Consider the following 139,865-nt stretch of genomic DNA (forward strand, 5'->3'; position numbering starts at 1 on the left):
GGCCCCTGAAAGCCACCTGGGATCCCTTCCCGCTGCCCTGCTGTCATCCCAAAGCGTGGCATCGGTGTCCCCAGGATCTCCTGAACTCAAATGAGAAAAACTGAGTGATAAGGAGGAGCACAGCACCCTGCTCCCAGGAGCTCCCATAAGCACGCTGGTGTCGGCACCCTCGGAGGTGCCTCCGCTCTGGAGCCCTTGCCCCGAGGTGGCTGCTCCAGCCCGGTGGCTGCCACGCTGCTGTTTGTCATTCTTGTCCCCGCAAGCTGCAGCAGCCTCCTTGGCGGTGGCTGAGCCATGGCACGGCACCTCCCTGTGCTCCTCCGCTTCCTTCCGCCGGCACGAGCCCCCTGAGCCACCATTTTTGGTAACTTCCTCAGGCTGCAGCATGCCCCGAGGAGCAAAACAAGCAGCTCACAGTACGTCGGGTGGGGAGGGCACGGGACGGGAGGGGACACGCTGCAGCTCCGACACCTGGAGAAGTTTGGCCTCTGCAGATTTAGCCCCTCTGACACATCCCGATTCCTCTGGTTCAGGGATACGCCTGAAAAGCTGGGTCTGAAACCAGGAGGTGGGAATGGGGCAGAAGGGATGGGAAAGACCAGGTTGGCATCCCAAAAACTGAACCCAGCCTTTGAAGCTTCTGTGAAGAGCCCAAGCCAAGAGGAGGCTGCGGCACAAAGCCTGCTCCGCCTGAATGTTTGGCTATTTTGCAGGGTAGTGCCTCGGGGCAGGTGGCACCATGACATAGACACGAGACTTTCCCCTTCCTGTTATTTTTGCTGCCGGAGGATTTCTTCTGAATTGCAGGCGGCCGCTCAGCTGGCAAAGGTCGAGCCCACATCCCCCCTCCGCAGGGGTTTCACCTGGTGCAGGGCCATGCCCCAGCACTGCAGCCGGAGCGGGATGCAGCCGGGACTCTGAGCACCGGTTTCCCACGCGGTTTGCATGGTGGGTGGTTGTCTCAATGGGTCACCAATTCAAGGGGATTTTGGCTCTGACCAGGTTTGCTTTTTTTAAAATTCACTGGAATCTCACTGTGAAACCCGCATCTATTTTGGCCCCTGAGAAGCTTTCGAGTCTCGGAGCATCAGTAGCAGCGGTCACTCTCTTCTGAAAAACTGAAACCCGCAAAGAAACCCAAAGCCAGATTCTTGCCCCGGCCCGTGACATCAGCTGGGCTGGATCCGGCCGCAAGCCCTGTGCAGCAGATGGGCCAGCGGGAAGGCGTGGGGCGCAAGTATTGCCAGCGATCGAGGTGGCACAGGCCCTTTCTCAGTAGCAACCTCGAAGGCAGAAGGAAAAGGCCATTTCCAGGTGCCACCCGAGCAGAAATCAGCAGCACGTCCCCAGCCTGCTGTCACCCAGCCTGGGCCATGGGTGGCTTTGTGCTGTTGGGGAGGTGCTGAGGGCTTTTCCAGCAAAGATGGGGTAAAGGGCTGTGCAGGGAGGGAAGGAAAACAAGCTCACCTGATACATAGGATGGAGGCATGGAGGGAGGGAGAGAGGGATGGGGGAATGGAGAGGTGGATGGCTGGAGGGCTGGACAGATGGATGAATGGAGGGAAGGATGGAGAAGTGGATGGAGGGTTGGAAAGGTGCATGGATGGAGGGAAAGAAGGAGAGATTGATGGAGGGAAGGGTAGATGGATGAATGGCAGGATGGTGGGATGGATGGGTGGATGGATAGGAGGTGGATGGATAGAAGAGTGGAGGGGTGGATGGGCAAATGAATGGCAGAATGGCAGGGGGAAAGAATGGATGGAGGGATGGACAAATGGAAGAGTCACGGGTGGAAGGGGAAGCGGTGGTGGGACAGACGGGTGTCAGGATGGCTGGATGGAGGGATGGATGGAGGGGTGGCTGAGGGGATGGCTGGCTGGATGAATGGCAGGGTGGTGGGAGGGAGGGAGGGATGAAGGAGGGATGGAGGAAAGGATGGGGGGAGGGAGGGAGGGGTGGATGGAGGGCAGGTGGAGAGGGCTGGGTGGCGGGGGTGCGGACGGGCGGCGGGGCGGAGGGGCCGGGGGCCGGCGGGCCGGGGCGGGGCGGGCGGTGCCCGGGGCCGGTCGGCGCACACGTGCGGGGCGGGCCCCGCCGGCAGCCCCGCCCGCCCGCCCGCCCCGGTGCCGCCGGTGCCGCCCGCCGGGGAGCGGAGCGGAGCGGAGGGCAGCCCGGCGTGGAGCCCGGCGGGGCGCGCCGAGGATGGGCAGGGAGCCCCGGCGGCAGCCGCCCTCCAGGTGGGAGAGCCGCGGGGCCGGCAGCGGGCCGGCAGCGGGGCCGGGGGGTGCTGCAGCCCGCGGCCGCGCCGGTAGCCGGGGGTGCGGGTAGCCGGGGGGGGGGGGTCCGTGCACCCGCTGTGCCCGGGAAGCTCCGTATTACCGGAGTGGCCGTGTAAATGGCGGGGGGGGGGGAGCGCTCTGTACACCTGGTGCCCGTGGAGGGGGCGGGCGAGCTTGGGGTTCCTTATAACCGGGGTGTCCGTGTAACCGAGGAGCCTGTGCACCCAGTGGGCATGGGGGCCCGTGTAGTGGGAGGGCACTGTGCACCAGTGTGACTGGAGGGGGCTGTGTAATTTTGGGGGGGCTACTTATAAACGGGGTGTCCAAGTAACAGGGGGAATGAACCTGGTGTGACCGGGGGGGTCCCATGTAGCTGGGTGCTTCCACTTAAACCCACCAGTGGAGGTGTCACCAGCTCTGGGGTGGGGGGGTTTCCCTTGCAACCTTGGAAGGGGGCACCCTGCACCGTGTCTCCCTCGGGGTCCCCTCGCAGCCCAGCAGGGTTTGTGGCTGGCCATGCCCCTGGCCAGGAGGAGCCGGTGTCGCCCCGCGGATGGGGATGGGCCCCGCTGCCGTGACTCATTTCTGGACTGCGTACTTGTTTTCCTCCACGCCGCCCCACAGAGTTGCTGCTCGGGGCCCAGGTGTGGGGCCCTGCCCGGCCCCAGGGGACCACCCCGCCGTGCCTGGGTCCCCGGGAAATCCCGGGGGCTCTCCAGCACCCGCCTGGAGTTTTGGCAGGGCCGCTGGCGGGGGTGGCAGTGAGTCACTCCGTGTCACTGCAGTAGGAGCTCTCTTCGCCAGCCTGGAGGGACCCAAGGGCCACAAGTCGCCTGTTGTTCCTGTCACCCTCGGCCGGGTCCCCGCAGCCCAAGGTGACGGAGGTGTAACCCCTGGGAGGGCTCTGCTTTGGCAACAGGATGTGGTTTGGGATGTGACAAGCCCAGCAGCATGTCACCCCTCCGGCATCGGAGTCTGGACACGCGCCAGCCCTGAGATGTCCCCGTGCTGCTTCATGCACCAGCCTGTGCTGACAGTTGTGCCTGCAAAGGAGCATCTTCCATCAGGTGCTTCTGTGGCTTTACGGTGTCACCAGCGGCTCCCGTTTAGTGGCTGGCGCTGACCGGAGGGTGCCCAGACCCAGCCTGGCCTCCTGCTACGCTGACTTCTGCAACAACCTCCCCGAAAGGATGTTTAGCTGCTTTGGACGGTGTAAGCCCTAAGGGAGGAAAAGGCTAGGCTGATTCAAATCACTAACGAAAGCGGGAGAAAAGAGATTTCAGACCTTTGTTTTCATGTTTATTAAAATCTCACTGCTGTTACCCCAGCACCCGTTAACTTTGGTATTGGCTTGTTTTCGGTGCTGCTGCTGCTGCTACTACTACTCTCAATGCAGCGAAAACGTGCTCAGGCAGCTGCAGGCTGGTGCTGCTTACCCTGCTGTTGAAGGGGCTGATGCTGAACAGCTGCAATTTATTTAGCTTTTCCATTTATATTAATTTTCTAAAGCTTGGTTTGATGCAGAGCTTGCAAACTCCAGGGATATGCAGGATGTCAGCGCTTTAATTTTCATGTGTGTTGGAGGGGTCTGGTTTTTGTTTTTTTTTTTTCCTTGTTCAGAGCAAAAACTTGATGGAGTTGCAGTTTCTGAAACATGATTGCAAAGTGTTTTGGAGCTCTGTGTGTTGCTCAGATTAGAGCTTAAACCTAGAAAGATGAGAAGATAAAGAGCAAGAGCCTAGCGGTGGTGGTTGCAGTGGTTACATCCCTCAGTTACAGTGACTACGTAAGGTTGGAGGGCTCAGGCGATGGCTGGGTGCATCCTTTGGGGCTAGGCTGGGTGATGCGCTGCAGGTTTCTGCAGGGAAGAAGCTGGGCAGCGCAGAGCCCGGTCTGCTGCACCACAAGCCAGGGGTGCGTTTGGTCTGAGGCTGGCTCCAGCCTCACGATGTTGTCCTGCCGAACTGAAGCAGGGGGAGCTCACTGGACTGCCTTCCTCGGCATCGTGTGGCCATCACTCTCCTGCTCCCTGCAGCTCCGCAGCCTGGCCGGGGCGAGAGGAAAGGGGATGAAAAGTGTTGGAGGTGCTTGTACAGAGGGAGAAGCTGTAATGCCAACGTGCACTGATTTGGGGTAGGGGGTTAGGGCAGCCCCGCATCTCTGGTGCTGTAGGATGGTGCAGCTGGCCAGTCCCTCCTCCCCCCTAGAGATCAGGGCACCCCAATTTGGAGAAAAGCAAACCAAAACTGTCACCTTGTGCCCTTTGCTGAACGTGAAAATGAAGACGTGACTTTTGCACTGAGAAAGAAGAACTGAATCCAGACGAAAGCATTGGCAGAGTGGTACCATATGCTGCTCCGGCAGGGCACGCTCCCCGTGCTGCCGCAGCCCTCTGGGCTGAGGGATGCCAAATGCAGCAGCATCTTTGCCATCAGCGTGGTGCTCCGGCCGCGGCGGGGACCAGGCTGTGACACCCGCTCAGTGGCATGGGGACCGCTGCAGCCTTGCCATGCTGCAGCTCACCTGGGGTAGTTTCGACTTCTCTTTTTTGGGTGACCGCTGAGCTGTTCCTGGCATGACGGGGCTGCCCATTTTTGCATTATTATTTTGCAAGTGGAAAATTGTGCATGAGTTTGCTGGGGGAGAGCCACTCAGGTGAGTGCCCCGAGGTTGTTTTTGAGCGACGGGAGGCTCCTGCTGCATCTGAACTCTGCTCCCATCAGCGCTTTGAACTTGCGCTGGGCAGTAGGTGAGAGGATGGGGAGGGGGGGTGAGGTTCCTTTGGAAACTACGCCCGCTCCGTGGGCAGCGCACTGCAGCCCGGCAGGTCTTCCCTTGCTGCAGCTCTGCGCTTTGCAGCCGTGCGCAGCCAGGGAGGTGTTTTGGGCTGGAAATGACACTCCTGACTGCAGTGGAGGAAAATGTGACCTGTGGATGCAATCCAGGCTCCATAGGTGCAGCTCATGCTCTTTCCCTCCTCTCTACAAGACTTCCCTTTCACTTCCCGAAGAGGCTCGGTATTGCAGGACTCCCCATCCTTGCCTTATCTGTCGTGGCTGGAGGCGGTGTGGGGATGTTTTTGTCACTGGTCCACTGCCAGCCCTTTCTTTGCGAGGGTCCCACCCACGCAAAGCCATCATCGGGGGTCTCCAGGTGACCTCTGCAAACCACCCAAGCTTGTGTCCACCTTGCGCCGTGCGTGTTGGGTCGGGGTTGTTCACCTTCCTGAAAGTGCAGCTGGTGACGTGGGCGTGATATGCACGAGGATATGGTGAGCATCGCCCTGTGCCGCAGCCCGGAGGGGTGGACGGGACCTTTCGCTAGCGCTCGCTGCTGGCACCGAGCCCTCTTCACCGGCCTCCTGAGTGGGAGCCTGGGGAGCGGCTGCAGCTCCTGAGCGCCTTTCCCAGCATGGAGACCAAAAACCGACGTTCTCGTTTTTCTGATCTCGTCTTTAGCCGCCAATTAGCACGATGTGAGAACTTGTCTCCCCGATGACGCGCCTGTGTGACTCCTCGGATGCTTTAATTGCAGGGTTTTCAGCAGCCAGAGTGCGATGAAATGGTGATTGTTGTGATTGTATGCTGTGCGGTCACTAAAAGACACGGCTCTTTGGTGAAGCTTAATTAGGAAATAGGGACACTGTTGGGAATGGCTCTGCAATGTGATTTTCCTAATGAAAGCTACTGAATAGGCAGCCTTGTAACGAAGAACAGACTCGTGAGGGGCACTGCCAATTGCTCTTCTCTAGTGTTAATTTTGTATTTCCTCCTCATTGTTTCTAATACCCTCTTGGAAAAGCTTGAAGATAAAATGCTTTATTTTCTTACGCCTCGTATCCTGTTTGGCAAGCCGCGATTATAGCATGTGCATCTGGAATACATGAGTGGCCAGGCATGAGCTCCTTCAGACTTGTTAATCTCTGATTTCAAGCTCTGCCACTGAAAAAAAAAAAAAAAAGCAACTTCGGCTTGCGGTCGGATGATCTGCTCCCTCGCCGGCATGGCGCAGCAGGAGATGCTCAGCTGAGTTCGCAGATGCGTAGCTGGAACAGAGCTGGCTCTGTTGAGTGTGAAGGCAGCGCGGTGCTACGGGAAGCGCGGTTTGTTTGGAAACAGCGTGGCGGGGTTTCGTGTTCGAGGCTTGGCTGTTTTCGTCTCAGATGTCCTCTCCTTGCAAGCGCGATTGCTGTATTTAACCATAACCTGCCACATCTGAGAGTTCACCCGGGTTCGAGTCTCCTGCTGGTAAGAAAGAGCCCAGAGGCCGGATCCTGCCCGGGACAGCTGTGTGGTTCAGCGCTCCCACCTGCACCGCACCATTCCCGTAACGGGGCTGGCGAGCCCTCCGGTGTGTGCCGGGGAAGAGAGGGCTCCGGCACTCCCTCTCCAGCTGTGCCGCGCTGGCCGGGCAGTGAAAAGGGCTGCAGATGTTTTTAGCCAACAGATGTGAGCGTGATCCTCTTGATGAGTTAAAAGGGGAATAGGAAAATGCTACCTGGCTGGGTGTTGCGGTCCTGTGGTGCTGTGACAATTATTAATGACTCTCAGTGCTGCAGGGGGACCGTCCGTGTTTGTAAGAGAGATGAGGATGGGGCTTGGCTTTCCCTCAAATGCTTTGTTTCATTGCCCAAAATTCCCACAGTGCTTGGGGTGAGAGCAGCTTGGGTGCTCCTAAAATGCTGCTGGTCCTTATTTTGGGGTGGGTTTCAGCAGAAGTGAGGAGATCCTGGCATGAGCAGCTCATGTGATGAGGGCGCCTGGGAGTGGAAGGGCACGCTGGAGCATCGTCCCCCTGGTCACGCTGTTCACGGCTGCCCGACACTGCTCCAGCTGAGCAGGAAGGGCTCAGCTTCAACCCGATCTTGTGACTGTCCTTAGCTGGTGCGGTAGGCAATTTGTCATCTTTTTTTATCCTATGTTGGAGGGTTTTGTGCTGTAACATCAAGCTATTTTCAATATTGTGTTATCGTCTGTTGCAATGCAGTGCTGCATGTTGGGTTATGGCTGGTGAGCGCACACTGTAGGAAAGACGGTGTTGTCTTTAGCTTGCAAAAGTGTTTTTCATCCCTTCCACAAAGGCCCATTCTTTGTCTCAAATTAGGATGAAACGCTTCCCCTTTCAGCTGCTTCCCCCATCGCTCTATGTCTATTTAAACCCTCGGCTCAGAGGCTTCTCTGCAAACAAGCTCTCGTCCTTTCAGGTGGCATTTCCCTTTTCTCATTGTTTCTGGCAATCTGTACATGTGAAACTTCACAAATGTTTCTTCGTTCTCGGTGTCTTTGTGTTGATAAACCTTGCAAATCAGTACACACGCCGTGTGTGGCATCCCACCGCTGCGGCTGCGTGATGGGAGTTACGGTGGCTCTCAGGTGCGGAGGCTTTGCAGTCTGACCGAGCAAACTCCAGCCTTGCAGACCCCGGCTGGGCGACATCCCTGCTGCTCCTCGTCCGTGTGTATGAATCCTGCTCATCTGAGAGGGCTCATGCTTGAAGCTTGCTTCCCTGGATCAGTTAGCTGGATTGCAATCAAAGCCAACAAGCCTAAGGTCCCCAAAGGACTGCTCGTTAAATGCAAATTGTTCCCAGGTTGATCTGGTCTGAATGCCGGTGGGTGTCTAATCCTTCAGGGAACTGAGATGGTGTGAAGGAATGGCTACATGCGTCTAAATCCACGTTTGCTGATACAGAGCACACCTAGAGCCTGGGGACCTCCTTCGTGGTGGGCCCTGAGCTGCCGGATTGCGGCGCCGGGTTCAGAAGTGATGGCAGGCTAGCAGGTGTTTAACGGCATCCCACCTACTCCCTGTGGTCTCCAACCAGAACGCCACCATGAGTGTGATGCTTTAGGATGAAGGGATTAGCCTTTGACTCTGCGGAAACTGGGCACTTGCAGTCGCCGTCATGCCAGTTCCCAGGAGCTCGGCTCCTAGTGAAGAGCTGAGCCAGGGGACTGGCCCCGTGTGCTGTGATGCTCCTGCCCATCATGGGAGGAACCGGGGGCTGGAAGGGGTTCAGGCTGCGTTTGCTGGATGAGCTCTTATACCCCTTGCTCCTGTGACATGTGACTGGGGGGATTTGGGGACTTGGTCTGCATGTGGGAGACCAGCTGGTCAGGGCTGTGCCAACCTGGCTGGAGGCACTTCAGGGATGGGGTGCTCTCGGTGTCCATTGCAACTGTCATGTCACTGTCTAACATAGTCACTGTGCCAGGGAGAAGGGATGGAGGGTGGTGGATAGGGTTTTCACGTGACGAGGATACCTTTCAGCTTGTCTTCTCTGTGGCTTTTTAGGCTGATAGGAATGTAGCTCTGGTGACTGTACTAGGCCAGGCCAAAGGATGGTCCAGCTCAGGGTCCTGCCCTCAGCCAGGGAAAGCCCAGGGGCTTGGACCTCGCTTGTTGTGATGGGATGGCCCTGAGTTCTCCAGTCCCATCATCTTCCCTTTGTGCAGCCTGCTCTTCTCTACATCTGCAGGGTTTGGCACATCTGGGATGCAGCGGTGGCCTGCAGCACAGCTTGAGCCTGCTTCTTTCCAGAGGGGAACACAGGGTTTGGAAAGGTTTTGTGCCCCAGGCTTGTCATTCCCCTCTCAAATGGCAAGTGTGGATGCTGCTATGATATTTCAGTGCTGTGGGCTGTTTGAAGATGCTCGGGGGCGGAACAGCCTGGTGGGGTTGGCCACTGCTGGTCGTCCCACTGTTGGATGGATGCCCACTTCTCCTTGGTCTGTCTCCTCGTTTGGAGACTTCCTTTCTTCTCATTGATTATGATGGTGGTGCTGCGGTTGTACTGAGTCCTCCGGTCAAAGTGGGGCTCACGCCCTTCTGTGAGCTTTGGAAGTGCGTGTGAATCACAGTCCTGCTTGCCCTTGGCCTGAGGGTGATGGGGAACAGCCAAAAATGTCCTTGCCATCATCTGTCTTTTGTGGTGCTGCAGCCAGCGGTGTTGGAAGTAAATTGAAGGTTTTGGGCAACCAAGCCAGGGACTGAAAAGGCTCCTGGGTTCCCAGCAGGGCCTCCACAATGGCAGGAAGCAACTTCTAAAGCTTCCTTTGGATACACAGGGCCTTGGGGGAAAGATTTACTTGCTTGTTTATGCTGTAAGTTAATCTATTTAGTGGGTTTGGCATTAAAGCTCACAAAAAGCCCTCTGAAATGGTCACGCTGCTTGTTTGTAGTGCTTTGTCTCTCACTTACTTTGTTTCACAGCTGGAGTAGTTAAGCAGAGACGGAGCCAATTGAAATCTCACGTGTAAACTTGTTTTTTCGAATAGGCTGAAGGAATTAGCATCAGCTCTCGCTGTCCTTCATCGCAAGGGAGCTGCGGGGGGAAGGCAGCGTGGGGCAGAGGTTGGGATCCCCTCTGGGCGGGACCCTTGATTGTGTGTGCTCTGTGCCACTTTGCTCGGTTGCAGGATGGGGATGGTCTGTGGCCCTTTTGAGGCTAATAGATGATTTGGCAATAGGAAAAAAAAAAACCCAAAACCCAAACAAAATCAAACTCCAAAAAACCCAGTACCCCTCCATGTGAGCCAGTGTAGCAGAGTAGGGAGCAACATGACATGTTTTTTTAGGGGCAAGAAGTCTTAGGAAGAGTTTGGAGAGGCGCAGGGAAGTGCTGGGTCAGTGGAACAAAGAATAGCTGATGAGAATTTTTCATGATATCGTGGTATCACTGTTTCCCTTTGTGTTTGACGCTATCCTAAATATGATAGTGCCACCCACGTGTAGCCTTGCACAGTAAAAATGGATTTTCCCCAAGGGCCATGTCCAAAGAAGACCCATGTACACAGCAACTGCCGTAGAGAGCACGTGGGACAGCTGGGGTTGAGGTCCATGCCCAGAGGTGGTAGGTGCTGGGCTCCATCCCAAGCTGAAGACTTTGTTGCAGCTGAAGATGCTGCAACGAAGTCTTCAGCTTGGGAGGGAGCCCAGTGTCTTCAGCCTCAGTGAAGTCTTCAGCTTGGGAGGGAGCTCAGTGCCTGCTACGTCTGGGCATGGACCTCAACCCTAGGTGTCCCATATGCTTTTGGGAGGGTGTCTCCTGCTGAGCATGGAAATACCTGGAGTCTTGTCCCCTTTGCCCCATGTGACTGGCCATAAGACCCTTCCAACAGGGATGTCTCCTTTTGGTCTGTCCCACCAGGTTGAACAGCCACCCTAGGGAGTGTTGGGAGGAACTGTTTGCCACGGTGTCATGTCCTTCACTTCCTTCTTGGCAGGGGCAGCTTGCGCTGCTGCCTTTATTTTGGGAAACACCTTCCCCCCCCCCCCCCCCCCCCCCCCCCCTCTAAATTATGCATTTGCTGAATTTTTTATTTTTTCCCCCGGTCCTCTCCTGTGACACACAGCCACTTCTCTGCTCAACTTCCACCTTCCCTGAAGAGCAGCCCTGGAGTTTCCATTACATACTGCTGACGGCAGCCGGCACCCAGCCGGGCTGTGCCAAACACCATCGCTATCTCCAGCCTAAATCTTCTTGGGGCTTAACTTGACACTGAGCTTGTAATTGACTGTGATGTTGGGTGAAACTTTAACCTTCACTGTTGTGATAAAGACTGATACAAGCTAAAATTAACTCTTGCATCATGTGGCGAGGGGTTTTCATAATTGGTGCCAGGAACAAGTACATTTCCTCTCTGAAAAGTGAGTATATATAACTGGTCTTTTCTTACTCAGATTAGATCAGTGTCATTTCTGCTGTTTTTTGAGGAGAAAAATAGAGGCTTTTCTTACCCTGGCTGAGTTTTGCCAAACCCACACAGCCCATTGAGTGGTCATGGAAGGGGTTGGGGTTGCTGATGTCCTGGGTCATCTCTCTGCACCCATCGCAGGCTGGCTGAGAGCGGTGTTTGGATGCCAGGGAGGTGCGGAGGTGTTGCTGGCTGCATGGCACTGGCGGCAGAGCTGCTATTGCCGAGAGCAAGAGGAGCGGAGATGGGCTTGGCTCTGTTCTCCTGGCCAGAAAGCGAAGCACGGGCTGCTGAAACCTGCTAGCCTTGGTCTGGTGTGTCGGAAGGTGAGCAAAGTGTTGATGGAGGGGAGATAAAAAGAAGCACAGGGTATGGCTGGAATTTTTTTTTCTTCATTTGTTTTTTTTAGGAAGTTACTATTCGGCATCAAGATGTACTTTGCAATGGTGAAATCTAAGAAATTCCCACAGACCTCTGTAGCTGCTCATCTGCCTCGAGGCGTGAGGATTGAAAAGGCAATGGGGACTGAGGAGTGCAGTCTGGAAGGGCCGTCAGGACTGGAAGGGCTGCTGAGGGTCTTTCCCTGGCCTTGGGGCAGGGACCACTTTTTGTCATTTGATTTGAGTCTGTTGCTGCTTGTTCTGTCTTCAAGGACATGGGCATAGATAAGTCTCCTCCTCTTTACAGCAGCCTTTCTGTGATTGAGTTTAGCCCATTTCCCACCCCCAGCAGAGCACATGCCCTTCAGTTTGAAGCAGAGCAGGGCATATTTTCTCCCTGTCCTTCAATTTGAAGCTTGTCCTTCAGTATCTCCAGGAATGGGACTTCTGCAGTTTCCTTCAGAAACCATTGCAAAAAGTAATAGACCTTATTCTAACAACATCAGGGAGACACATTCCTCTCTGTGCCTTTCACTTCCCAAAGCTTGATACTTGAACAGTTCAAGAGCGTTGCGTTACAGGAGCTAAAAATAACGGAATATGGAGATGAAGGGGGCAGCCCGTGTTTTTAGCTGGAGATGGAGAGGAAGGCAGTGTCTTACCTATGGTAAGAGCATCTCTGATTGAAAGGACCTGCAGTGAGTCACTGGAGTTGCATACAGAGAAATGTCTTTTTGGAGAAGGAGAGAAGGTACCATCGCAACTGTTCTTCTCCGTGATGGCTCGGTGGGACTAATTTAGAGATTTGTATTTCTCGGCATCAAAATACATCATGGCTTTAAAGGGGTAGTGCGTGGAATTCCCCCGTTATCTGTTTGTCAAGAATACACTAGATCCTGTCCTGAAAAATGGTAATTGTAAAAAAGAACATTTTAAAAATAAGTCAAGAGGAAGTCTCAGTATGCAGAATGGGTGGTAGGGAGGTTTGCAGACAATTCTGCGCTGGACACTATCGCACTGCTGTGGTTTCAATTTCCCCTAACCATTGCTGCTAGGGTCTAATGCTGGTCATGGTCTCCATGTAGCTGCCCCATTCACATTGCTAACCTGGCAGCAAGGGAATCGCTCGCTTACAGAAAGTCCCAGAATAGTTTGCAAGTATCTTCAGCTTGTATGAGTCTGTGATGCATCGCAGGCTACTTCTGTTTCTCAAGGAAATGCATAGTTAGTCTAAAATTCAGGCCTGAATATGGAAGCAACAAACCTTCAAATGACTGGTTTGAGCTCAGGTCAGTCGAGATGCAAAGCCAGTGCAAAATGTTGTAATCCCCACTCAATTACTGTTGAATATCTGTCTCTGGGAGGTCCCTTGGCTTCCTAAAATCTACTACTGGTCTTCTCAGTGTCCAAATGTTAAGAAGGATGGGTGCTCTGCCCCCACTGCAAATTGTGTACCTGAAGGGCTGAACCTGGCACCCACAACTGATGAGCTGCTACTGTTCTCATCCTCTCCCACCAGTTCCTACGAGACCCCAGGACTGGAAAAGGGATCTCTTTTGTTTTGATCCCACGCCTTCACTTGCTGCCAGCACTGCTGATGGGGAAGGTGGTAGCAATGCTGCAAAACCAGCATGTACTTGTCTTTAATCCAACACTTGTTGAACTTGACTGGTTTGCACTTTCCAGATTGCTCTTATTACACATTGCTGAGACTGCTTTTCTGTTACTTTATCCAACTGCAGCTATTACTGCACAGGGACAGACTCTAGAAGGATCAGAGGGGTTTTGTGTGAGCGCTAAGTCTCATGTGCGGCACAGGGTCTCCATGAAGCTGATTCCACGGTATCCCCTGCACATGATGGGGTCGGTGGTTCATCACCTTGTTTCTGCGATCACCTTGTTCCTCTCCAATAACTAAGAATTGCCTGGGGGTTGCTGGCGCTGCCCTCAGCCCTGCCACCTCCGAGGCTGCTGGTCCATGTTCAGGTTTCGCCTACCTGCTGTGACTTCCTTGCTAAAACTAGAACCAGTGCATTGCTCTGGACTTGTCCTGGTGTGACCAGAAGTTGAGCCTGGCTGCAAAATCAACCCCAGGTGCTATGTGTCTCCTTCCAGCTCTTGCACTGGTTTGCAGTATGCTTTACCTCGGTATCTCTGGCCAGGCATAGGAGAAGACTGTCTTTCCTGCTTCGTAAAGTGGAAATAAACTTCTGGATCAGCTCCCTAGAGCTGGAGTCTAGTCAGTAATATTGTGATGAGAAGTTCATTACCAGGATGATAACATGATGGCGGTTTCACTCTGAAATCACTAAAATTTTGTTGTGGTTGCATTTTGTACATTTTAGGGGCAGCCCCACCTGCTTGTCTAACTTTTTCTTATTAAAAAATGACTGAAAAAAAATGACTCAAGAGGGGAGAGCCAGTGACAGCCCCAAACAGCAGCATTCAGCGATGATCCTCCCATGGGCAGTTGGGTGCTGGAGCCTTCCTCGCTCCTCTGCCATCATTTCAAATCCTGCTTGTGTCGGTCAGCTTTAGCAGGCTGAGTAAGAGACTGTATCTTCCCTCCAGGAGTGATGGAGCGGTGCTTGGTTATGGGCACTGTTCAGTTGGTTTCTTCGATAACCTCAGGTAAGGGTCCGCGACTGGTCCTGCCACAGCGGATGGGAATTTTGCTACTGGCTGAAGAGCTAATGCAGCTTTGGTGTGGAAACGAGACCTCTGCTGCCTTGTCCCACACGTGCTGGACTGTTGGTGTCTATGACTATCTGTTGCTAGCCCTCATGTGCTCCAAATAACTAAGTAATGATGCATTTATTTTCTCTTATTTGTCTGTGTTTTCTGGATTATCAGCACTCTAATGTAGTTCATCTGTGAAATAGCCCCATAAAACTGACAGTTTTAAAGTGCATGCTCCATCTTCAAAGGTGGAAATAACTCTGTTTTTACAGCAGAGACTTTGAAGTGGCACGTTTGTAAAGTTTTCTTGCACTGGTGGTTTAGTGAGAGCTGCTCGTTCCAGCCTCTGGCGCTCTTCCTCAGAGCTTACACTTGGCTGTCCAGAAGTGGAAGTCTAGCGAGGAGTCCTGGGGATCTTGAGCAGACAAAGTCACTTGCAAAAATGTTGACTTCTGCTTTTGTTTGTTATGAATCAAATTTTGGGGTGAAAGAAGTGAAAGCTAAACTAAGTGAGTCTATTGCAATTTCCATGTTCCCATTATTGCACTATCTGAGTTCTTACAGGCTTTGAAACATTTGGTTGCGCCACTGCTGGCTAAGGAAGGAAGTGTGATTATTCCTGCTTTGCGTGTGGGAAGCAGCTTAGGAGAATAACGATTAGGAGAATAACGTCTTGCTTAAGGATGCCTGCCTAAAAATTTAGGCCTCTAATTTACCTTAGTCTGAGGGCTCCCCCTGAAGAAGGGTTCAAGTTGGATGGGATGAGCTGACCTCCATACCAGGTGCTCTCTCTGTCTGTAGGTGTCAATTTGCGTAGAGATTCACCTCGTTTTTGCGTAGGTAAAGTTGGAGGCAACTAATCGTGCCCCTGGGATAGACCCAGTATCACTGCGGAGCTTTACAACAGAGCAAATAGTTGATGTGTGTTCTCCAAAGTCACCAGATACTTTTTTTGCTCAGTTATCTTGTTTCATGCCTTGGACTCCATCATTTTTTTTTTTTTTTTTGGCTCTGGATGATAATCCTGAAGTTGCCAGCCTTAATTACATTGTTGTAAAAAACAAGATACCGAGAATTTTGGCTGGTTGTCTTTGCCTTGATATATTGTTGGCTGTGCGGCAGGTTCACAAATGTATTCAGGGTGTTAGAGGCTTTCTTCATTTCGCTATGCACTTTGGTGTGCTGGTAAGAGCCTTCGTGGGATGCCAGCAGGGCTGCTGGTGGTCCAGCGTGTTCAGAGAAGAAGGTGTAAACCACTCTGGCAGAAAGTCTAACTGAACAGTCGTTGTGCATATGAATAAGCCCCTTCTGGACCTAAGCACAGTGCACCTGACCTAGCCATCAACCAGCTCTGGATGGCTTAATTTGATCTGAATCCTTGTCGTGATCAAGCATTTTGTAGGCAAGTAATGGTACAGTTTTCTTCTTTAGATGGTGGTGAGTATCAACTTGCTGTCAGTCTTGCATCCCACAGTGGTTCTCTCTCCCTCTCTGAGCAGCTGCACTTTGGGGATTTTTTGGAGGGGAACTGAGTTATCCTGCTTAATCCTCTCATCTAGCAGGGTTGTCCTGCTCAGCAGTGGTGAAACCTGAGTGATACCTTCTCTTGGTCCATTGCTCTGAGGTTGCAGCTGGTTATTGCTATTGATGCTGTCTGTGCATGCAGTGGGAAGCGCAGGAAGTCCTGTCATAGCCTGACTTACTCTGACGCTTCCTTGCCAATAACTTTTACCCAGTGGAGGAAGCTCTGGGAGAAGAGAGGCTGGTTAGGGTGGGGTCAGGTTATGAACCTCTTGAGGAATAATCTAGATGGCTCAGGAAAGTGAATCTGCCCATCTGTATGACCAATCAACTTACAACTTTCTCTAGTCTTAACTAGCCATTAAAAAAGGCAGCTCCATCTCTCAGATTCAAGGTGCCCTCGTCATCTGAAAGGCTGAGGCTGCATGTGTCTGTTGGGGAGCATGAATGGCCACTGATACCAAAATGCAGACAAATTTTCTTAGTAGTTTATCCCAGAAGAGCAAATGTTGACCACCCCTTTTTTTTTTTTTCCCCAAGCCATCAGACTGCTGGACAACGGCCTTGCAAACCCATGAGTTACCTTCTAGGGACTGACTCAACATGCTCGTAGAGCCCCCACAGAGTTTTGCTGTCCATGAGGATTTGGTCCATCTAAGAAAGTAAATTTTCCCTGTTTGTTGTGGGGATATGCGAGCCTCTGTGCTCAGAGCCCTTAAAGATGGCAGATCTTGTGATGGCTCTTGTATGTTCTGTTTTCTCAGTAACTCCCAGCGAGGTGTAAATTATGGAGGTTGTGTTTTGGCCTTGTGACTGTCAATATGTGTCTCTCTGCTAATTAATGCACTGTAATTCCTGTGCTAGCTGATATTACCTCTAAAAATATCTAGAGGTGCCTCTGTGGTGATAAGGCTACTGCAATAAGTTTTGAGCAGGGAATATGTTAAGACCTGATCCACTCTTTAGCCGTGCTGTAGAAAGCTTCTGGTAATGGGCCTTATCAAACTCCCTTGGGGAAGAGAGGCAGGAGATTTTGCCCTCTAAATGGGGATGACATTTCCGTTGGTGTCAGCAGAAACCCAAGCTATTATGGCTGTAAGGAAAGCCTTCTACGTATGGAGTGATGCTTGAATCTGCTCTCCAGACTGGAAGACAGACCCAAGCTGCTTGGGGTGAGTGTAAGTCCTGGCCCCCATGCCCATGCTGAGCAAATGGGGGGAAACCCTGGCAATAAATGGTGGAAAGAGTCTTTCCTTCAGACGTTTGTCAGTGGTCGGTTGGTACGTAGCTGTTCCTTTAGCATCAAGGTGGGAAGAATCCAGCTCCATGAATGTGTGGTGACAATCGGATCTCTTGGCTGCTCTGGATCTGCTCTTCCCCCATCACTAGATAGTGCTGCGTGGCCATGGGAAGGGGCCAAGGGAACTGAGCCCCTTCAAACAAGAAGAGAGGGCCCCAGGATTGCTTAAGCCCAACCTGGTTGTGCGTGTCGTTGTTCAGGGAAGCGCAGAAAGTCATTTCTTGGACCTGGACTGCTGCTTTCATGTGTCTTTCCTTCCCCAGCCTCTCCGTCGCTGAGCCACATGCCCTGCTTTGGTATCTTGCAGCCTCGTGAGCGCCCGGGGACAGCACGGTTATTTCTGACCGGATCATTTGTGTGTGGTCTTTATTTTTGTATTTTCTTGAACACAACTGTTGAGTTTCCTGGAACTGCTTGGCCCAAACCAGAGCCCTTTTGCATGTTAACAGCCTTACAGCTCGTTTGCGCAGTGTGGCGGGTGCCACGTGTGGCTCTCGGATGTGGCAGGAGAGTGAAATCATCGTCCAGAATAGGAAATGGTGGCACAACTTCCCCCCGGCTCCAGAGCACTTCTCCTTTTGGCACCAGCGCGCGGGAAGGTGAAGTAAGAAGATCTCTGTTGAAAATGCAGAAGTGCAGGTTGCTCTTGGAAACCATCTCGATGGGCAAGCCCGCGGCGGAGCCCTCGGCTTCGGCCGGTGGGGAGGGGTATGTTTTTGTGTGGATGGATTCAGCCGCGTGGCTTGTGGCTTCCTCTTCAGATGGGAAGTCTACTTAGTGCGTAACAAGAGGCAGAGGATGGGTGGGCTGCAGCCTCTGCAGTCTTTGCTCCAGAGAGTTGCCTTCTTCAGTTCCTCTGCCCTCGGGAACTAGCAGTCCGTGTCCTTGCTTGCCTGTGTGTTGTCTTTGATGTCAGCTCTGCTCATGGCACGTTGCTTAATCCCACAGGATTATTCCCACTTTCTGTGATGGCTTATCTGGTGCTGCCGGAGAGGGACAGCCATCGTCCAAGCCTGGGCTGTGCTTGTGTGGATGCTGTTGGCTGTTCACAGAGGCTGCTGCTGGGGAGGGACTGAGGCTGCCGGGGTTTTGGCTGGAATTTTCTTTGACCTCATTTGATTACCAAGTCCTACGTGCTCAGTGGTAGGGCAAAAACACCACAGGGAAAGTAGCTTATGCAAAAATACCTAGAGCCAATACATTTCCAGATACACAAATGACTTTCCAAGGTCACACGGCAGATCCTGCAGCAGACCCCGAGCCTCATCCGCAAAATCCTTGAGAATGATTCAGCCGTGGCATAAGGCAGCTGATAGGCTGTGCGAGGCCACGGGGGGAAAGTTGGTGTGGACACATTGGGGAAAGCAGATGCGGTTAAGGGCATGCTATGGATGAAGATGACTGAGGGTAAGTCCCCTTGCTCTGTGGGCTCCTGGGTCCCACATACAGCCATAGCAGATCTTTCCTCCTGCAGACTGTGCTGGGCGCAAGCGTTGCTGCTGCTGCTGCTACAGCTCCAGGGGCTTTGGTGTGTCTGGTGGAAGGAAGAGCGTGCATCCCCACCAAGGAGAGCAGCCTTTTCATCTTCTACCCCAGCTCTGCTGTCTGCTGGAGCATGATGTTCTCAGTCTATTTAGAGAGAGGATGAGGTTGGGAGGGGCTGCAAGAAAAGCTGTTGTTGGGAGTGTTGTCTAGAGAGGAGGTGCTGTCACGAGGGAAGTGTCTGTGAGAGCTGGCAGTGAGAACAGGCAGAGCGGAGCGGTTGTGAGTCCAGCACTCCAGCCGGTGCAGGACCTTCGTGGTCTCTTCCCAGATCTACCAGGGGTTTGCCCTGGCACCTCGGGTGAGTTACTTTTTCTCCTCTCGGCTCTTCTCAACCCTTTTTCCTGCCAAAGGCACACTGGAGCAGCAAGTCCACATGTTCAGGGCCATAGCACAGGCTGCCACCACCATTTCTGCCAATGAAGGATGTGAAGAGGGGGCAATCCATAACTGACAGTGCTGGGCTGCAAGATGTCCTAGTGCAGATGTGTTATTCCTGTAAATTGTACTTCCCCTACTTGAGCTTTTCCGCAAGAGAAGGGCTAGATACAAGATTGTGGAATATAGATAGATAGAAGATTATGGAATATATACACACACACGCACCCCAGATGTAAGAAGTTTGTAGCCCTGGTTAGAAGTCCTGTGTGTATCATTGACATCTTCCAACATGCAAAAGGCCCTGATCTAGATCAGCTACTGCTGGAGGACTGAACTTCTGCAAGTAGGGCTGTTCTGCTCTACTCCAAGCTGAAATGACCAAGCCCAGGGTATGGGCTAAAATATGTTCAGTTTGGGCAGATCATAGAGTATTTTCAGGTTTTGCCTGTCTTGGGGTTGCTAATGTGAAAGCTGTGGTTCAGCTCCCGTCACTTGCTTGATTGGGTTGTGAATCTCAAGCCAAGACAAACGGCTGCAGCTTTCTGTCTGAGAGGGTGGGGGTGAACTCCAACATGGAGAGCACCTCCCCAGTGATATTTCACCTTGAACTGGAGCTTTTGTCTTTGAAAGTCAAAGTAAAACCAGAAGAGCCACCTCCATCCCGTTGTGACAGTGAAGTCCATGCGAGTGTTGCTGTAGGTGTGTCTGCAGGGCCAGATCTGTCGGTGTAAGCCGCAGCAGTGTTTGTGTTGGCCTATTGAGCTGCTGTGGTGCACATTTGATTGCAAACAGGTAGAGTAGCTCTGCCATGATGCAAACACAGTTATTTGGACTGTTTAGACACTGTTTCTTAGTATCCAGGTTACTGCTGAACTTCTAAGAGGACATCTTCATTTGTGATGGTATGAAGGATCATGGTCTGTAGCACTAAGTGACAAACGTTGGATCACTTTGACAGTAGATTTAAACCCAAATCTCTCGTATCCCAGCAGGCAGCCTAGTCTGCAAAGCCATTCTGTCCTTGCCAAGGATGCTGCAATGGTTTAGGAGTGGTCCTAGGAGTTGAGAACATCAAATAGATGAAGCAAAGGCTTTGTTTGACACCAAAATTTTCAGCGGGGAAAAGTTTCATGTATACAGGACTGAACTTTCTTCCCAAAACCAAAGGCAGGAGGTAAAAGCACGCACACTGTATGCCTGCCTCCTACCAGCCTCCGAGCACCCCGGCGAAGGCTCCGGCAGGGCCGTTGGCAGCCTGGAGCCGGTCCTGCTTGGGTCCCCTTCGGGGTGAGCTCCTTGTCTGCCAGGTGATGTGTTGTTATGGGAGTGAGAAACTCTTCCAGCCTGGGGGGTATCTGAAAGCTCGATGTTTCAAAGGTTTTTTTTTCTTCCCCAGCTCTAATTTTAATGGCCACGCTTTGGATAAGTACTTTGAAGCCTTAATTGCAATTATGAATCTTCCTCTGTTCCCATGTTTCCCCTAATTGGCTTCCTGTGAGAATTTACAAAGCTGGTAAAAACAAAACTGCTGTTTTTGTGAGGGAGTTGGTGGCGTGAGATTCCTGAGCCCAAATAAAACTCAGCTCAGCCGAGACTTCTCGTGTGCTGCTGTGCAGTGCTGTAATCAGACCCGTGGCCAGACGCTCACAACGGTGGCATTATATAAAATGTAAGCTGATTTACATGCTTGCATTTTGAAAGTGCTAATCTATTTTGATTTTTTTTTCCTCCCCCCCTCTCTTTTTCTTTTCAGCCCTCTCTAATCTTCTGCGATCTCTGCCAGGTTCCCAGCTCCTTTGGCTGGAATAGGCCCCAGCTAAATCCTTTATCTGTCTATTTGGCAACCCTGGGCGAAGTAGTTAGCAAACGAATGACACTTTTCCTGGATCATTAATTGGATTTACTGAGCTGAGTGGTTGCTGCTACTGCTGCTGCAATAGTCTGGACAAAGCAGTTCTGTATTTTGTTTCTTAGGAATTTGGATTTCAAAAAAAAATAGAGCTCCAAGGCAATTCTGGTACTAGCGGTCGAATCCACGGCTCCCCTGCGTGCACTGCCGTTGAGAACATGTGTTTTTCTCATGCGTAGCTTTATTTCTGCAATTTGCTGCTGCCCAAGCAGTTCTGATTGCATGTCATCATTTTACTGCTCAAAAAGTTTGAGGATGGGTATCTGGGTACTCTAGTTTTGAGGTGCCCGTGGCAGGATATCTTGGTTAAGGCAAGTGGTTCTTGTGGGTTAGAAATAACCTCTGTGAAATATTAGTATGGGTTTTTTTGCATTATAAATATGCTTGTTAACGTGTCCTGCTCTGCCAGCCTTACCTGTCAGGGTTATAAATGGGATTGTGAAGGCTACATTAGGAAATAAAAATAACAAGATGAAACAAAATTATGCTTTCAACTTTATCTGCCACTGCTTTGCAGCCAGTGGCTAACGGAGCACGCTGCAGCAGGAGCCCGTCTCTGCTTTTGGAGGAGGAAACTGAGGCACAGAGAGGTCACTCACCATGCCATGGCACCGGAGCTCTTGGTTTCTATTGCGGACTTTCGGTTCCCTTTGTAACCACTAGACAACACTGTCTTTTTCTCGGCTTGAGGTCTGAGCAGTCTGGGAGGGAGGCAAGTGTTGGGGGTCTTGTCATCTGTTGCAACCTGGGAACCCAGTGCCAGGGCGTTGGGGCACCCCGTGGAGGCTGATGGGTGCTCGTGATGTTGATGTGCTGCTGTTGCCGTCATCCCATTTACAGATGGGCAACTTGGACATGGAGAGACCAAAGTAGGGGTCACTCAGCCTGTGTTAGGGACAAGGGGAGGAGGGTTTCTCCAGAGAAGGAGTAGCAGTGCTAAACTGGGCAGTATTTAAACTCCCTGTGTATAGGGCGCTTCGTTTGTTGGTATAAACATCTAAAACTAAAATTAATGACTTGCCCATGATTGGATGGGGTGATGCAAAAGACTGATAGATGTGTCTTGCTGGCTTGTCCTCCTCCAGTCCTGCAGATCTACAGGGGGTGGCTTTGCTTTGGTCTCCTATTCCCTGAGATTGCCAAGGCTTTCCTTATAAAAGGGGACATAGAGGAGAAGACTCGGAGTCCTTTTGCCTGTGTTCAGTTGAGCATTTGAGCCAGGTAGATTTGCAGCAGCTGGTATGGAAGGGGTGCTGCATGCTCTGAAATGGCATCTCGGGAAGGCGATCCTGCTCCTCTCCTGGTCACAGCGCTCAGGGATGGAGGCTCAGTGCAGACCTGTGGCTGCTCCACACCGTGCCCAGTGCAGGGTCTGGCCCATCAGCTGGTGTCATTGGACGTGAGAGGGTCTGGTCCTCCTTTCCTGGCCATTGCATCCCCTGTCACTGGCTGGGAGCAGCGGGGTGAAGCGCTGCAAAGCCCATGCTATGGAGAGGAGGTCAGTACTTTTAGCGCAGGCTTCCTAAAGTGACTATCCGTGTTAACTTTTATTGTGTCGTGTCCAACGGGAGACAACTATTTAAAGGCTCTGAAGGGAGGAGGATGTTCGGCAATTTTTAAAAGCCAGGGTTGGTGCCAGCTTCAACAGACAGAGCCAAACAGGCTGCCTGTGCTGTCAGGCATCGCTGCCTGGAGGGAAGTGCTGGCTTTGATGTTGCATCCCTCGGCTCCTGGAACCGCTTTGCCCCTGCAGCTCTAGGGGATCAGAGGGCGGCTGCAGGCAAAACCAACCATGGATGCTACATGTACTGCCTAATCTTGTTACCCTGCCTGCTAACTCATTTCAAATTGGGCTGGGTTGTGCCTTGGTTGATACAAAGAGCAAAACCCTATGGTGATTTGGGGCTAGCACCACTTGCGCTTGTAAAAACGATCACAGTGTTTAGAGAACTGCTGCAGTTACTGGAAGGAGATTTGTAGGCAAAGAGCTGGGGGAGGAGAGCAGAAATAGCTGCAAAATGTCAGAAAGCTGTGACCAAAAGCAATTCACACTTAACCCACTTGAGAGTTGCCCTCCCAGAAAAGTAGCAATTGTTGATCTACCAAGGACCCGCCGCTGCTAGAGGCAAATTGCCTGCTAATTGGCCTGTCCGCTAAAGGCAGAGGGGTCAGGCTAGCTAATTAGACAGCTCTTTACACCTCCCCAGTTAATTTGGAGAGTGGAGCATATTCCCAAAGGGAGGTGGGCTTCCCAGGGAGGTGACCCGATCAGTTCTCTGGGTCTTTTGATCCCTCCCAGGGGCGAACCGGGAGCTGGCAGATGTGAGACACAAGCTCGAACTCTGTCTGTCAAAATAACCTCACAGTTATTTTGAGTTAACATTTTGAAGTTAAAAGCAAAGAAACAACTTGAGGTCTCCCTGGAGGTAAGAGAGAAGGGGAATAGGTTGCTGCCAGCCTGGGAGCACTGGGGTGGGAAGTGCACAGGTCTGCTCTGAGCCTCCCAAAGCCGTGTGCTGGCAGAGCAGAGTGGCCTCACTTTGCTGAACCTGTGCTGTTTCTTTTTTTAAAAAAACATTTTCAAAAAAGACCATCTAGGCACTTCTCAGAAACAAGAAACAGTCCCCGAGTGACCAGCTAAATTCAGGTGTGACCTGAGCTGTGAATGTGGCAGATGAAATAGAAAGGGTGGAAAAGCCGAGAAAAGCACAGAATAAATATGGTGACTGGATTTTATAGCAGCTCTGAGGGTGAAATGCTCTGGGTTTAAGGTGCTATCAGGATATTGGCATGGCCCTAGTCCTGCCACAGTCTTCCTGGGTGACCTGGGCAAAGTCACTTTGCCTTTCGCTATCAGCCTCGGTTCCCCATCACTGCATGGGTAGTAGTGCGTTTTTCTTCCTTGGAGGAGTGATTTGAGGATAAGGGCATTAAATAATGTCCAAGTCTGGTGCTGAGGGAATGGAGTGTGAATAATTCCCAAAGATTGTGGCTCTTTGGGGGAGCTGGTGCTAATCTGGGCTTTGGGAATCAAGTATTTCAGCCTTAGGGCTGTGACACATGGTTTCTCAAGCACAGCCTGGAAACTGTAAATTTTTTAAACTCTAAAAGCTATGCAAGCATTGGGGCTGTTTTTCTGCAGCTCTCTAATAAAGTGGGATTGTGTCCAATGTCCCATCGGAGGGGCTCTGCCCAAACCCATGCCCCTCGCAGGGCTCTAATGCATCACTGTGATCTGAGACTGCTCCAGGAGGTGCCTGTGGCAAGCAGGACTATGGAGACTGCCGGGCACGGAGTTGAGAGTGGAGGAAAAAATGATGGGAACGGAGATGTTTGAGGCTGGCACCCATACCGTGAGGGTGCAGGATGGAAGCAGGGGACCCGCAGGCTTGAAACAAAGGTCAGTCTTCAGAGCCAGGCAGGGACTGCATGGAGAGGAGCACGATTGGGCCTCCATGTTTTTTTGGGGCTCAGTCCTGGTTTGCTAAAAATAGAGCTTGTCGTAGCCTGGCCCCTCCTCGGCAAGCGGCAGGACGCGTGGTTGTGAGCTGCAGCTGGAGTGTAACTCGCTCCCATCTGTGCTTGTGGCTTGGGGCTGCGAGGGCTTGCTCTTTCAGTAGCTGAGAGCTGCTGCTGTCGCAGAGTGTGGTCAGCCTCAGCCCCGTGCCGGGCCTGCCCAAAACGCTCCGAGCCCTCCTCCTGGCCCCCTGGGGAGGGGGATGTGGCTGGCTCTGCTCAAGGGTGTCAGCACTGCGATGGGAATGCAGGGGAAGCGAGGGGGAGTCTGTTGCATCTGTGTCTCCATGTCCTTCAGGCGTGCTGCTGTCTTCGGGAGCTAAAGGGCTTTTTCTGGCCTGTTGGGACCCAAAACTAAGGAGCACCAAATCCCCAAGTTGCCCATGGGCCACCTCTTTGACCACTCTTTGTCCCTTTGTCTTGATGAGAGGAGGACGACCCTGGTGATGAGCCCATGAGGGGCATGACCAAGAAGTCTTCCTAGCAGCATCCTCCTGATGAAGCCCATTCACATCCGCCTCGCGCTTGAGACTCGGAGGAAACCCTGGCAAGTGGGACCGCAGGAGGATTTGGGTGCCCATCAGCAGCAGACCCTGCGTCGGCTCCAGCGACGCCCCTGTAGTTACCTTTTGCAATGAGGATGCACTCGGATGACAGTTTACTGATCGGCTCCCTACCCCCAAACAGACGCTGGTGACAAGCCCCATCATCACTTGAACTGGTCTTCCAGTATGGAGAGTGGGTGGCAGCCCCGCTTCATCCCAGGAAATGTATCCCTGCTGACAGCCCCAGATTTGGGAGGATCGGACATGCACGGGGTGTGCCTTCATACCAGGGGCTGCCGAGTGCCGTTAATCTCTGCTCCAATTCAGCTTAAAAGCAAAGGGTGTGGGGGTTAATCTGGTCATGGTTTGCTCTGGGCTTGGGGCCTCTGTTCTTTTATTAGATAAGAAAATTCAACGGCATGAAGCGTTGGGCTGGTTCTTACTTCAAAGCAATCCCCATGTCATTCAGACCAGGTATCGCCATTGCAACACAATTTTAGAACAAAGAAAGAAAACAGAGACAAAACTAAAAACAGGAACCAGCAGATAAACAATACTCTGGTGCCGCTGGCGCTGAGCTGAGCTCCTTCCTGCTCTCAACCATCTGGCGAGTCAGTGGCGGGGCTCAGGGGAGCCCAGCTCTCCCGGTTGGCTCTTCCCAGCAGGGAAACCAGCTGGGAAATGATTGAAAAGCTTTTCCATTCATAAAAAAAATTGTCAGGCTGTGAGCTGAGCACCCGGCTTTCTTCCTCTGAGCATGCTCAGCCGGGATGCCCCACGTTCACCGCTCTGACCCGGGCAAGACGTTTCGCCTGTTCATGCCATGGGGTTGATGCCTTGCCTCAGCTCCGAGGAAGCCGCAAGCGTTTCCATAGGGGGCGAAGAATTGAGCGGCAATGGCCAGTGAGCTCTCGAGGTGCAGGAGCGCAGTCAGCGCTCGGCGTTACAGCTGCCTCGGGGATGCCGGAGGTGGGTGAACCAGCACAGAAGCACCCTTGGTGGCAGGTACCAGCCTGGGTACCAGTTTTCCTAGCCAGTGTCATTGAAAACTGGTGTGATGCTGGTCCCAGGGAGAGCCAGCTTGGTGGGGGCTTGCTCGTTGCAATGTGAACCTAAACACTGGTGTGTGGAGGAAAATGTCTCATTTGATCAGAAATGAGAAGTTTCATTTTTTTCTGGCTTGATTTTTACTTTTTGAATCACAGTCAGATGAGTGCAAACACTGTTTCGAAATGATGAGTCGAAAGGTTTCGTTCTGAGTCCTTGAGACCCCCTTCTCTCCACTCCTCGCCTTGCGCACCCTCTGAGCATTTTGCTGAAATCCAGACCAATTCACCGAGGAATTTGCTTGCCTCAAAACAGTTTCTTCGATTATTTTGTTCTTTTTGCTAAGTTTCTTGCAGCCCTGTGTTTGCTCCTACTGTGATTTAATTTGTTGCTTTCATTGCATGCCCTTCTGAAAACTTGACCCTAAAGCAGCATCTCCGTTATCGTGGTCCTAAGGCCACCCCACGTGCTGGCCCACAGGTGGGACATGGCAAAGCCGCATCCTTGACAGCCGGTCCCCGATGCCTGGAGCACATATGGGCTTGCTTCTAGCTGGCTGCCTGTAAGTGGTGTGAGTCCTGCTCCTGATGCTGTAAAACATGTCTGAGACTTTATCAGCTCAAGGATAGCAGATCCCAGAGCAAAAGACAGCTAAGGTGTGCAGCATTAGGACCCTGCTTCTAATATTTTCTGTTTTCTTCTTTCTTTCTCTGGAGCGTCTATCTCTGAGTCTCCGAAGCAAAAAGCGGTTGCAATTAGGAGTTGGTGTTTGTTTGCACCTCTTGGTTTTATTTTTTTGGAGTTCACAGTGTTTTCATCTCATAAGCGTTAGCCTTGAGCTCTGGCTTCTAATGCAGCTAATCTTGGGGATGGAATTTGGGGAATCCCATTAAATAATTCCCATTTGCAGCAACATGAAGGGCTTGGATGGAGGTGTTTGTGTGGAGCTCACATGTCTTAGGCATTTCTCAGCTTCCTGTTGGCTTTCTCTTCTGACCCCCTGAGCTGAGGGTACTTAGTGCCAGCTGAACAGAGCAAAGCTGTACCGGAGGGAGCTGGGGTGATAAACCACTTGCGATTACCACTGAAAAGCGCCGGTACTGTGGAATCTACAGCCCCAAACCCAGTTGCCCTACTTCACCGAAGGTTCAAAATATTTATCCCCAGCGGCTCCGGAAGCCTCTCCTCCTCCTCCTGTGGCTCTGCAGAGAGGTGTTGCTTGCACGGCAGAGCTGCGGCATCCGTGCAGACCCGCACCCCGGGTAACCGGCTTCCCATGACCGCGGCAGTCCCGCTTTCTATGCACAGGGTGTCTTTTTTTTTTTTTTGGTGGTGTCACTTGAGGCTATGTGATGCTGAGCGCTGCCGGCTCCGACGTCATGTGTGTGTGCAGAGGTTCGTGGTTGTTCTGTTCCCCTCTCCCTTTCTCGCCCTCCCCCCGGTCTTGCTCCTGCCTCGTAGCACGGCCTCGCAGCTCGCTGCATTCCCCCTTTCAGTGTGCTCACTCTTCCCCGAGGGCAAAGCATCAGTGTGGCCTGTGGTGCCAGGCTGGGAAAGTCACGCTGATCAATAACAAGTCAATCTTGCCCTGTGTTAGGGAGAGTCCCTGTCTGGATTTATAATTTCTATCCTCCTTGGCTCCCCTGCCTGCAGCTTTGCCTGGCAGCATGGCCCTGGGGTGCACAGTGCTCCGTATCTCCAGGTTTTAGCTGTTGTATGACACCTTAGACACTGTCTTGGTGGGTTTGCTGTTGCAGGCAAAGTACTAGACACAAAACTGATGACCAGAGGCTGCTTATTACAGGAAGATGGCAGAGCAGTTTCTCTTATTTCTGCCTCTCCTGAATGTTTTTTTTTTTTTTTTCCGCTCACGGCTTGGACGATGCTCCATCCTTTGGTTGCAGTATGTTTTTAAGCTCTTTTCTAAGCTGAAGACCTTTCCCCTCTGACCACAGACATTTCTTTCTGCTGCATGCTGGTAGGCTGTGTCCATGGTCAGCAGCCTGACAGACGGAGCAGCAGCAGAAGTGACCGTACAGATGTGCAGTTGTTAGGTGAGGCTTAACTTTCAAACTGTCTTACAGTCAGCTGCTTAGGGATGCTCTCTATGCCCTGGCTGTGGACTATATGATGGCCACTGTGCCTTCCCACAGAGCCATTTTCTTTCGTGAATGTGTATTGTGAATTAATTTGGACTTCTTTCTGCAAAGAAGCCGTCTCATGATCTAAGTCCATGGCTGGGCTCATCCAGTCCAGCTCTGCATAGCCACGAGCTGGGTGACTGCATTGGAGCTAATCACCTTGCATTTAGTGGAGTGGGACAGGCATGTCATGGCAGGAGACAAGTGACCATCTTAGATACCCCTCAGCACAAGCTGAGCAGCCCCAGGTAAGTAGCTCACAAAGAGGTGTCTGAATTTAGCTGTCGGCAGTTTGGCGAGATGAATCACATCTCATGTTTCGATTTCTGGGGCTGGGCTGAGCCCCCCTTCCTGCACTGCTGCAAAGAACCCCACCGGCCCCCAGCCCCACCAGACCTGCTGTGCCCACTGCGGGACTGCCTGGCCGGCACCCAGAGGGGAGCAGGCAGCCAAGCTTGGACGTAAAACCTGGGTGCTGCTTTGCCCCTTTTGTGTTACCTTCTGTAGGTACTGTTTGATATTAAAAGGACTCCAAAACTGCTGTTGCACGTTAGGTGCTTTCCCTGCTCTGTGGTGGGAGTCTCTCATTCAGCCCGGTTCTCAGACACAGTGAGAACAAGGAGCGATCTCTGCGTCTTAGTAAGCTTTTCAGTTCTCACGTTTTCTGGTGTAAATGAGGCTTTGCAGTTCAGCAAGACAACAACATTGCCCTGCTGCTTGAGGACTCAAGTCCCGTAGTGCTGCTGTGCACTGAAGATCTTTACCTCAAGGGAGCTGCCAGGCTGGTACCTCTCTTCTTCCCGAGACAGCATTTACCACTAATAAATCAGATCTTCATTTCCTACTATTAGCATGTAGGGATGACCTGTGCCATTCCTGTAGTGAAGTAACGCCCCTTCGCACGGTTATCCTGTAGGCACAGATGCTACAGGATATTGTTATTCCAGAAGCAGGTTTTCTTCTTGTGCCATGAGTTTTATCTTCCGCTTTAAGATGAAATCACTGTCTAAACCTCTCTTTCCCATTTCACTTCCAAATACTGCAGTTTGCTCAGAATCCTGCATTATGTGCAAATCCCACAGCAATTTTAAGGTTACTGGTTCATATAATGACTTATTGCTCATCTGTTACATTAAGACTTTCTACGTGTGCTGCTCCAGCCGTCCTGGAGTACGGGGCTAATTGCTGTGAAAATCTTTCTTCCAGAGCAGTTCAAGAAATAGGTTGCATCAATTGCTGGTGGGATCTCCCAGCGGACAGTCCCATCTTTCCCAGCAGAGATGCATCCCTGTAGCTGGACACCTCGAATGTGGAGTTTGCCAGTGACGAGCAGGGCCGCTCGTTCCTGGCTGTAGTTTTGCGTATCGATGTGATTGCTGAACCCCCCAGACACCCTGTGTGTGTCCAGGAGGCCAAATGCTTTCCTATGTTGCTTGTTCAAACCAATGCCCAACTGAGCTTTTGGTGGTTTTAGTCTTCTGAAAAACCACTTTGGTCTTGACGTCTTTACCACGAATGTGCCACTCAGTGCCTTTCTGTCTGGATGACTTCTCCTTGGCATGTGTTGCTTCCTGCACACTTGTATTGTGGATCCTCACCACCAAACCCCGGAGTCTGCACTGCTCCTTGGAGCTGTTTCTGCTCTGGTTCATTCATTGGTACCCTGATGGCAGTAAATATTCACAGCATTGGCCCCAGTTGCATTTGATCACCCTTTAGCCTGCCTTTCCGGCCCCATGCTGGGTGATCCTGTCCTGCTGCCCCTTCCCAACAGCCTGTGTGATTTGTTTACCCCTTAAATCCTGCTCTGGGTGTGCCTTGCTCAGAGACCCATCGCTGAGGTCTTCATGTCTCACCTTGGAGCAGAGCATGAATGAGATGTTCACGTGCCCTTACGCCTCTCCTGTGCCCGCTGTCAAACTAGATGGTGCAAGGTGATTGAGCTGGGCTTGCGCAGACAGCATTAAATTACAGCTTTTTGTTTCAGATTCTCGTTTATGTCCTGGAAGAAGATACTTAATTTCTGGTGTGCTCTTCCTTTCCTCCCTCCACACCCCCAGAAAAGGAGGAAGGTAACAGAGGGGGATAACATCTTTTTTCCTGTTTTTGTTTGCCTGTTGGTTGTATTTTGCTATGTGTAATTACAGCAGATAGCATCATGGGGACCTTGCTGTGGTTCACGTTTGTAATCTGTCCTGTTCCAAGTAATTTGGCTCCTCGCTTTATAGACGAGAAAAGGGGGCAGTCCCGCAGAGTGCCCAGGCACTGCTATGACTGACTTCTCAAGAAATCAGACCTAATGACAAATTTTTCAGTCCTATCCCTTGCTCTCAGGCCTGTACCACTACCTGGCAGGGGTAGTGGTGATGATCTCGGCAAGCCAATGCAGCTTGGGTGGGTGAGTAGGTGTACGGGTGGATTTGCAGAGATGTGGGTGCTGACACCTAAGCAAATTTCTCTTGCGTTTGCCCTCCATGGCCTCATCGGTGATTGGTTTTGGTCAGTTCTTCCAAGGCTAGGATTCAGTAAGGGCTTGGTCTGGGTTTTGCCAGCTGTGTTTTGGAAAAGATTCTCCATGTTGCTTCTCTGCTGCCTGTTCCTCTGTTGGTTCGGGAGTGGAGACTCCCTGGAGGTGAGGTTTTGCAGACCAAGGAGCGAAGATCACCATGGCAGCCATGGCTCGGCGTGCTCTTACTCCTTGGGGTAAGAGCAACTTTCGTCCTTGCTCAGCGGGACAGGAACCCGAGGCCCTATAAGGAAGTCGTGTGGTGCTGGGGTGTTTGGATGGTACACGCTCCTTTGCGAGCACCCTGAAAGGATGTTTGTCAAACCAGTTGCCTCCTGGATCTTTTGATACGCTGCCTTTGTGTGGTTTGAATGAACATCTTATCACCTTCATCTCCCTGCTCTTTGCAGAGCACTTACTTGAGTAGTAAACACACGAAGGCTGAAGTTTGAATCTTAAAAATTGCAGGTTCCTCCCCTCGTTGCCCCGATCTCTACAAAGACTTCCTCCAGCTGCTCCCTCTCTTGGCTCTGAGTTTCTATCTTTGGCTCCCATATGGGGTGTAGAGGAGGCAGTAAAATCTTGCAAGCTAAGGATAGTTAAAACCCAAGATTTCTTCTGTAATCTAAGAAAAACAGACACTTTCATTGAAGGAGCAGGTACCACGCGTGTGCTTGCTCCACTGCATGGCACAGCAGCGTATCCAGCTCCTCCGCTGCAATGGGGATACATCTCCCAAAGCTCCTGTGCTGCCTGTTGCCCACTGCCCATTTTTGAGGATGAAGTGGAGGAGGCAGAAAGCTGAGGTGTAGCTCAAGGGAGATGATGACCTTGCTGGGGTGCTTGTATGAGGATCTTGCCCTGAAAAAAGCTCTAGTTAGAATCCATTTGCTTTAATTCCCAATTAAGTGGTTTTTCTTCTATTGCAGCATCAGCCCAAGCTCCTTTTTTCTTTAGCCTCATCAGGCTTCTTGCCCTTTTCTCCCCAGTGCCCTAAGCCTTACCGTAGCAGCGAGCCAAGCACTGGCCACCTCCTCGCACTAAGCTGTGAGTTACCGTCTCTGCGAGGCAGTCCGTGTCCCTCCACCCGTTGCGGTTGCCAGCAAACCTGGGTAGCGTGTTCACGATCTGATCCCATGGGCGAAGGGGCTTGTTTTTCCTCTCCCGTTTCCTGCCTGGGATGCTCAGCCAGCAGCCTCAGAACAATCGGGGCAGGAAAGGGCGTTATCCTGCCTTGAAGGTACCTGGGGGCTTTCTCCGGTGCTGGTGGAGCGGTGCCTTGCTTCCCTGCTGCAGGGTCCCCTCTGGGAAGGTAGAGGACTTTCAGCCAGGTCCTCTCCTGCCCACGGGTGTCTCGAGGAGATGCTGCTGGGATTTGCTATTGTGGAAGGGGAAATCTCAGCTTATTACGTGGCTGCCTGGGTTTTCTCTCTTAGGAGGAGTGGATTACAGCAGGGCAGGATGCTGGCTGGGGTGGGTGGGCAGGGATTTGCCCTGCTGGTTGGATCGGAGGTGGCCGGTGTCCCGGGAAGGGGCGGTCTAATTCTCTTCACTACTTTATTTGGGAACACTGACTTTGGACTTGATCTTTGAGCTCTTTCCCTCTCTTCCCATCTAATGGTGGTTGTCCTGGGCTCCACCACTACAGGAGGAGATCAGAGAAGTCCTTGGGATGTTGGAGATAGGACTCCTGTGGACCTTAATACAAGAAAAGTTCTTCTGCTTGCAGAAAAGCCTGTGTGACCCCCGATTCGGCTTCTCATGTGCCCTGTCCCGACCATGTGGGAACTGCTAATGGCCTCAGTCGTCTCCTCGACTTGGCTGCTGTGTGCAGAGGGACCTTCTGCTCCTGGGGGAGCATCATCCTGGGCATGAAGGAGTTGAGGTGTTCTCCTTTGCTCTGATACTGAGCAAGAGAAAAGCCGTGACAGGGAAAAGTCCCAGGGCGGTGAAGGCAAGTGGGGGAACCACACAGTCTGTCCCAGCTGAGTGGAAAGCCCCTGTCATGGAGGTGTGACAGCCTGAGGGCTCCCCGTGGCCTCAGGCTTCGCAGCCCAGCAGGAAAATATATTCTTTTTTGTTGTTGTTGGTTTTTTTATATTCTTTGAAAACTTTGGGATTTTTGCAAACCTTATGCCTCAAAGCAGGACAACAAGTGAAAATCTAAAAACAATTATCAGCAAATTCCCACTTTCCACCAAGGGATAAATGTTTATCTGTTTGATGTTAATTAACAGGAACATTGTAATTTCTCTGTCTTTTTAACTGTGACAGAGATGAATGAAGACTTCTAACTAAGCAATCTCAGATGGAAATTCTCCAAAGACCTTGCATTCATGCAAGGTGCTGAGACAATTTCACTCTTAAGATACTTTCCAAACTGAGCTTTGGTGTGCTATGCCTTTTCTCACTCAGTTTAATCATTATTTTTTTTGTCTTGTTAGAAAATTATCAAGTGCCTTTTGGGCAATCAGGCCTTCTGACAGGGTAGGTTCAACTTTGCCCCGTGGCCATGACGCTGCTAATTGTTGGCCATTTGTCGAAAACAGGGCAAAACCTCTAGGCAAATGGGTTTCCCTCAGGATATGGGATTCTTAAAACCAGAGGGCTTAAACGTTGTCACTGCTGTGGCTGAGAGTGCTGTAACATTACCGACATGATGTAATGTTAACGAGAGCAAGCCTTGCTCTCTGCCTGCCTTGTCCTGGAGCTGTTTGCGAGCTGGCTGCCTCCCTGCGCCCTGATCGGTGCGGTTGTGGTTCCCGGGTTCCCGGTTCCCCTCTCGGTCTCTGTCAGTTCCTCTTGCTGCCTCCATCGGGGCGGTCTGCAGATGCACCCCGCTGATGGTGAGCAGCCGTCCTGCGTGGGAGAGACAGAGAGGAAGGTGTTTCTTGGGACGTGCGATGGTAGATGTTTATCTTGGTTGGTCAGCTACGTGCATGGGCCAGAGCGGTGTGAGGCGATGGGGACTCTAGGTAAGATCTAGCTATCTTCTTGCAAGAAGTCCAGTCCTTTCTGACTGTGCTGATACTGCAGGTGGCAGGAGGATGGCATGGAGGGTAAGGAACATGCCTGGAGAGCTGGAGATTTGCCTTCTGCTCCCAGCTGTGCCATGAGTCGCTGTAGGACAGCAGAAAAATTGCTTAACTTTTCCAAACATTGGCTTCTCTGCCTCTTAAATGGTGACTGTATGGTGTTTGGAGGCTGTTTTTAAGGTGCAAAGTTACTGGAGAAGGGAAACCAGTCTCATCTTAGAGAACATCCAGGGCTTGAAGTCCCATAGCTTGATTTTGTAGGGCTGGGGTCCAATGCATGAGCGAGGTGTGAGGGGATAAAGCCCTTCTGCTTGCTTTGCTCAGCTCTTGCTAAGACTGTGCAGAGCAGGAGTGGCAGTCAATCTGGCCACACTTTTCCATACGCAATACGCTCTCTGAAGAGAGGTGGTTAATGCCTTGTCCAAGGGTCATACTCAGTCTTTGCCTGAGGATGTTCCCCACAACTGCTGTGGTGTCCCCTCTGTTCCTGCCTCCTAGGAGCAATATCTCTAGGTGCTTCGCATAGGGGCTGAACAGATGCGTGGGCACCACGTTGCGTTGTTTGCAAAGCTGCTGTCAGGAGAGCTGTGACAATCTGATGTCGGAAGGTCTCTTGTTATCCTCCCTGCTATTTTGTCTCAATTGGTCTATCAAAACCCTTCTCTCTTCCCTGGGTGGTGGTTGTGCTCTCTCTTGAAAGTGTTATTGACACCTGGGGAGAAGGCAGGGAAACCCACATCTTTTGCAGCATGTTGTTCTGCTTGGAAATGTGCAGAGCAGCAGTCAGCCTCCGTGACGAGGGTGTCCCCGAAGGGTTGCCGGAGCACGACTGCTTGCAGCATTCCCCCTGGGTGCGTTGTGAAATGTGCCCGCAGGCAATTCACCGCACAGAGACTGCACCGTCCCTTCCACCCGCTCCAAATACCTTGCACCTTGCGGTTTTGCAAAAGCAGCTCTTGGTTTAGCAGCTCTGCTACTGGGAGTCCAGCTGGAGGGAGATGATGAAGGGACAGATATTTTTTTTTTCACAGAATTGCTCAACACCCTCATAAACCATTGCAAAGCATTGATTAAAAACCTTAACCTCAACACTTGTTTTTCTTAGGGTTCTTGAGATGCTTAACAGAGCTCCTTGGAAAGTCTGATTACGTCCTCCAGAACTGTCCCCTGCCTTGTCATTTTGCTCAGCGTGGGTGGGAAGGAAGGGAGAGTTTGGGGAATAAACAGAAGAGGTTGAAAAGTTTCTGCTCAGTTGTGGTGAACAAACTGAGTCCTCTCCCATGAAAAATGCTTCCATAAGCACTGCCTTGGGAGAAGAGGTTTAGATTCGTGTGTGGTCCGTAGCACACCAGGGGAGAAGAAAAAAAAAAAAAAAAAGATTGTGTTTTGTGGTTTGAAAGTTATGGTAATATCTTTGTCACGTTTTGTCCTTCAATTCCCTGCCTGTTCTGTGCTGGGATACGAGAGGGATTGGGAAGGGGATGGCTGGGCCAGTGCGGGGCTTGCCCCGAGCATGCAGTGAGGAGCGTGTTCCCCTCCGAGGACCGAGCTGCACTCTAAAACAAGCTGACGTGCGGGGAGGTGTATTTTTGTGAGCTGGGTGTTGTAAAGGGTGCTTATGAGTCATGCTGTGCTCTTAGTCACTGCTTTCCTCTTGCCACAAGTCATGACTAAGGTGCTGATGTGCAGATTCCCCACTCATTCAGCCCTCACCGCTGCTGCAGAGTGTTTCTTGGGCGTTCCTCGCGCACGCACTGTGGATGGATAAAACTTTTGGTGAAGACCGTAATAACAGGCTGTGGCAGCGGACACAAGAGGCAGGAGCCCATGAGCCTCTTTGGGGTAAAGGAGAGAGCTTGCATTTGGCAGGTCAGTGGTTCCTTGTTGCGTGCTTGCTTTCACCTGTTTGGAGCCATTGGTGGCTTCTCTCTAGCGTCAGAAGGACCGAGTGGCAGGGCTGGAGCCAGCCTCGCCGCTCCCTCGGCTCTTGGGGAGCCCCAGCAGCTGGGCATGGCTTTACTGAGCCCTTTTGGGAGAATTGCTGGGAATTAAGTGTGGGTGGAGGTGGCCGTGCTGAGTGCACCAAGCTGGGGGGACCGGGTGGAGCCTCTGCCGAGATCACAGCGGCTTTTGCTCCTGCCAGGGTGGAGGCGGGGAGCTCTAATGGGCGCAGCCGCCGCTGAATACTGAGCATCAAATATTCACCAAATAAGCAGAGACTCCAGCATTTTGGGGTAGCTTTGGGAACTACATGAGTGTATGGCATAGGTACAGGAACGTGCTGTCCAGGATGAAAGCAAAGGCCTCCTTGGCAAGTAGTTTTTGTAGTATGGGCAGGTTTTATTTCTTCTTCATGGATTATTTTTGTGCATTTGTGTTGCCTCTAACCAAGAAGCAAAGAGTCTGTGGGATGGACCCATCTCTGTGCTTTGGGAGAGGAGAGATGCCTGCCCCAGGGCTGGCACTGCAGGGGAGGAAGAAATCTCTGCCTGGGCACCTCCTTGATTGCTCACCGTCGGGGCAGATCTGAGCAGTAAACCTTCTGGGCAAGTTGCTTTTATTTTCATGGTGTCCCAGACAGATGCATATGAATTAGATGGGATAAATTCTTCCTCCGCCCAGCACAATATCTGACAGCCCAAGGTTTAGGTTTGCACCCTGAGCCATGGAGGAGAGGTGAGATGCACAGACCCGTGTTGTGAAAAGGTTGCAGCCACGCGTGCAATCCGCAGTTTCACAATGTCCTCGGATGTTGGGGCTGAGGTCCCCTCTGTATTTTCCTGAATTGCCACAAGGGCACATGCACCTTTTCTTCATGTTGGCTGTGTGGCAGGAAGGTGACAATGCCGGAGGCTTTCCTGGCTGGTACAAGGTTGGCACTTGGGAGTGGGTTTGTGTCCATCGCCAGCAGACGCTAGAGCTGTCAAGGACAATCCATGCCTAACGCAAGGAGTAGGAGCTTGGGCTCTGCTGTCACTTTTCCCAGGTTGGCCCAGATGATCTTTTGAGATCCCTTCCAGCCTGGGCTGTTCTATGATTCCCATCCAAGCCCATTGCAAGGTGCTGCAGCTGTAATCTCTTGCAGTGTTATCTTCGATGGAGGCTAACCCAAGATTACCTCCTTGCCACAAACACATGAGCAAGACTTGATCCGTCCCACAGACGGAAGTTGTGAGAAGACAAATATGCCTGCAGCAGGTCAGGGGGAGGGTGCCTTGGCCCCACAGCCTCGTGTGATCAGGTCATGGATGTGTGCGCCTCCTTTTCTTTGCCAAGGTTGGGAGGGATTGGGGGAGCAGAGGGGAAGATGACAGCTAGCAGAGCGGGGTGCATTGTCGGCTTTGGGGTTGGCAAGAGTGACAGGAGGCAGTAACGGTGTGGTGTTTCACCAGGAGCATCTTGTCTGCACTACAGTAGAAGTGTTGCAGTGCTCTCTTCCTTGCAATTAACTAAGGGCCCAGTATACTAACTTTCTTCCTTCTTTCTCTTTAGGAGATGAATTAAAATGCAGCACACCACGTGCACAGAGGACAGGATCTACCACGCACTGGAAAGATGTCTACACGGGCTTAGCAGAGATGCTGTCTCCAGCAGATGGGCTGGTAGGTGACCTGTTAACCACGAGCTTGTTCTTCTGTCTCTGCATGATCTGCTGACCTACCTGGGTATCTGGGTAAGAGAGAGCTGCTTGGTGCTACTGGAGGTGTGGAGGCCTTGTCTCCCTTCCAGTGTTCAAAGTTAGAGGTGGGATCCAACCTAGTCAGTCTTCCTGAGCCTCTTGTTGCAGTAGGAAGATGTACCAAGACGCTGAACAAGTCATGTTAGGTCTTACATTTGTAAAGACTCAGCAGAGAAGTCGTGCATCTTGCCAGTTGTCCATGCATGAGCTGGAGAGCAGAGTCGTCTTCGTTCACCATGAGGAAAGACTCCTTTGTGTAATCAGCCAGCCTTGCTTTGCTTTGATGCATATAGTTCTCAAAACCTATGGTGTAATCTCTGCCGCATTGTCAGAAGCAAGTGTGGAGATATTGTTATCGACTTTATTTAAATCTAGATCAGATACCATGGTGGCCATAAAGATGTGAGCCATGTTCAGAGGGCTGCAAAGGGGTTTGGGATGGCGGTGGGGAGGGCAGAGCAGCAATGAGCAGAAGTAATTTTTCAATGTCATTTTGACCTCTCTTCCTTATACTTGCACTTGTAGGCTTCAATTAAATCACTTCCAAATCCTCTTGTGGATGAAAGAAATGAAATGAATTTGGGGGGCTGTCAAATTCAGATTTCCTCTTGTCTGTGCAGTTCTTTCAACCCTCTCTGCTCTTCTGTTTACCTGTAAGTCAACAAAGAGATGCAAATGGTATCCTACCTGCTGCCAAATACTGGAGTAATCCCTTTCATCGTGCCCGTTTCCTCACACCGGCTGGAGTGATGCCAGCTACCCATGCTGTAGCAGCACCCTGGGTCTTGGTTCGTGCAGTTGTGACCAGGACTCCTGGGTCCTTTCGGTGTCCCCGCGTTCTGGGAAACAGGCCCTGAAGTGTGACCTACATTCCTGGTTCCTGGAAGCACGACCTCACGTTTGGCACCGTTACAGCACATGTCCAAAGGAGTCCATCTCGCCAAGCAATTCATTGTGTGCTGCATAACTCACCTCTTCCTGTAATTATAATTAATCAATTCCTGTGTCACTCTCAAACTCTGCCCTTCTCTAATCCCAGCCCCTCAGCGCTGGTGTTTGTGTTAGGGTAGCCTTTAAAAAACGACTTCATAATTTTTCCGGCTTATTAGCAAAGACCAGACTGTATGGGGCAGGGGTTGGGTGGTGGTGGGCTCTGTTGGAAGCAGCTGTGCTGCCCAGTGATTCCTCATTTCTAATGATTTTCCCCCATCTCTCCGCCTGCTGGCTTTCAGACCTCTTCATGTGGGTTTTGTGGGGTTTGGCAGAATGACCTGGCATTCCTGAGACAATCTCAGGCGTTTTACACATCGGAAAGTTCCCTTTCATCACAAGCATTTGTGCTGTTGCCAAAAATCTTCAGCGTGACCTGCGGCCGGCAAACCCCGTTTCCGCAGTTGGTGGATGTGGTGTTAATAGCTTTGCTGTGCCCCGGCCCCAGGGTACCGCTTCTGGAGAGCCCTCGGGGCAGCGCTTCTTGGCCAACGCCTTGAGTGCTCTTCCATGTGGGCTGTCCAGCCCTGCTGACTTTTACCATGTTTGCTTTGAAAAGCTGCTGTTTCACATCCTACTCCCTTGCAGTCAGAGTAGGAAGTATTTCATTATTGCAGTAACACATACGATTTAGGGAAAACAGAGCATAATGCACAGATGTACCTACACCTCTTGACAGTGTATCCTAGTTCTTTTCAAAAACAGAGCAGAAATGTTTTCACATTCTTCTGCCTTCCCTGTGTTACAAGCAACAGTTTAATTATTGCCGTCCTGTGTCAGATCCAGGCTGTTATTTATGGCAGGGCTCTGTTCCTCATCTAGTCAATGAATCCCTCCATCTTGTTCTTAACTGTGCCGTAGCCTTCTCCTTTCTCGGTTTTAACTTCTTATATCACTTCTATTTCCCAATTTATTTGCTTTCCCCTCTTTTTACCATTTCCGTACACCAAAATACCACGCACCACGTCGCAGCTTTTTGGGCTGAGATCGTGCTAGAATTTTGTTCATTTTAAAATTATTTAATGCTTTATTTTTACATGATAATTTTACAGGAGGTTGCTCCAGAGTGGGTGAGTAATCACTTCCGATGCGTTGTTTCCCCCCCGCACAAGCGAGGAATAGCTGAGTTCTGTGAAGTCAGCAAAGAGGAGAAGCGTCAGTGCTTTGGCCATCACAGTTTTATACCCTGGATGAGCCTGTGGTCGGCTCTGGGGTCTAAACAGAAAATCTCTCCTGAACTGCAGCATTTATTGGAGGAACCAAATTAAAATTAATTGTCTCTGACTCACAAAAAAACCTGTTAGAAGAGTGCTAGGAAAGACAACCTCCTTTTCCTCGTGGGGACCCTCTTCAGAGAGTTTGCCTTCCTCTGTGTTGCTGGAGAGAGATGATAGTCAAATCAGAGTGTGCTAAAGGAAGAAAAATATTTCATTTCTTGCTGGTGAGCCGTGCAACGGGGAGCCTTTGGTGGAGGAGAGTGCTGGGCTTGGGTCTGGCTGCTGGCGGTGCCGGGGATGCCGTACTGGGGAGTCAGAGGTGTGAGAGGGGCTGGAGGATCGCAGTGGATGGGGAGCTGCTGGAGACGCTGTAGGGCAGCCCAGTGCCTGAAAGGCCCCAGGGATGGGAAGGAGCTGTTGTGTCTCTGCCATGGGGCTGCACGTGAGTCGGAGAGGATGAAGGATGCTGCTGAGGGAGGATGGATGAAGGTCACTGGTGAGCTGGAGGAGGAGAGGAGTGTTTGATGATACATCTCATGTGGCACCCAGGGAGTTCGGTCTGCTCAGCAATAACGAAAAGAAACTTAAGATCCTGCTCAGTTGCAGTCATCTAAGTACCCTCATGAGGAATGAACAGAAGTCTGGTGTGGGGATCCTCCAGCTTAGTCACCAAGTGGCGAAATGCAATGTCTGAAATACTTCCAGCTCTAAGTGCAGAATTAAGGTGCGCTGGTTACTAAACCTTGCAAATATTAACCTTTGAACTGATTTCTCCAGGCTTGTGGTGGGTTTTCTTGCTGAAATCCCTGCCCAGGCTGGGTGGAAGTGCTTGGGGTGGCTCCAGCCCTGGGAGGTGCCGCTGTGCCCTGCTCAGGGGGCTCTAAGCAGCTGCTTGGATATGGAAGCTGCAGGTTGGACCGCTGTGTGGCGCAGGATGCATCCCGAGGGGATGCTGTGATGGCGGGGCTTTTGCTGTCCCCTGTGCTTCAGGCACCTCCAACCCCCGCTACTTACAAAGTGATGCGAGTCAGCCCATCGTCTGGGCAGTCCCTTGGAGAAAACCACCTTATTCTGGTGAGAACGTAGTGGAAATGGTGGGAGCGGGTCTGGGGGAGGGAGGAAACGGAGATGGCTGCTTTTCACCCCTCCAACTGCGTTGCTTCTGATGGCACCAGGAGCCAATGCCCAGCCCGAGCGCCGTGGGCGAAGGCAGCTTGGGCATGCGGTATTTCTGCTTTATTTCTTTTTTTTCCGACTTGACAGTTGCCCCCTATGAAGAGCGGTGGAGGGGAAATGTCAACCACTGAAGTCAGGAAGGAGCCACGCTGGGAGGAGGGCGTCTCGGCGCACTTCTCAGAAAAGAAATCGTGAAGCCTCATCCTTCCGAGGCCGCCCACGGGGCCACTGCTGCTCGGCTCCCGGCACGCTGCAGGCATCTTCGTCGACGCCGATAGTGATCAAAGCAAGAGTGTGCGCTGTGCCCGAGCTCCCTCCTGGTGCGGGGGTCTCGGTGCAGCCTCTGCCCAGCGCTGGGTCCCTGCTCGGAGGCTTTGCTGTGGGTTTTGCTCTCCCAAAGGGAGATTTTTTCCTTTGGGTCTGTGTCATGTTGGGCTCAGTCTGAGCATGCCGTGTAGGATGCTGGGATAAGCGCAGCTTAGTCCTGCTTTTGCTGCAGCTCCACGTGTCACAGCCCCAGCATCCCACAGCCGGGGCCACGATGTGCTCTGGGCTGCCTGTGCTGCTGGCAGATAAATCTGACTCATTCTCCATGTACAAAGAAAAAATAAATAGCGCTGGGTCGCTGTTTTAGTGGAGCAAAACCGGATGGATGAGCGTGAGGGCAGGGTGGATGTAAGCAGGTTTTTTACCTGTGGGGCTTCCCGCTGCCCTGCTGGGAGGTCTCCAGTGCCTCTTGTGACAAATTCATAGGATTTAGGGGCTGGAAGGTGAAGTTCTGGTTTGTGCTACCTGCACAAGGTGCATCTTTAAAAGCTGATCTTGATGTCTCCAGAGCTGGAGATCACCCCGCAGCTCCCACGTGGACCGCTCTCCTTTAAGGCGTTGAGTGGTTTGTGTGCGTGATTTTACTTCCCACTTCCCTCAGCCAAAAGGCACCTGCCTGAGCTCGGCAAACCCTGCCTTGCTGTGGGCTTAGGTGAGTGAGGTGAAGTGTTTCCCCACCAACACAGGACTTTCCAGTGCTTGCACAACTCGATAGAGAGGGGGTAACGGGGAGCACAGCTCCTGCTTGCAGTGATGGCAGGGAGCATCCCTCCGCTCGCCTTGGGGTTCATCCCAGGGCATCCCCAAGCTGCGCGCTCCATGCAGATTCAGGGCCTCCCTTGCATCTCATAGTGAGAAATGTCTTTTGGGAATTAAAGAGCGAGGGCAAAGTCCAGGAGAAAGCCTGGTTCAAGCTTTCTGCATGCCCTCCGTGCGCGTCCTACCATTGTCCACCCCAGAACAGGGAGGGTGCTCAGTGTGGTCTGGCACTGCTGGTTCTAAGCATACCTGGCACAGTGGAACGAACGCAGTTTGGACTTCATGCTCTGTGCTGCTCTGACCTGGTGTAAAACACTGCTCCTGAGTTGTCCCTGTGATTTGTGGCCTGACCCGGCGTGGTGGCACGATTCACCATCGTACGGAGCATCTGCTCGGGTGCGCTGAGACGGAGGAGTGGCTGCAAATAAAACTTTCTGGAGCTGGTTTCTCACCTGGCTGCAGCCTCTCCCTGGCCTGGGAATAAACTAAGTGCTGCTCTGCAGTTCATAAAAGTCCCTGGGTGCTACCGCAGCACCCAGCTGTGTCCCAGGCGGACGCAGGACATCTGCAGAGGGACGGAGAGGGCGCTTGCAGGTGGGTGGCTCCTTTCTGCTTTTAATGTCACCTGGGACTTTTGTTCCCAACCTGCGCACATTAGGAGCATCACCCTCCATGCCCAAATAACCTTTTTTTAGTCTGGATGCAGGGGATATGGCTGCAGGGACTAACTCTGCTCCCAGTGGTTGGAAAGTGCATGCTCGTGACCCCGGACTGTGTGCGGAGGGAAGGGAATTCCCACCCAGGTCTGGCTCCCTGTCCTGATTGATGCCTGGTAGCGCCGGACACTTCGCTTTGCCACGTGGTCTTTGTTTATTGTGTCCAGGATTTCCGAGCTGCATTTTGTGCTTGAGACTATTTTTAGCAAGGACGCAGCTGTTTTGGTGTGTCTTTGGTTAATGCTGCTTTGCCAAAGTTAGGAGCTCAGACCCTGGCAGCCTGCTGCCTCCCAGCACCGTTTAGCTTAAGCCCAGGGTAATCCCAGTGCCTTGCTGTGGCCACGAGTTAAACAGAAATTCTGCTTATAGCAATGTTATTCAAATATACCTGGCTGCATCCTTGTGCTTCAGCTCACAGTTCCTGTAGAAGACCCCAAAATGGGTCAGAAGACCTCAGGTCTGAATTATATTTGTAAGATGCTTCCCTTGAGCCCTGTCCCTTGTCCCTGATACCTGCCCGTCCCCCAGCCTGTTCACAGCAAGTTTGCCCCAGCTCCTCCCCGGGGAAGCAGCCCAGCGCCTCTCCCTCTGTCCCATTCAGCGCAGAATAACGCAGCGAGCCGCTGCCACCACAATTTCCTCCTCTCTCGCTAGAAGTGAGAGGAAGGAAGGAGCCTGTGTCTTGCTGGGCTATTTGTATTTGTGGTTACGCTCGCGCAGGAAGCGGCGTTCTCTTCGTCTGGCAATGCACCCCAACAGAGCTCAGCTCCGCTGCTCTCGTGGATCCCGCTCCGCACGGCCAGGCTTCGCCCTCGGCAGCCGCAGCGGGGCCGGGCTCTCACGGGTGAAATAATCCTCCTGGCCGAAGCAGGACGGGTTGTTTCAAGGCACCACATGAGCCCAGCCGCTTCTTGCCGAGGTCAGCAAAGCTCCCGGCAGCTCTGACCACTTCTGCTGGGCCGGTTGCTTTCTTGACTATCTCGCAGGTGCTGGGGCTTTCCCTGGAGGATGCCGCGCTCTGGGACAATATTGATTTATTGGAGCAATCTGCCGGAGTCATCCTAGGCAGAGCCATGGCTTTGTGCCATTGCACTGGCTTATGAAAGTGGCTCAAAGGAAAACTGGAGCATCGCTGAATTACCGGGTTGCTGTGGCTATGCCCTCGCTGACAAGATATCACGATCTACGGTCACGCTCTGGGTGTCAGCAAACCCAGCAAGATGCCAGGAGTACCGGAGGCAAATTAAAAATGGCAACTGTAATTAACAGCGAGTGCACCTGAGCTTCTTGGAGACTTTCCAGCAGGATCTTTCTCCGCTGGAAAACGTTGATTCATTGAAAGTAAAAAGTTGCATGGCAGCGGGGGGGAGCTTTTCCATGGGGGAAGGCTCCTGCCCTGTTAATTCAGCTACAAGCTGGGCATAAAGCCACAGAACTAGCGTGTGTCCTGGTGAGCGAATGCCTGTCCATGGCGGGGGACAAGTGAAGGCTGCTTTTGCAACCTTAGCACTAGTTTTGCTTGTCTTGGCATTGGCCTTCTCCTAGCTGGGCCACGGCAGACCTCTTCCCTGGTTTAAATTCATCTTGTTTAACACCTAGAAGGTGTGTAAAGGTATTTTTAGGGCATATCTGTATGTTTGATGAATTTGTAGCCTCTGCAGCTGGGAATAACATTTGAGGAATGGACAGCGTGACCTGTAGATTTGTGATGAATACCGCTCTCCCCTTGCCAGCTCACGGCATTGTTTCTTCCTTGTTAGCTCCAACGCGACAGCCAACATGCATGGCTTGGTGTTTATGTTTCTGTGCCACTTAATAGACCGTGTGAGTGAAAAGCAGCTGGATTTATATTTATTTTTCCTCTCTGATCATTAGCCCCACTTCCCTGCAGTGACAGATGCTCTGTTTCTCTTGGTTTTGTTTTTGGACTGAGATTGGAAGAGTCACTGTGTCAGCACCCCCGAACCGTGCCATGGGCTGTAGCCGAGCTGTGTGGTGTCTGCACTGCATCCACTCCTGGTGAAAAAATCCATGGCAACGTGGGATGGGGGAGATGCAAACATGGACCCTTCTCAGATATTTGTTAGGCTGTTTGCTTGAAATTTCTCTGTAACTTTTCTCCATGGGGCTGTGTGTGGTGCCTGGGTCCCTGGGGAGGAGGAGGAGGAGGAGGAGGTGCTGCTCACTCCTTGGTCTGCAGATCCTGGTCCGCCGGAGCCGGCAAGCACCACCTCCTCCCCTGGGATGCGGGGCCGGGATGAATGGAGGCGCCCGGCAGCCTTCGCGCAGATCATTTCCTCTAAGACCATCTGGGAGGTGGCCCTGACTGCCAAGAAAAGCGACGGCCTCGGGAAACACCTTGGGCTATTGTCACTGGTCGGGTCCCAGCAGCGAGAGGCAGATGTCTGGGAATGGAGGCCAGGGGGGTTTCAATCAACTGGGGTGAAGGACCCTCCGTCCCTTTGCATGGCAATTCTCCTCTCTCAGTCTGGCTAATCTTCTGGTGGGGTTTTAATACATTTAGTGAAAATTTGAAGGTGCTACGAGATGGAATAAACGCTGGGCAGGCTTAACAACGATGATGATATGAGCTCTGACTGCCGTGATGCTGATGTGATGGTGCATCTCCAGGGCATGGGGAAGCTGGTCGGGGGGATGCAGCATCTTCCCTCAGGTGCGATGCAGCTGGAGGGCGTTGGATGTGTGTCTGACGGGGAGCTGAATTTTGCAAGGTTTGAGTGAGTTTGTAGTTGGGATAGCGCATCTGGGGCGTTTGAGCCTGGGGGTGGCAGGGCAAGGGGTCGCACTAGTGGGTTTTCTGTGCTCAGGCAGAATGAAGGTGGGCATCCACTCATGCCATGCGCATCCCTCTGGCCTCTGCAGCACGCACATGGCAGCACAGGCATGTTAGCTACCCAGCCTCCCTGGGCGAGAGGCATCCAACCTAGCTGAGTGTGTTGGGCTGCGTGAGCGAGAGCACGAAGGTGCTGGGGTATGAAGTGATGCTGCTGAGATAAGCACCGTTTGGTGAGATTAGATCTGTCCAGAACGAGGGCACGAGGTTTTTTCCTCTGCCGTGACCTGACGCAGGCGGCGAACACCTTCGCCCTGACCCCTTCCCGTTGTTTGTCCCTCCTGCGACCTTCTTGAACGGGGCTGTGAGTGACGGCGGCTCTGTCTCCCCTGCAGCCGGGCTGTGCCTGAACTGCTGGAGCCTGCAGGAGCTGGTGAGCCGAGATGCTGGCAACTACCTCATCCTCGTGGAGAAGATCCTCAGCAAGGCCAAAGAGGTGAGTGGGGGGGGCTGCCGGGGAGGGCTGAGGGCTTTGAGGTGGTGTCAGCTCCGGGGCTTGCCCAAAATGGAGTTTTGCAGAGCTTGGTGGGTGATTGTGGCTTGTGGTAAGGTATTGCTGGAGCACTGGAGCTTGGGGTCAGGCGATGCTGGGTCCACAGGTCCGAAACTCTGGTGGCAACAACCCTGTGTGTCCCGCCAGCTTTCAGCACATGGGAACTACAAGAGAAAACCCAGCTCCCATATCTGTTCTTTGGGCAGCACTGCACATCCACGGGGAAGGGTTTTGATTTCCCAAAGCGCTGCTCGGTGCCGTGCAGGGGCAGCCTGGGTTGTAGGGCTGTGCGGATGCAGCCAGCCTTCCCCAGACCTTCCCCTGGTGTAAGCTGGGAGCTGCTAGTCCAAATCAGAGCAAATTGAAAGTTTCCTGTTGTTTTTGATGGAGACTTTGCTGCGGCTCTGCTGGGCTTCCTGCAGAGCCAGGAGCGGAGCTGGGACGCTGGGGACCGTGGGCAGGGTTTGCACCGCATAGCAGCCCGGCAGATGACAGTCAGGGCAAGCACAGCGGGGAGGTGAAATGGCAGCGGGGCCGATCGTATCGGCCTGCCGCGGTCCAGTCATGTGCTGGAGAAGCTCGAGGCATCGTTGGTCGAGCAGGGTCACCCGGGGCTGTGGCCGGGAAGACCTCGGAGGAATCCCTTGATGTGGCAGGAAACGGTGATGTGTTTCCTAAAACCTCAGCACAGAGATCCATGTGATGGGGTAAATGCTACCTTTCATTTTTGGGGGAAGAAAGGCTGTCTAGCTGCCAGGCTGCGTAGCCGATACCAGTTAAGATTAGCACGATTCAGTTTAATCCATTTGTTTATTTTCTTTTTTTTAATGGCTGGAATTGATCTAGTTGCAGATAGTGTTTTATTACATTAGGGTTTACGTAAGGGTTTATTGCACTTTGTGCTGTGCTCATGAACAAGAGGAGACAGTATCTGCAAACGTATCCTTGAGCCATCACTATGTCCCTCGGTGAAATAATTCTGCTGGCTATTTACTGGCAAAGGCTGGGACAAAAATACATGGTTTGCACCGTGCTGCTGAGCTTTGCAAGCCGCTTGCAGGGGCTGGGCTGCCTGCTTACCTCTCCAAACAGCCTGCTTTGAGCCACTTTCATAGAATGTCATGCAACTCTGCAAGGATCAGGAGCACCAGAGGGCTGAGAACCTGGCCAAATTCAGCTTCTTGAGGGTAAAGGCAGAGCGGCAGTGTGTGCTGATCTGCCTGTCCCATCGCTGTGGGTTACTGGGGCTTTAGGGGTTATTTTCCCGTGGAGGCAAGGGAATCTGCTGGGGACGGTGATGTGATGGTGCAGGCTGCGTGCTCAGCTGCACTGTCAGGGAGTCTCCTGGCACCTCCAAGGATGCTTTCAGGTAACGCTCATGGCGAGCAACCCAGCTCATCCTTCTGCCCTTGGGCTGTTTCCTACAGGTGCAGGAGAAGTGCGACTATGATCTCGTAACGCCCCTGGCTCTGCTCTTCTACTATGCGGTCCTGTATGTAAGTCCTGACACTGCTGCACGTAGCTTGATCCCGGCCCCCGGGGAGGCACGAGGTCTGGGGCCCCGCGGAGCCACGCCGAACAGTCACCGAAATCGGGGTGGCTTTTGTCTGAAACATCCCGGTCTGCTTTGATCAATTCATCTCAAAAAAAGATCCTGTACAAAATCTACAGGGATCAAGATCAGGCAACCATTGCACAAGCTGAGAGATGAAAAAAATGAGCTTCAGTGTTTTTAAGCTTTTTATTTAAAGATGGGTTAATCAGAAAGGGAGACAGACAATATCTCTGTGCAGAGAAGGCAAATTTTTTTCATTACCTTTTATACTTGTGCAAAATATATAGGCAACGCTAATGAAAAGGAGTGGAGCCTTCGCAGGAAATACTTTTTTTATTATTATTATTATTAGCACAATGCATCATTATCCCAAGGAAATCATTGCTGCCAGATCTTGCAAAAGCACAGGCTGTAATGCGATTCATCTGTATGGATCTGTGGTTGTTAAAAAGAAATTTATATATAGGCTTTGGCACGTGAGCCACAGCCGGGAGGTTGGGAAGGTGCAGAGCAGATGAAGCTTTCTCGGAGCTGGGCCCAGTGGGGATCCTTTGAGCCTTCCTTGGGAGAGGATGGGGTGTCATGGGGTGAACCTCTGCTCCGATCCATTTCTCCTCCTCCTCCCACTTCCAGCCTAAACCCTTGAGTTTTTACACAGCGCTCGAGGCCCGTGTCCTTGCTCCCTTTCTAACCGTGTCTCCCTGTCCCCCCCAGGCTCCCCACTTCCCGCCGGGCTCCGACCTGCTCCTGAAAGCTGCCAGCGTATACCACAGCTTCCTGACCTGGCCCGTGCCCTACTGCGACATCTTTCGTGAGCTGCTCACCTTCATCAGCAACGAGCTCAAGGCCCCCGGTAAGCGCTCCCGCCCTGCCGTGGGGTTTTCACGTGCTGCTGGCGCTGCTTCCCCAAAAACCACCCGCTGCCATGACTGCCCCGTGTTTGTTCCCGAGACTCTCCCGGTGTTGCTGTCTCATTCCCCACTTGCTTCATGAATCCCTTGAGCGTGTTGTCCACATTTACCTTGTGCATCCCAAGCCTCAGCTGTGCCAGGAGGTGAGGACCTCTGCCCTCCATCCTCTGCATGATTTTCCCTGGTGGTCCAGCACAGGGTGAGACCAGATTCCTCTGGAAGAGCAGGGCAGGGCTGTGTTTTCGGTGGCTGCCTTGCGTGCAAGGTGGTGGGAGCATCCTAGGGACTCTCCACTCTGGACCAGTGTGAATTAGCAAAACATGTAACTGTTTCCTGGCTGCCTTTCAGTCTGGTGGGTCTTTTTCATGGCAAAGCACGTGCTGGCTGCTTCTGCCCAGCTCTGGGCTTTGTTTGAGATGCTCAGTTTGAGATGCTCAGTGGTGTAACTGGGGTAATAACAGTGGGTCCATTCATCAGCATCAAGGTGGCTGGAGCCTTCGAGCCTGCCGTTGCGTGGAGATTTCCATAGGGCTGAGGGACTCCCTGGCTCTTTCTTTACAGCCGAGACACTACCTTGTGATACGGCTTTGGGCACATCTATCGGCAGCAGCAGCGCTCCTCTTAATTAAGGACTCCTCGTAGATGTCCTGTTGTTCCCAATGGAGCAGCTCTTCCAATTATTTCTAAAAGGCCCTTTCTCCTAATCTCCCCGTCTTTTGGTGGCTTGTGGAGAGCTGTTATCACACAGAGCGGATTTCAGCCCTTGTTTAATCCTGCACAGGGCCATGGCAGCAAGACCAGCTCTGAGCAGGACTTGGGAGGCCTTGGATGGGTACATGGGCTGTGGCTGAGGCTGGGGGTGCTTCCCCACGTCTGCAAACCGGGCAACTGCTTTGGGGAGCCCTGACAGGGATGTGAATCACAGGGTCTTCATCACGGCAGAAAAGTCCTGCGGAGATGGGAGCTTGTAGGTGCAGATGGGATGAAAGATGCTTTCAAAGGAACAAAAAGATTAAAAAAAACCCCAAAACCTTCTGCAGTGTTGGCACTGGACTGGCTGATTTACCCCCAGCTCAAGGCTCCACCAGCATAAATGGCCATGGCCACCAGGGAAGGTCTGGCTGGGCTGTTGTGCTGCATCCAGCCTCCAGCTCAGAGCTGCAGGGCCAGCATGGACATGGGGATGCTTGTCCTATGCTGCTGCAGCCGTGGACTTCCCCAGCTCCTTCCTGGTCATTTATTGCTGTGACACCGGTTGGGGCCGTGTTTTACAGACCGCTGGGAAAGCCCCAGTGCTGGGGGAGGTTGCTACATCCTGCTCTTGTGCCATCGCCACCATCACTGGTGCCCAAGGCTGTGTGAGCTAGGGATTTTGGTCCAAAAGCTTTTCCCCTCCTACAAGCATATGAGATTCCCCGACCCCTGCCAAAAGATGCCACGTGGGAGGTGTTGGCCTGCCGGGGCTGGGGAGCCCAGTGCTGCCGCTCGCCGTGGCCTCTCCCCCCAGCTGGAGCCAAGAACAGCAAAAACATGTCCTCTGCTGGTAAGCTGGCCAGGACCTTATATGCTTGTTGCACAGCCTCAGTGACCTGCCGTGAGGCTGAAGCAAAAGCTTTTTATTGAGATGAGGGTAAATATTAACTGAGAACAAGCTGCTGTCAACATTTGCCAAGAATGCAATAGCTTTTATCTGCAAACTGGGGCTGATGCCTCTTCAAGAGGGGTGAACGATGCCGTAATCGGGGGGCCTGTGTGGATCAACATGAGCTGCCTGTGGGTGCTGGGCCTGCCCTGTGGGTGCTGCTCCTGGGCTGCTGAGCAGCAGCTGGGGTTTGGATGTGGCTGCCTGCAGTAATAAGGGTGCTGGACCTTGTTGATGCTATAAGATGTACCCCAGTCCTGCTGTTTGGGGGTGACACGGGCTTTGCTGTTGCCACCCAGTCCAGGTCCACCTGATGTCACCTGGTTGGGGCTCCCAATGGCATCCTGGGGACAGTCCCGGGGAGGCATCCAAGGACGTGGGCTGCCCATGCCAGCCTCTCTTCTGCTGGGGCCAGTCTGGGCTCCATCTCTGCGGGAGGGAAGGTGGCAATGACCTGCTGTCCATAAGTGAGGTCCAGGGCCTGGGGGGCTAAAGCAAGTGGCAGAAGCTGCTAAATATCATCCATGCAATTTGCATCCCACATCAGCAGTGGGGCAGAAGGGACTGGGGATGTAGCAGCTCTCCCATCCTGTCCTTTGGTTGCTTTCCCATCGCTCTGGGCTTTTACCCTTTACATCCCATGGCTTCCTTGCTCCTGGGCTGGTCCCCTTACACAGTGGCTGTGCCTTGTCCCCGTAAGGACTTTTGGTGCTGCCATGCCCGCTCCGTGCAGCGACTCAGCCAAGTCAGCACCGCATTAGGAGACAAAGTCAACGTGCTCCTGAGGCGGAGCGGTCTGCAGTGGTGCCATGTCTCACGTGCTCTGCTTTCTCCCCCAGGGATCTCTTTCCAGAGGCTGGTGAGGACAGAGCAGGGGCTGCCCGTGAAGAACTACCAGAGCTCCACCGTGTAAGTGTGGCCATGGGCACTGCTGGTGCCACTCTGTACCATACCCACGGTCTCACACTGCATAAGCAGCAGTGGGGCTGCAGCGAGCAGCATCTCAAAGGTGTAGCGGTGGGTGCCAGGGAGAAGAGCTGCATAGCTGGGCTGAGCTGTGGGAAGGGATGAGGAAAGTGGCTGTGGCATTTCCATAGCTGTGGGTCAGGGTCTGTGGGCTCCCCATGTCGGTTATCCCACAGCCATGCTTACTACGGGGCTGCAGATCTGGGTGAAAACAGCCGGGGAAGGCAAAGTCTCCTCCACAGGGAGCTGCCGATCTCTGCACACGTTGGAGAACCGCCAGGAGATGCTTTGATCTGTGTGTTTGGGAGCCACCACCCTGAAGGGGGTCAGAAGCGAGTCTGTCCCAGTGCAACAATTAATGAAAAGCCTTGCAGCTCTGAGCACAGTCAGACTTTGCACCCTATTCGAGGGCTGAACCTTTCCTCCTGCCAAGGCACCTCATTTGTAAATAGGAAAATGAGCCCAGGCGGTGTGTGCCCGTCCTGGCCGCAGTGCCAGCCCCAGGCCCAGGGACAGTCCTTTGTGCACAGCCACCTCCACCCTGTGCAGGAAGGGTGTCCTGCTGTTTTGGCTTGTCCACTCATGCTGTGCAGCTCTGGATCTGCACCTGTATCCCACCCAGCTGCGCTGGTGCTGCTGTGTTGCTTTCCCAGCACAGCTCTGTTGCTCTACATGCTTATACTGGTGCAAGCGCAACCACTGACGACTTACAGCAGGATGGCTATATTTGCATAAAAAGCCCTGAAAACCTGGCACAAAGCTGTACGCAAGCTGAACCTTGGACTTATTGAAAGCTTGTGCCCATTGCCTGAGCTTTCTAGAGCCAAGCACACCAGAGCACATCCTTAATTCAGAGCCATTTTTGCTCAGTGAGGTGGACTACTCTCATCCATGAACGGAAGGAAGCACATGCTCTCTGGGCTGCAGGTTTGGGAATTCAAAGCCTGTGGATATTCATGTCGTGGTCCAGAGCAAAAATGCAGCTGAACGATGTGGCTTTTCTCCTTAAAGCCCAGAAGTGATGCTCTGACCTGCATCTTGCCGGGGGAAGATGTTTTGGGGGCCACTCTCATTTTCTGCCCGCCCCCCCCCTCATTGCATGTGCTAGATGTCCAGTTAGGACAACTGGCTGCTGGGCCAGAGCTCTGTCTGGGGTTGATTGAACAATTATTGGGCTGGTGATGTTGCAGATGTGGCAGGAGAGATGGTGCCAAGGATGGTGCCGAGGAGCAGGATGGAGGATGCTCATCCGTTACCTGCTCCCTGCCCGCGGCTGGCACCGCAGCGTGGGTCTGGCACCCCTGCACAGCCCCGAGACCCTCCGGCTGTGACTAACGTGAGAGGACACCGCCATCTAGCGTGAATTTGTCCAAGAGTTTTGTGTGCCACCCGTGTCCGAGCCTGGCTGCCCGGCCTAACCACCGTCCCCTTGTCCCCAGGACGGTGCTGCTGCTCAACCGCTCCGAGGTGCAGAGCGAGTTCCTCTCCATCGCCGAGAAGCTGAGTGCCAGCGAGCACCCGCAGCACGCCACGCTCGTCGTGCTCCTCGAGCACCTCTACCAGGCCAACTTTGGCACCCGCTGCGACCTGGACAGCCTGCACCACCTCCTGAAGGTAGGCTCAGAGGGCTTCAACTTCGGTGATGCCACGATGCCGTTGGGAGCAACTTCATGCAGTTGGCTGGTGGATTTCCTGACCAAAACAATACTTGATTGACAAAAGAAAAAAGTTTTAATAACACTTCTTGTAGGAAAAATATGCGTCTTTCCCTTCTCTTCTCAGGTTAGACCTGAGGTCTACGCTTCTGTTTTGTGAAGTGTGTGTGTGTGTGGGTCACTCGCCTTTTACCCTTTTACTCCTTTCCCCATCCCTAAGTGGAGAGAGAAAGTGCCCCCAGGTTTGAAATGCAGCAAAAGTGTTCGTTTGACCAGGGAAACACTTTGCTTTGGTGTTTGGGGGGGGAGGGGCAAAAAATTGTGAAGAAAACCCCTTAGGTGTCTTCAAACACGTATTTTTTTTCTTTGCAAAAGTTTTGGGGGACTTGAAGGGGGTAGGAGGTAGTGGAGGGAGAAAGTTACCCAGTGGTAGTTAGTGATCCTGCCCAAAGACCTGTGTGTTGCCTCTGCGGAGGGACCCCCTCAATCTCTTGCCTTGGCTCTGCTCCCCCCAGTCCAAGACGCTGGAAGAGCTCTCTGAGATCTACGCCAGCGCCGCTGACGCACAGGAGATTGCAGCCACCAGCAGCGACCCTGTCCTGGCCCGGGAGCGGCTGCAGTCTGTGCTGCGGGACATCGCCGGGGCCGCGTCCTTTCCTGCCATCACAGGTGAGAAACCCCTCCGTGCCCCTCTTTCCTCCACGGTTTTCTGCCGACTCAACCCCTTGCAGCGGCGACAAGCAGTTTTGCACAAAGTTTCAACCTAGCGCAACAACTACAACAAAAAAACCACCAACCCAGGTCCTATTTCGTAACTACACAATGAGCCAGAAATGGTTTGTCATCTTTCATTAGAACAGCAACAAAAAAAAATTCTCCAGCCTTTGTGGGTGAGATGAAAACGTTAAATCAGAAACCAATGGTAGCAGCGATGTTTGATGGCTCTTAGAGGTGTGAAATGTCCCCTTGTCCCAATTGCATGTGACTTCATGGGGATAACGACAGCAGCATCTGTGTTCTGCATGACCTGGGCTGCCCAAAACATGTGCATGGGGTGGGTGGCATCTCCCACCGGCCAGGAGAGCTGTCAGGAGTGGTATTGGGGGTTCCTGCAAACTAACTCCTCTCCCTCCTCTCTTCCCAGGCGAGGCTCAGCCCCGCAAGCTCCACACCATCCCCATCCCCGCCGCTCGCTGCTACACTTACAGCTGGGATCAGGATAACTTTGGTAAGCGGAGGGGGTCCCCCATCCCTCCTAGTGAGACCACAGCCCTCTGCGCCCCGTCGCAGGGGCAGCTGAGCAGCGTTTTGGCTTGGCTGGGGCCGCCACGTGCGGCCGGGTGCATGACACAAACTGTGGCCGGAGCCTGAAAGAGCTGATAACAACTTGTTGGTCTTGGAGGGAGAGGTAACGCAGTGGATGCCAGTGTCCCCTAGATGGGAGAGGATGTGGGCATCAGCTCGGGCATGATGCCTGCTGTGATCCCAAGCAAAGCCCTCATCCACGTGGTGGGCACAAGACACTGGTGGCCCGAAAACGTGTGTTGCCAGAGACAAATCATGCAGGGCTTAATCTCCGGGGCAAAGCTGTGCCTTGCATTAAGCTGGAAGAGGTTCGTCGCACCTGAGTCCATGGGGATATTGGTAGGACAGAGACCTTGTTTGGTAGAAAGCTCCTCTGCGAGGAGTAAACCTTGCTCGTGCCCTGGAAATAATTGTTGCTAGAAAAGCCTGAGCACACTGAGATGTCAGGGCTTTGTGGGGTTGAGACCCCTCGGGCGTTACAGCTCTTCCCCCACCCGGAGCAGGGATGGCTGAGGAGCGGGTGCCTTTGCCATGCTCTCAGCCTCGCCGCAGCAGTTTTGCAGGGGAAGCAGCGGCTTCCCCTTCTGCTGAGCTGGTCTCTCCAGCTTCCCCATTCCTGGAAGACTTTTTCTGTTCCCATGAAGGTTTAGTGGTTGCTGCCTGCTGGCCCCGGCAAGCTGGACCAGAGCTCTGGCTTGGGCTTTGCAGTGAGTCCAGCCTTGCCAGGAGGCCACCCGCAGCAGGGCAATTTTGGGTTTGATTAGCCAAATACCTTGCTTTCCTCCTGCCCTCCAGTTAAACCCGGATCGGACGTGAGCACATTGTGAAATCTGTGCAGGAAGGAAGCAAAACCCCAACTGGTGTTTGCCTTTCGAGAACCCAAACAGAATGTGACCTCAAGGAGAGAAACATGTTCAGTAGGAGGTTTTCAGCTCCTTGTTTGAAACTGTGCAGGATCAAAGAGAGCGTCGGCCACGCTGTAGTAGTGGTGTTGTCTGGGGTCATCACACTTCCAGTGGTTATGCTGGAGCCTGTGCTAGACACGATCTCCCTCCGGTTGCCTTTCAGATATCCTCAGTGATGTCCTCAGCAAAGAGTGCAGCGTTGTTGAGCCCATGGCCTCGGAGAACGAGGAGGAGGATGAAGAAGAGGAGGAGGTGGAAACCGATGGCTGTTCCCCCGAGCGGGACTCACTGCTTTCTCCTATCTGTGCCATTTCCAAAGACTCTGTGTACTCGGCGCTGTCAGAGGAGGGATCTAAGCCCTCGCGAATGTCCCTCTTCACCACCTCCAAGGACTCCATCTCGGAGCTGACGGTGGTCTCCCGAAAGTCCCTGAAGTCATTTGTCTCCAGTCTGAAGGACTGCATGGACAGCGGGTACGCGGAGGACAGCGACGAGAGCTCCCTGGACATGATGGGGAGGCCGGAGCTGAAGGTAGAGAAGACCCACCACAGATACAGACACACGCTGACCAACAAGATCTACAAACTGTTCAAGAGCAAAAGCCAGCTGGTCTTGAGGAGGGACCTGAAGGACTGCCCGGACACGGGCTCGCTCTCGCTGCCCCTGCGCCGGGCCGAGAGCCTGTGCACCCCCCAGGCCAAAAACCGCATCCCGGCGCGCTCCCGGCGCGCTCACTCGCTGCCGCAGCACGTCCTGAGCCAGCGGCTGCCGGCCCTGCTCGCCCCGCGGCACCTCAGCCTCCACCGACGGCCCTTCCTCAGCTACGACGAGGACGCCAAGGTGTCCACGCTACGCGTCGTGGTCTTCGGCTCCGACCGCATCTCGGGGAAAGTGGCCCGAGCCTACAGCAACCTCAGGTGAGCTGGGCGGTGCTGGGGACCTGGCTGCAGGTACCTGGCCCTGCTGGGACACGCTGGAGGGCTTTGCTCACCCAGCCCTCTCCCACCTTCTCCTAGGCTCAAGGAGAGCACCTGCCCCTCACTGACAAGGTACTTCAAGCTGCAGTTTTTCTACGTCCCCGTGAAGAGGAGCTGCTTGGCTCCATCAGCCCCACTGATGCATCCCTCCCCGCCCCTGGGGGACCCACAGCTCCGGGCCTCAGCACAGGCGGTAGGTGTCCTGCTCGCCGCGGGGCTTGCGGTGCCACCGGCGCTCTGCTTGGCCCCAGAGCAGTGTGCAAGGAGGCCGGCAGGGCCGGCTGAGGGGAGCATTGGTGTCTCTTCCGCCAGCCCCGAGCGTGGGTCGAGGAGCCTGGGGGGCCCCTGGAGTGACCCCAGTGTGTCTGGTTTCAGGATCCCACCTTGGCTGGGATGGAGAGCAGCACCAATGACATCTCCCACTACATCGGCATGTTGGACCCATGGTACGAGCGCAATGTTCTTGGGCTGATGAACCTGCCCATGGATGTCCTGTGTCAGGTATGTGCATGCTAGCTGATAGGGCTCGGCGTCCCCCTTCCCCGAGGTACAGGGGAGCTGAGCGGAGAGCTTCTGCTTAGCAGTGGGCCACCATGATCCTGCACAGGAGGCTGTGCTACATGGACACAGGATGGAGATGGGGGGTTCCTGGTGGTCAGGAGGAGGGTTTCTGTCCCCAGTGGGGTGGGACGGGCAGTTCTTGGCACTGGGCTGTGGGTACCACGTACCCCATCAGCCTTGTGACTTATTCTCTCACCACAGTCTGCCAAGCCAGAGGCTGAGCCCCAGGAGGACTCCCAGGAGCAGCTGCCCATCCTGGCGGACATGATCCTCTACTATTGCCGCTTCGCCACGCGCCCCGTCCTGCTCCAGCTCTACCAGACAGAGGTAGGCAAAGGGACTCAGCCGCATCTTGGCAAGGGGGAAAGGGGGGTCTTCTGCCTGTGCCACCAACTCGGGACCCACCTGTGAAGCGATGGGGGTGTGGCACAGCCACCACGTGCTGGTGAGGCAGAGCTTGGTCTCCTCTTATTCCCCGGGTGCCCATGGTGCTTTGGCTGATGCTCCTGGCTCAGCGACTGAGAGCATGCAGGTCCTGCCCAGACAATCCTTAAGTCACACGAGCAGTTTTCCACCCAAATACCTTTCCCCATGACACAAAGCGACTCCTGCCAGTGCTGACAAGTTATTCACGTTGCTGGAAGTCCCTCCAGTGCTCTGCTTTCCAAACCAAGCCCCTCCATGAAGCCTGTTTTCCATGCCCCGCTGTGTGCACGGGGCAGACGTGGTGGGGAAGGTTGAATGCACAGCTGCAACAACTGCTTTGGTGCTGTGGCACGAGACTGGCTGCAGTGGGGCCGTGGCGAGCAGAGTTGCTGCTGTTCGTGGGATTTGTGTCACCCAAAGTGATGCCCAGACCCTGCTGTTAGGCTCATTGTGGGTTTTCTTTCCAGTGGGTTGGGGAGTTTTCTTTAAGTGAAAATTAGGTTTTTGGGTTGTTTTACTTGCTGGTGGTCTGTTAAAACAGTCTGAAGTACAGCTAAAGGCAAGTGTCACCCAAGGCAGTTGTTGAAAGGTGTATTTTGAAAACGTAAAAGGATTTTCCCAAACTGGCCTGTTTCCTGTAGAAAGGAGTGAGAGGGGTGAACGTTGCCTGGCATGGGCTGGGTCTCCTCACCACCACATCTTCACTCTTCTCACCCTGGCAGCTCACGTTCATCGGGGGAGAAAAGATGACCGAAGTCTTCATCCATTCCCTCGAGCTGGGCCACTCGGCAGCCACACGGGCCATCAAGGCGTCAGGTCTGTAGCTGCTTCTGCACCTGCAGCCTCAGGGTAGAGGTCTGCAAACCGCTGGGCTGGGAGATAAATGGAAAGAGGGGCTGGGGGGAGTGTGGGCTGCAAGAGGTGTCTGAGCCCAGGCTGCATCGTGAGCAAAGATCCAGGCATCTTTTTGCAAATTTGGAAGTGAAGCATCGTAGTTCTTGCATTCCTCTTCAGGAGCGAAGCCATGGCAATGCCGTGTTTTTTTTACTGCTAACTCTAAAACGTATTTGCAATAAAACAGCTTCAAGCCCGTCTCCCTCGTCTCATCAGCACCTGGCCAAATGCAGCTCTTCATCTTTTCTTGTTGCTGCTTTCTGTTGTTTGTGCTTTGTCCAGGAGCATCGTTTATAAAATCCCTCTTTCAGTTTCCTTAGTTTACTGGGCAAAGCAAGGTTTGTGCATGTGCTTGGAGTCTTCCTGCAAGGGAGATCCATGAGCTTTTACGCTAGGAATTTATAAAATTATTAGAAGAAGCAATGGCAGAAGCATCTGCCTGCAGCGTGGCCTCCAGCTCCCTTCCAGGTACCAAGGACAACATACTGTCTGGTGCGGTGCAGTTCACAGAGACAGCTCACGGCCAGCCAATAATACTGCATTTAAACACGTTGCTTAATTTTTTTCAACCAACTGCTTTTCTGTGATCTTGCCTTGTCTTTCTAAACAGAGCTCATAAAATATCCTCCATGTGAAGTGTCACCACCCCACTCCCCCAAAATACAGGCTTGGCCAAGACCTCTTTCCAATAACTCGTGAAACCACCAGTCCTTCTGACTTTGATTTTTTTTTTTTTTTTTTCCTTGGGTTGTCTGGCAGCACACCACTTCACATCTGCAAAAAATTATCCAGGAAAAAAAAAAAAGTTAGTAAGTGTCAGGCACAGTATTTCAAGGCTAATTTAATGTGGGCAGAAATATGCCCGGAAAAACAGGAGCCGGGTTAGCAATGCGGCCTTTTATTGCTTTGTGTTTTCCCTGGAGCACTGACCCCTCTGCACCGGCTTAGCCAGCACCGCTTTCAGTTTTGCAGAGCTGCTTGTTGTGCTTTGTGTTGAAATTTCTGCACTGGATTAACTGCTTTCTGGCAGCTTTTAAGCCATCTTTTCTTTTTGCCTTTTTGCTCCAGAGCTGTGTTCAGCAAACCATTTTTTTTTCCCCTTTCTGTAGGTACTGAGCGTGCTGCTGTATCAGTAGCCAGCTGAAGAATGGGGATAAAAGGCCACCGTGTGACATTTGCTCCTTGTTTCGTGCAGGTCCAGGCAGCAAAAGGCTGGGCATAGATGGAGACAGAGAAGCAATCCCACTAACACTACAGATCGCCTACAGCAAGGTGAGTGCACGGGACTTGCACAAAGACAAAACCACTTCAGTGCAGGGCAAACCTGTCTCTCTGCTGGGGGCTGAGAGAGGCAAACGCTGACAGTCTGCTGGAGGAGTCTGAATCCAAGCCCAGACGAGCCAAACTCAAGCTAATTGTCTACTTACTGGCTAATTGCGGGTGGCTTTCCACTCCTGTTCAGCCCAGTAAAATAGGGAATGTGTAGCCAGTTTCCATAGACTGGATGTGTACTGCGTGCCACTTTGTACTGGTGGACTTTGCTTCCAGGGAGCAATCTTCTGCTGGTCACAGCAGTCCTCCTATTTTGTTGGTCCCTCTGCAGTTATTTAGTGTTAAACCTGGGCAATTTTTGTAAATCCAAGGTTAAATGAATTCTAATGCCTACTCAAACTTTGTGTGTGCAGCTCCAGGTAAATCCAAATCTGAGCTAGTCCAGCCAGATGGTTAGGGGTGGGAGGCAGGGTAACATCAGGCTGGAGCGTGGCATCTCATGGGCTTTGATTGGTCTCCGCAGACAGCCATCAGTGGAAGAAGTCACTGGAACGATGTTGAGAAGGTCTGCACATCCGTCAACCTCAGCAAAGCCTGCAAGAAGTATGAAGAACTAGGTGGGTAGAGGTGGTCTTTGTGGCTTTGTGTGGGAGGGGAGGGACTGGTGGAGCAAGAGGACAGTGTGGATCTTCTAGCTGGAGCAAAGCAAGGATGTGTGAATGCAGGAGAAGATACGTGGAAGGTTCCTGGTGTTCCCTGGGGCATGCTGTAGTCCTTGGCTGTCTGTAGTACCACATCAGGGATGAAGGGCATTTGATTTCCCATTGTCCTAAAGCTTCCAGACAGGGAAATGGGATGTCCATTAGGGACAGGGCTGGGACGGTGCAAACAGCAGGATGGTCACTGGAGAGTGGTGCTTTCCAGAACAACACTTGTTTAGTAAGGAGAAGGAGAGACAGGTGAAACTGTTGTTAAATGAAGTAGAACCAAGGGAGAGGGTGCTTGTCCTGCCATCCACAGCAGCTTTCAGCAGGCTCTCGCTAAGCTGATGCTTCAGCCTGGTTTCCTTCCTGCAGCTCGGAGGTAGCTGGCTGCCACATGATTTTGGTTCATAACTTTTTTCTAATCAGGTTTCCGATGGGGTATTAATAAGGCTTTGAGCCTTTTAAAAGCAGCAAGACTTTTAGTCTGTGTGCGTATTTAGAAGCAATACCTATTCATTCTTGCTTAAGAACTGCTGTTTTGGCAATCAGACACCCAGTTCTGGGTAAACTGAGGGTTTTTTTAGTTCCTCTTTCCTCATGTTCTTTGTGTCTGGCAGGTGTGTGGTTTGTGAGTAGAGTAGATGGGGCAAACGGGTGATCTACCAAATAGGAGACAGCTCCTACATGCCCCACGGAGCTCAACCTAAACCTCTGTCCCTCCTGTTGCTACCCCATCCATGAAGCCATGCAGACAACCCTGGAAAAAACCCATCAGGAATTAATTTCTCACCTCCTCTATACATTTTGAGTTGGGTGTTTCTGCGCTAGTTCAGGAACTTTGCTTGTGCTGCCAGCGCTGTGGGTTTGCTTCGGGGGGTGTCCTCAGTTCCACGCTGGGGAGAAGCTTCTCCTTCACGAATCTCTTCCTTCCAAGAGAAACCCGGTCCCCTTGATTGTCTCTGTTGGTTTTCACATTCAGCAGTTTGACCACAGGATGTCACTGTAATTCCAGACACAAAAAAGCATCTCCAGGTGGACTGCAGGAAAGGCCACGCTGGGAGAGCTAGAATTTCCGCATGACGATGGGGCAATGGGTTTTCTCCTGCTTAGGTCCTCAGATAGTTAAATGCCCTTTGCCGCTATGTTTGGAAAGCAGTTGGAAATTACTCTGAAGTTTACCTCTGTCTCTCTGATTGCTTTCTTTCCGTGTAGGTTAGCACAGGGGAAGGAAAGCTAGAACTTTGACAGTGGGGTCCTGCTGAGAACCACTGTCTCTGGGATGCTTTGAGGGGCGGAGGGACCACTTGGCTTCCCACCAGTGGCCCAGAAACCCCAAGTGATAACAGTTTTCTTTTGTTACAGCCTCAAAGACAGAGTGTCTCAACTTGACCATGACGGAGGTGGTCAAAAGGCAAAACTCCAAATCCAAAAAAAGTTTCAATCAGGTAACTCAAATCATGGTGCTTTTACATTTGGTAACAGGATGTCAGCCTGACTCAGCTGGGAGGGAAGCAGAGCAGGAGACAGTAGCTCCTTAGGGGATCCGTTTGCTGTTGGCCACCAGGCCTGCCTTAGGGGTGCCCAGCTCCCCTGCTCCCTTCCCTGCACAGGGATAATGCACTGAGCCTGGCAGCTCCCTCACTAGGACTCTTCTTCTATCAGCAGATCAGCGTGTCCCAGATAAAAGTAGACAAGGTCCAGATTATCGGTCTCCAGTCCTCCTTCGCCGTGTGCCTGGACCAGGATGAGCAGAAGATCCTGCAGAGTGTAACCAGGTAGGAACTGCAACGCGGCCGGCTGCCCACTGCAGTCAGCGCTCCTGGGATGGTGCATCCTGCGTGTAAGGACTTGTCCATGAAACGTGGGTGGGTGGCTGCCGGGGGGACGAGGTCCTGAGCACCATGGTGGATCTATGCCAGATGCCCAAGCTGGGTGACTGTCATGGTATAACCCCAGCCGGCAACTAAGCACCACACAGCCACTTGCTCACTTCCCCCCGGTGGGATGGGAGAGAGAATCAGAAGAGTAGAAGTGACAAAACTTGTGGGTTGAGATAAAGGCAGTTTAAGTAAAGCAAAAGCTGTGCACGCAAGCAAAGCGAAACAAGGAATTCATTCACCACGTCCCATGGGCAGGCAGATGTTCAGCCATCTCCAGGAAAGCAGGGCTTCATCACGCATGACAGTTCCTTGGGAAGACAAACACCATCACTCCGAACGTCCCCCCCTTCCTTCTCCTTCCCCCAGCTTTATATGCTGAGCAGGACACCCTATGGTATGGAATATCCCTTTGGGCAGTTGGGGTCAGCTGTCCCGGCTGTGTCCCCTCCCAGCTTCTCGTGCACCCCCAGCCTGCTCGCTGGTGGGGTGGGGTGAGAGGCAGAAAAGGCCTTGGCTCTGTGTAAGCACTGCTCAGCAGTAACTAAAACATCCCTGTGTTATCAACACTGTTTTCAGCACAAATCCAAAACACAGCCCCATACCAGCTACTCTGAAGAAAATTAACTCTACCCCAGCCAAAACCAGCACAGTGACATAGCTCCAAGCTCTGTAGTGCAGCTGAGCTCAGGTGGGACGGATGGTCCTGCTCAGATCCCAGCAGTAGTTTACCTTCATGACTGCCACAGTCTAAAGGCTGGTCCCCAGTCAACTGTTCAGCTCTGTGAAGACAGCTCTTTCAACAAGACCAGTCACAAGCCAGAGGAAAGCTATGCAACATAAATGAGGTGTTTGAAGAGCACTGGGCATATGAGCAGAGCCTTCAACTTCTAAACATCATTTGGGTTCTCCACCACCTTTGGCATACCCATTGCAGAAGGAACCCATGATCTTCATGGGAGAGACTGGGGTAGAGCAAGGATTGTTCATTTGACAGTTCATCCATCAGTCATGTCCCCAGGGCACCAAGCTGGCCATCGCCAGGTGATGGAATTTGAAAACTCATTGTAGACAACATACTTCCATGAGCACAAAGAGATCAAACCAATTGATCCATGGGTCTTAAAAATGTGCAAGCATTTTAATTTCCCCCTCAGAGAGAGCAGAACTCTGCAAGGTTATGCTGCCTCCAATGGAAAAAGATTTCGGATCTTATTTCTTAAATAACCCCAAAGAGAAGTGTTTTACTTAACTTGTTTGTTGTGCAACTCAGGGGGCTAGTGGGAGAGTTCAATGCATGAAATGGAAAAGGAGCTACTTCCCTCTCCCCAAAACCTGGGGGATGCAAAAGTCCTTGTTTTCCCTAATGAGTTTCAGAAATTACTCTTTATGGATGCTTCTGCTCTAGGTCCCAATCTGAGCCAGCTTAAAGGCCTGAACTCTCAGTACTCACACTCCAGTCCTATTAAAGACTGCACTGATTCCTGTTTGTCTGCAGGTATTTCTGCTGCACCTGAGCACCGTGATTCTCAGCCACACGCCTTACTCATATCTTGGTTTCCTGTTGTTCCCCCGCAGGTGTGAGATCTCCGTGTGCTACAAACCCAGGGACAGCGATCTCTTTGCACTGAGAAGGTCCTCTTTGCCTCCCCAGGACCCCTCCGAGTTTCATTCTCTCCTGTGTTTACCCATTGCCACCTTCAGTGGAGCACTGCCATAGAAGGAACCCTGTGTCCTCTCAGACCAGACTCCCATCCAACACCAATATAGGCTCAGGAAAAGGAAGCTGCCCGTCGTCCTTTGGGCTGGAGACCCAGCCGTTCTTGTCCAAGACATCCTGCAGCCAAAGCGTTAGCGTGGTGGCTGAGCTGCTCCTGGTCTGGGCCTAGCCCATCCTTGGGAAATGGGAACATTGGTGTTGTGCTCTGGTATCTCTCAGGGTTCCTCAGCAATGGGAGGAAAGTGGTTTCCTTGAGATCTCCACCTGGTTCAGCAGACTGCCAACACCTGGATTGAGAGGGCAAGGACAGTGATAGTTTCCTGCCAGCAAATGGTGCTGTGGCTGTATTTCACAGTGACTGCAAGGCCATTGTGATCTGGGGGGAGCTCATGGGGGGGCATTGTGGAAAATGAATGTCCTTGGCTGAGTGGTGGTAGGTGGCCTTCAATGCACGTGGGGCGGAGTTGCAGATCACCCAACCGATGTCCTGATGGCGTTTCACCCGTAACAGGTCGAGGATGCTCAGGACAGTTCTTTGGGGATGGGGACAGGCTTTCTCAAGGTTTCCTTTAAATTATGAAGGTTGGGTGTCTTGCAGAGAAACAGTGCAGAGCAGAGTAACCCAGCTGAGGCCCAGAAAGACCCCAGCAAGGGTTGTAGACTGCTGCTTGTGTTCCAGTGAATTGAGTGCAATAGGCCACACCAGGGCATGGACAGCCTGTCATGTATGCATGTATTTACTGTAAATCCAGGACCTGCAGGAGATGAACTTCCAATTTCTGCAGAATTTCAGAGTTCACCCATGAGATGGACTCCCTGTTCAGCCCATGTTCTTGCATCCTGCTCCCCAGCACTGTACGCTAGAGACATCCCAGAGGCTGAATCCTCAATAGTTGCTTGGAATATGGCAGGAACCATGCTCACACTCATAGGAGGGAGGGAAGTACTAGGGAAACCACTAGGATTGCCTTCAGCTCACCTGAAGAGGCAGCTTTGCTAGAGAAGGACCCAGCACCAAAAACACTAGTGACACTTGCAAGCGATGGTAGGATTTGAGATCCCCCCTCCCCTGCAAAGAGGCTTTCCACCCTCTTCCTTCTCTCTGCAAGGCTGTAGGTACAGAAAGGTGCAATATTTGGGGGTATTTAGAGGTATTCTGACCCCATGAGCAAAAAAATGAGACTGGAAAAGCCTTGCCTGGTTTCATAGCCCTCAAGCTGTTTCTCAGTAGTTTTTGGTGATTGCACTAATGATAACAGGCAGAAGAGCATGCTGCCTGCTGCAGGCTAAAAGGATCTTAATGCCGAGGACATGTGCTCCCTGTAAACGTCTGGAAGGGACCCCTGATACTGCTGGGGGGCTGCAGGGCTCAGCCACAGTGTGATCAGTTCAGTATGGGTCCCTTGATCCTCCAGAAAACAGGACCTGATCAGCTCTTAGCACTAGTAAGAACAAGGTTGGGCTCTGTCCCCAAGGGCTGGTGGCACAGCAGCAGTGTCATTTGAGGCTAAATCTGCCAGGAAAAGGGCCAGAGCCCCTGGGTGCTTCAGTTATCTCAGAGGAGCATGGGTCAGGTCTGTCTGTCTGGATTCCTTCACATCCCTCCTGGAAGTGTTGGGGGGATCCCTCCTGTGCCGTTGACTCTGATCCTGGCCCCACTGGCTGCTGGACCTGCTTTCTGTTCCCAGTGCCTCTGTTGTTTGGGGACAGCTTGGTCTGAGCCCAGTGGTGAACATCTTGGGTTAAGAAGGTGCTAGCTGTCTCTTTGGTGTCCTCAGCAGCTCTGGATGCAGCTTCTGCCAATGGCCAGAGATGAGCAAAAACGAGACGTGAACATGCTCCTGAGGCCTCTGCGCTTCATCCTTCTACTTGAATAAACCATCCCAAGGATGGTGTTGCCTTGTGGACTCCAAGAAAAGACCCTCGTGCAGGGCGAAGCATCACTTGAACATAAGCAGGCACCACCATGATGCAAAGCCAGCTTGGACTCCCGGCAAGGACCCACCTTCCCCGGCCACACACTGATGCCAGGAGCACCCATCTTTTCCTACGTGCATGGAGCAGTGTCCGTCCCTTGCTTGCAGCATGAACTTGTCAGGGACACCAAGACACTGCCAGGTCGTGGTGGGCTGTCCCGAGTCTCACAGGGTGCCTGCAGGGCGATGTGGGAGCGCGCGCTGAGGTCGCTGCTGTGCACTTCTGCACATCAGTATTTTAAGTCCAATAGGCTCAATGGATCAGAAACAGATTTTAATAGCTCTTTCCATGCACTTGGAAAAATTTTTCCCACTGACTTCTCATTTCCCAAACAGGTTTGTTTGCATCTTCTCAAATGGGGCTGAAATTTGACAGCTGTTTTTTTTGTTCAATACTTTAAAATAGCACCTTATCCTGTCAAAACATAGCTATTTGTGATCTTGATATCCGTGGCTAAATATATCCCTGCCGCTGTTAATGATATAAACCTCTTTGGTTTCAGCTGGCCCTACAGAAATACTAGAGAAGAGAATTTCCATCTCATAGAGAAAAACAAGCATAAACTCTAGGGACTCATAATCCTGGCTAAGGTTTTGACCTCTGATGCTTTCTGGAAATGAAAGAAGTCTGAGGTTCTTTCAGGTCATCTTTGAACATACGTGCAGTCTCACCAAACCTGTGTAATGTCTGTGCTGATCTGTAAAATACTGTTCAAAGAACTTTTAAAGTAATTGTAAAACATTAAATGTTGATTTATTTCAAGTACAAGTACAGCGTTTGAATCAAGTAATTCCTGAGCAGGCAGGAGGTACGGGAGGAGGCTCCGTACCTCCATGAGGAGAGCAGGGAGCACCCGGGTCCTTTGCAGAGCAGCTGACCTAAGAGCAGGAAAAGGCTCATAAAGTCATTATGTTCGTGAGCTTGGTCCCAGAGGGCACGACACGGAGACCTGCAGAGGTTAACTGAGCTGCTTCTGTTCTGTGAGTAAAAAGCAGGGTTCGATGTTGTAAATCCAAAATTGGTTTCATGCTGGATTACAGAGAAGAGAAACTAGCAGAGCTTGTGTGTGCAAGGTGAGATCTGTGCATACCCTTCCCTTCTAGGAGGCTCCTTGACCTTTGCTGTGTTGCTTTGCAGAGAAATACGAGTTACGCCAAGAGCTGGGCGCCTGGCAGCTCCTGGGGCTGTGGGCAAGGTGCAGCCCGAGGGTGCACAGCAGAGCCCTGGGACGAAGGGTGACTGCTCCGGGTCAGCAGATTTTTGCCCAGCAGCCAGGTATTGGGGTATTTCTGACTTGGAAACCTCTTCTGCATCTTTGAGGATGCAGACTTTGCAGATGGAGCTGTTGCTACTGAAAGTACTCTGAAATATGAAATGACACTTGCAAATATTTAACTGTCTCAAGTGTCACCTTCTCTTCCTGTGGATATTCAAGGAAAGAGGCTTAGTTGGTAGGTATGAGGGCCAATGTGTCGTAATCAAATAAACAATGTGGGAAGAGTCGTTTCAGCTCAGACGAGCCAAAAACCAGACGAGAATAACTTTTGTTAATCAGCACTTTGTTATGTATTAGCTATCAAATTTTTTCACTCTGATTAGAGAATAACAAAAGGTGTTTTTTAAATAAAAAGAAAAGGGTCTTTTGAAACGGCAAATAAGGAAAATACTTTGTTTTCCGAGCTGGAATGATAATCTGCTTTTGTTTGTTCTCAAGAACAAAAAAACCCCAAACCCTAAACCACAAATCCCCCTTCCCCGTTCTTTTCTTTTCAGAAAGAAAAGTGGAAAGAGGAACACGCATGCTTAAATCTGAAGCAGAAAGAAAGTACTTTGTTCTAAAAACGTGCATGACGAAAAGTTTAGGGTCAGGGCTCAAGTCTGATCCTTGAAGTGCTGCGTAGCTGAGGGTTTTGTTTGTGTAAGTACAAAAGATTTAGCAAACAGCTGCTGATAAAATAAGCAAGGCTGGGTTAAGGCTAGACTATTTAACAAAACTAGTTTTGCCTCTTGTAGATATGGTCAAATCAACTCGACGGAGCTTTTTGCAACTCACAGCAACAAAGCTGAGCTGGTCTGTGGCCTGTCTGCATCTGTGAGGGATGGGAAGACAGTGGATAAGGTGTGTTCGGCGTTTCAGGCTGGGAATGCCAACTTATGTTGGCTTCCCGAATGAGATAGGTTTTACAAAAAAAAAAGTGCCTTGGGGTTTTGGTATGTGTTAATTTATCAAGGTGGAGTGGCAGTTTCAGGTGGTCCCCTGCTCTGTCAGGGGTTGTCATCCCACAGCCACCTCAGCCGAAGCTGCTGGACTCAGCACAGCTGGAGTGGGGCATGCTCCGCTGCTGGTGAGGTGGGACATGGAGATGTGGTTTGGGAACACCCTGTGGGGTGACTTCTCACCACACATCATCAGTGGTGACCCTCCATCCTCCGCTCTTCTCCAATGGCACTTTGTGCCTAGGTGTTCCTCATCTTTACTGGTGTGATCCCCACTGCTTCTCCCTGCCAGCTCCACAAGGAGCCATCTTGGTGTGGATGCTTGTGTCAGGTACCAGTGTGCCACAGGAGTTGGTTGAGAGCCAAGTCTGACACCCCAGAGCCACCATTGCTCAGTGCTGGCAGAAAGCAAAGAGCTTAACGCATGCAGGCAACATCAATCAGGTTGCTCAGGGTCCAGGCAACGTTTGAATAGCTCCAGGGATGGAGATGTTCTAGTGCATGAGGTGCAGAACAACGTGAGCCAACACTCATCCAGAGAAGGGGTCCTTGAGTGGCCGTTCCTGATCTGGTGGCTAATTAGAAATACAGAATGAATTAGCATCAATAGGCAGGAATGAGATTGCCTGTCCTGGATCCAGTGTTGCAGGGGCTAACATATTCCCCTGAAAGTTAGAAAACACAGGTGCCCTCCTTTTCTGGCAGGTGGGGCAATCGAAGCCACCTTCCATGGGCTATGTAGGTCATCATCAGGTTGTTTGAATGGAGACACTGCTGTGGAACATGACAAATGCTCCCAAACAATGATAGTTGTACCCTGAAGCAGGAGAGGGAAAAAACATGTTCACTCCTAAATGCGGTATTTGTTCAGACTGATTTTTCTTCAGCTTTACTGTCATGTTGGAGAAACAAGTTTGTTTGCAAAGTTCACATGGTCTGCCAGAGGTGAGCAGAGGTCTGCCAGGCCCAGGATCAGGACGGCTGCCTGGAAAAGCTGGAACCTGCACCCGGGCTTGGTGTGCTGGGACAGAAATAGCCCAAGCATTTGGCTGGCGATGGGGCACTTTGCCTGGGTGTAGGGACCTGCCCACAGGCTTGTGCAGCTCGGCACCTCTGATCCCTTCCTCGTGCTCAACTAGTCGTTTGCTGGAATTGCTGGGGAAAACCCTCCTCTTGTATTTTTGTTTCCTGGTAAACAAACGTGTAGTTTCGTGGGTGGCATTTCTAGGTGTCCCGCAGCAAGAGACCAGCAGATGGGGGACAACACGGGGTGTGGAAGCCCACAAGGACCTGGGGATTTGGGTTACGGGACCTGAATTGGGCTTTTTGCAGGAGATCTCTTACAAGGAGGTATTTCAAAGGTGCTTATCTGCTCTCTCAGCTGTAGCAAGAAATAGCAGAGAGCAGAGTCAGGCTTCCCGGCAGCTCTCAGTCCCCACATACCATTACAGGATTAGGATTAACGCACCCAGGGTGTCTCCTCGGTTAGAGGTCACAGCCCCACAGGCACCATCCCCTTCTTTCTGTCTGCCTGCTGCCTCTCTGCTCCCATCGCTGCATCTCAAATTACCTTCAGCCGAAGCAGAGGTACCCAGGGATGGCTCAGGTCCTGCTGGCAGTGAGCCCCGAGCTTGGCTCCCTGCCTGCAGGTTGGTGATGGGCTAACCAAGCCACGGCACGATGGCCAGATTCACCCCTCTGCCAGGGACAGGATCTGCCTGACCCACAGGGATTTATCGAGAGACTCAGCAATAATCCAGCACTTTCAGAAGAAAAGGGAGGAGCGGAAGAAAATCCAGGGAATGTCTTCTGCTGCCGAATTCCCTGCCCTAGTTCCCTCTTGTGGCTGCAGGTTTCTGGGCTGGTAGATCAGGCCGTTTCCTATGTGCATGATTTAGCTGCTCTTACAGGCAGTTGTAAAGTAGAAAAGATTGGAAATTTCTGTGAATTTTGCTAATTTCTTAAGGGTTTTGGCCAGCACCCGTGACTGAAAAGGGCATCCAACTCCCTGTTTGTCTCGGGACTGACCTTTGCTCAGGACTAACGAGAGCGAAGCTGGACAAGTGAAACATTTCTGGGCTGCAGGCGGCTGTTTATCTCTCCTGGCAATGCCTGCTGCTCCACTGTCCTTATCTTACTTGTGCTAATCAATGATCAATTAAAAGTTAACAAGGCTCCCTGTGCCTGCATGAGGAACAGAGTTTTCCTAGCAGGGAAAATTCACTCGAGAACAGTAACGGTGTGCTAACGATGCAAAGTTGCATAATTATCAGTACGTTCAGATGCAGCACGTGTCCTATAGCCTGTATGCCTGTGCCAGTTGGCGCAGACAGCTGACTGCGTGAGGAACGGGGTGGGCTTTTCTGTGCCCATCCCGAACTCGCCTTCTTCCAATATTGCCTCTGTGCCCTTGTAATCCCCTCTCCCCTCCTTAGGCACCTGCCCTGCAGCACTCACAGAAAGAAATGCAAAGGCTAAGGGGTTGCAGCCAGAGCAAACACATCCAGAAACTGAAATCCAAATCAAAGCAAGCATGAAAAATATTTTGTGGTGTTTACTTATCTCTAGGATAACCTAGACTTGGGTTTGACTGCATAAAACTTTCTGGACAGCAATGGGCCGGTGTAACGCAGTGTATTTAGCTGGTGTTTCCATCTGCAGAGAGGACCTCAAGCAGGGTGGCTCAGCCAGTCGAACACTCTCTGTCCTCACAAGGACTAGTCCTGCTTCTGGCCGTGTCCCGTCTTGCATCAGGTCTCCTGTCTAATCGCTCTATGGCCAAAGTGATTCACTTCTTGTTGATTCAGTCTCCCACTGGCTTAGGAAGCTGAATAGCTCGTGAAAAGGTCCAGACCTGGTGTGGCTGGGACCAGGGAGAGTGTGCAAACATCATTTTCAGTGGTGATGAGATGTAGATTGGCTCAGTCCACCTTGCCCGTGCACTGATGATTGCAGTGACTTTCTAGGAGACACCTATGAACTGCAGGCTGAGATGTTGCCCCTGTAACCAGAAATCTGGGGAGGATTTGTCAGGATACCCAGGACCTGGGTCCTCCACGCTCTGGTCTACTGGAAGATCTTCGCTGACGGCAGGCTCTGTCACATCTCCCAGGAGTGGGTCACACAGTGCCGCCCCTCTGCACTGTCTGTGGGCACCAGCTGGGTGCTGACTTGCAGGGGGAAAAAAAAGAGACCCTGAATCATCAGTACTTTCCCTGTGCAACAATGCATATTGTTTCCAATAGTTGGTCTCTGCGTTGACTTACCGTCAACTGTGGTCCAGGTTAAACCGCTTGAGGACAGGATGCTCTTGTGAGAGGTTCCTAGAAGAAAGTTCAGCCCATTGAGGGTTTTCCTGCATAGGTACCCAGCTGAACTGTAATCCTACATCTGTTGATGAAATTTTTGCTGCTGTTTTATGGCTAGTTTTAATGGTGCGCTGGGTACAGGAAGCAATGGGGTAGCTCCAGCTGTGGTGGCGAATGCAGCACTCCGCAGCCAGTTCCTGGAAATTGGTCAAGGGATGAAAGAAGGGACTGAGTGCAGGCAAGGTCTCATATCTCTGCATGCTCCAGACCATCATCTGAACCCCTTCCTGCCACGGACTGGGTGACCGAGAAGCGTGTGGTTCCTCTGAGATGTGACACGCCGGAACTGGCACAAACAATCTGGGTAGAGGTGAGATTGAGCGATAGCTGAGATTCCTCCTCTGTTTAACTTCACAGCCATCGTGAAAGGAAATATGTGCTAATCTTTAGTTCGAAGCCAACCTCTTCCAATCCTAAGGAGCCATCTGTACTTTAACACGTGACTCAAGCCTGTGTGTAACCAAGACCGTTAGGGTAATTGTGCCAGTCCCGCAGGCCAAAGACCACCCAGGTGGGGAGGGAGGATTGAAGCCTTAAAAAACTGGGAGGATGCTGGTGTTCATGATGCTTTCTCTGCTTGCTTGCTGAAGGAAGAGCAGAAGAGGCATCTATCCTGGTTGGAAATTGCCCAAGGAAAGACACTTTGGTGAGGAGAAATGGTGCCTGTAGCCTGGGCTGGGTGCAAGCAAGGATGGAGATGTCTGGCTTCTAACTTATCTCTAATATTCTGTTTCCTGGAAGCCCTCAGTAAAGAGCGACTTGCCTCGTGCACCTGTGACAGTTTTTGTGGGACCAAGCTGAGATGCTCCAGCAGCCTTCCCATGCTGTCCTCTGCCCCTGGGATGCTCAGGACAAATTACCTCCATTGTAGTGAGTGAGTAGCCCGCTGGGCTGCGTGCTGAGGACTGGAGCCTGTCACTGTGGCTGGGCTACAGGTCCCATTGTCCCCTTCCCTCCCTAGCTTGGCCATGTGGCTTGAGCAGTGGGGCTCCTTCCTCCATGACGTGGAGCATACCCAATGCAGGATGGAGGAACAGACTGATCCTACGTTGCCTTCCATCCCTCTCTCCCCAGGTATGGTTCTCGGCAACCATGTGAATATTTAGCTGGAGCCTGGAGGTCCCTTGGTGGAGATGGGCACCCGCAGGGTGGATGCAGCCCGTAAGTCATGCTCTTCACTGACAGGCAGAGTGGGTGTAGATAACGGCTGTTGATTGGTGATTGCAAAACATGGCTGAAGGAGGTTGTGATATCTCTGTGTTTCTCACTTTCTATTAGAATGTGTTTACAAATAGTTTAAGATAGTGAGAGATGTTTTCTGAACTCTCCCGGTATGACTAGTGTGTTTAAATATGCAAGCTGTGGGACTCAGGTTTGCATGAACTGAGTCATCTATTAGTCATTTTAAAGCCTTTGAATACCCCTTGTGCGTACAACCATGCCAGGAAATACACGTAACTGTATTTATCTGTCTACCTGCTTATCTCTATGTATCTATCAACGAATCATTTGTATAACATACATATTCAGCTTGTGTATATGTATATGCATATACGTGCTGTAATAGAAATGACACACTGCACATTTCTTTTTAGCATATAAAATAGTTCTACATACTTTCTATGGTAAAAAAGTATAGATATGTGTGCGGGTCTGTGTGCGGTGTGAATCTTTGTTACTTAAATGGCTCCACCACTGCCAGGTGTATTATTAAGTACAGTATGTAATGTGATATGGATAGATATGGTTTGGTTATTAACATATGGTGGCCAGATAGAGCAGGTAGGTGTATGTGCATATGCATGCTCTTTATGTAAAGTTTCTCTTTCAAAAGACGCATGAAAACAAAAAAGAGAAATGTCAGCAGCCCCTTGCTCTGCGAGCAGCCGCAGCCTGCAGCCAGGCAGTGAAAAACCTCTAACCATGAAGGTTTTGCTCCAGCACACGCTCAGCTCTCGCCCCAGGTGGGACGTGGGTGGGGGCCACGTTAGTCCGTGGGTGCTCAGGGGCAGAGACGCCTGCACCCGCTGCACCACTGCCGCAGCCAGCCCCGCGCACGTGGGGGCTCGGTGCTTCCTCACCCCGCGGGAGACGCCCTGGAAGAGCTGCCTCATCTCAACTCGTCTCGCCAAGACTGCTAGGGTGTTCCCACAGTCACGGGGAAGAGGAATTCTGGCTGCCAGCAGATGGAGTGGACTGAAAAAACTGGGAAAATAACTTAAGAGTAAAGGCACAATCATTACATTGCAGGGTGCTAGAAAAAGAAGCTTCAGCTATTCCTCCCAAATTCTGATTTTTCTCTGGGGAATTTTTAAGCTTCATTTGTCATGATTTTCTGTTTCTCCTTTGTGGTTTTCTCCTGTCTGTCTTCTTTTCCCAGCTCTCCATCGCTGGCTTTAAAAAGCCCCAAGAAATAAAATCCCTAAGGTGTTGAACTTTAGGAAAAAGATCCCCAGCAGTGAGGAAATGGGAAGAGAAAAAGGAAACAGTAAATCAATGAAATAGTTTGTCGTGTTGTTGACGTGTTTAAAACAAACCTGTTTTGCCTGGTTGTGACGTCCCTGTTTAAGAAACGTGGAGCTGGTCTGTGAAGCAGACACAGACCCAGCAGGGATGAGTCGACGCCAACAAAGGGACTCCAGTGGGGAAATTCTTCATGACTACAAAGGTAAGAGAGAGCAGTTGGTATCAGCAAGCACTTTGCTTCTTCAGGAAGCAAATTCCGGTATCTCTGACAGCATCACCAATCCCTTGCTTTCACTGGGTGACACCGGTAGATCTCCCCATGGTTCACTCAGGAGGACAATATAATTTTCCTCATCCTACACATGGAGATCATCCCATTGTGGAGGAAAGAGGAGGACATACAGTGCCAGACCCGCCTGGCTAAGCTGCAAGCTCCTCGCTGACCTGCCACGAGGAGGACACGGCTGAGGTGCTGGGATGAAAGCAGGTGACAAACAGCAAACACAGGAGCATCTCAGCGTTAGGAAAGGAAAAGGAGACGCTGGGCTCCAGGAGCACGACAGCAACATATGCTCACCCTGTGAGCATGTTAACAGTGAGATAGACAAGGAAAAGCTGGTGAAGTCCTTGCTGGAGAGGGAAAGCTATCCATAGACAATGCTGAAAGTGTTAAAGGCATGTTTGCATGAACTGGGAAGAGCCCAGCTAGGAGCTGGTGGCTTCAGTATAACTGTCAGCCACAGGGCCAGGTCCCTTATGCAAGGTAGGCACACTCAGGAATGTTAAATGCTTTAAATCACCTGACATGAAGAAATTCCTGCCAAGGTGCTTCAGGAGCCAGCTAAGGGCTCCCTCTTGCAGTGACTTTTGGGAACGCGTGGAGAAAAAATGAGGTAGCGAGACTGAACACTGAATAATTAGTGATTCATAAATAATGAGCTAGTATCCACTGACAAACCTCAATGAGGAGATCCAATTTATATTTGCTTTGTGACCATGATCTTTTTCAAACCTGTATCTGTAACCAGAAAGGAATTTAGACACCGTGTAAGAAAGGGCATGAAACTTATGATCTTTTTTTTTTTTACTCTGAGAAATGCCTTTGAAAAGGAGAAGGACACGTGAAGGACCAGCCTTTAGAAAGGGGGAAGGAGCTAGAGCTCTCTCAGCTTAATTCGACTGCGGGGAAAATGCCAGCGCAAACAAACCAACCCTTTGCAAGTACCTGGAAACTACAAGGAAGTGAGGGACTTATCAGAACCAAACTGGGGATTTATCGGAACCAAACTGAGTTTAAACCAATGCAGTTTTCCTCCTACGGCAGCACGACGAACCCCGAGGACGTGGAGGAGCTGTCTGAGCACAGTGGAGTTTCTGCTGCTGCCTCTCCCGTGCTGCCCGTAAGGGAACTGGGGAAACACAGACGTGGTGCATCCACCGCAAGCTGGCTGGGAGGCCAGCGTCCACGGTCTCAGCACAGGTTCGTTGCCAAGCTGGGAGGACGGAGGAAGGTGGCTGTGTGGGGCTTTCCAGTCTATTCCTTAATGAGATGGGAGATGGAGCAAAGAGCATCTGAATTACCTTCATAGGTGAGGCTGTGCAGGATGGTGACTGCACTAGAGAATTGGAATGTAAAGTGAGCTCAGTTGAGTCCAAGTTTTTTACCCCTCCACAGGTTGCTGTTCAACAGGGACAAGCGCCAAGTTTCCCCTTGGAGCAGGAGTGGCAGCTACATGGGAGGGGCCAGGGAGCGGCTGGGAAGGCGGCAGTTCTGCTGGAAAAGCTGTGGGGATGCTGGGGGTCACAAGCTGGCTCTGAACTGCTGTGTCCTACCCGGGTGTCACAGGACAGGCTTTACCAGCATAAAGAGGAGCACCACTGGCATGAAACAGCCAGGTCCACCCTCTTTCCTCTGCAAACTGCCAAACGATGGACAACGTGGCCTCTGAGAGGAGATGTAATGTTTAGACTGAACTGGAGAAGGCTGATGACAGGGGATGTTGCAAGACGCATTCAGGTTAGGCAGGGTGAACGGGCAGGGATGGCCACGCAGCAGGTCGTCGTGCCTTGGGCACGCACTGGACGCTGGCTTCTGGGTCCAGCCCTGCCCTGGGATTCTCCAAAGAAGGAAGCCTTGGGATTAAGCAACAACCTGCCCCTTTCTCTGCCTTACGCAGCAGGCTAGAAGCTTAAGCAGCATTTCAAAAGCCCTGCTCGTCCACCCTGAAAAACAACTGTAGAAACAGTTTCTCCACTTAGCTTATCAGCTCAACGAGTGGAGCAGAGTGACTGTGATTAAGAAGAGCTGTTTCCTGTTGCACGTTATTGCTGGCAGAACCAATAAGCCTGAAGATTTGATCTCATTCCAAAACTGTCACCTTGGTACCCATGGGAGAGCCATAAATTCTGGGAAAAAGATCCTGGGAGGTGTGAGCAGCGGGCAGCGGAAACCTATAACCGTTGGCGTACGTGCATGCAGCACTTAAGATTTGGACAAAAATCGATCTCTCACTATTTCAAACAGCTGATCTCTTCCTCGGCACTGGCAAGTCACTGACACTCCCGTGCAAGCACAGGCATGCCCAGCTCATCAGCACGAGACGGCTGCAGCACCCGCCAGCAGCGCCGGACCCGTTTCCTACAGGTGCCTCAAAGTTTCCTGCTCATAAGTGAGTAACCTCGACTCGCAGCGGGTTCTCCATTGCCTGCACTGCTGGGCGGTTGTGTTGATACCAGATGTGTAATTGCAGCCCCGAGGATGGTGGGAGCTGGTCTCTAGATGGGATGAATAGACAAAGCTTGCTGGTTTCTTATCTGCTGTTTGCTCACGCTTACTGCAATCAATTTGCTTGGATTTTTCAAACCCATAATTAACCTGTAGGTGAGCAGTCGTGTCTCCTGGTGCTAGTACCTGTACAGTCTTTATCAAATAAGATGACATTTTCCACCCTTGCAGGACACACTGAGACGCTGCTCATACTTGAAAAGTCCATGATTTATTATTGTTTTCTGCTTGCTTCTATCTCCTTATTATGGATTTTTTTCAAGACCAAAAAAAAAGCGTTGGAGATGGCTTAGTTTGGAGAAATGAAAAAGGCAACTTAAAGACCATCAAACTGGCTGTTTGCTTGGCTTTCCCTCTCTCCCAAATCACCTCATCTTCTATATTTGCTAAAGCTGGAGTAAAACTAGAATTTGGTTGAATTTCAGGGTGGGAAATAGAGTTGCAACATCAAAATATCACTTGGTTTGTGACCTGTTCCCTTATAAACTGTAAGAAAATCATTTATTGACTAAAGCGTTGGGGATTTAGACATCTGCCAGGAGGAGGTTTCCCTGCAGGATGGGTGGTTTAGAAGGAGCAGTGCTCAAACAGCATCATTGTCTTCACGCAAATACCTTTGCTTCCCTCAGAAACTCAGTTGACTTGCTAAGTATGTTATTAAAGCAGCCACGTAATGATGGAAAATTAAAGCAGGGAAAACTAAAGCATCCATGAATAGAGACCAAGACAGGAGGAGACGTGTCCAGAGCTCCCCTTCCACAGGAACCTTTGGACGTTTGTAGGGTGTGGAGCAGCTGCCAAAATGGGAACCGAACATCAGCGCCACAACGGGGAGGAGAAACAGCCCTGTCTCCGCCGGCCCTGCTTGCTGCCAGCCCCGGCATCGCCACCCGTGCTCCTTCAGCCCCGCCGGTGCCGGTGTCGAGCGAGGGGCTGGGAGGTGCCGGGGGCCCCACGTGCAGCTGCGAGGTGCCGGAGCGAGACCGCCGGGAGGGAGCCAGCCCCGGGAGGGAGCCAGCCCCGGCCGGTGTCGGTGCATCACGGCCTGGTGGTTGTGCAACGTGCTTGCCGACGGGGAGCTGCTGCTGCTGGCATGAGTGCGGGCACCGGCAGCTGTAGTACCTCGAGAGTCTCGAGAGGAGAGAGGTCTGCGTGCCGTTCCCATGGCAGGAAAGCCCCTTTCTGGGCAGTAAGTTCCTCTCTGGGGTGGAAAGCCCCTCCTGAATTAGTGCTTCAGGTGAGCTCTTTCTCTCTTTCTATTTATTTTGGGAGACAGACTTCTTCCACGTGAGGGGGATTCAGACCGGTTCAAAACGGCTGTGTATCCCATTCATGCACAGAAGAGTACAGGCGTGGTCCTTTACGGTGCTCCTGTAATACCTGGAAATGATGGAGGACAGTGTTTGCAGGGACAAAGAGCTGTTTTGTACCTGGTCCACGCTGCTTGCCACACAAGAGGTTCTCCCTCTACTTTATTTTGGTTCTTTCCTATTTTTTTTTTTTTGGTCTTCTGACTGAAGCCTTTGTTTGAGCAGGGTCATACCTGGCTCTTCCTCTCACCGTTGCCAGCATAGGTTGGCAGAGGCGTGATGTTATCTGGGGTGATTTGACGGTTCCCCATCCTGTTCTCGGGGTGGCGGTCAGATGTGTTTCAGTGTCTAATGACATCAGCTGCTAACTAGCAGCCCATTACGGCAAACATGGAGAACCAACCCCTTCCTCCCCATTACATGTGTTACCACAAGAGAGTATGACCCCACACCCGGAGGAGGGCTGACGCTGAAATCCAGCTGCCGCTATGACAAGAGACAGCGCATACAGAAAAGGCAGGAGGGGAAGGTCTCCGGAATGGCTCTTTAGCAAAATTAATTTTGGGTTGGGATCCCAAAGTTGGTGGCAATGAGGGGGATGCTGGGTGTGTCCTACAGGAACCAGCTGAGGAAACTCACTGGCATCCTCCTTCTGTAGCTGTGCAGCAGAAGAGAGTCCAATTCTAGCGAAAATAAGGGGGACAGTGAAGGTTTGGGACATGCAGTGGCCAGCTGAGAGGTGAGGAGTGAAAATATCCAGCAGCGAGTGGGAGATCCCAGCCTTGGAAGATGCTTGTGAAGCATCACCAAAGCAAGAGCACATTTGACAAAGGGGTGCCATGTAGCCGGTGCCACCCTTTCCCCCTCCTAGGCAACTGTGTGGGGCTCATACCCACACCCGTGTCAGTGCATTGGCTTCACAGCTCACTTTTCTCTGGTATTTGCATGGGAAACAGTATCTGTGTGGTGGCTCCTGCAGGAGCTCCTGCACGCTGGGTAACTCCTGCTGAGGAAGGATGTACGCAGCATGGCATCAGGACTGATGGACAGGCAGAGGACAATACGCTATTGAACAGCGCTGCGCAAAACCTTAGCCCGGGCATGTTGAAGAAGCTAATTCTGATGCTAGCAGGAACAAAGCTTTTGCAAACAGGATCCCACGTGTGTATGCCACAACGATGCTGTCCACAGGGCTGGTCTGGGGGCCACCGGCGCTGCTGCACTCTGCAGCGATTCTGTACCGGGGCCAGGACACGTGCACGTGTCCTTCATGAATGGGAGCGAACGTGAATGAAAACAAGACAGGGGAAACGAGGATGTTATCATCTGCTGTTGTGTGCTGCTGCTGTTTCCCCGGAGCCTTCCTGCCCGCAGGCTGGCTGCTCAGCCGCGCAGGGCGGTGAGCCCGCCAGGGGAAGGGGATGCTGCTCAGCGCAGCAACTTGGCACCAGTGCAACGAGTGGGAATTGAATGCAAGTAACGCTGACAGCCAGTTAAACCACCTCCTCCTGCCTTTCTCTCCCAGTCAGGAAGGAAGTAGGTTATTTTTAAATCTGGGGCCCAGGTATGTAACTGTACCTAATGCTTATTCTCGTGTAAAAGAACATGGGAAGTGATACGGTATCAGCTGCAGTTCCCACGGTCCATCTATGAGTACTTTCTCCCCCCAACCCACTTCAAAAAAGCTCAGGGCCTCAAGCATTGCTCTAGGTAACACTTGGGGTGCTAAGCTGATCTAGCAGGGCCCTGGCCATAAGCGGGGATGACACTGGTTGTGGCAGTCCCCGGCTGGAGGGGTTGGCTGATGCTGTTGAGCTTTCCTGACCACTTTGTGCAGTGAACTGTGGGGCGTGCACAGATGCTCCGTCAGCTGGCTGGACTGACAGAGCTGGTGGGTTCACGCCAGCCCTGCACCCACATCCCACAGGGATGAACATTTATCTCCTGATTCGGGCTGGGTCTGCCGGGTCCACACATCCCTCCCATGTGCCAGCCTGGGCTTATGCCAACGTGCAAATGGGTCTCAGCCCTAACTGAGTGTCAGGGCACTGACAGACCTCAGCAGCCCTGAGCAGCCTCACCTGGGGCCCCGTTCGGGCTCATCTCACGAGCTACGCTCCTGACACTGAGTCACGAATGAGGACAACATGATGCCCTGCTGAGCACAGCCAGACCTGCTCCGACCAATGCGCAGCCAACACCTCTGTCAACGCAATGGCAAATTTCTCTGCAAACATCTTCCAGAAGGGGCCGGGCATCCCCTGCCCAGGCTGCATCCCCATGCTGGCAGCAAGGAGGCAGGGGCTGCCCCGTGCAGCTGCAGGGGCAGCGCTGGCGTTGAGCAAAAGCAGATGTGTGCGAGATGCTCCGGGCGGGAGGCGCTGGCAGAGGCACAAAACGCTGTGCTTGGAACGGGGAGCTGGAAAAGTGTCTTCTTGGACAGACTCCTCCTTGTCTCTCGTAGCAACACTGTTTATTTCGAGGTGCTGGGTGTGCAGTGTCAGGCACTCTCTCTGCCTTGGCTGGGAGGCAGCAGCACTGCAGGATTTGCCCCGGCGCGGGGTGGTCGGCAGCACGGTGGAGGCTGTGCCAGTGCCAGGGCTCACCGCGTCTGCCCCGGGACAGGCTCATCCCAGAGCAGCCTGACCTGCATGGCTGGTTTTTGGGGATTAGAGGCAGGGCACAGCTGAGCCCTCTTTTGCCTGCTCCTGCATGTCTGGAGAGCGCCAGGCGAGCGTGACCTCCGTGGGGACAGCTTTCTCCTTGAGGGACTTCTCTATGAAAGAGGAAGTTGTCTTGAAATAACTCTGGCGCTTCCCTTTTCGCTTTGCAGACTTTGAAGTGTGCTGCAGAGCCCGGCAGCCGCCCCGGTGCTCTCCTGGCACCCACTGACCTCCTCTCCAGGCAGAGCAGACCCTGCGATGACTCCTCCAGGACCCCTCTCTGCCCCGCTGTGCTGGATGGGACCTCGGGTGCATGTGTGACTTGCCGGGCTTCCCAGTGCCTGCCCTGAAGAAGCAGGTACAGTCCTTGGAGGGCATGTTGCTCCTGGGTCCATGCATGGGGAAATGCAGTGCTCATCCTCTGTCTTGTCTTCTCTCTGCTCCTTTGAGGGGGACCGGCTGCTCTGCTGGTCCCCAGTGCTGTGCTTTTACTGGGGAGTGCTTTATGTCTTAGAGGTTGGCAGTGTGCGCGTGAGTGCTGCATCCCTGTGGATGAAAGATCCTGGAAAGCCCTTGAACAGGGTCGGTTTGGTTTCCTTCCTCAGGGTGAATTAGGGGAGAGGGCACGGATGGTGCTGGAGAAGAGGAACATGCTGCTTCTCTGCAGGAAGGGAATATTTGTGCAAGCTTCCCCTGCTGCACCCTGCCAGCAAGCGGGATCCTGGTGGGAAACACAGAGTTTGCCCTGGAGCCTGTCCCAGGGAGGAGCGTGGGGACTTTGCTGCCTGTGCCCCTGGAGAAGTCGTGGCTAGTTTTGATGTTGTTACTGCTCGGGCACTCGTTCAAGGCCCCCGGCCGCTCGCTGCACACACATCCCCTCTGCACGCCCTGCAGACAGCCAGCAACTGCTTGCTGCTCAGCCCAGATGGGATGAGTGAATTACATCACTGACTTGGGGTTGTTTCAGCACTAGCTCATGCCTATTCATTTTTGCTCTGTGTGAAACAACTCCCAGTTGCAAGGAATGGAGTCACCTGCCCAGAGCCGCTCCGGCCATTGCTCACTCTTGCCCCGGCATTGCTGGGGCTCCCGCCTTCCAGCTCCTCGCCCCGTAGGGCAGGCAGTGCTCATGCGTCCAGCCCCGGGGGGAGGCTGTGCTCCGGCTTTTGCTGCAGCCTGGGGCTGGCCGGGGTGGTGCACGCTCCGGTGCTGGCTGTTTGTGCAGTCGTGTGGCTGCCTGGCTTCCCCTCCCTTTGGCCCGGGACCTCATCTGTCCCTTGGGGGCCCTGAGCGCTGCAGCAGTGACATGGCAATAAACAGCGATGGTAGTGGTGATAAGGAGGAGAGTGCAGCAGCCCCATCCAGAAAGGAAGCAAAAAGGGGAGTGCTTGGGGCCCCAGCTTCAAAAAAATGTAGATGAGCCAACTCTGTGCAACAGGCAGGTTTTAGTCCTCCTCCCCCCTGTGCCCTGCTGAGTATTTTCCTCTGCATTCTCTGGCAGCATCCTCTGGCTGCATCAGAAGCACGGAGCCTGAGCTATTGCACCATGACCGCTCACCTCCCTGGGATGCCGTTGCCCTCCCATGGGAGCTCTCTGAGTGTCTATGCAACTTAGCAGCAGTTTTTCTTTCTGTCTCATGACTAAGCCTGAACACAGAAACAAATTCCTCTGAGCTTCAAGGATTGATTTATCACCTCTGAGTATTACACAAACTTTGGGTGGCTCAAATCCATGAGATATTAATTCAGCCTTTACAGCTTAGGGTCCCACTGAACATATAAAGGTATGTCTTACATCTGCAATGGAAGAAAACATGGGTCAGTCTGGTGAAATAGATGGCCAGCCTCTGCTCTGTCACATGAATCTGTTCAAACTGCACAGCGCTCTCTCAAACATTAATTTAACCTGAGGAAATAGCTTGAGTCCTCAAAGCCTCAAGCTGTTCTGGCAAGACCTGGGCTTGCTGCTCGCAGCAGGCACTGGCCTCTGCACAGCTCTGCCCTGCAGCCTCTCCCCGCCAGCCATGAGATGCTGGGGCTCCAGCGCTGGCACAGGGCTGTCCTGACACCAAGTGTCGGAGGGCTGCTATGAAGATCAGCTGTGATGGTGTTTCTACCCCAAAATAGCTTGCCATATATTTTGGTTCTTTTAGTTCTGTTCCCTAAAGAGACAGAGCTATGAGACTTCACTGTCTGTTGCCTGTCCTTCATTCTGGGATAGCCCATATTCCCATCTGGACGGCCCCAAATCAGACAGAGGAGAAGACTTCTTGGCACTGGGCGAGATGGCACAGGGCAGCTAGCCATGGTTTTACTGGAGTTTCCTGGACCTTATGGGACAACATGTTCAGGTTGTTGTGTGACAGAAACATTGCTTTCTTTTTTGCTAGAAAAATAAAATAATCTCCGCTTCATGGAAGGGCTGTGGGGGAGGTGACTGGCCACTGTTCCCCATTGCCAGGCACCAACTTGCACATCCCCATCGGAGCAGTTTCCATTTTCTCTTTTTTGTTCAAATGGTTTCCCTCTGGGAGTCCTGTGAACGCTATCTCAGAGCAGTCCTGCTTGCGTTGCACATGGTCTTGCTCCAGCGGTGACAGGGACCTTCATGTAAAACCTGTCTGTGGCCCCTTTGGCAGGGGTTGCCCTGTGCGCCGTCTCACTGCGATATACTGAATTCCCACCTCCCCACCACCTTCTGATATGTGGGGTGGGCATGGCCCCTGTTGTGGCAGGGCCATGATGACTTTTTATCAGCTGCCTTCGTATGGGTTTGCAGCCAGCTGCTGGGATGTGGGCAGCAGCAGCACCCCTCCCCAGCATTCCTTGTGTGCCCAGCCTCGGTGGGGATTTGACAGAGGGGAGCTCTGATTTTCACGAGAAAAGAGAGCTCCTCTGCTCCAAGTGTTTGGGAAAGAGCAGACCCAAGAGGACTCTCAGTTTGGTTGTGTCCAGCCTTCCTAACAGTGACCACATCTCCTACCCAGACGTGGGGGCTCTCAGGAGTTGCTTTCCCAGTTGCTTTCTTGCTTTTGTGAGCTTTGCTGGTGTTAATGGCTGTTCTGAAGGCAGATGCCGTGTTGGCTGAGTCACGTCTTTCTATTTTGAGGTGTGACATGCCTTGAAGACAGCATCGTCCATCAAACATGGTTTGGGCAGGAGCTCTCCAAGGGAGCTGCTGTTGTGAGTGATCTGTGCTGGGATGGGTTTTGCTTGTGAATCTCTAGTGTGATTCTTCAGTCCAGACTGGCGTTAATGTGGGGTGTTCATGGTCCTACTGAAAGCAGTGGTTTCAGTTGTTGCCCGTACCATGTAATTAAATCTCGTTATTGACCTTGTCCTCCTGGTGCAACATTATATACTCGCCCCTTCCTTCTGAATCTGCTTCTCTCTGCTCCGTGTTAGCCCTGTCAGCAGTAGTTGTTCGTTCCCCACTGCCAGCGCAATGCCAAGAGCACACCGCTAGCCTGGACATCTGCTGGCAGTGGGGGAAGGTGCCACGCACAACACGCTGGGGTCACTCTGGCTCTGGTCACCCTCCTCCTGTGACCCCCCAAGCCCATGGGTAATTGCTCTGTGCCCTCCCTGAGCCCCAGTGACCTCCCCTCTGCTGTTGGGCAGCTTCCAGCAGAGGCTGGGTGAAAGCTCCTCTGCTACGGAGGGGAACAGCACTGTGGCCCTGTGCAGAGCTGGGCACGGCGACACCGTTGCATCGCCTGGGGAGAAAAGACCTAAATTATAAACAGCACTGGATTCACCACTGAGGCTTCTGGATACAGGTACACCTGTGGTGGTCCCTTATGGTCTGGTCTCCAGATTGTGCCTGTGGTCAGGCGAGGCAGGTGGGTCCCGGCGTGCTACCACCGGCCGCACTGCCGGAGCACTGCAAGGAACAGCAATGCGACATCATGGCACCAGCTCAGCCGTGTTCGCGAACTCCTGCCTGAGCACATCTCACTGCAGCCCGGTGGGAGCTGCTTGCTCCACAGCACGAGATGCTGAACACACCCTGAAACTGCTGTTTAAACCCCGAATTTCTTTGTGAGGGGTAAAGGATTTGCTGTCAGCACAAAATTGCTTTCTCTCAACACAGAGCATGTCTGTAGAGTGAAGGGGCTGTACCACCAGTGACTGTGCTGGTGACGGTACTGTACAAGGCAGGTATTGCTCAGGGAATGGGACTGCACGGAGGCAGGGAGCAGCTGCGCCATCCCACAGCCCCTTCCACCTCACGAAAGCAGCCGGCTCCCTGCCTGGCCTCTACCGGGCTGGCCACACTTGGGAGCCCGAGCTCTGCTGGTTTTATTTCCCCCTCAGGTGGACAGCACTTGCCTGGGCTGTTTGCGCGAGGAAACCTGGCAGCAGTTTTCAAAATGCACTTATTTTTTCCCTCTGATTGTTTTTTCCAAAGTCGACTCTGGGAATGGAAAGAGATGCTAAATCGAAAAAGCTGATGCTTCCGGAAAACTCGTTTCTTTCCTTAGAAAGAATGAAATGTGACGTTGGTGAGGAAGTCTCCAAAGAGTCGTTAGTGTCCAGGAAGCCGCTCAACTTCCACGCCAGCTTTAGCAAAGGGCTTCGGGGCTCATTCAATCCTGATGGGCAGATGAACACCCACTGCAGTGCGAGCTGCGAAGGTGTTTCATTAGTGAAACGGCTGTAAGAGCCATTCTTGCCTTCTCCCTCCATGGGCACGAGTCTCCTGGCAGGGACGTGCCTTGCCAGAGCAGCCAGCAGGCAAGCGGCGCAGCAAGTGTTGCTGGAAAGCAGAGTCTGAGCTTGAGCTGCGTTTCCTTGGCAGTGAGAGCCTGAGGGAGAGCATCTGGTTTCGTATCAGAGCTGTCTGAAACCACAAGCCTTGCCAGGTTTTGAGCTGAAACTGAATATCAGTCCAGAAGGGGGGCTCCAGGCTGGTCCACAGCACACATGGTCCCCCTGCCTCTTCTGCAGGTCTCCCCTGCCCCAGCAACCTGTCCAAACGGGGTCAGAAATGAGGCAGGTGATCTTTATGTGGTTTTTGAGTTTCATAATGAAAGTTTTTGCTTAGTTTTCATTTTAACTGAGACACCTTGCTCTGGGGCGGCTGATGTAAGGTGAGATGGAGCCAGACCCTGCCCTCAGGGTTTATCCTTAGCCATGGTTCAGCTCCTCAGGGGAGCCTGGAACTGCTGTTGCCTGGAGGGCTGGAGGCTGGAAAGCTGCATTCGTCCCCCTTTCCTACCTGAGCTGTGCAGCTGGGCTGGAGGTCAGGATCAGGGCCAAGAATAGCGGCTGCTCCACTGGCAGATGGCCATGGTTTAAGAGGAGGATGCAGACAGGATGTCAAACCTGCCTCTGATGGACTCCCCTGGATGATTTTGCTGCAGCATCAGTTTGTCCTGGTGTAAGTGATGACGCTGGGTCCAGAGGAGCAATTGCACAGCATTTCAGGAGCTGTTGGCTGCAGTTTTGAGCAGCCCGGAGGATGCAATGTCAGATCCTCAGCTTGACTTGGGGGAAACAACCCTTCAGCTCACGCAGTGAAGAAATCCCCCTTTGGCTCACATCTGATACTTGTGCTCCAGCCGCTCACACCAGAGCTAAAAGGAAATGCGGGCTGGGCAGCCGCCCCGGAGCTTTGTAACATTAGACGAAGCCTCTGATGTGCTACTTTCATAACCGATCTCGCTCGAAGGCAACTGCAGGGAGAAGGGGGAGGGCAGCGCGAGGGGGTGGCAAATTCTGGTCCGCTCCACAGGACATCTGTCATCTCATGACGAAACGCTGTGAGTACATGTGCTCATGTGTGTCCCCTACGGCTGAGCACTCGCCGTGTCTCCCTTCAGGACGCTCCGGCGCAGAACAGCTCGCTCGCTGCTGCCGATGGTATTTGTACGATCCTTCCTTGTGCCGGGAGCAAGCTGGGGCGTCCGCTGCAGGCATGGGAAGAGTTGGGATCGGGGCGGTAACTGGTGGTGGGATGGGGGAGAGGGGAGAGGAGGAGCGCGGCTGGGGGAACAGCTTTCCATGCTTCATTCCTGTGCAGTACGCAGGTTTTTCTTTGCGAGCGTCTGTAGTCGAGCTGATAAACAACCACAGGAAACCTCAGACATACCCGTGTAGTGAATTTGTAACTAAATACAGGGCTGCAGAAGGCGTGGAGAGGCTGGCTTTGGAGTAGGACTAAATATAACTTGGAAAAAACAAGCGTGTGTGCACCATGGGCTGCGCTTGCCCTGCTGTGTCACTGCTGTCCTTGGGCAAAGCGGGGAGGTGGGAGAGGGGATATCCCCCAGGGCTGGCCATGGTCAGCACAGCTCCAGGCAATGCCGTTTGGGACCCAAGCCAGGGCGTGCTGGGCAGCGGAGGATGCCCGGGCGCGTTGGAGAGCCGGGGCAGGATGGTGCGACCAGGCTTCCCAAGGGAGCCTGCCTATTTGCTGCTAGCCCAGCTCCCACCGCCAAAGGGTTTGGGTTTAGGTTTTCTTTCACGGCTTCAGATATTTCTGCATTGCTCGGTCTGTGTCTCGCGTGTTTCACCTAGTCTAGGGGTTCTGGGTTTTAGCGATGTCTGCCAGCTTTTAATGGTCTGTGAGACAGAGCAGCAGGTCTTTTGGGGAGGCTGTGCATCCCCATGTTGAATGGCTCCAGAGGACAGCCTGAGTCACTTCTCTCCACTAAGTATGATGGCGTTGAGATGGCTCATATGGACGGACACTTCTCCATCCTTCTGCCATGGCATTTGAATCCCACCCTAGCATCCTCACATACTGAGGGCTTAAAAAGGGCTGAGCTTCAACTCCTGCCATGGATCGGAGCTAAGAGGGAAATACCCTTTTCCTGCATCAGGGACATGCTTTCCTGCAGAGCAGGACTGTTCCTCCAGCGGGTGCACCAGGCTGTGGAGGCAATCCCATTGCTGTGCCACACGCTCGCTGGGAAGTTTGCCTGGCTGGGCTTTGTTGTAATGGTCAGCAGAATGGACCACGCTGGGGGAGCTGGGCTGCTGTGGGGTGGAACTGTGCTGGTTTTGGCTGGGATAGAGTTAATTTTCTTCAGAGTAGCTGGTATGGGGCTTTGGATTTGTGCTGAAAACAGTGTTGATAACACAGGGATGTTTTCGTTACCGCTGAGCAGTGCTTACACAGAGTCAAGGCCTTTTCTGCCTCTCAGCCCACCCCACCAGCGAGCAGGCTGGGGGTGCACGAGAAGCTGGGAGGGGACACAGCCGGGACAGCTGACCCCAGCTGCCCAAAGGGATATTCCATACCATAGGGTGTCATGCTCAGCAATAAAACCGGGGGAAGAAGAAGGAAGGGGGAGACATTCGGAGTGATGGTGTTTGTTTCATTCACCACTTCCCATCAGCAGGCAGGTGTTGAGCCATCTCCAGGAAAGCAGGGCTCCTTCATGCATAACAGTCACTTGGGAAGACAAACGCCATCACTTTGCATGATGCAAATGGGGAACCCCTGCTGAGGAGGAAGGTGGTTCAACGGGCTGAGCATTGGGAGGGTGGAGAGGTGAGGAGGGAGGCAAACTAGAAGATCCCAGTCCCAATGTCTTCACATCCATATGGGACTGCACTTCATCTTGTATTAGCTCGGCCAAAATAGAGCAGCCATCACAAACTGTTCCCCATCTCTGGGTCCCCATTAACTGCTGCCCTGCAGAGGAGGGGCACTGAGGTTGGGTTTATGGGGTGCTCAGCACCCAGTGCTCAGCCAGGTCCTACTCACGCTCTCTCCAGCACCCTGGTAGTTTGGAAAGGAGGATGAGGCTGCAAAGCCCTTTAAACCATGGTCTTATCTGCCAGTTCCCAGGGTAAACTGTGCTTTCACTGCAAAGTTCTTCATTTTTAAGAATATAACCAGATGGTTCCCATAACTACCCCAAACTCTTGGGAGAGGTGGCTTTCGAGTCACTAAGGTTTTTTCACAAAAAACTCAGTTATTGAAAAGTGAAGGGAGGAATGTGACTTCCCTTCTCGCCCTTCCTTTTAATTTTTTCCTGAAAATGAAATAAAATACAGCTGATGCCATGAGTATTTTAAGAATTGCAGAGAGGAAGCGAGGATTTGCAGCTCTGCAAAGAAGTGGGATGAATGCAGAGAAGACTCTGGTCTTGCTGAGCTGGCAGACAGCAAAATAACCAGTTACGGGATGAAATGTGTCTCGTGTCTGCTGCAGGGAAAAGAGATCCAAGGGGGGAGGAGGGGGACAGAAAGCAGAGAAGCCCTCACGGGTGTGGATCAGGGAACTGAGCAGCTTCTGCCTCTCTCTGGCACCTTTACAGGGCTTGCTTTTATGTCCTGCACCGTCATATTTCCCCTCGACTCTATCGTCTCCCCACCACCATGTGTGTTGGCTGGGGCCTGTGAGCCCTTCCTGTTTCTGGGTAGAAAGCTTGTGGTCACCGGTGAGCTCAGACACATGCACACAGAGCAGAAGCGAGCCCCGTCTGCGCTCGGTGGCGTTGAGCCTGGGCTCCAGTGCAGATGCCGCGGGGATCGCTGCTTCACTGCCTAGCTCCTGCCCGCCGCACCTCAGCCGAGGAGCCGGTGCCCGTCGGCTGCGCCTGATCCGCCGCCTCCTCTTCCTTCCTCCTCCTCGCAATGTGCCTGCTGGGATGGTCCTGTCCCCCGAAGCGAGCTGTGATCCTGGGAGCTGGAAGGACGCAAGGGAAGGTGAGTGCAGGCTAGAGCTGAGCAGGTTTGGGACAGGGTCCTTCCTTGCGTGATCCCTCTGCTCCCGCTCGCAGCAGGGCCAGGCTGTGATGGGGGATTGTGTCCCCAGCCTTCAGGGGAGCGGGGCAGGGGTTCCCAGGCGAAAGCTTGTGACCCTCTCTCTTGCAGGTCTGAGTCTACCAGGCACTAGGACCAGTGCAGAGTCCATCCTCAGAAATGGGGAGACTATCCCCATTTTCTCCAGGGATGAGTCATTTCGGAGAGGGCTGCCTGTAGTGGGGGGCTCTGATGTCTCGTGCTCCCCTTCCTCTGGGGACTGTGCTGACACTTGCTGTCAGCAGCAGCCCCTGTCTGCTGCGCTGGGATGTGGGGATGGGGCACAGTTAATGGTGAGGGTCTGGTCCTAGAGACTCAGTGAAGTCCCCTTGGCTGAGAGCGTCCCTGCATGAGGCACCAGGCCAGCAGTGCAAATCTGGGAGAGGGGACCCAGCTTGCCTGGATCCCTGGATGAGAAGGGAGGGGCTGCAGTGCAGCTCAGACACGTCTCTGTACCTGCCATCCCCACGCAGCACCTGGGCAAGCCGTGGGCATGGAGGGCCCCCCGGCTGGCTCACAGCACATGGTGGGTCAGGGCTCGATGGGCATGAGGTGCAGAGGTGGCTGTAACCAGGGTCTTTAGCCCCATGGTCTGTGACCAGAAGGGGTGGCAATGGCAAAGGAGCCAGCAGGAAGAGACTTGTCCCTGCATGCAGAGGATGCAGGGACATCCCTCTCCATCTTCTCCAGGGAAGGAGTGGTCCCAGCATCACATCCCAGCATGTCACATCTGGTCTCCCAGGGGATTTATGGCTGCTGTGTCCTGGGAACAGCCTGGCAGGCAGAGGCATGCAGGGTGGGTGTTGGGGACTGATCCTGTCTCAGCAGGCCAAGAAACAGCCTGGTGCAGTGACAGGGATCCTGCTACACCCCAGGTTTCTGGGTGCCAGTGGGTGACATCTCCCACGGCTCTGACACCAGCACTGGGATCTCCATGGTGTGTGCCTGCAATTCCACACACTCTCTGCTAAAATGCTTTTTCACCAAAATCAGCAGCTCTAAGTGTGTCATTGGAGCTTCAGATGGTGGTTGTGTCCCTGCAGTGACATGTGGCTTCTAGGTGGTGTTCAAGGAATCCCTCCTGCCAGGTGATGAGCTTCATCCCTTATGGTCAGCCTCTGCCTGGAGCAGCGTCACTGCCAGGGCAGGGGCTGGCAGTCTCCTTCCCAGGAGTGCATAGGTTGGGTCTTTGCTCCCTGCTACTCTCCGCTCAGCCAAAGAGGTGCCAAGGTCAGATCATCTGGCCTAAATCAGCCTGGCTTCATTAATGTCACTCAAAAGCTACCCGTGCACCTCGGCTGGGGAGCAGCCTCCATCTCCGCGGGCAAGGAACTGTCTGTAAATGCTCTGCGCAAAGGCTGAATTTAGTCCTCGGTTACAGCACAGGCTCTTGCATCTTCAAAGCCTTCCTCACCGTGTTGCTGGGTTTGGATTTGTGCCGGGGTGATTGCAGGGCCAGCTGCTGTTGGGGAAGTCCTGATGAAACCCAGGAGGGAAGGGCAGGCAGCATCCCTGTCTGCCATGGCCAGGAAGGGCAAATGTGGTCCTGCCGTCTGAACTGCTCCGAACTGGGGCTGATGCTGTTCAGCCCTTCCCATCCTCAGCCCTGCATCCCTCCTCCTCCTTTGGTAGCCCTGGTACCCTCACCCTTGGGGAGCAAAGCAGGCAGAAAACGTCCCCAGTGAAAATGGGTGATTTTCTGCTCATTTAGGTCCCTGTGGTGGTTATGGCCAGGGCAAGCAAGAACCAGTAGCTGGTGCCTGGTAGGAACCAGACTGACCCCAGTCTTCCTCACCAGCCTGTTTCTATGTATGTCCTTTCATGCCTCTTCTCATACGACATTTACCTGTCCTGCAGATGGCATGACTGGACTCTGAATATGCTGGGACGTTCAATTTACGTTGAATTTTCTTGGGAGACCCAAGCACTCAGAGCAGGCAGGTGGACTATGGCTTCAATCTCAGCTCCTCTTTGCCGACAGTGAGGAAAGCCAGCACTTTTTAAGCAGACAGGTGAACCGAGAACTGAAGTTTCTCAGGCAGGAGGAGCTCACGTCGCTCTGGCCCTGTGGAGTCCTTTTCTAAATCTGGAAACCGAGCGCTGGCGAGCAGGTTCCACGTTTGGCCACCAGCTCCCCTCCCACGCGCGGGCAGGTAGGATGCGGATGTGGAAAACCACCGACACAATTAGCAGCGGGCTGTGTTTCGCTTCGGCAGGCGGCCTCTCCAAGCCCGGAGGCAGGCGCGCCGGAGGAGCCCAGCACGCAGCCCCAGCTCCGCCGCTCGGCGCAGGCGCCGTGGGTCTCCCATGGTATCGGGGACCCTAGCGCTTTTCCCAGCAGGAAATATCATTCTGGGAACCACGGTGCTAACCAGCTCACTGGCTCTGTAACGCTGCTGTATGGTATTTGGTGCTCTTATGTGTGCGAGAGATTAGGAGAATCATTCACTTTCCTTCTGTAGCCAGTGATTCAAGGGGGTCATCTGTAATTTTTGAAACTAGGAGGATAAATTGATGTTCTCCTCCTCTGGCCCAGACCCTGGCATACCAAGAGGCACATCCCATTTCTGCCCGTAGAAGCAAAGCCCCGTCGGTCCGCAGACATACGGCTGATGCTTGCTGCAGGCTGTCAGCGCTGTGGTCAGCTGTGGCTGGGGCATGAACACATCCTTCCCTTGCGCACCGCTCTGCACCAGGGGTGCTGAGCACCTCTGGAGAGTTGTCTGGTGCCTGGCCAGGGGTGGCAGCGTGGGTGCAAGGGGGAAGGCAGGTGGCTGTGCCACAGGCAGGAACAACCCGTGGGCAGCACCGCAACTCACTTGCAGGCAGCGCTGCTGGCATCAGCGTGGGGTGTGGAGGGGGAAATGGTTTGCTGACCTTAGTAGACACCCTCTGCCCTGCTACGGATCCCTGGTGCACCCCAGGGTGGTCGCCTCGGAGGAAAGGGCACATCCATTGCCGCAGCAGTATCCACGTGCTGCAGAGATGCGATTCTGAGGTTGGTATCAGGCATCAAGCTGACCCGGAGGAGGGTTGGCATCTCTTCCCCGCTCCTGGCCCTGGACCAAGCTGCCTGCCAGCTGTGCAAGCAGAGGCAGGGGTTTTGCTATAGTAAGCCCCTGGCCTGCAGAAGGACCCCTGTCCTCACCTCCCTTGTCTTCTCCGCTTTCAGCTGTGGCTAGGAGCTGCCCCCGCCGCACTGCTGCTCAGCGGGCGGTGGAAATTGCTGCAGTGGCTCGGTGCCAGACCTTGTTATCCAGCCCTGGGGCCAGAAATAAAGGCCATACGGGTCTGGGGTGGGTTTTGAAAACCTTGCGTGCTGCAGGAAGCATTTAAAGAGCTTCTGAAAGCTGCTGAGAGCAGCATGCTCGTGGGGCTTGAGTGGTGCATGGCAGGGGCATTCCCGCATGCGTCCGTCCATCTCCCCTTGCAGCCACAGAGCTGTTGGGTTTGGTGATGAATATTTACAGATTTAGGACCTACCTCAGTAGAGTTAGGTCCTAAATCGACAAATTCAATAGAGTGAATCCTAAATAGAGCAAAGACATGAGCACAAGTGTGGGCTGATGGCCTGACTGTGCTTGGAGGGATGCGGAAGACTGACGGGACTGTGTTGTTATTGCTGACTGTGCTGGTTTGGGGACCGCTGGAGGTGGGCTCCTTGTTATCAGCCAGAAATGTGGGTGTTTAGGGAAATCATAGAATTCAGAGCTATGGGCTGGGTTTTTTTCCATCCCTAAAGGCAAGAAGAGAGGGCAAAACCTGCAGGCTGGAAAAGCCTCAATCTAGAAATGCTGAAAGCGATGTTGCAGCTCACTCAGGCTGTAAATACAAGCAGCACAGTCCTGCGGTTGCTGCTGTGCCCATGGATGGGGAGATGGGAGGGGCAATGTACTGGGGGAGACGCTGCCTCGCCATGGGCACTGGGGGGGCAGGACCACGAGGTGCCGGAGCTGCGGGCTGAGACCCGGTTGTGGGGTAGATCTCTACAGCTGAGCTTCTCAGCAGCAGTATTTTGCATAGAAAATGCCGGCGTCTCCTCTGCTCCCCCGCGGCTGCCCCATGCTGGCTCCCCAGCCTGCTTGTTGTCATGTCACAAGCAAATCTCCCTTCCTTCCTCATCAGCTCTTAGGATTATTTTTTTTTCCTCTTTCTTTAGAGAGAACAATGCTTGAGGGCAAGGGAAGCCGTCCGGTTCCAGGCTGGCTTCCCTCTGCAGCGTAACCTGCTCCCGAGCTTTCCTTGGGGTTTGTTTCTCTGGGATGCTGGATCAGGATGGCAGCGGATCAGCACACCAAGCATAGAAACCTCATGGAAATTTTAGCTCTTTTTTTTTCTTTTTCTGGTTGGACATTACATTTCAGACTCAGTTTGACTTAGCCTGAACATTTCTTCTTAAATCCTGGGGAGGATGAGGTTCCTGATCCTGCCCTGCTCAGTGATGCTGATGCTCATCCCTGGGGTCCTCCTTGCTGTAGGAGGCTTTGGGGGCCAAGTGTTCAGATGGGTTCAGCTTCGAGCTGAAGCTTTTTCCGGCAAAACACAGCCCCTGAGACATGCTGTGCTCATCCTTAGGGCTCTGCCTCCCCGCCGGACATCCTTCACACTGGGGTCCCATGCCCATGGTGTCCCGGTGGCTTTGCGCTCCCGCCAGGGTTCAGGCTGATCCTGATCTCCACCACCAGCCTGAGCCAAGCGTGCCCTATTTTCTTGCAGGTGAGACACAGGAGCCAAGGCCATGCCCGTGTGGAGTGAGGAGCAGCTGCACACTCACCCCATCATTGCAGACACCCTGCAGCCGCCGTGCCCACCCCGTGCTGCAGCCTCAGCTCGGCCATGGAGAGCACAGGTGGGTGATGCTGAGCCCCCCGGCGTGCCAGGGCAGGGGGATCCCAACCGAACGAACCCACCTCATCTGTCTTCTTGTGCCTTCATTACCCTCCAATAAAATACGTGGATATCTAAGGGGGATTCATTGCCGCTGGGCAGACCTTGCTCTTTGCAAGGTGTTGGCAGACCCTGCTGCATAGATGGGAAATGAGGCATGAAGCAACTGAGGGGCAGCCAAGAGATTTGCTGTAGAAGGGCACTTCAAAAGCACCAGGTCTGGCAATGATTCGCATTTGAATTTTAAAGCAGTTTTATGTTTTATTGTATTTTTTGGTGTCCATTTTTTACCCCATCTGTGTTTTATTTTCATGCTGTTTCACAAGGTGGTATTGGTCTCCCGGCACCCCGAGGTCAGGATATCAACACTGAAACGTTTTATTTCATTTCTAAGCCACTACTGTTTGTTGCTGGTAGGTTGAGACTGTCTTTAGATCAAAGTGCCTCTTGTTGGTGTTGGAACAAACGCTTTGATGCTCTGCTCCCCATGAAGAAACCTCAGCGTATCATGACTATAGTCACTTTGATTTAGAAAAAGAGGACAGTATTTATATCAGTGCTCAGGAAAAACTTCCCCTGGTAATTAAAAATATACACAAATGAAAAGAATAGGAAATTTCAGATAGTCCATTATTGCGTAATTCCCTAGTGCAAAACCAATGAACATAATAGTGAAATTGAGGAGCTTTGCAAAAGCACCAGAGAGAAAACAAAAAGGAGAGAAAATACAGATTTCCAAGACATTTCCTCAAATAACACTTCCAAAATGAGAAAAATCCCTTTTCAAAGGACATTTTTGCACTGTAGTTTCTCCCCGTGTGAGTACGATGGCATGAACTGTGCTGGCAGAGATGGGACTTCCCGTGAACACAGGCACAACTTCGTCAGCACATATGAATAAGTGTGAACCCCAGTGTGTGTTTTTTGTCTAACACAGCTTCGACTGAAGCCACAGCAGAAGAAGCCTGAATTGAATGAATCCTCCGTACAAGGGGATATACTTCCCTGGGTCAGTAAATAGGAGAATTATTTTGGCTATTGGGGTGTACTCAGGAATAGGCCATTCCCAATACTTTAATTTTTCCATTTCCCAGTTGTCTTTTATGCAGGGCTTGTGTTTGCTGCGCCTGTGCCCTGGTCACCCTCTCATTGGAGCATGGCACTGCAGTCTTGGGCTTGGAGAGGGCAAGAGCGGCTTATCATGTGTCTGGCCATGCTGCCTGCCCTGCGAGCTGGTGACAAGGAGGCAGCAAGGATGCTGCGAGAGGCAAAGTGCTCCTGCTCTCTGATGTGCATCACCAGTGCAAACAGTGGCAACTGTGGGGTGCCACGTCCGCTCCCCTGCATGATGACCCTGGGCCACCACTAAAAGACACAGTAGAAGAGCAAAAAATCATCTCTGTTTTTTGCTTCAAACCCATCCTGAGATGATGCATGGGTCTGCATGGGACGAGGGGTCAGATACTCAAAGCTGCCCCATCTCCTGCATGATCATGTCTTGATGGTCCTCTGCCCGCAGGAACACTCACTGGAGATGCCTCTGTTGGTCTGACCCTCCGGCTGAGCTGTAAAATCCCCCCAGTATTTTCCTGTTTCCCTTCCCGTAGCGCCCAACCAGCCAGCTCCCAACCCACCTCCCCCAGTCACCGTTCCTTGTAGAGCCCAAAGCACCTCCTGCTCCACCAACCGGACCCAGCCCAGGTGGCTTTATCTCCTTCCAGAGCCAAGGAAGGAGGTTTGGAGGCTGTGGTCCTTGAGCACAGCTCTTAGTGTCACGCTGGCTGCCTCCTCTGTTTCTTGTAGGTGAAGATGAGTGCCCACCACTGCCCTCCTGCCATCTCTCTGATGTTAGGGAAGATGGAGCTGTGGCAGAAGAGGGTGTGGAGGGAATGAGAAAATTCAGGAGCAAAACTGGGCAGGAAATGCGGTGGTAATGACACCAATCCCAAAAGGCAAGCCCATGTGGATGAGACAACTCAGACCGGGCAGTATGTGTCTGGAGCTCCTTTAAGACCTGGATAAATTGCTCCTTGCCTGCATCCTTGCCGTGCAGGCTCAGCCACTGCTGGCAATGGTCTGGACCCCACCAGTGAACACGGAGGCAGCAACCTGCCCCAGGAAAGGGACCTGGGATACAGTTACCACAAACATCTGAGATCCTCCCCTGGATCAGGCCATGTTCTGGCTGCTCCAGCCTACAACTTCCTGCAGAAGGAGAACATCACCTAATAATACCCAACTTTATATAATGCTTTTTTTTTGTCTTACAAAGGAGCAAGAATCATTTTACCGATAGGGAAAGAGTAGCCTAGTGTAAGGAGGGACACAAAGACAGGCCGTGGTGGAGTAAAAGGACCTGGCATCTTTCCTGGCCGATACCCCATGCACTTTCAGGGCTGACATTTATTTTACACCTGCGATGTGTCGGTGTGCATGGCCAGCCAGCTGTCATGCGAGCTCACAAGTGATCATGAGCCCTCGCCCCACGTACGAGTCATACCCCAAACTGGGTCTGAGGCAGTTGGGCTTATTTTTGGCCAAGAGCAGGATGCAGTTTGGTTTTGACGTGTACGAGGCGCATATGGTGGTTACCAGGCAGAAGCACCGACCTCGGGTCCCTGCCTGGGGGAGCAGAAGGTGCTCAGGGCCCAGGGGTGGGCGGTGACACATCGGGGAGAGGCTGCAGGGGGTCGCGGGTGGAAGGCAGGAGGTGACATGCCAGCCTGGTGACTCTGCCTGGGTTTCCCACGAGGGGTGAGCTGCTGGTGTGGGCAGCAGACCTTGTTGCAAGAGTGCTCCTCGCGATGGGTGTGAGGTTGAGGTCAAATCCATGCAGTGCCAAAACGCAGAGGTGTTTCTGCTCTTTCGTGGTGCCAATTTGTGATTTAATTTTTTCAGTTTCTATATTTAATGTGTGATTTTTTTATTGAACAAGGGGAGAGAGGGGCTCTGCAGAGCTCATGCATGAGCAGTCCTCTGCAGAGCTTCTCTACCACCACGTCCCTGCAGGAGCACTTTGCTCTCCAGTATGGCTCCAGGGGCCACCAGTCCATGGGGTGGCATTCGCCCCCAGCTCCAGTGGCCCCAGGGAGAGCTCTGCCCTGTTTCTATTGAGGCTCATCCAGGCTTGAAACATGCTGAGACAGCCATCCTGAGGGATGCGGTGAGGGTGCAGTCCCCGTACTGACCCAAATCAGTGCCTCCTCCCCTGGGGTCGTCCCTGGGTGCCAGTCTCCCAGGGGTGCTGGCCTGGCTGCTCACGTCCTCCTTGTCCCCACAGAGGTGGAGTCAGACATCCTGCGCCGTGTCCGCACGCTGCTGCGAGAGCTGGACGGGCACCACCCCGCCTGCCAGTGCGACCGAGGTAAGACAGACCGCCGGCATGGCTCCTGGGGGTCAGCACCTACCGTCCCCCGTGCTGCCTTACTGGGGCATTGCTTGGCCCCAAACCCCCCACCGCTCCCCTCTCTCAGTTGGTGCCAGGGTGGGGGGACACGGGGTGGCCTCCCCTCCCTGGCGCTGCTCTGCCCTTTCTAACCTGTTCTCGGAGGTGCTAAACCTTTGGCAAGCTCCCGGTGTCTGCCATGCACCAACCTCAGCAGCTTTCATCCCTCCTCTACATGGCTGTTACATCCTTTACACCCTTCACTCACCCAGGGGGTCCAGCATGGAGGTGGGGCATCAAATGCCAGAGTTTGTGATGCTGTTCCCAGCTCTGACACCGACTCACCACACAGCCCCGTCCAACTCACTTAAAACCTCTGAGCTGGAGTCTCCCCGTCTCTCCCTGCGGGGATATTGCTTTGCCACGCACTGCTCAGCTCCTCGCTAAAGAGTCAGTTGAAATCCCTGTGTTACGGTTTTGGAGAATAAAACTCTAGCTGAGCCAGCAACTGGACTGCTACAGCCTTAGGAAACTTAATTAATTTTGAAAAATTGATTTTACTTGGAGTGCACAGAATATTTTACAGTTAATTAAATTTGATTTTGTCTGGAATGAGCCTTGACATCTGCAGGACTGAGATGCTTTGTGGTCCTTGCTCTGAGTGTGAGCTATCGGCAGCCAGCATTCAGCTGCTGTGTGCTGGGACCAGCAGGAACCCGAATTCCTTGGGGCAGGTGGTGAAAGCAGGCAGTCATAAAGAGAGCAACAGGGGGAACAAGAAATAAACTTCATGTCCATTGCCCTGCTTTGCTTTTCTTCAGCCTCCCAGTCCTAGGATGTCTGGGACCTTTTTCCAAAGGTTTCCCAGTATTAGAGGTACGATACATCAATGCTGCATCCAGAATCAGGGCAGCAGCATGATTTGTCCCTTGCAGAGGGTCAGTAATTGAAGCAGAGGGCAGAGAAGCCTGGTTTAGCTCTGATAGCGATGTCAATGTAGCATCCCTGTGGGTGAATTTTGCAACAACAGTGCCCAAGTCTCCTGATTGCTCTGTGAAAAACTGCCCCTGATCCATCGCTGCTCTGCTTGGCAACCCAACCTCTTTCTTGGCTTTTACTTCTCAGGAATGCTGCGATGGACCCTGCATAAAAAAATTGACCAGAATCCCAGTAACAGCTCCGTCCTGGTCAGGATCCTGGTGAAGGAGCTGGAAAGGGTGAGTGCTGCCTCAGAGGCGTTCTCTGAGCGCCGGGCTCAGCCCCTCCGCAGCGTGTGCCCTGCTGTGCGGCCTGGGGGAGCAGAGGGATGGGGACTCAACTCCACCTCAAACAGATGTTTTTAGGGGCCTTGAGTCTGGCTGGGGACTGTGGCTCATAGCACAGAGTGAAAAATTCTGTGGGACACCAGGGCAGAGCTGTAGCTTGTCCCCAGCTGAAGGCTGCAGGGACCAGGGTTTGCCCCAAAAGTGACAGTGAGCCACAGGCGGAGCAGGGAACCTCCCAGGCTCCTTGTTGCCACAGCAGCCAAAGGCAGGCAGCCTTTGCAGTTTGCAAATAGCACAGTGCAAAGAACTTCCGACCACCCCCAAATCTCCCTCATTCCGCCCCAGCCAGCTGTAGTCATAAGTGGAAATTTCCCCTCCATGTCACTCATTTCCGCCCCAGAGGGTGTTAGAGCAGAACCACCTAGCCCAGTATCCTGTCCTGACAGCATCCGACGGAAACTTTGTGATGGATTTTTTGTTTCATTGATTTGTCTTGTCATTCTCTGGTCTCAAGTAAACCTTTAGCACCCTCAGCATCCTGGCGCGACCTGGTTTGTGGTTTGGTGAGATGTCATGTGTAGAAGTAGCACCGTTTCTTTCTTATGAGCCTGCCTCGTTTTACCCAGTGTCATCTCATTCCGGTGCAGGGACGAACAGCCCATGTCCCCCCTTCACCTCCTCCTCCCCACCCTGGTGATGAGCCCCTGCTAGTCATCCTTTGTGCAGAAACCTCCCCGTACCATTTTCTCTACATCTTTGCTATTTCTCCTTTCGAGCTGGAAGGATGGAGCCGCCTTGCTCGGCATTGCTCAGCTCCTGTGTCTCCAGCCAGCTGCTGCTCAGCCCCGGGGGGGCCAAGCACCCTCTGCAGAGGCTGTCACGTCCCTCCTTCAACACTTCTGTATCACACGCTTGAGCCGCGTCAGCCCAGCACAGATCCCTGTGCACACATCGCAGCGCTGTGAACATCGAGCAGTTATTCCTGATCTTTGTTTCCTGCCTTTGTTTCCTTCCAGCTCTGAGGCTATTTGCAGGCTGTCTCTCTCATGCTATGGCAGTTTAGCTTCCATCAGTGCCTTGGGGAGGGATCTTATCAAGTGGCTTTTGCAAATCCAGATAGACAGGAACACCCACATCACCTTTGGCTATGGATGCAGGGATTCCCCCAGAGGACTCGAGGTCTGCTTTCCTCTGCAAAAAGCCGTGTCAGTCCCTCCCTCTTATACCTATTATCACTCTGCTACTCTTATCTTTCCTTGCCCAGGAGGGGTGTCAGGCCTCCTGGTCTGTAATTCCCTTCATCTCCCTGAAGCTATTCTTGGAAATCAGTGTCACTTGTTTTGGTTTTTTTTCATTCCTCTGGTACTGCAGCAGCTCTGAGCAGTCAGTACCAACCACGGATGATAATTTAGCAATTTCATGCTTGAGTTCCTCCGGGGCCCTGGGCAAATATCAGCTGGTCTCAGCAATTCAGTATTATTCATTTTATTGATCATTTCTAAAGCTTTGCTGCCATCACTTCCATTTAACTCAGATCCATCAGCACAGCAGCCCTAAAGAAAGGTGCTGGACATATCTTTGGGGTGGAAATATCTTTCCCAGGTTTATCCAGGGGCATTCCTGTTGCTGGAGCTGTTGTTAGAGCCAGACCAGGCTGCAGGGAGGGGCTGGAGCTGGGTCAGCTTGAGCATCCATCTGGCTTCCCACGGGCCAGGATGGGGACGCAAGAGCATCTCTCCTCCCTGTTCACTCTAGTCCCATACCCACCAAATGTAAGACAGGCTTTTCCCAGAGGTTTTGTATTTCCACATGAGTTTTTGCAACAGAAAGGAGCTCCTTAATGAGCTCAGTTAGAAACTTTTTCTCACCCTCTCCCCCCATGGCTGCTGCGTACGTGCTGCACAGCTCTCAGTGTGCAAACCATGCTCTTGCAGCAGCTCCTGGAGCCTTCACATCCCTACAGCAACCTCCAGCCCTGTGGTGCGGCAGTGGCCACGGCAGGGTGGTCCATCCCCCCACACCCCTCCCCAGGGCTTGGCTCGCATGGGATACCCACCATGCAGGACCTGTCTGCCCCAGGGACATCCTGCCCACCCTGATGGCCTGCAGAGGGATCCCAAACCCCATCTTGACGGGGGGAGCATCACCCCTAAGCCAGGGCGAATGCCCGTGCTCTCCTTGTGTGTCTGAGCTGCCGAGCAGACAGAACCCAGCACATCCTGGGGGCTCCGGTGGCTCCCCCGGCTCTGGCCTCTGCTGCTGCCAGTGCTGCTGCCATCCCAGCATCCTGCCAGGCGCTGCCTGCGCTGACTGTGCCTTTTGGTTCCACAGGCGGAGCGAGGTGACTTCAGACATTACATCATCCCCTTGCTGCACACGCTGATGTACACCTTGATAAAGGTAACCTATGGTGGGCTTTGCTGGGGCAAGGTCCAGGGAAATCAGAAGCCACAGGAGGGGCCACCTGAAGTCACTCAGCACCTATTCCTGTGCTGAAATATCCCAGTACCTGCCCAGCAAAGCCCTGGGACTACCGTGGGTGGACTCAACTGTGCATTTCCCAGTGTGCTGTTTGATGGCTGAGACACTGTCATCTGTGACATGTATGGGAGTGACAGGTCCTTCCAGCTGACCCCCTTTGCTGGAGGTGTTTAGGTGCCTGATGGTGCAGGAAGCCACAACCTGGCAAAAACGTGTGCCCACAGCCCTTCAGTGGGTATTGCTGGAGGTTTCCAAACCATTGTAGGGCCTAATTCTGCTTCATATACTGCATTTAAATCCATATTGAATTTGGTGTAGCTCTGTGCCCTTCCACCCTGGGGTCTGTTGTGGGGAGAGCACCGTTAGGGATCACTGCCTGTGGCATCTCCTTATCTGCCCCTTTCTCGCTCCAGGCTCCCTGCATTTCCGATGAGCTTTGCGGCAGAGTGTATGACTTCTGTAAGAAGCTGCTCACCCTGCCCAAGCCTTTCTGCACCATCGGTTTGGACTACGCCATCAGGCTGAAGATGGAAAGGACGCACCGGGTATGAGAGCTTCTCTGCTCTGCCCGTGCATGGCACGGTGAATGGCTTGGGTCCTTGAGGCAATGGCAATAGGGGTTTGGGGGGATATCCATACCTGAGCTGGCCTGTGCCTAATGCAGCGAGCCACGGCAGGGATTTCTGCAGGGAGCTGGCCAAACGTTTGGGGGTCTCAGGGATGCATCTGGATGGGAGGGTTCCCTTCTCCTGATTTCAGGCTGCTGAGCCTTAGTTACTAGCAGAAAACCTTGGGGTCCTCCTGCTGTCGGTGTAGGCACCACCAGAGTCAAGTCCAGCCTGTCTAAGGCCAGGTATATATACACTCCCTGTCTATATGGGAAACAGGGTGCTTATGCTCCCAGCCTGGCATTGCAGTAAATTTTGCAGAGGTCTCCTTTTTGCAAAGTGAAGTCTCCATCTGAGACTGAGTTGCAGGCTGTCCAGCATGGGCACTCCCTCCACTACCTGTGCATCAGGTTTCAGACACTAAACTGTCATCAGTTTCTGCAGAGAACAGTCTCTTTTAGAAAGCAAGCCAGAGGACAACTCTGTTTTCCTTTTTCTCTACGTTGCTCATTAAAGTTCTTCTTTTTAAAGTTTTCTTTAGTAAGAGTCTTTAAAAGCAATCCTTTAAAACAGTGCAAGGTGCAGACACCTTGTGAGGTGGAGGTAAAATATGAGAAACCTGGTGGGAAATTAGAGAGAAAGTGCCATTCTTGGTAGTCTCAGCCCATCACCATCACCCCGACCACTCTTCCCCAGTACCGCTTTGTCTGGAGCTCCAAGGTCCACCTTTATCTCACCTGAGTGCTGCTAAAAGAATGATTCAGTGTGGAGAGATGGGGGTCTCCAGCGGGGCTTCTCTCGGAGCACCACAAGGTTCACAAGATGACTGCACCTGAGCAATGCGGGGTGGATGTATCTTCTCCACCCCAGAGCTGGGTGAGGGTGAAGTACATCTCTCCTCGTTCAGAAACACGTTGTGCTCTTCATATCCACCTAAGCACTGTCCCCCGATGTGGCCCCGGGGACGGAGGCCGGGAGTAGGGCTCTTCCTCCAGCTTCCGACTCCGCTCCTAAGCTCATAATCCACTAAACAAAGGAAGGGAAATACAGGAAATCATCCCTGAATAGAAGGGGTTTTCTTTTTATGTAGCATGGCCTATCTTTGTCCTTGACTATTTTTAACTCTGGGCCTGATTCTGGGCTCTTTTACATCATCTCTCTAGCAACGGGTGTTTGCTGACTTGGCAGACCCACCATCAGCCTCTACAACCGGGAGCAGCGCTGAGCTGCTCTGGTGAGTTGTGTTGTTATTTCTTGTGCTCTGACTCCTGTGTGTTTATCTTCTTGGATTTGCTAGGTATGTTGTACCAAAGAATGGTCATTTCCGAACAAAGTCTCAAAAGCGACCCGTACCCTTATCAGGAAAAGTGAGTAGCGCCTCTTTGAATGTGTTGTTACTTTTATTTCTTTTATAGTCTCATAGTGAAATCTGTCCTTTTCCTGTGCTCTGAATTAATGTCGGATGGAACAGACAATTTGGACATAAACATGTGGCAGTACGTGGTCTTGCGGGACACAATTTGGTGGCATACAGTGCCTCACTAAAATGAGCTTTGCATTGGGAGGAGTACGTTCCTCCCATGTGTCCCAATTTATTTCTGTGGTCCTGGGAGGCAGGGAGCTTCTCTTGGTGGGGAGACAGGGCAGAGAAGGGGAATATCAGCAGCAACCCTTTTTCTCTGCATGGGATAATGGAGACGTGAGCTGCTCGTGCCAGCCCTGATGTCAGTAACGGGGAGTCCTCACCTCATCTCCTTCTTTTCCCATCCTCTTGCCTCACGCAGGATTTTCATCTTTGCTGATCCAGAGCTGCTCTCTGAAGCCATCTGCAACGCACTGGTCACCGACACGGAGGCAGCTCAGGTCTCCCAGAGCCCCCGGGCATGCATGTGCTATGTGATCATCCATACCATGCAGGCGGCCCTGGGCGAGGGCTGCGACATCAGCGGCTTGAAGGCAAGCCTCCAGGTAACTGGCAGCACTTCTGCAGCACCGTGTATGGTTTTCCAATGGTCCTGGTCTTGCCGGGCACCTCAGAGCAGGGGAAAGTTTTTTGGCAAGTGGAGAGATCCCCCCTGGCTCCTCACTGCTGGTCTCCATCCTCAGTAGCCCCAGTGTTACTTGCAAGGCTGGGCTACAAGCAGAGCTGGTGTTAAACTAAAAAATTCTTCAAATATAGAAGAGTTGCTGCAGCAGGAGCCAGAGGTTTTGAAACTTCAGTTTGAGTCTTCAGTTTTGCACAGCAAAGCTGGGCTCTGCAGCTGAAATATAGGCTCCTCTGTGAGCCACTGGTCATCGCAAAAACATCTCAGCAGAAATGTTTCAACCAGTTTTCTCCAAAACCTCCTTCAAGGAGCTGTGGGGCCACAGTAAGACAAATGTCTGGTTCAGAAAGGCAACTTTGCAGGGGCTCTCAGCAATTTCCACTCCAAGGACACATTTGTGTGTCTGCTCTCCCCATCTCCCGAGGGTCACTTGAGCTGCCAGCTCTGCTGCTGACTCCCCGAGCTCATGGCAGCTGGGAGCACAGTGCCCACCAGCTGCAAACCTGCCAGAAAAAAGCGTTAAGCAGACAGTATAGCCAGCATCTCTCCTCCTCCAGCCTTGCCCAGGGACAGGAGTATATTTGTGTCCTCTGCTGCAAAACACAACTTTTGCAGGACTCATTTGCCCTCTTTCTGCCCTCTCCTCTGGCCCTGGCCATGGAGCATCTCCTCTTTTCATGCCTCTGGGTGTTAATAGCTGCTCCTTGTGACAGGTTATGCCCACGAGCAACGTTGAGCACTGGTTCCGGCAAGTGGTGGCAGCAGTCGAGTGTGCAGGAAACGAGGCGAGCGCAGACCGTGGCCAGCATGCAGCGAGGCTGGAGAAGATTTATGGCGCCGTCCTCAGCTCCTTGCAAGCAGGTGAGCTCCCAGCCAGCCATGCACGGTGGGTTAAGGGAGCTGTGCAAGCTGGCAGGCCCCTGCCTCACTGCTGTGTCCTCGCCATTGCCCTTCTACAGCTGTCCATCCCCACCTCCCGCCTGCCTCCATCACTGGGATGAGGTCCTTGCAGCCTGGCTCCTTGCAGTGACCTGATGTCCAGGATGGCAAACTGCATGTGGCAGTGGAAGGCAGATTTGTCACCTGAGGAAAGGGACTGTGGCAATCTCTGCTGCTGATTCAGTTGCCCTGGGGCCCAGAGAGATGTCTCCGTCGTTCGCAAAGGGTGCCATAGATGTCAACCAGGAGAGGCTGGACAGACTCTCTAGTGCTCTGCTTGTGTAAGATACATCCTGCCATGGCCTAGACTGGGGAGACACTGTGCACCACTCCCTGAAACCTCCTTGTACTGATGTGGTGATCAGTGGTACTACCATCTCCTTCCATCCCTGGCAGTGCTCTGTTCCAGCCTGGTGCCATCAGGGCTGCACGGACTATAACAAATGTCCCCATCCATCACAGTTCCTCACACAAATCTGGGGTAGACCAGAGGGAAATGGAGGTCACGTTTCCCTCTTCCTGGCTACTCCTGGTGGAAGGTCCCTGCATCCCAACCCCCTCCCCGGAAAGAGCTGGAGACTGTTCCAGTGCAAGATATGGGGAGGAACAGCCAGTGGAGCAGGGAGAGGAGTGGGACCATCTCCTTTTGGTGGCAGTGAGCTATTAAATTGTCTCACTGCTTCTCACAGAGCCACAATGGGTTAAAAATAGCCAGCCATGGTGGGGTCAGAGGGCTTCCTTGCATCTCAGCTGAGATCGCCAAGAGGGGTCCTGCCACCTGCGTTGGAGGCCCAGTGCTAGAAGAATGTTTTATTTCTTCTGCAATCCCTCTGCTGTCTGCAGCAAAGCAAGGTCCTTCACTTGCCCATGCCTCAGTTTCCCCATCCTAATTTCTCCCTTGCACCAACGGTGTAGGTACCTTCATATGGCTCAGTTTGTGAGAGCAGAGGTCCGTGATTACAGCCTCATGTCTGGCCAGAGGGCAACCAGGGTGGGAGAGCCCTTGGGGCTCAGCACAGGCTATCTCAGCCAGTGTCTGAAGCACAGCACCAGTGGGAGGTCATGCACCTGTGTGGGAAAACTGCTCCTGTGTTCAAGCATCCTTGTTTCCCCCAGGTGATGCTCCCCTGGGAGGGCTGCAGGGTACCCCTCTGCCCAACCCCAACATCAGCTTTCACCTCTGGACAGAAGACGACCAGCTCTGTGAGTGTCCCAGGGGGGCTGTGGTGAGTTCAGATGGTGCCTGAGGCTGGGAAGCCTGTGCAAAACATGTCATTTAGCCCTGATTCTTGAGCAGCGAGTTTCACAACCATCGCCCAAGAGCCAAGCTCGTGGAGGCCTGTGCTGACTGCACCAGCCATCCTTCTTGTGGGGTGTCAGGGTCAGATCAGGGGATTAGGGGGGGAGAGGGGCGAAGGAGATGAGGAGAGGACCCTTGTGGGACAGGCTGCAGCAGCCATGTGCCCAAAGTACCTGATTTGAGTGATATTGAGCTCTCTTCATGGTGCTATGTGAAATGGGACTGAAAGACTGTCTCCTCTTGGACCCGCTGGTGGAGGTATTGGCCCTACGGTTTGCACGAGAAGAGGGAAGCTGGGGCAGGACTACGGCTCAGCCTGGCTTTGGTTGTATTTCCCTCCTCAAGCTCCCTTCTGCCCGCAGGGAAGGAACTGGTGCTGTTCATCCGCCCGCTGTCGCAGAGCTGCGAGCCTGACTGCCTAAGCCAGGACCTGGACAACTTCGAGATCCAGGACATCATTTCGGACTGCGAGTGCTGCGAGCAGACCCGCTTCTCCGTGCTCTCCACTGACAGTGGCATCGAACGAGACCTGCCCACGGCAGTTGAGGAGCCCTTCGCCCCTTGCAGCGCCGAAACGGAGCAATCCCGGCTCCACAGGAAGGGTGGCATTAAAAAAAAGCCATCACCACTGGAGAGCGTGGCCTTCCTGCAGGCTGGCTGCAACAGTCCTGGGGTGAAGCCCCCAGCGAAGCTGCAGAGGAGACTGGGCATCCCCCCGGAGCCTGCAGCCCCGCTCCAGAGGCTGCACACTGCCCGCATCGTGCTGCTGGGGGATGACCGGATCCTGGGGCGCCTGGCCCAAGCCTACCACTCTTTGAGGTAACTGGTGGCCACAGCCTCTTTGGCTCTGGGGGCTTGGGGGAAGGGAGAACAGAGTGGGGGCTTTGCTCTTCAGCTTGTTGAAGCAGCCAAGATGGCTGGGGATGGGTCTGGGCTCCAGCGTTACCGGGGACAGGATGGGACCCAGGTGTTTTGCGCCCAAATGAATCTGACTTCACTGGCTGCATGGCATCGTTTGGCTCTGCTGGCCCAAATGATGCACACAGCGAGTCCTTCCCTTCTGTCCATGGAATGGGTTAAATGAACAATAAACAAGGCAAGACGTTTTCCTATGCAAAAGGGAAAAATCCTAAAGAAAAGCTGTTTTCCAGCTGGCTCTTCCCAGCTGGTTCACCTGGCCAGGAGAGCAGCATGGGGTGGGTCTGGGTTGCAGTGCAGGCAGCAGCCTGGGGAGCAGAGCTGGGTGCAGAGGGGACCACCAGTCCCAGCCAGGAGCCTGTCTGCAGGATGCCCCTTATCCCCATCATCTCCCCTTGCTCGATTTGGGAACTCGGGGGCATTACTGCCGTCCTGTCACACTGGGAGGCGTGCAAGGAGGGCATGTGCTCCTGTTGCAGAGCAGCTGCGGTCTCCTGGCACTGCCCAGCCTTGGCCAAGAGCCATGTCCTTCCACATTCCCTTTGTGACACGGCTATTTATTTTTCCATTTCAAGGAAACGAGAAACACGTCGAGTTTTCCTGACTCCCAGGCTGAACCTGCAGTTCTACTACATCCCGGTCGTGACAGGGCAGCCAAACACCTTGGCTGTTACGGTGAGTCTGGGCTCGGCAGCTCCGGGCGCTGCCGCCGGCTGCCAGCAACTGACGGTGTTTTTGGAGGAAGAACAGGGGGGTTTACAGGAATTCACATCCGTTAATGCCTTGTTCCTAGAACAAGGAGGATGGGAGCCAAGACAGGGCGGGTGGGCTCAGTTTGCAGACTGGCTTCAGGAATCCATCAGCCGCAGAGGCATTCCGGTTGCTCCAACCACCCTGATGGGTGATAACTCACAGCCTAGAAATGGTATTCAGTTTTGCTTCTATAGGAGGATCGAGGGAGCTTTAGCAAAGAACTGATGCTTTTCTCACCTCCCAAATGTTTAGGGGAAGCGGTTGCCCCTTACTGAGGGCTTTGCCTGCTTGGTCAAGGCCCCAGTTTTAGCTCTTCAAGTCACTACCTTGCAGTTTGTCTTTGGCACATCTCTTCCCTTCTGACAGCCTCGAGACAGCGATAAATAAACAGTTGCGCTTCTCACAATATTTTAAGCTGTCCCAGAGCTGGCTGTGAGTCCTGACAAATGTGCCATTAAAAAATGAGTATTTCTTCTTTTCATCCTTCACTTAATTTTTGTTCTTGAGCACCTGCTAAACGAGTGCTGCAAGAAATGTTTTGCCATCTTCTCCGGACCAAGCAGGGAAGGGGGAGGGATGGGGGAGCTGCTCACGGGGCATTTGTGCCCCAGCTCCCTCTGCCTCCTCTATGGCTCCTGGTATTTTGAGCCATGATCGTACTCTGAGCTGTGTGTTTCTCTCGCAGGACCACGCTGCCACCGGCCAAGAGGAGCTCTGCGAGGTGGCCAGGTACCTGAGCAGAGCCGACCCGTGGTACGAGAGCAACATCAACACGCTGTGCCACGTGATTCCCAAGCTGGCCACCATGGTACGAGGGAAACCTTCCCACCTCCCCAGCCTGGCCCATTTCCCAAACACATCTGCCGTACCTGAGAAGGAGCTCGTGCCCTGCAGGGCTCCTCCATGCCCCAGACAGAGGTTTTCTCCCTGCAAACCTGCCCCAGGGCCTGGCAGCCGGGAAGGTGCACGCGGCTGACACTGCCCCAGCCCACAAGACCCATTTGCTGCGATGGGTTTTTTTGGCCAAGGGACAGGAAACGGCAGATTTCAAGAAAGAAAATGTAAATGAGGCATTTGCTGAAATACCCCCTGCTCTCATTTCCTGGCAGTTTGAGCCACCATTGATAGCCTACAAAAAAGGCTGGTAGGTGGGCGCAAGCCTTCGCTTCTCCCATTTGCTTTGACTAGTTATGGCAGAGCAGCTCAGCACTGCCCTGGGCGACAGCTCATTGCTCATTATTTATCTAGGAAGGCGTGAGGGTTTGTGGCAGCGTTTTTGAGAATTGACTGTGGCTGATCCATAATGTGATTTGTCCCCCCAGCCTTCCTCTCCGAGCAAACATCTTGTGACTGATCTGTTCATCACTGATGTGATCGCTTACTACGTTCGCATGGGCATCCAGCCTGTCTGCTTCCAGGTCTACGCTGTGAAGGTGGGTGCCACATCTCTTGTGCCTTCACATGGCCCTGCAAGGGCTTGCAGAGCCCCACTGCTGGCAGAGCTGTGCAAAGTCAACTGGGTCTGGGGGCTTTCAGCAGATTTGAGCCTGGATCTCCACGCTCCCCAGCCTGTCCCCTCCTTGCCAGGCTCCTGGATCTAGCGACTCCGTGTAGCGCAGCTCAGCTGGAGTCAATGATCCCGGGAAGGCTATTTCAGGATCACACAGCTCAGCAAAATGAGCCCTGAAATTACCCTGTAAGGACACAAATTTCCTGCTCCGCTGGATTCGGGTTTGCTGAGGAGCTCTGGCACCTCCTGCTGCTTTAGATGCTGTGCGCAAATAGAATTTTTCTGAGTGGCTTTGTCAAAACCTTCCTGTACCTTGCAGGGGCTTTGCAGGGCTTCCTGAAACACCATTTTACTTATTTCCTGCCAGCTTTTCTCTGAAATGGTATCAGAGTGAGACCTGGCATTTGATATGAGAGCAAAGAACTACTGTATTCAGTCATGTAACATCAACCCCCCATCTGCTCCTCTGGCAGTTTTCCCCCTTCAAAGCTTAGGGTGACACTGATGCACATATCTCCTTTTAATCTACCCGTAACCAATGTGGTAACCTGCTGCAGCAAAGGAGCAGCCATTACATGAGCAAACTGGCATGTGGCTTGCAAAGAGCTGGAAGAGCTTTGGTAATTACTGGTAGAGCATCACCAGGACTTGAACTAATAACACGTAGCTTGTAAACACTTGGAGTACCTGGTCCTCAGCTTGTGTGGCTGGGGATTTCGGGTTTTGGTGAATTTTTATTCCACTCATTTCTCGTCCAAGACAAAAATCAAAAGCAAGTGACAGAGTGGGTGACTCAAGCAGGGGAAGAGGAACTGACTCCAGATGTGGTTTTCAGATAGAGGCACCTAACCTACCCTGTTGTCATACAGGGTGTGATGCTGCTTCATCTGGAAACACTAAGCCTGTTTTGCCTTTTTGGTTAAGACCACGCTGTTCCTCTTTGGCTGCAGAGAGTTTCCCTGGAAGTGAGGGTCAGGTCCAACAGGAGCTGGATGTAGGGCTAGGAGCGGTTCTCCAGGACCTTATCTTCACATTTTGCTCAAAATAAGCCCATGAAAAGAAAATAATGAATAGATCTGAAGTGACCAGTTGATTTAGGTGTATCAGATAGAAACCACGTGCCTTGAAGCTAAGCCAGCATCTGCAGTCAGGCCTGGGAAGCTGCTCCCCTTGACCTGGGTTGCCTGTGGGGGATGGCTGGGAACTGGCTCATCTGTGAGTTCGCAGTGACACCCAGTGGCAGGGGACACTGCCCGTGGCTCTGCTGGCCAGGTCCACCGGCCTCCTGGCAAGGCCTGCCATGCTCCTGGGCTTCAGCAAGCAGAGCAAAAGCAGTTCTTTCCATCCCATAGGCCCCCTGGCTGCCATGATGAGGTCATAGATTCCCTTTGATGATGTCACAGCTGGGTGCTCTGGAGAACCTTTTGATGTCATCAGCCCAGTGTGACGCCACAGGGTGACTGAGGAGGAGCTGTTCTTAGAGATTTTCCACTCTTTCAGATTTTCTTCAATGACCCGTCACAGGAGCCGGCCGAGGACGTGTTCCTCACGGAGCTGCGCACCCAGGTGCAGGAGAGCATCTTCCACAGAGGTGCGTGTGTCCTCCCAAGTTGAGCCCTGCAGGAGGGGCTGCCATCCTGGGCACGGGTCCTGACAGCCCCGGTTCCCACTCGCCCTGTCCCTCAGCCTGCAGCAGTCAAGGCCATGCCATGGGGCAATATCCCTTGTTCCCTGACGAGCAGGAGGCTTCCCTAATCATCTCCATCTCTCTCTGGGGCGCATGACACCAGGCTAAATGAGAGACCTTGTGGTCACTGGCTCCTGGTCTCAACCAGGTTTTGTAGAGTGTGCCTTTTGTTGGCTCCAGGGCCCTCTGAAGTTGAGGAAACAAGCTGGGCTTCACAGCCATCCCCTTTGCCAGATGTTTTCCCTACTAGAAATTCAGCTTCCGTGAGTTGCCAGTGATGGGACAAGGGTGCCTGAAGCCTGGACCGTTACAGAGGTCACATCCAGCCCTTCCATTAGTGCACCCCGGTGTCCAATCCAATGGATGTTTGCCATTGCGGCTGGGCACAGACCCTCGAGTGAGTCCATCTCACTGGACCTGTTGAGTGCACAGAGCCTCAGCTCCCATAGGCAAGGAGAGAAGGGCCGGTGTGCCAGACCACGACTGCTGTGTGATGGAGGGCATGGCTCGTCCCATGAGAGGACCCCTCTCTGCTGACCACAGACAGGTAGGATGAGTGAAACCTCAATCCTACCCGGTTCCCTCCTTGCAGAGTTAAGCATGACCAAGAAGAAAACGACCCTGGATGGCCCTGGCATAGATCTCACAGTAACATACAGAAAGGTAAGTGGGGCTCTCAGCAGCCCAAAATGTCTCTGCTCACAAGGAACCCCAGCATGGCACAGATCTCCTAAAAGGAGTGCTCTGGCCCTCCTTCTTTCCTCTGGAATCACACTCCAGGAGAGGACAGAGAGGTCGTGGTGAACTTTTAAAAGCCTGTTAGCTAACCTTGCACTTGTGAAAAACTGCCCCCAGACCTCTCCATGTCTAACCTCTCTGCCAGGGTGAGTTACCAGAGCCTTCCCTGCAGGTTGTGGTGAGCGACCGGGCAAAGGAGCTGGCTATGTCCCTGCGCTCCACAGGTCTGGTGATGAAAGCCGTACCTGCCGATGAGGCTGAAGGTGGGTTCTTCCTACTTGGAACCATGTGAAGAGGGTTTGCTGAGTTTTCTGGTGCTCAATAGAGTAAATCTGACCATGGTACTTAGTGCCAATTGTGCTTGGGCTGTGGGGGTTGAATCAGTGACGTGCACGTATTGGTGTCACCACAGTCTGTGGTTGTGCATTTTCTCGTGAATGACGTGCCTGGGGCTCCCTGTAACGTGGGGTTCAGCATAACCATAATCTAGGCTTGGCAGCATCTTCCTCTTGCTGCAGCCTTCCTCTTTCACCTTGCCTTTAGCACAGCCTCTGAGGTTTCCACCCTAAGCATGATCCCACGCAAACCCTTAGCCCATGGAGCTTGCTAGAGTCCTCCTTTTCTGCCATCCTATGTATCCCACGGACCTCTGGTAGTGCACCCAAATGTGGGATCTGGCACCAGCCCCACTTAAAGCTGAGCTGAGATCGTGCCATGGTCTAAGGCTAACACACTGCTTCTGTTGCAGACCTGGTATGTCTGAATGTGAACATCACTGAAATCATTAGGATCAACAACTTGTCGGGACGATCGTTCTCAGTAAGTAGCTGTGGATGCTCACGGCCCTGGAGGGGTTGGCCAATGCATGGAAATCCCTTACGACAATGGTGAAAGGGGAAACACTGTGGGGAGGAGAAGGCTTTGGGGCCACCCTCCTCAGAGAGTGTTTTGCAATTACTTTCCATGGAAAAGTCTAGATTTTTGAGCCAAAGCCCCAAATGCCATCCCTGCTGGTCAATGCCACATCGAATCCTGTCTCAGGAGACCCTGTAGGACTGAGCTGCTGCTGGGGTTATTCTGTGACCTCAGGGACAAAGTGGAGAAATAAAGCTTAGCCCCAGTCATCGTGGCTCCACTTAGATACAGGAGAGGGTCTGTAGTTTTGCAATGACTCTGTTAGCTCCACACCTCCATCTGCAGTGCCCTCCCCAGACCCCATGTGTTAATCCCCACAGAGCTCACAAGAATAGAGGCCATTGGAGAAGTACTTTAACAAAGCATAAACAAGCAGCAGGAACTTCAATGAATCTAATTACCAACTCAGAAAGATGGATATGCAAGCGATGGGACTGAAAACTTGGGCTCCTGTCCTTTTTGTTTTACATGAGAGTTCAAGTAGACCCCAGAGGACACACTGCCCCATGGGAATGTGTCACTGCAGTTTGGGTGGCATTAAGTATTATTGTGCCTTGGTCATTTGGGCCCTGGAGACTCCGGTCTCTCAGCTGGTATTTTTAGCTAGCCAGCACACTTTTGCTTATTCTCACCTGGCTTTTGGAAACACCAAGGTACTGCAGCCCACGCTGCCCACCAAGATAAACCACGGCCCTGGAGAACAGACCATGCCCCACATCAGACATCCCAAACCTTGCAACCTGTGCAAGCATTGCCAGTTTGGAAAGTTTGCCCTTGCAAAATTTGACCAGGTTGTGATTACAGAAAAAGGACAAGAGAGACACTTCCCTCCTTAAAGAAGACACCTTCTGTCACATCTGAGGTTAAAAAGAAAAAGAGAAATGTCATCATTTGTCCCTTTCGTACCCAGTATGCACACACCGCCCATCACCGCACAGCCAAGGGAGGGGAAGTGAGACGCTCACTGGGCTCTTCCTCCTCTCTCAATCCAGGCTGTGGCAAACAGGTTGAAAACACGCAATATCAAAATCAGGAGCACAGAGCAGAGGCCCTTCACGGTGTGTCTGGACAAGGACAGCAGAAGAGCCTACAGGAACGTGATCAGGTGAGAATGCCACGCATGCCAGGCTCTGCGCATCTTGCCGGTGAGCTGGCATCCCTCCCTGGAAGGGCTCCCAAGGTGGCAGATCTGTTTCCCAGGGAGGCCTAGTCCTGATCCTCATACATGACAAAAGACCCACGGGCAAATGCATTGCTTCTCCAGGGAAAGCAGGGCAGAGTGGTGCTCTCCTACCTTTGTGGTTTTGGGTGATGGTGTGAGAAACAAAATAGTTCTTCCATTTTAAGTAAGGTGCTATCATTAAGACAGTAGAAGGATAGGTACCTCCAGGGACAAACTGAGATCTTAGAGCTCCTTAATTATATTGTGGAGCTGACGCTCTCTCCACTGACTGCATTCCTCACCAGGGTATCTCAAGCACATGAAGGTAGGGGGAGAGAATTCAGCCCTGTGATCAATGTGCCTATAGTAGTTGCAGTGACATATGATGTGTTGGAAGCAAGCGGACAGGTGGTTCAAGGTCCATGGGCCATGTGGAACATAACTAAAATGTGAATTTCTGAGAATCGAACTGAGCCAGGCTAAGGACACTGGTTTTGTGGTCAAACACTAATACACATCAGCTCATCTTTCCAGCCAAAACCAGTTGAAAAAGCATAAAGGCAGCTGCACACCTCAATATGACAACCCTCCCTCAGCAGTCAGTGGAGAGACCTGACGTTGAGTCAGATCAGACTTTGGCCCTCAAGGGCAGATTTGCACATGCAGTAAATATGTTCTTGTGCTCTTGCAGCGTGGAAGTGTCTCCTTGCCTAGAGCCCAGCTACTGCTTGCAAAAGACAAGGACAATGAAATTCAACCTGCACGAAACAGAAGATGTGGGGCTTGTGAAGTACATGCCCAAGTCTCTGCTGTTGCCTATCAACACATTTGCAGGCGTCATCCAATGAAGAAAATGAGAAAAAGCTCGTGTGAGAGATGTGACATTGGGTCATCACAGAGGAGATGGAAAAAGAAAACGCACTAAAAGCCACCAACAGTGATTTTACAACGGTAATGGTGTAAAAAGCTGCAACAGCAGAGGTGGACAGGGCTCAGGGAGGACAGCCATGCCCTGCTGAATGACAGTGATGACCACAGCTAACACCCTCGTGTCAAGGGGGTTGCTGAAGAACTGAGTTTTAACCTTTTGCACAAGTCAGGGAAAACCTTTCAGCTTCTTCATTTCAGGAAGACTGGGAAAAATACAGCTGAGGTGATGGTGCTTGCTGTGCCTGTGGATCACAGAGCAGTTGCTATCAGTAATATTTATTATGGTGATGTCTCACAGCCTGGCAGGGGATCAGGGCTTGTTGCACGGGGTTCTGCACAGCAAACTCTTCATTCTGGCACAGGGTGATGTATTTGGGCAAACCAGCAATTATTCCCCTCATTGATTTAGGAAAGCTCATTGTACGCCTGACCACAGCTGGGAGAACATGTGTGTTTAACGCAGCTTCTATGGAAGTCAGTGGAAAACCTGCTGTTGTTTCAAAGGGGCCACACAAAGTAACAATGAATGGTGTGAAACAGGACATGGGAAACCGAGTGCAATATTTGGCAGTGATGAACAGGACAAGAACAGCTCAGGCTGCCTAGGCAGTGCTGTGGGATGTGCTCAGCTGTGAATGGGATAGATCTCCTTGAAGAAGAAACCTTCATTGAGCAGACAATGGAGGCTGCACAACAGCTCTTTGACGTCTGAGCTGTACCTTTGAGTCCACCTGGGATTTTGCTGTGGCTTCGCTACGCAACCTCTCTGCATCTGGTCTGGAGCCTCATGAGTGCCGGTTGTGTTCCTCCAGTTGTACATCCCCGGAACAACCACCTACAACCCCAGCAGCAGCGAACCTCCTCCGTGAGGTCAGCCAGCAATACCTCTGCATCCCAGTCTGCCTTGCAGTCCTGGTTTGATCTGTGTCTGCTGTGCGGGTAAGAGATGCAGAAGAGTGGAGTAGCGCTCCTGGGATTGACGGATGGGCAGGATGCCTGCAAGACTTCTCCGTTCCTTTCCTCTGCTGCTACCATGGTGTAGAAACCCTCCCCTGGTTTGCAGATGGGCCAGGCTGAGCAGCGACAGCACAGCTCCTGCTTCCACCCAGGCTCAGACTAACCCACTGTTAAGGACGATCATGTAGGAGGACCCTGTCTTCATTCCAGTTTGTGGCTGACTGAAATAATAGAAGAAACACGGTGTGTATTTATTGACTTTCTGAATGTGATCTGTGGTTTCTGGAGTGTCTCCGAGGAGTCTTCCCTAAATTCACGTTGGAGGGGATTTGGGGGCATTCCTTCTATGACACTATCATTTTTTTCTTCTCGGCTCCCAGATAACTCAGTACCTGGGTTACCTTCGCTCAGGGGTGCTTGCTTGGATCAGCAGCCCAAAGAAAGTGTCCTTTAGCTTTGTATATGTGCATAGCAGCTATTCCCAGTCATCTCTGGCAGTCACCGATGGGGAGTCCCTGGAGCCAGCTCTGTGCTATAGGGTGATGCTGACCCAGCTGCAGTGGCACTGGCAAACCCCTACGTTAGCCCCAATGGCTGGGGACAAATCCACCCCTCTGTCCTGTCTGTGCCGGGTCTGCCCAGCCCTGGGGAGCTGCACCTCTGGAAAGTCACTTCTGTTTAACCACCCACACCTGGAACAAGGAGCCCACCTCCAGGTATCCCAGTCTGGGGTACTGGAGAGGAGTTTCCCTTCCGCAGAACTGCTCTGAGCTTGTGGGTTGTCTTGGCTGGTTAGGCCCCATGGAAATCTTCCTTGCATTTCTTGCCACGTGCACAAGGCTTTAGGGGTTCAACCCTCAGACTTCCCTGGTCCCCCTCTTTGCCAACAAGCACAAGGCTGCCGTATTCGTGCTCCTGTCCTGCATTGTCACTTGGCACAGCAGGCATTGTCGCTTCCTGTTCCCAGGCTAAAGGTTTATTCGCTCTCACTTTGAATGTACCATGCAGTCCAAAATAACTGCTGAAATACAGTACTGGGGGCACAGCAGCTCTAGAGCTGTCGGCAGGTGATGGGTTATTTAGCAGTGTAAGAGTCCCAAGAAATATTTAATCCCGAACCAGCACCAAGAGTTGAAAGATCATGTTGGGCAACAGCAACATGACCATTTCCTAAGGAAGCTACCTTGAAATGCTGGCAGATGTAGCCCCTCGCTCCTGGCTGAGCCAAGCACAGTCCCCAAGCCTTAATGTCCCCCCACAGGAGTCACAAGGCTGCAAGATCTCAGCAACAGCGTTCGGTTCTTCAGTACTGTTTTTCACCTCACAAGTCAAAAATTGTCGATGCCCACCAATGCCAGACTTAGACAGCAAACATTTTGGCCCTGAAGAAAGCTGAAGTTAGACAGGAGGCTCAGAAACAAGTCAGGAGATGCCTGCTTGCACCAGCTGTTTTCCTCTGCGAGCTGCTGCATAGGGTGACACGGGGTTTAAGGGGTGACCAGCGGCTCTTCACACCTCTTAGGGCTTCATTGGGGGGTTCATGTACCCTGGCATACAAGGCAAATGCTTACAAAGCCAAGAGACCATGTGCTGGGTTGGATCGTGGTCTGCGGTGTCCAGAGTTTACTCTGTACAGTTGTAAATGATGTAGATGGATTATAAGTTATTTGTGTAGGTGTCAGAGATGATCTGTATCAGAAGGTGCAATCCTTTTAATGCCAATTAAAAAAAATTAAAAAAAATCAGCAGAAACTGTCAGTTTGGCTGTTTTTTATGTTTGCATGTGGCTGGGGTGGGTGGGAAATAAGCTGGTAGGAACAGAAAGACGTCAGTGTCATTTGGCCCTCTATGGCTGATGTCTTCTCCCCACCTGGGGGCTACATGCTGTGCTACACAGAGAGAGACTTCATGGCCAAAGAGCTCTTTTGTGAAGGGATGGGCAGAAATGGCCGAATTGCAGAAATGTGGAAGCAGTAGTCTATAACCCCCATGCTGGCTGCCCCTCGATTCCCCTCCATGCTGGTACACTCTGTCCCCGCAGCCTGTTCCCCTCAAAGTCTGTCACTTCAAAGCACCCCATTCCCTTAGCGGGGCCAGCGCTTGGCCCAGCACACGTAGGCTTGGGCTGGGAAAGGGGTGAAACGCTGGCTTTCTCCATGCATCCTCTAAAGCCTGCTGACCCTACTGACCGCAGGAGCTGCTCATTGATAGAGCAGAAACAGTTCATGAACTTGTGTTAATGAATTCGCACAGCTGTGAGAAAGAGAATTTCACAGGTTGTTTTATTTACCCCTAGAAATTGTGGGCAGCTCACGCAGATCACAGAGCAACCATAGCACAGGGACAGTGTTGAGGTATACACTGTACCCAGGAATTGCTGGCTTCAGAGCAGCTTTCTCTGCTGCATAGGGTCTGGGTGAAATGCCTGGAGGAACGTGGCAGCTGGACCTCAAGGGGTAAGGGTGGACACGATTGCCTGGGGACTGGGAGAGCACAGAAACCTGAGTGCAGGGTGCATTCATAAATAACAGAGCCTGGAGGTAGGGCTTGCAGGCACAAACCCTCCTGGCACAGCTGTGTTAGGGGTTTTACCTGGCGGGATTCCCCACTTCCCTCCAGCTCTTTGGAGAGACTCCCAGCCTTTCAAAGTCCCCCCTGAATACATTTATTTAAGCCATTATATTAGGCTTGTCTTTGTTACATCAAAATGCCCCCAGCTCTCTCTGCATGCCCAGCTCGATGCCGAGCAGAGACACAAAGAGCTCTCCAGCGGACGGTGGCTGACGCCGAGCTGGCTTGGCCAGAGTCCACGTGCATCCCTGCGTGGTGGCTTGCTGTGTCACCCCACGGTCCCAACTGCATCATGCCAGGTCTGGCTCCCAGCGTGAGTCACTGCCGCCTCCTCCTGCACAAACCCGACCAGTGCGGGCAGCAAGCAGCGCTTTGGCACTTGCAGGTAGTTAAAGCGATCTCCAGCCAGCTGCCTGTGAGCTCTGCATTCTGAACAACCTCCTCCTTCCATCACCTCTCCCGAAACACCGCATAGGACAACCTGAAAACACCCACTGGCTGTAAATTATTAAACACTTTGTGAAAAAAGAATACGAATCACCTCTTTTCCAGGGAGCATTCCATACTGAAATTAGAACCTTCAGAGGCAGAACGAACCCAGCAGTAAGAAATCCTGGTATAGACCATTTTTACATATGGAAAGAAAATTCATCTCCCACAGGCTCCACGTGAAAACCTATGGACTGAGCGAGGGGGAGGACAACGCTGCGTGGCCACTGTTAACGGTGGATCAATATGTCTTCGTCGTACGACCTCCCCAGCAGCACCGCTGCAAGGTGCCAGGAATAAATCAGCAGTGTTCACAGCCCCATCCATATTTCATATCCCACCGGGGCGATTTCAGCAGCTCTCTGCTCAGGCAGCTCTTCCCTTTTCTTGGCTGAACTTGCTGAGCCCTCCACGGGCACTCAGTGTCCGGGTGGTCCTGCCTGCCTTTGCCCCGTGGCACTCAGAGGACAGACTGTAAAGCTGGACGAGAGCAGCCTTCAAACACTGCTGGGATAAATGCAGAACAGGGGAAAAGCCCCTCTTAAAGGTGTTTCGAAGCAAGGAAAATGCAATCTCCCCATGTCTTGCTTTCGATTCATTAAAATCGAGGCTCTGCTGGTTTCTGTGCTGCGCTACGCTGTTGGCCTGTGCTTTCTGGGTGACCCCAGAAGATGGAAACAACTTCATCGGATGTGGGTGTCATGACGGCTCCTGTGAACACTGTTTGCATGAACACATGGCACAACACGCAGAACAGCCGGCTACAAAGCACTGTAGTAAAGCAGGACTATGAACACATCACAACGCATGGGAACAAAAACAAAGTGTCTGTGCTGAAAGAAGGGTATTGCCCATCACGAATGATGATTTAGGAGATCTGACTGCACTGTGAATGAATTCAGTGATTCATGAGCCCATTTTTACACGTTTCCTTGCATCTTGCCCACTCTGCCACAGCAGAGGCATTGCCACATCTGCCGGGACTGCTGGAGACCACCAGCACCTGAATAACTGTTCCCGTATGGAGACGCATGGTGTAAGTGCTCAGCAGCCAGCCCTTCCCGAGCTCCGCAGGGCTGGAAAGGAGAGGAGCAGAGCAAAGGCATTAGCACGGAGTGGAGCTGTGAGCGGAGAGCTGTGGGGGTCAGGGGATGCAGCTGCAACCCTGGGGCAGCTGCCCTAAAGCAGCTTAAACCGTCAGGGTATGAAATTTACTTGGGAACACTCCGGATAAGCTGAAAGCCAGGAGTGATGCAAAAAGGGATCGGTGCTTGCTGTGGGATTAGGATGTAAATTTGTTTTCTAACCTTCATAGAAATAAGCCTTAACAGCCCTGGGAGCCAGACTGGCTGACTTCTACAAGGGAGTTATGGGGTTAGATTACAGTTGTCTGTGATAAGAGGGGAGCAGATATGGCTGCCCAGAAGATGGGCCGGTTACCTGTGAGCAGGCAGGGGAGGGATGCTGCAGATGGGCAGGGGATCCAGGCCAGCCCTGACGGCAATGGGGAGGGATGGAGGGAGCTCCAACGCCCGAGCAAAGCGTCTCGAACAAAACCCAGTGCCAGACCGATGCCTTATTCCGCTGCAGTGACTCGCTCCGTTGCCCAGGCCAGGCCAGCGCGTGCCCGCGGCGCAGGGCTGAAAGCAGGAGGCTTATTTTGTGGGGGAGTGGGCTGGGGAGTAGCCAGTGCCAGGGGGTTGCCTTGCTTGGAGACATGTTGTATGAAAAAGGGAAAGCGTTTCCTCTCTGCTTTGTGACCAGCATGGAAGGTTTTGGTTCTAAAAATCCATCCTGACTCTGAATTGAAGGGTTTCGCTTTTTTTTTCCCCCACATATGGGGAAACATTGCAGCAAACAATGTCGCCTTCCAGGACCTGAACCAAGTTGGAACACTCCTGCCACCACTTCAGGGAAAAAAATCCCCCATGATGTCCCTTATTTTGTGTGAGAGAGGCAGCAGAACTGCTCTGCTCCTTCTCGCAGCGGCTGGGACGCTCGGGCACGAACCGCCTGGCAGGGGAAGGCACGAGGGGAAAGGCCTCGGGGCAGGCGACCATGGACATCCCACGGCAGCCTGGGCCCTGATCTTACCCACGGCCTGTAAGTCTCATTCCCTCCAGGGTAAGGATAAAAATAAATAACGGCAAGGATCGAAAACAAACGTTAATCTGGACAGGAAGCATTAAATCTGAGCTCACTATTCAGGCTGGGGCTCACAGTTAGGTTTTGCAGGCCGCCGGCCACCTAGCAGAGCCTGGCTCCCCGCCCGACGCCCCCCCCCCCCCAACACCCTCCTGGCGTCGTGCACCAGGTGGGGCTTCTCGGCCCCGCCACGGCCCGCAGGACCCCCTTCTCCCCCGGGGAGGCCGCGGCGGGAGGCCGGCGCTGAGGCGGCCGCGCTGAGGAGACGGCGGCGCGGGAACGGGCGGGCCGCGGCCGTTCCCCTCCCGGCCGGCAGGCGGCGCTGTCCTCCCCACTGCCCGCCGTCGCCTGGCAACGGGGCGGGCCCGGGGCGCGGCCCCGCGGGCGGCGGCAGGTGCGGGCCGGGCCGGGCCAGGCCGAGCGGGCGGCGGCGGAGGCCGGCGCCGTGCAGGTACGGTGACCGCGGCCCGGAGGGGTGGGGGGGGCCCCGCGGAGGAGCGTGGCCGCCTCGCCGGGGCCCGCGGGAGGAGCATGCGGCGGCGCCATGAGCGAGCAGTGGGACGTCGGCCGGGCCCTGGCCCTCTCCGGCCTCTTCCGTCTCCTGCAGGGCGCGGGCAGGGCCTGCGCGGCCCCGTTCCTGACGCTGTACCTCCGGCACCTGGGGCTGCCGGCCCCGCTGGTGGGCGTCGTGGCCGGAGCCAAGCACCTGGCGGCAGCTCTCTGGGCCCCCCTCTGCTCCCGCTGCCCCAAGGGCCGCAGGAAGCGGCGCCTTCTGGTTGCCAGCTCCTTGCTGGGCTCGGCGGGGGCCAGCCTGCTGCTCACCCTCATCCCACCCGCCGACGGGGATGCGGGGTACAGGTACTGTAACGCCAGTCAGCAGCCGGGTGACCGAGGGGCCGCCACCACGGTACCCGGCACGGGCACGAGCAGCTACGGTGTTTTAAGCATGAGTGCTACTACAAATGCAAAAGCTGTGTCAAAAGAAACGATGGAGACAACTGCTGACGTTTTGGTAGCGAGCAGAAAGCCAACACTAACCAGTTCAGCCTTCCAGGGATTATTTGGCCTTACAGATACGCTTGAGAAAAAAGGCAGAGGGCTTGGTGAAGGTGATACAAAGACAAATGGCTATTTGGATGGTCCCTCCAGCTGGACAACTTCTGTGAAAGCAGTTAACAGGGAGACACGAGAATCAGAAACACCGGCTTCCTACAAACCTCCCTTACGTGGACTTGAGAAGGAAATGAGCAGTCTGGTTTCTGCTGCAATAGATCTTGCTGATAATGCTGAAGAAAGCCTTTATGCTACTGAAAGTAATGAGGTCTCTTTGTTTAAAACAACTCTTCCTCCTGTGGGAGATGCTTACATGTCTGGAAACCTTTCACACCACCAGAAGGACACTCAAGATGTCAGCTTCGAGGCAGTGCAAAACATCTTTCAGGACAGAGAGCATCAGATTTTTCTTATGGTACTGGGTGCTGTCGTGCTTTGGGAGCTGTTGGCTACTTCTCTTGAATGGATAGTGGATGAAAGTCTCTATGAATATCTCGACTTCGTTGATGCGACTGACAGGTATGGCAAGCTGTGGATTTGGAGTTACCTGGGTGCATCTGTAGGTGCCTGCAGTGTTGCCGTGTTCGTGGATCAACTGAATTGCTTCCTCAGCAGTACAATCGCCCGCCTCGCTGTCCATTTCTATGGCTATGCCCTCCTGATAACACTCTCGTTGCTTGTCAGTGTCTTTTTTCCCATCCACGTTCCCAAGAAAACCGACCGTGTTAACAAAACTGCCAAAGCCCTGGCCCTACTGTGGAGCAACGGCCGAGCGACCCTGTACGCCATCACTGTCTTCCTCACCGGCGCAGCTGGGTCTGCGGTGCACAACTTTCTCTTCTGGCAGATGCAGGACCGAGGCAGCAGCGAGCTGTACATGGGGCTCTCCGTGGCTGTTGGGCTACTTGCTGAAATTTTGCTTTATTTCTTCAAAGGGAAGTTGCTGAGGACTTTCTCGAGCAGCAAAATTGTTGCAGTCAGTCTAAGCCTACTGGCAGTACAGCTTCTGTGCTACTCCTTCTTGTGGACTGCGTGGTCAGTTCTCCTTATCCAGATTTTATCTGCCTTCAGCAGCGGTGCTTTGTGGTGGGTGGTTAACATGATGGTGGATGACATAGCCACTCCAGGCATGGAGAGGTCCCTGCACGCTGTTCTCCAGGGCCTCTGCTACGGTGGAGGAGCAAGCTTGGGCAGTTTTGCAGGAGGATTTGTCGTGAAGCACTTTGGCCTGGCAGTTCTGTACAGGGTGGGCTGCGTGTGCCTGCTGCTGTGGCTCTTCGTGTTCTTAATTGTCCAATCTAAATTGCCGCGGCAGAAAAAAATTAATTATTCTCGTCTCCTGGCTGCCGATTCCAGTGATATGAGCGACTCTGACGAGGAGAATGAGAGGGACTGGCTGGTAAAAGCTATGAAGGATGAAAGTTTTAATAGGAATTCGTCACAACAGCATGGGATCAACTAATCTGTACTTGAATGTAGGGGGTGGAGTGGTAATGTGGTATGATGATGCCCAGAAATGACCATTAATTCTTAAGTGCTAAATATATACAGTATATATCTGACAGGACAGATTTTTATTTAAAAAATTTTATAAATCTTTTTATTTTCTTAATATATAGTGTTCTTGTAGTAATTATTCCTTTTTAACGTAATGATTTTGCTTCCAAAATCATAACAAGGTATTTCAGGTATACATTTGCTGAAATGAATGTAGCTAAGTTTTTAGTCAAAAAGCAAACTTGAATTGAATTCTTGCTCCCCAGAGCTGATGCTGTGGAAACTGTGAGCGAAAGCTGTGACCTGTACTTCAACACAATTGAATGAAAAATATTGTAATGCTAATAGCACACTAAGCTTTTTCAAGGTGCTATGTCTGTGAACTCCTTTCGCTGAATAAGGGATGTGAATAAAAAATGGTTCATTTGCTCTGCTTTGATTTGTAAAATCAGGTTTTGCTACAGACTGTCTGTCTTCTCACGTTTTGGGATTTAAGTACGCTTCTGCGTCGGCATCTGTTGGAAAAAACCTGCCATGTCTGCTCGCAGTCAGTGCCTGCTGGCTGTCCAAATCGAGCAGAGCAGCCTGTGGACGTCCTTGTCTTTATTTACCTAAGGTGGCACCCAGCATTCAGGGTGACCAGGAAGCACTCTGCCCTCCTGATTTGAGTAACTTCTGTGGGCTGGGAATTAACGTCGGGCAATATTCATTCAGAAGGAACTTGGCACTGGCTGAGTTGATCTGGTTGAAGCTGGTGATCCTCCCTGGGTCAGTTCGCCCTGAGGGCAGCCCTCTTCTCACGTTTCCTATTTAGAACTAAAGCTGTGTCCTGAACAGGGCCTGCTAAGTCCAGAAGGATCCTCAAGCTGCCTTATCTGCCTTGCCTTAACCTCAAAAGCACACAGGTTTCAACACCTCTTCAATAGGTAAGATTTGCTTACAGATGAAAAATTGGTGGTCTGATCTCATTAAAAGATCTGTGTCAGACCTTAAACGGGGCTGGCGGAGAAGCTTTGAGCCTTACAGTCCTTTCAGCTGCCATCAAAAGCTGCTGTCAGTTTATTAGGTACTTCCTTGGTCAAGTGACTACATCATTACTTTGCAGAGGGACAGATTATAATAACACCTTCCTAATGTTTTACAAGCCATGAGACAGCTGCAAAAAGCAGAATATTTATTTAAATGCATATATAATATGTAATATGTAAGTGGCATTGCAGTCTGTCACCCTGGTGCGTTCTGGACTCGGTAGAAAGTGGTTGGAGACAAGGAAAAGCAATGCCATTGAAGATAATCTCTTTCTCTGTATGCATCGATTCCAGATTATCTGTACATCAAATGCTTTCAGGGCAATTAGCTCTCTGTTTTCCTGGCACAAATCACTATGCCATACAGCATACTCTACTAGAATGACTCTATAGATAGAATTGTGCTTGTGCCAAGAATAGCTGGAAGCTTTTATTAAGATGTTACCTTCTCCCAGGAATTCAAACTCGAGAACAATTTTGGTGTCAAGAATTTATCCCAGCCTTATTATCATAGAATACCTCAGGAACTCTTAATTACTTGTTAACAGAGTATCTGACTTCAGTCTTGAGTAACATAACTGCAAGCAGCACATCATGGAGCCATGTGTGCTTTTGTGAGATGAACGCTGCAGAAATAGCTGCAACGGTTTAAAATGCGGTTGCTTCTTTAGCTGGAAGTGACTGCCCTCATTTTAAGCCAATTAAATGGGTGATATATGCTCTTTTTATCTGCTTCAGCACAAAATCAGCTGCTGTAATTCCAGTTTTGCAAAGAGAAACCTTGAAATGAAAAGTGCTTGTGAAATCTGCCCTGCAACTGTGGCGGAGGGGTGATAACGGCTGCCTGGCAGAGCCGCGGTGTGACTCCCCTGGGCTCTTACCTCCGTGGCTGATTTGGCCATGGATGTTTAGATGTGCTCAGCCACTGCCGCTATGAACAGGGAGGATTTAAGGTATGGCCTAAAGCTTAACTTCAGTGTAATAATCTTGCATAATAAGATTTTTTTTTAAAAGTTATTAATCCGATAAACATATTTGGTGCTGATTCAGGGGAGAATCGTATTTATACAGTTTGAAATCTGTTCTGAATTACAAACCACTATGGAAATGGACGTGGCAGAGGGTTCATTCGCTGAAGAAATGCATCAACTTGATTAAATCATTTTCCGCTGGGGTTTATACAGCTTCTGTGTGTGAGCTCTACAACATCAGTGACTCAATTTCTTCTTCTCTGATGGTCACAGACCCTGCAAGCCAAAAGGGTAAGGAAGGAGGTGGACTTAGTTGTTCTGTGTGAGACTTCTTCGCTCTAGGCATGGCTTGATTGTTCTTGCAGAAGTAAGAACATGCTAAGGTATTTAATCCTATTGGGAATAAGATGTACCTGAGAAGAACCAAACTGCCTTTGGGGAAAATAGATTCTCATGATGTATTTCCAACCACATCAGCCGTTATTTTTGTATTACTTTGCAACTATTTGCCAAAAAATTGATGTTGAAACTTCTATTTAAGGTTTTATTCTTAAACAGCAATTGTAAGGTTTAAAGTGATTATGAAATCATGTAAGATTTTACTGTTTGCCTACTTCATGGTGACCTTTAAGCAAATTTCAGAGGCTTACATGCAGAAATACTTTTTTTTTTTTTTTTTTTTTTTGCCTCTTGGTGTCAGTCCAGGGTCTGAGTTGAGCTGTGTCCTTCTCTGAATACAATTTGATTCAATTGAGCTCAGGAGGCAAACCATAGTTAGTGTTGAGGAACAAGTTCCGCACAATGACTGTCTTTGTAGCTCTTAGATTTTAAATGTCACATAGCTCAATATATGTGTACTTTGTGAGAGGTTTCAAAAGATCTAAGTAAATTAGTTTTATTAGATGAGACATCATTTGCCAAAAAATGACGAAGGCCTCTTTGCTTATCGTGAAATAACTTACGGGCCCTGCAGGTAGTTTCGGTATACAGCTGATGCAGCTGAACTGGAATCTCAGTAACTCATTGCATCAGACACCTTAACTTGCTTTTTAAAAATTTGTTCCCAAGTTATAAGGGAACTAAAATTGCAGATTCTGTCTTTCTGGCAGTTATTTTATGATGGGATATTGCAAATGTTTCCTTCAGCTCCTCTCTGTGTGCACCTCACATCTGCGATTGACTTAATAGTGTGGCACTTTCAGAATGTGAAATTAGGTAAAACTCAGTGGGCACTGATCTCTAAATGTTCATTTTTCTTGTGGATCTGATCAGCATAGTAAGATCCTTTCCAGTGTTCTCCAAAGACTTCTATAATTCAGCAAACAACCACAGCATGTTTCTTTGTGGACTGTAGTGAAATCTGCCCGGATGAATTCACAGAGGTTTTTGCATTTTTGTAATGAGTCGTTTCCCAAAATCAGAGATATGGTCCATTTAAGGTTAGTCCATTTAGCTGTAGTTTCACAAGAACGGGAGAGTGATGTTTCTGGGAGCTGTGGAGTTATTCTGCATGTTCTGAATCTTAAAAGCAAGAGCTCTTGAATTGTCTTTTCTTCTGTGATGGGGTGTGATGCCTCTAAGGCACGATCCGTGCTGTCTTTGGTGCTGCTAGTAGAAGTGTTTCTTGTTTTGTTCATCTTTAAAGTACAGACAAGACATTCCCACTCTGATTTGAACTCTTAGGTGAATTATGATTACAGCACGATACCGAAATTCTGTGCCTTTATAATATGGGTCCCATATAGACTTAAAAGTATTAGGCAGCTCCTGACCATTACTGGCATGAGCACTAAGTAGTACTAATGCAGGGGAAAAAAAAAGAGTCTATCTTGAAATATCTTGACGCTCTCAGCTTGGCATCTGTATTGCTGTATTTATCAAGAGGGAGGCAATGTAAAGGAACCTGTGCTAATTTAGACTACATTTCTCAGGGAACAGATAAATTTTTTTCTGCGTGGTTTCTCCCTGGGGCCTGGTTTTGCTGTAATACAAATGACTTTTCTGGCCAAGGGCAATTTTTTACTTTAAATTGGGTATGTTGAGACCATAAAACTGTGAACCCAAATGTAGAGGTGAGTATGAGGCAACTTTTAACCTTTGCTTTACCTTTAATATTTAGAAATCTTGCCTGAAGAAATCAAGGAACAGAAAACGTAGTTATCTTATCACAACCTCACCGGTACAGCAGACAGGGAAGTTGTTGGTAACATGGCTTCATTTTTGAAACTTTGAGAACATTTTTACCTCTAATCAGGTCGAAAGGTCAGAACTATGAAGGTAGTTACAACACCAAAAATAGCAGGCTTGTGTTAACATGGGTTTTTATTGTTAGTAAAAGGAATTTTGAGCCAGGAAACACAATCACATGCTGAAATAACTTTAATATTCAAAGCATGAATTGAGAAACAGGAACCTGTTTTTTTGACAAATCCGAAGGAAAATAAACTTACTAAATAACTCCAAACCAGTTATTCGGACATGTACATCCCTCCACAGGAATAGGCGTTCAGGTCCTTGGGACCACAGTCCTTTCTCAACAAGTGACTAAAATACTCAGCTTCCTTCTGTCATCAAGATGCGCATAATTGAGTTGGCAGCGAAGGGCCCTGTGAGCATCACCTTGGAAGTGTTTTTGAAGACTTGGAATTTGTTGAATGTGCCTTAGCGGTATCTGTTGTTTACTGCTGCCTACTCAGGTTGTTTCTTTAAAGAGCTTCAAATGACCGTGTCCATCCTAATGTTCTCCAAGCTGCATTTTAATTCTCTTTGTATTTGTCAGCACCTTTCAAGTGCCTGGGAGATTGTATTAGTGTTGCTTGGTACTGGATGATGTTCTGTTTACAAGCTTATAATGTATGTGTACTTTCTGTTGTGTAGGTGCTTGATGTCTACAGAAGTGACTGTATACTGGGAAATATTAGCGCTTTTAAGAAATATGCTCCTAGTGCTCTGAAAGTGTTGCTTCTAGTGACTCCTTTCTCATGTAGACCAATGTGAAAGTCACCTCAAGACCCATTAAAACTTCTCAGCCATGGATTCGAGGATGTAGAGCTTACCTGGGTGAAGGAAGAACCACAAGGTTCACCTGTCAGGCAGTTTGCATGGAGCACACCGACTGTTTCTGTACCGTGTGGTGCACTTGGTTTGCATTTACCTCTGCAAAATGGATTTGCACGTAATGATTACATTCAATGCGGCAGACAAAATAGCATGCATTAATTAGATCATAACTCTGTGTAAGACTCTGGACTGTTTGATTTAATCCCATGGTTTTATTAAGAATAAAGTGAGCGTATAGAATGTGTTGAATTCAGGTTGCAGCCCACAGCAGATGTGGCTACTCATGGTGAAAGTAATCTTGTAGAGCATTCGACTGAAGAACATTAAAATATTTACACATTCATTTTCTCTGCATTGTGGAGCAATCAAAAAAAGGTGAGTGACTTCAGACCAGAGTGTATAATTATAGTGATGGCAGATGCTCATCATTTAATGAGCTGAGGAACAGCCAGTTGGTGGCTGTTCTTACCTTTCACATTAAAACAACCAAACCACAAAATCCTGAAGTGGCTGTGTCCCTCAGCTGGGTTTTGCCTGTCTAGCTGGGAGCCTGGGAGTTAAAATTACAGAGCAGCTGCCTTACAAAACTCAGGGCATTCCTGAACAATCCGTTCGAATAGTGAAACTTTATATTTTTGAAGAAACACCATTTCAGCTGTGGGGTGGGTTACAGCACACTTCCGTGGCCTCATGGTTTGTGTTGCTCCTGTCCGAGAGGTGCTGCTGCGTTTTCAGAGGATTGCTGGAGCGAGGTGCTGCCGCGGCTGCTCACAGTTCAGTGACTCTCAGATGCTGCTGCTGCATTTCTAACCCAGAGCAGCAGCTCCCATGTCCTTTTTTTTTTTTTTATGCGTAGACTCTTAATTTTTGTCTCCTTCGTTTTGTTTATATGCCACAGTTATCCTCAATAAATGAAGCACTGTCTCCCTTGCACATGTTCTGGTTTAAAACACTGGACCGGATCAAAAGTCAGCAGCTCCTCTCTGGTTTTTGGAGATGGGAATTCCAAGATTTTGCTCAGATTTATGTCAGTTCCAGTAAGGATGTTTCATACGGATTAGCTCGGCAGCTTGTTTCATTGGGGAGGGGAGCAGCTAGAGACGAGGATGCTGCAAGGTACTGACAGCAGATACCACAGTCTGGTATTTCTCTGCAGGGAGTGATCCTCTGGACCCACCCCTTATGTTGCCATGCCTCTGTTTTGCTCACCGGTAGCTTGTTTTATTGCATTGACTATCGACTTCCAGCAATGTTGCTGCCAGCCAGGCAGGAGGACAGCTGGGTGGCAGGAAGGGAGGGCAGAACCCCTCAGCTGCTCCCCCAGGCTTGGCCCTCACCTCTCCGCTGCCGTCGCCCCTGCTGCTCTCCAGCCCAGTGACTTTGTGTGGTGCTTCCCAAAACGTGCTGGAAGGTGTCCCCGAGCCCCCTCGCGAAGGTGACATGTCCCTGGGCCCAGCCTCACCCTCACCTTGGACCTGTGCTCTTGCACAAAGCCAGCGTGGGGACATCAGTGCCACCTGCAAGCATGTCCTAGCAATGTGTCCGAGCCGAGGATGCGTGTCCCCTCTGTGTGTTTTGGGGAAGGTGGTGCTGACATGTGCCTCCACGGAGGACAGCAGGTTGTGAATCCTCGGCAGAGTAAGCGCTTCTGGTGTCAGCAAGTGAGAAGTGTAAAACCCTGTGAGTGGGAGGGTTTACAATCCACACCACGTCCTCACCTTCCCTGTACCAGTTTGCTGGGACAAGCCTTCGAGATGGTGGGACTGGTCATTGCTGTGTCCCGCAGGAGAGCCCGGCTGGAGGGAGGAGAGGAGCAGCGCTCACAACCAAGATCCCCATTGCTGTGGGTGCTGCCAACGTGCTACCAACCAACCTTTGAATTTCACACCAACACATAACCTTTGAACATTTTTTAAAGACTTACTGTTGTGTTTTTCCACAGGGAAAAGTTACTTCTACTGGAAAGCGCGGCTGCCCTTGCTTACCTGCTCGCAATGTCCTTAGGGGGGGCCTGTTTAATGCCGTGCCTCGCCCCACAGCACGCCCCGTATCCCACACAGGCTCTGCAAAGCCTGGTCGTCTTTAGCGACAGGAGCAAGGCGTGTGCCCTCCCCGCCGTACCCGCCAGGAAGCGTTTTCCACCCCGCAGCCGGTGTGCCGGACGGGGCTACTCTTTATTTTTCACGCTTTTCTTGCTGCGGTTTGCGGGAGCCTTGCGGGGCCGCGGAGATGCGAAGCAGCCGGTCTGGGTTAAACGGGGGCCGTGCCGCCGGGGCCCGAGTCCCGGGGAAACAACCCGGGTGATGCTGCCGGGGGGGGGCCGGGGGGCCCCGGGGGGAGCGGGGCGCTGCCGCGGGGGCGGCGGCCGGCAGAGGGCGCGGGGCGGCGGGAGCGGAGCGGAGCGGCGGGAGCCCCCGCCCGCCCCGGCGGAGCGGCGCGGAGAGGAGCGGGCAGGGCTGCGGCATGGAGGGGAGCCGGACCCCCCCCCGGTACGGATCGCTGGAGTCCACCCGGTGGCCGCCCGCCGGAGCGGGGCCAGGTGAGCACGGCGGGACCGGGACGGGCAGGGGCGCTGCCGGCTCTAAACCCCACCACCACCACCCCCGACCCCGGTGGCTCCGGGACTCCCCGGGCACCCGAGCCCCGGGAGCTGGCGGGGAACCGGCGGCTTCATCCACCAAACGGAGCCCCGCGGGTGCTCCCCGTACCGGCACCGGCACCGGCACCGGCTCCGCCGGAGCCCCCGCGCCGCGGCCATCGGGAGTGGGGCAGGAGGGATGGGGGGGGGGGGGGGGGGAGTAGAAGGACGGAGGGAAGGGGTGGATGGAGGGGAGGGATGAACGGAAGCGGGGATGGAGGGAGGGAAGGGCTGGATGGGGGAGAGGAGGGAATGGAAGGAGGGAAGGGGTGGATGGAAGAGAGAAAGGATGGAGAGAAGGGACTGGATGGGAGGAAGGATGGCTGGAGGGGAGGAAGGATGGAGGGAAGGAGGGACGGCTGGAGGGAACGAACCAGTGGAAGGAGGGATGCAGCCCGCCATCCGGCTGATGCTGCCCGGAGAGACACGGAGCCGCTGTGCTGTCATGCCCGGCTGTGGGCATGGCTGTGACCGGGAGACTGGGGTGCCCACCCTGCCCTTCGCTGCCTTTTCCCCTCTCTGAGCAGTTCCTCCAGTACGAAACGGGGTGGGCAGAGGGGGGGACACCGACCAGGGGGATTGTCCTGGGCAGAGTCCCCGACCTTGGGGTGGGAGGAAGGGGCCCAATGCTGGGCTGTGGGCAATATCCTGGGGAGGGGAGGCTCCTGCAGTCCCTCTGCCATGACATCCCTCTGACTTCTCCCCTTCCCTATCCCTCTCTGCTCCCCCTTAGCCACTTACACCCAGCAGGATAGGGACAGGCAGCTGGAAAAGCAGGGAAGGAGGGATGGAGCAAACTCCAGCATCCTGCTTGGTACTATTGTGTGGGGGTGCTGCCCATAAAGCTGCTGAGCTCCTTGGTGAGCTGCCTGAAGTTTTAGTCCTTCTCCTTTGTGCCTTTCAGCATGGCAATATGTATCCTTCCCTCCATACCTCCCCTGCCTGGGAAGTGTCTACGTGGAGACCCTGCCTTTGGGGGGTCTGAGCACTTCCACCACCTGGATCCTCTGCTCCCAGCAGCTGGGTGACCTCAGAGTGGTCCAGGGAAGGGTCAAACACTTGCTGGACTCAGGGTGCTGCGTATGGCCCAGGCATCCCCCCTCGGTGAGCAGGGTTGTGGTGGCTGCGATGTTTGCTGGTTCAATGCAGTTCTGTAAACTCCCAGCTCCTGGGGGACCCTTGTGATGGGTGAGAATGTGGCAACAGTCGGTGTCTGTTTTTTGAATGCTGCTCTGCTGTTTGCTGCTGTCCCAGGAAATGTCAGGCCAACCCTGCGAAGCACTGAGCACACGCAGCCTCTTGCCCTGCTTGTGCTCAGGAGGTGACCCAGGGGAGCATGCACACAGCAGCGGGGTGTTGTGGAGGGGCTACACCCCTGGTGATACCCAGGGTACCTCACTCGTGAACTCTGGTCTTTTTTATGGCCCCAGTGGTGCTGGCTGTGCCAGGGGCTGCACAAACACAGCCAGAGAAATCCCCCCTGGCTGCAGTGGGCCAAGGCTGCACATTTCTCCCTGGTTTACTAGAGGGGGCACTGGCAGGGAAACAGTGCCATGGTTTGCAGGCTGTGAGCTCTCCCATCCGAGCATGATCCTGTCCTCTGGGACCGGTGTGCTTGGCCATGCATTGGCAGTCCTGGAGGCTCGTGTCCCTTCTGCCAGGCAGTGTGGGTGGTGGGGATAGCACCCCTCTCTGACAAGGCTGCCCCAGAGCCGGGCAGCGGGTTACCATCGCTCTCATTATCGAGCTTGTGGAGCAAGGGCTGATTCTGACGGGCTGAATGCTCCCTGCCCATGCTGCTTTCTGTGGCAGAGAAAAGCACAGGGCTGAGTTAAAGGCCTCTTGGGATGGAGCCCAAGTAAAGAGCTCTGACCCCCTCCGTGGAGGACTGTCAATCAATCGCCCAACTTTAATCATGAAGTAAATTGCTTGAAACTCAACCCTGCGCTGGTTGCTGCTGTGACTCATCTCAGGCTTGCTGCTGGCTGTCTAAATGTTTTCACCAAAGCCATATGGAGTGAAAGTCTCCGGCTATTATACTCCTCATTAACGATACTTGCTTCCCCTGGGCCATGTGTGATGATTAGAGCATCTCTAAGTTTAAATTGACACTTTCTCCCCTTCCTTGGTTTGCCAGGCTGAAATGGTGCCAGTTGGCGGTCCTTTGGCTTGGGCAGCGTGGGATTGATTTCTGTGTCTGGCTGTGCTGTTGTGTGTGCAGCTGTGGGAGCAAAGGGACCCCTGGGCAGCATGGCCGCACATGTGCATCATCCCTCTCCATCCCCGAAGGGAGACTCAGGACTGTGAGCTTGATCACAGCTTTAATAAACACCCCTGCCTTAGGCCTTCGCTGGTGCTGGGCACTTAGGGAGGGTATAAGAAACACATTCTCAGCTTTGGCAAAACCATCTTCAGTGAGATCTTTTTCCTAGCTGTCTGCTTGCAGGATGTGCTGAGTTTTAATCCCTCGTGAGCTCTGAGTGTCTGCACTTGCCATTTGCGACTGCTGTATGGTGTCACTGCCATCGCACAGGTTCATGGGTGCACAGTGCCCTTTGGTCTCACCACCGTCTCAGGAAAGCCTGTGATCTGGCCCATGCCTGTAGCTGTTGGGGTTCCGGAACTCAGCATCACCCCATATCTGCCTGGAGAAAGCATCTCCTGAGCTAGCAGGGAAGATCCATGCACATCCCAATCGGTTGTCACAGACTGATCTCATTACATGGAATCACAGAGGAATTTGGATCAGGAGGGACCTCTGGAGATATTGAGTTCAACCCCTTGCTCAAAGCAGGCTTAACAGATCAGGTTGCTCACAGCCTTGTCCAGGAGGTATCCTGGACCAAAGATGGAGATCCCATGACCTCTCTGATCCCTGTTCCAGTGTCTGGACAACCCTTCAACCTGCTTCTCTCAGCCTCTCCTCATCCATCCCGTGCTCCAGCCCCTGCCCTCACTCGGGTGTTCAGGTCTTGGCATGATGACCTGTGGTCCTGGGCAGATGCTGGCAGTTGGAAGGAGTCTCTATCAGCAAGTTCATCTTCCCATCCTATCAGCTGCTTATTAGTCACCTGTACGGATTCATTGGTTTCTCATGAGGTTTAGTGGATGGTTTGGGTGCCGAGGCGTAGCTCTGTGTCCCCTTGTCCAGGTGCTCCCTCCCAGGGTTCGTGGGCTTCATTTTGCAGGAGCATTCTCCTGGGACTGTGCCCTCCCTCTGCTTCTGCAGTGAATTAAGCAGCTCCAGGCACATGACTGTCCTCTTAGAGCTTCTTGTCCAGGACGTACTGCTTTGGTGAGCAGTTCCCTGGCATGCCTGAGGACACATCTTGCCTGAGGGACGCAGAATGCCATGACCCCGACCACAGCACCTGAAGGCACAGCCAAGGGCTGAGGACCTTCTAGCTCGAGTCCTGCAGCCATTGCTCTGCTGTGTGGTGTAGACCTGTCCGCTGTCCCCATTTCACAGGATGCTCCTGACCGGCAGCAGGAGGCTGATGGAAAGTGTCCTACAGAAAGGTGACTTTGGGGGAGTGTGTGAGGGCAGCTCCTCTTGGGCAGGGTGGTCCCAGCCACACAGTGTTCCCTGTCTCTGATGGGAACCCACCCAGAGCTGAGCCAGGAGCTTTCTCGCTCTTGTGGGCAGCTGCCTACAGGCTGAAATTATGTTCCAGCCTCCTGCCGCAGACGGGGGAGAGCAACCCAGCACTGCCACCTCCTCCTTTCATGTACACAGGCGAGGATTCACCTCTCCTGTCTGGCTTCTGCTAATGAGGTTCTGGGATGAGAAGGGAGAAGAAGTGATGCTGACACCTGGTTCAAGCCCTTGCACTCACCCACTGGGAAACAGCTGGCTGATAACCTCAGCCAAGTATTTTTGCTACCAGTGATCCAAGATATTCTGGGTTCTTCACCCACCCACCCAGGCCAGGAGTGACAGTCTGCCTCCCCCAGACCGACCCCTGTGCTCCGAGGGGTGATTAGATTTGTCCTTGGCTAATGAAGGCTGCAGTAAGCTCGTATCTTTGTTTATTGGCACATCTGTAAAATAATCAGCCTTGTCGTTTTAGCCTGGTCACAGAAGCGACACTTAGAGCAATGCAGCTTCTTCCTGACAGGTCTAGAGCTGCGCTGAAGTACAGCCAAACCCCAGGGAGTGGCTGCCTACAAGCACACGCCGGCTGTACCGTCTGCACCTTCACGTGTGTTGTTACCTGCATGCCTGCCGTCATCTGCAGGGAGATCCTGCCTGTCCCCGGCGCATGGCCCCAGCTGCTCAGCGGCGCTGGGTGTGGGTGCAGCAAAAATATCCCGGGCAAGAGGAGGTCTGGGGTGGCAGAGCAGCGGGATGCTTGGGACGAGGGACCTCAGCATCCTGGTCCCCTAGCAACCGCACTCCGGTCCCCTAGCAACCGCATCCTGGTCCTGTAGCAACCACAGTCCAGTCCCCTAGCAACCCCCTTCAGGCCCGTAGAAACAAGGCTAAGGGAGGGTTTCTGTGCAAATTTGTAGCAGAGCCATTGAGCAAGAGCTGATGGAGGGCAGCGCGTCCAACCCCACACTTTGTCCGACCCATGTATTCATCAGTCTGTCCTGAGCAGGCGCTGGCTCCTTAGAGCATCCTGAAGGCTTAGAATGGGGAGTGATCGAGGATTCAGCACACTGGCATTAGCTCAACGTGGCCTTTGTGGCTAGGGGAAGAGGGACATAATCTCCAAGTAGTCCTCATGAGTTTCTAAGCCAGAAACAGCAGAAAACTATTCTTCAAACCAGTCACACTAACCCAAACCACTCATATTTCCGCTCATAAACCTTCTCTGCCAACAGCCTTGGAAATGTGCCTCACTGGGAATGTTTTCTCAAGCAGTTTTACATGATGGGTAGAGGACCAGTGAGTGCAGAGGGTTTTGCCTTGTGCCTTAATGCTGGTCTCTTCCTGCCCTGTAACCCTCAGCACTGGCCTGGGTCCTGTTGTCGTGATTTAACCCCAGTCAGCAACTCAGCACCACACAGCCGCTTCCCCCTCCCCCCTCCCAGTGGGGTGAGGAGGAGGAAAGGAAAAAAAAGTAAAACTCGTGGGCTGAGATAAGAACAGTTTAATAACTAAAGTAAAATATAACACTAACAATAGTAATAATGAAATATAATAATAATAATAATAATAATAATAGTAATGAAAAGGAATATAACAAAAAAAGGAGGGGGGGAAAAGAAAAAAAACCAGTGATGCACAATGCAATTGCTCATCACCCGCTGACCGATGCCCAGTTAGTTCCTGAGCCGCGATCCACCCCTCCCGGCCAATTCCCCCTGTTTATATACTGGGCATGACGTTCCATGGTATGGAATACCCCTTTGGCTAGTTCAGGTCAGCTGCCCTGGCCACGCTCCCTCCCAGCTTCTTGCACACCTGCTTGCTGGCAGAGCATGGGAAACTGAAAAGTCCTTGGCTTAAGATAAGCGCTACTTAGCAACAACTAAAACATCAGCATGTTATCAACATCATTCTCACAATAAATCCAAAACCCAGCACTATACCAGTTACTAAGAAGAGAGTTAACTCTGTCCCAGCCGAAACCAGGACACCCGTTTGGGATCCCCAAGCCACATGCTCCAGCTCTGACATCTCCAGTTCCCAGATCTTGGCTGTCTGGAAAATCCTGCTCCCGGAGTTGGTGCTCCCTGGCTGTGCTTTCCCCTCTCCCTGCACAGGGAAAGTCCCAGGGCTGCAGGAAGGCAAAGTCTCAGAGGGGAGATGTGCCCTGTGTAGATTCAAAGGAAGCAGAATTTGCCCCTGATGTTTGTGATTTCTAATGTTTTCTCATAGCCTGGCTTTGCTGTGGCTGCTAAGCCCCCTCTCCCCAACCTGTGTTGTGTGTACATCACAGGAGAGCCAGATCAGCCCGCGTGTGATAAATGTGCTGCTGCATGTCACTGATAACAAGCTCAATGATGTGTCTCTGAGAGCCAGGCCAAGCTGGGAGGTGGGAGCTGGCGGGGGAGCAAAATCTCCACTATCCCCATAAAACGGGCTGGGAGCCGCTGTGCGACATGCAGGCTTGCAGGCACTGTGTGAATCAGCATGGCATCCTCGTGTGAATCAGCACAGCATCCTCGTGTAAATCAGTGTGACAGTCTTGTGCAGATCAGTGGGACATCAGAGGGACATCTGTGTGTACATCAGTGGAGGAGGGGGAGGCAGAGCTGCTGGTCAGAGCAATGGATCGAGGTTGGCTGGGCTCTTGTCCTGTCTGCCCCTGGGCTTGCCACTCCACTCTTCTAACACATAAATTACAGCCCCTTTTTCCCACATTTTGCTCTGAGGCTCTTGCCTCTTGCCCTGAACAAGTGACATCCCCTTTCCCTGTCTCAGTTTCCCCAAGTGGGTTATAGAGGTCATGCTCAGCACTCCAGAGGATGAGGAAGCTGAACTGGGCTGCTGGATACCATGGGGGCTTTTTCCCCCAGTGAGTTGGGAAGAATGGGGGGGTCTTCATCTAGCCTGTGATGGAAGGGGAGCTGCTGTAGGAACTTCACCTCCATGACTGCTTAGCTCTGCGCTATATGGGCCCAGCATTTGGCCCTGGCACGTACTGGAGGAGGGTGCACACACAGGCTCATGTCTCTGTGCTGGAGATGCCTGAGGCTTACGTGGTTCTGGAAAAAGACAGACATTCCCGTCCTTCCCTCCAGCAGTTTTTAGCTCGCTTTGCCTCCTGCTTTTCAGCAGAGGGGGAGACCCCTGGAAACTTGGGGCTTTCTCAGCAGCGCAGAGCCCGGCACAGCACTGGTGTAAGCAGGGTGTGCTGCAAAGCCAGCACAAGCAGGCGAAATGGTGCTTGTTTCTAAGGCTCAGAGAGCTGCAAGCTCAGATGAGGTGGCTTGCTGGCCTCCGAGGTCCTCTTTCGTGCAGACACTTCATGCATATTGGATGTGTGTTTGGAGCTGTGCTCAGCAAGACGAGCCGGCTTTGATGCTAACGCAGCAATGAGCAGACCCGTTCCAGTGCCCAGCCTCACATAAAGCATAAATAAAGGCAAAACACAGTCGCTGGCAGCTCAGTGCCCTTGCATATATGTTGGTGACCTTCCATGTGCCCGTTGGACTGTCTCCTCTTGCAGCACCCAGCAGAGTAGCAAGAAGTCTGGAAACGAGTTTAAAACTGTGCATGTGCTTAGCGGTTAGGTGTTTGCAGAGGGGTCCCCGCGACAGCCCTGTGGTCCCTGTTGTCCTCAGCACCCACTTGACGTCTCCTGCTGGCTAACGTGGCTCCCGTCTCATTTGCAGAGGACGAAATTGTTTCCATGGCTGACTCGACCACCACCATCGATGACATTGAAGGGGAGCTCTTCAAAATCGAGAGGATCAGGGAGATCCTGGTGAGGAGGGAGTCAGAGCTGCGGTACATGTGAGTACCTGCCCTCCTCCTGCGCTGTCCCCCTTCCCAGGGTCACCCCAGCCTTTTCTGCCTGCCCGATCAAACGTGGATCGTCCCCAAGGACGGGCAGAGCTGAGGCTGTTTTCCACCTCATTTTCCACCTGGAAGCACAGCCTGTCCCACCGCTCTGGCGGTGCTCTCGGAAGGGGCTTCAACAGGTCCCTGTTACAAAGCTGCCATTGATGCTGTGATGATTTGAGCCATCCTATTTCTATGCAAACAGAGTTTATGACACGGGTTTAACTACACTAAATGTTTCCATATTCAACCACAAGCACCCCGTCTTCCCAGTGGGTCCATACTCTTCCTCAGTGCATGGCTCTTGGGCTGGGCTTGGGAAGGGACCTGAGGTTTGGTGGCTCATTGCTGCTCTCTGGAGATATCGCTTTGTCCCAGCACGCAGATCTGCGGCAGTTGAACAGCCACATGACCACAGTTTACTCTCCCCATATTGAAGTATTACACATCCTCCCAGCTCCTCCTTGCCTTCTCCATCCCCTGGCTGCTGGGGTCATCAGGACACATCGGGGCTGGACCGGCATCAGTGCCTGGTGCCTGTCTCCACACCGCATCCTGCTCTCCACTCCTGGCACAGCCTTTGCAGCCAGATGAGGAGGGAAGGGTTTTCTCCAGGGTCCATTTCAATAATCAAAGCAGTTTTTGAGTAACAATCTGTAGGCCTTTCACATTGAAGGCAATCAAATAGCCACTGTGTTGCAGCAGTACTAACCAGCCCTTAGGGTGATAAAGAACATTTTCCCTGCGTATATTGGGAGATTTTATGGTTTGGGAGGAAAAGGACTGACTAGCATTCGTAGTCTGGGCTGGTTAAGATTTTTAATACCACTAAATTGCTATAGTCAGCCCAGTCCTGAGATCCCATGCTGTCAGGTCAACACAAAGCCTGGGATTTTTTACTGGTAATGGCAAAGATCATATTTACTGGGCTGCAGCACTTGATATGCTGCTTTTTTAATGTGTCTGGATCCCCACTGGTACCTGCACTACAGGGATCACCAAAGCCTGGAAATGCCTGTGTAAATCCACTGCCTGGGGAAGCTGTGAGCTGGACTGTGGTGCAGAGGCTCAGATTTGGAGTGATGACCTCTTTAAGGCACAGTTCCCTCTGAATATATTGTTGAAAAGGATTTTTGGAAATCATAAAAAGCATAGTTCTTAAATGCTTTCCATGGCAACTGGTACATAAATCTCACAGGTGCTGTCAAAACTCACATCTCTTGCTTTTCCTTATCGCTTTATTTGTTTTCTTCCTTGGCTTGCACTTGGAAAACAAAAGGAAATCACCTACAGAAACCACATACCGGGGCGGGCATGGCTGCAAAAGTGATCACTTGGAAGTTTGGAATCGCCAGGATTACGTGTTTGAGTGGTTTGGAGGCACTGTGGGGAACTCGAGCATCGGCTCTGCGGAGCGCAGCAGCAGGGATGAGCGAGCTCTGCAAGGCAGGGAAAGCTGAGGGCTTCTCGGAGCATCACTGCCGGAGAAGAGGGATCCCAGACCTGGGTTCTGCACAACAGGGATAGAAAGGATGGGGACCTGGGGCTGCAAGGGCTTTTTTTTTCCCAATGGGGAAATAAATGTGATATTCAGGATGGTTGGACTGTGGGGCTCAGGGAGATGGACATCTCCATTGATGTGCTGCCAAACAGAGGAGTCAGTTGATAGCGATCAGTGTTTTCTTCTTGTTGGAAATGTCAAACTAAAACGTTCCAACATTTCTGAGATGTCTGTGCTCTGGAAAACAACGAAGCTCCCAATATTTCTCCTTTTATAGGGCCAAAAGAAAGGTCTGAAATTCCTGTGGGAGATTCAGCTCCACACTTCACCTGCTCAGTGCTCTGATCTGCTCCCCGGGGCCAGACAGGGGTAG

General features: G+C 52.4%; 4 protein-coding genes across 5 annotated transcripts in view; all 4 read left to right on the forward strand.

Annotated features, from left to right (window-relative positions):
• Positions 1-2,198: 2,198 nt before the first annotated feature.
• Positions 2,199-63,444, forward strand: PIK3R5 (phosphoinositide-3-kinase regulatory subunit 5). Of its 2 annotated transcripts, none has more exons than XM_050908359.1 (19): positions 2,199-2,237; positions 36,969-37,078; positions 45,530-45,630; positions 47,115-47,183; positions 47,957-48,095; positions 50,635-50,704; positions 52,201-52,375; positions 52,932-53,085; positions 53,561-53,644; positions 54,790-55,543; positions 55,643-55,796; positions 55,979-56,104; positions 56,366-56,491; positions 57,313-57,406; positions 58,680-58,756; positions 59,280-59,373; positions 60,823-60,905; positions 61,123-61,235; positions 62,916-63,444. In XM_050908359.1, exons 2-19 carry the CDS (start codon positions 36,982-36,984, stop codon positions 63,055-63,057), a joined length of 2,652 nt encoding a protein of 883 aa, XP_050764316.1. In that variant the 5' UTR covers positions 2,199-2,237; positions 36,969-36,981; the 3' UTR covers positions 63,058-63,444. The 2 variants fall into 2 exon arrangements, with proteins under 2 accessions (XP_050764316.1, XP_050764317.1); XM_050908360.1 differs by having other exon boundaries at positions 61,126-61,235.
• A 39,084-nt stretch (positions 63,445-102,528) lies between these two features.
• On the forward strand, positions 102,529-114,044 carry PIK3R6 (phosphoinositide-3-kinase regulatory subunit 6). Its single transcript, XM_050908602.1, is given in 14 exon segments — positions 102,529-102,596; positions 103,014-103,197; positions 103,988-104,135; positions 105,330-105,416; positions 105,876-106,332; positions 107,007-107,106; positions 107,870-107,992; positions 108,507-108,617; positions 110,195-110,285; positions 110,974-111,044; positions 111,292-111,382; positions 111,868-111,938; positions 112,988-113,139; positions 113,888-114,044. Coding segments are annotated over 14 exon segments (1,911 nt in total).
• A 6,788-nt stretch (positions 114,045-120,832) lies between these two features.
• On the forward strand, positions 120,833-123,266 carry MFSD6L (major facilitator superfamily domain containing 6 like). Its single transcript, XM_050908508.1, has one exon. It carries the CDS (start codon positions 120,833-120,835, stop codon positions 122,801-122,803), a length of 1,971 nt encoding a protein of 656 aa, XP_050764465.1. The 3' UTR covers positions 122,804-123,266.
• A 7,079-nt stretch (positions 123,267-130,345) lies between these two features.
• The window catches only part of LOC127024039 (bMERB domain-containing protein 1-like), an 18,488-nt gene continuing 8,968 nt past the window's right edge, over positions 130,346-139,865 (forward strand). The window contains exons 1-2 of the mRNA XM_050908435.1: positions 130,346-130,436; positions 137,823-137,943. Of these exons, the coding sequence (XP_050764392.1) occupies positions 130,361-130,436; positions 137,823-137,943 (197 nt within the window). The 5' untranslated portion in view covers positions 130,346-130,360. The remainder of the gene's footprint in view (positions 130,437-137,822; positions 137,944-139,865) is intronic.

Source organism: Gymnogyps californianus, chromosome 19 (assembly GCF_018139145.2).
Source record: "Gymnogyps californianus isolate 813 chromosome 19, ASM1813914v2, whole genome shotgun sequence".
NCBI classification, from domain to species: Eukaryota; Metazoa; Chordata; class Aves; order Accipitriformes; family Cathartidae; genus Gymnogyps; species Gymnogyps californianus.

What these genes read in the sequence shown, in the direction of transcription:
- PIK3R5 (XM_050908359.1), top strand. Translation starts at nt 36,982, where the DNA reads ATGCAGCACACCACGTGCACAGAGGACAGGATCTACCACGCACTGGAA. An exon ending in CTGGGATCAGGATAACTTTG is followed by an intron (nt 53,645 to 54,789) that starts GTAAGCGGAGGG and finishes GTTGCCTTTCAG; the next exon opens with ATATCCTCAGTGATGTCCTC. An exon ending in CCAAAAAAAGTTTCAATCAG is followed by an intron (nt 60,906 to 61,122) that starts GTAACTCAAATC and finishes TTCTTCTATCAG; the next exon opens with CAGATCAGCGTGTCCCAGAT.
- MFSD6L (XM_050908508.1), top strand. Translation starts at nt 120,833, where the DNA reads ATGAGCGAGCAGTGGGACGTCGGCCGGGCCCTGGCCCTCTCCGGCCTC.